The sequence below is a fragment of the Bidens hawaiensis genome, unplaced genomic scaffold, assembly GCF_021521415.1.
Source record: "Bidens hawaiensis isolate Kalapana, Puna unplaced genomic scaffold, B.hawaiensis_p1.1 tig00029652_1, whole genome shotgun sequence".
In the NCBI taxonomy this organism is placed as follows: domain Eukaryota; kingdom Viridiplantae; phylum Streptophyta; class Magnoliopsida; order Asterales; family Asteraceae; genus Bidens; species Bidens hawaiensis.
The window spans coordinates 1-144,179 of NW_027494918.1; the positions used below are offsets into that span (position 1 = coordinate 1).

A 144,179-nucleotide genomic window follows, 5' to 3' on the forward strand; every position below is an offset into this window, starting at 1 on the left:
AAACACAAACCAAGCCCATTTCATAAGTAAACAGGTCAAAGGTTATATCTTACCACTTTCCTGACACGCTCATTGGCAGCAGGAGTTCCTCCAGTAACAGATTCAGCAAGATACGGACTGCTAACACGAACCTCATTCATCACCACTATCGCAGTCTTGTCCCATCTAACAGGTAGGCTGAATAAAGAAAGGGCAAAATATTATATATAAAGTAATTGAAAAATCCATAATGTACATATATCTTACAGTTATGAAAAGTACTTTTAAGATTTAACTCGGATTTTGATACTTAAAGAAGTCACATAAAAAGAGAAAATCATGAATGGGCTCATTGTATGAACCACAAAGGCGCTTCATCCTTAAAATACAGGTAAGGACTAAGGAGTAAGAACGCTAAAATTCAGGTATTGAGAATTACTTTGAAAATATTGAAGACTGATCTTTTTGTTTTGATGTTACATAAGCGTCTATGGAATTCTTTAAAATACCAAAACTAGTTATTAACATGTTCTTAATAAGTTAATAGTCCACACGGATAACGGCGCATTGGTATATTTTCTATTTACTGAACTACAACTAGGGGTGTTGGTTCAGTTGGGTCTGTTTTACTTAGACCAATAAAGATGAAACCAATCGGTTTTGGTTAGAACAAAATCAAACCGAAACGGTCCAAACCATCTTAAAAACCAAGCCTCATCAATTTGATCAAGTCTTACAAATTACAATTCAGTTTCTCACTTGATATATTGCTCATCAAATGGAGTATAAAACATCATCAAGTTTTTTAAACCATGTATAAGAGCATAGAATTCTTATTCTTTTACTATTATTATTACTATACACACGTGCGCACAAGGCACTATAAATGAGAATAAGGTTTAGGTCTAAACCAACTATGATTGGACTACTTGGCAGCACGTAGGCGCCAAATGTTGACCTGCCTAGATAATATCTAGGCTACTGGTTTCCACTTTTTTGTTTTTTATGTTTTATAAAATGAACTCGTTGATAATACATATGAAATTAAGGAATCAAAAAGATAGAAAAGGAAACAGACGCATACGTTTTCGACAAAGCATCAAAGATGCTCTGAGCCTCAGCAGTAACACCAACCCCAATCCTTTCAACATCAATCTCTGCTTGTCTACAAAAACACAATCAAACATTTAAGCATTTACACAAACACTTGAAAAGTTATTACATTTTCTCTTCAATAAAAACACCCATGCCAAAGTTGAAACAATATGTAATTTAAAACAAACAGATGATAGAGAAGTTGTCCCAGTACCCCGAGATCCCGGCTCCAGATAACATAGAGTGTGGCACGGTAAATCAAAACAGAAACGCAACAAAAAGTACTAAAATAATAGCAGCAAAATACTATAACAAAAAATGGTGAGAAAACTATAGTAGTTAGTAGTAACCGATAAAAGCGCATATAGACATGAATACGGTATCACAAACTAAGGCCAAACTAAGACTAAGGCATTTAAAACTAAGGTTAAGGCCCGAGAGTTTAAGACAAGGTGAGAATGTGAGACATTCTATATTGATTTAAGCTTGATGTTAATTAATGTAAGAATCATGCTTCATTCGGTTATTCACATCTAAATCAAAAACACGCTGTTCAAAAAGCTCGCGACATGAAGCTTGAGCTCGTGGCACGCTCGAATAGAACTAGCTAAAAAAAACTTGATTTGAAGCAACCTAAGCTGGGTTGGCTCATTTTTGTAACCAAACCAAACTCGTCCCAAGCTAGGCTTAGGTCATGGATCGGCTCGTTAGCTCGATCTTAGGCTCGTTTAACTTCAAAATCGAGCATGAGCCTCGCTTAGTTGCCTCATTTAATTTCAAGCTCGAGCCCACCCTGGCTCGAATCGTGAACATCCCTAAATCAAACACATCACCAATCTGAATTTGCAACAAACATCATTAGAGTAGTTATTACATTTTCATTTAAAAAAACAACCAAATCATGCTTTATTGGTTTCAATTTGTTGTTAAGTAATGTAAGTAGCATTCTTTAATTCACAACCAAAAATCATAGCTTTCTTAGATAAATAAGTTAAAAAAAAACACTAAATTCATTAAAGCATTTCATACATGTTTTATTCATTTATTCACAACCAAAAATCAAAGCTTTCTCAAAATAAAATTAACAAAAAAAAATTCATTGATGCATTTTATCAAACGCGCCCTGCTTGCGGTGCGCACATATAATGTATATATGTGTGAACCACTGAACCCTCGGGTGGACAAAAGTGAAATTGCACTAATTTTGACGTTATTTTACTAATCTTGTGAAAATAACGTTAAAAGTGACGGAAGGTTAATCAGGCATCATGTGGTGGCGCTGATAGCCGAAAGACAAGAGTACATGCACCAATCAGCCGGTGTCCGGATGGTTGAGTGTTATGTGCCTTATGCCCAAGGCTTGATGCAAAACTACTATCGAGCCGGGGGTCTCACCGGAAGCAGCCTCTCTATCCCTGTGGGGTAGAGGTAAGGCTGTCTACATCTTACCCTCCTCAGACCCTACCATAGCTTTGCTATTGGTGGGATATACTGAGTACGATGATGATGATGATGATGATATGATGCATTTTATCAAACACCTGGTGTGCATTCATAAACCCAAATCATAGCTTTATATAAATAAATAAATAAAATTCAATACAGCATTTCCTACCTGCTTTATTCATATTCACAACCAAAAATCATAGCTTTCTATTAAAAAAAATTAAAAAAAAGGTATGCATTCCAAACCCCAAATCATAGCTTTCTATAACTAAATAGCTTAAAATAAAATAAAAACTAAATTCATTAAAACATTTCATAAAATCATAGCTTTCTATTGAAAAAAAAGTTCTAAATTCATTGAAGTATTTTATCAAACACCTGGTGTGCATTCCAAAAACCCAAATCAAAGCTAAGCATTTTATACCCAAATCATAGCTTAAAAAAAACTAAATCCATTGAATCATTTTAACAAACACCTTATGTGCACACCAAAATCCCATATCAAAACTAACCTAACTGCAGCATCTTCTTTACTCTGAAGCGAATTGAGATCGAGATAACACTTGTTGAGATCAAGCGGGTCTTCAGCCTGACCCAGAAACGAAAACTCTTTGATATAATTAGCTTTGAGCAGCCTAATGTTACGGCGAGACTGTGGGTTTGATTTCAAACCCTCTTGAAGAACAAGAATGTTAGATGGGCGATCAAAGGTTATGATTTGGCCTTCGAATTCGTCTCCGAATGTTGTTTTGATTGATAATAAGCAGCCCACTGCAAACTCGTCTCCGCCGCTGCTTCCATCCATTGATTATGTGAAATGTGTAATTGGAAAAAGAGGGCTTTATTTAACACAGTGGGTGTGTACGGTTCGGTTCGGTTCGGTTCGGTTCGATATTGGCCTTAGCTTGTTTTAATGTACGGTTCGGTTCGGTTCGGTTCGGAAAGATATTGACCTTAGCTTGTTTTAATGTACGGGAGCTTGAGCTTGAGCTCGAGCTCGAGCTCGATTTGTTTTGAACTATTTTACTTAAGCTCGAGCTAGAGCTTGACTGGTGAATTACTTTTTTAGGCTCGGGTTTCTCCGCAGTTGGTTCCGTACATTGATTCTGAATGGTGAAATTGGGAATTGAGGGCTTTATTTAACACGGTGGGTGTGTACGGTTCGGTTCGGTTCGGTTCAAGTAGGGGTGTGTGTGGTGCGGTTTTAGGCTATTCCAAACTAAAAACCAAAACTTCGGTTTTTAGATTGTTTTGAAACCGTTGGTTTTGGTTTTTCGGTTTTCATTTTGCTTTCGGCTCGGTTTCGGTTTTTGTCATTTGAGCTTGATAATTTGAGGCCGAAAAAAAAATTGACAAAAAATAATTAATTTAAGTATATATAATTGTGTTCATTGTTAACTAATAAGCTATTATATATTTGACCAAAAATATATGAGTTACATATTTATTAAATTCTTATAAATTACTTAAAAAAATTAAAAAGTTAAAATTTAGGAATTCAGTTCGGTTTTTATTACATGAAAAACCAAAACCGAACCGTTCGTTTGGTTTTTATAAAAACAAAAAACCAAACCGTCGTTTTTGTTTTGGTTCGGTTTTTTTCGGTTTGGTTGTTTCGGTTTCGGAGTGGTTTTTTCGGTTCTTGCACACCCCTAGGTGTAAAAGAGATCAACCTTCGCTTGTTTTAACTTACGATAGCTTGAGCTTGAGATCGACTTATTTTAAACTATTTTACTTAAGTTAAAGCTCAACTCATGAATTGTTCTTTTAAGCTTGGGTTTATCCGCCGTTAGTTTCATCCATTGCTCCGTATTGTGAAATTGGAGTTGAGGGTTTTTCTTTTCGTGTGTGTTTAAGGTTAATATTTAACACGGTGGGTAGAGGTGCACATCATAACTGGTTAACCGGTTTCTAACTGATTTTGTAACTGGTTAGTAACCGGTCCAGTCTTAACCGGTTACTAACCGATCCTAACCGTCGGTTAGTAACCGGTTTGTATATTTGATTTCAAAACCGGTTATTAACCGGTTAACCGAACCGGTTAACCGATTTTTTTAAGTATTATTTTATAAAAACCGGTTATTAACCGGTTAACCGGTCCGGCCTAACCGGTCAAAACCGCTTCTCCAGTCGGTCAAAACCGGTTACTACCCTAACCGAAAAACCGGTAAAACCGGTTATTGCCCTAAAAAAAACCGGTTAGCAAAAAAACCGGTTATAGGTTAACCGGTTAACCAATTTGTGCACCTCTAATGGTGGGTGTGTACGTAAGTACGAATTTGGTTCGTTTGGGTAGGGGTGTAAAAAGGCCCAACCTTGGCTCATTTTAACTTACGAGAAGTTTGAGCTCGGTTCATTTTTAAACTATTTTACTTAAGCTTGACTAGTTAATTGTTTTTGAAGCTCGGGTTTGGCTCATTTATTAAATATTAACAAGTTATATACATTTTTAGTTGTTTTCGAATATTTTGAAGAACAAAACTAAAATGAGCCTCATCTTAGCTCGAACTCGTTTAGTATCTTAAAAGAATGAACCAAAGCTCGGGTGTGTATTGTGAATTAATACATAGAAGTCCAAAATATGTAAAAGGTAGAAATACACAAGGCTCGATTATAACTAAATAAGTTTTATAGGCTCGTGGACGACTTGAGCTCGAAAAAGTATCGGGTCGTTTCAAGTTTTTTTTATTGATCCGAGTTCGAGCAACTCGACTCATTTGCACCCTTAGTTTTAGGTAGGCCAAAAACTTAAACTTCGGTTTATAATTTTAGAAAACCATTTGGTTTCGATTTTTTTGGTTTTGCCATTTGAGCTTGACCATTTTAAGCGGTAAAAAAATGGCTCAGAATAATGAATATGGACCTAAATCATTTTGTTAAATAATAACTAATTGATTATTATAAAGTTAGACTAAAATATTCAAGTTACATGTTTATGAAATTCTAATAAATTACTTAAACTAAAAAATTAAAATCTATAAATTCGGCTTCTTCGGTTTTAGTTAATGCAAAACCAAATCCGAACCTTCCGGAAACCACGCCGTTGATTTTTGTGTCGATTCTTTTTTTTTTGGTTTGGTCTTTTCAGTTTTTCGGTTTTGTTTTAAACCTTCTTGAAGAACAAGAATGTTAGAAGGTCGATCGCAGGTTCTGATTTGGCCTTCAAATTTGTCTCAGAAAGCTGTTTTTATCGATAATAACCATTGAACTGCGAACTCATCTCCGCCACTAGTTCCATCCATTGCCCTGCAACGAAACTGAGGGGATTTTGTTTCGTGTGATACTGCACCGGTTCAGACCAGATGGGGCTGCTATATAGTTTATTTGGTTAATCTAAATTACCCCAAAGGTTTTGGATATCAAGCCACAAAACATGTACACAAATATATAAGCATATCATTTGATAACATTTACTCTTAGAGCATCTATAATGGGGTTCGTCAGTCAATCTTTACAGGCGTTAACGTGAAGGAGAGAGCACCGCTAAAACAATCAAACACAGGAGACAAAGGCCACAACTCATAATATGTTATTAACCGCCAACTTAGTTTGTTTAGCCCAAATCCGTGAAACTTAATCACACTACGCACATCTCATTTACACTCTTAACAATAAAACGACTCATGCATGCATTAAGGAACAAACATAAGTAACACTATTTACAAAGTCTTACATTAGGTTCTTCATCACATTAACATAATCTCCCATTAAACAAACCGAAATTAAAAAAAAAAAAAAAAAAGATTCAAACACCATCAAATCATTAACAAACTTATCCCATGATCCAAGTGATTAATTTCTTTTACTACCTTCAACAAAACCCACAAGGTTAGCATATATATGCTTATCTATCTTCCCACCATTTTCAACACCAGCTTCCTTAACTTCTTCAACTATATAACCATCATTTTCTTGATTTAAATTTAAACACAATTTAGGGTTTTGAGTACCATCTAAAGTCATCAAATCCTTCAATTCATCAACTAAATCACGGGTTTGAGTTGTCTCGTTGATAACTACATCGGCACAATCTAAATCTAATAAAGACACGGGCTTTTCAGGAATAGTTGAGGGACTAATTATGTTAACACCGAAAAGTAGAGGGAGTTGAGAGAAAGATAATACAAGAAAGCTTTTAACAATATGGTAGAGGTTGTTACGGCTAGCAGTTGCGTTTCTGGAGACGAAGTAAAACGTCACTGCTTGTTTCCCCAGATTGGTTAGGAAATGCTTCCATGTCACGTTGACCGGATGTTGACCTTCCTGTCTACAGAGTTTGGTTAGATAAATAAATTGTGTAGAGATTTATTGTTCATATACAGATTGCAAAATGGGTGGGTCAGTGGGTTCGATGATGTAGCGTTTTGTGTCGTTTGAAACGGGTTGGGTTGGTTGATAAAGTGCAGTGGTGAGATTTTTGGAGAAACTTACATAAGGGAGAACATATGGACGAACTGCGAACCCGACAATAAAGCCGATTAAACACGTAACTACCACACCGATACCCCAAGCTACGGTTGATCCCAGTACTGAAAATGTGAGATTCAAAACTTATGTTATATTCTTAAGTGAAAGAAAGAATCTTGATAACTTGTAAAAGTTCAAGCTCGGCTCGACTAGGTTCGATCTTGGTTCGTTTCAAGCTATTTTTTCTAAAGCTCGAGCACGGCTCATGAGTCCTTTTTCAAGCTCGAGCACGACTCGTTTATTATTTATAAATTAATTTATTACATTTAATTTACTTTATATATTTTTAATATAACATTTATATATAACAAAATGTATATTATTTGGTTACTTTTTATCATAAATTGTATATAATAAATATTATCTTAAATCCTCAGCCTTCAGATCAAGCTGGCGGATCAATCTATTACCATGATCAGATATCAATAATGCACATCTTTGGGAATCAAAAGCGAGCTCAAAATCATCAGAAAATGAAGCGTTTTGTGCAGGTCCGTCTGCTTTGCCTGTTTTTCTTAGGTTGCCTCCAGCAATTGTGGTCACGCCTATTGTTTCATTAATTAAAAAAACATTGATGCATACAAAGTTAAAAGATTATGCATGAATAGAAAGATATCAATATACCTGATTTGCTTATTTTCCTAATGACGTGATTGCTCTTGTCAGCAATGTAAATATTGTTTTTCTTATCAACCGCAAAACTTTTCGGTTTGTTAAACTCGGCAGACCCCAGATCACCGTCCTTGTACCCAGCATTGCCCTTGTCATTACCAGAAAGCTTCTTGACATCACTTACTACAAACAATAATAACCATATTACAAATCTATGTGCAACACACATGAAAGAAGTACAAAGAAAGAAACAAATTTGTATAAAAAACTCATTAAAATCCACCACACACTTGAAGTTTTCTTCTTTGATTTCTTTTTTAAGTTGATTTGCTTGGATTACCTTTTATTCTGGCATTTATCATATGGTTCTGTCATAACTCATAATGGTACAAGCGAGCTGAGCCACTTGCGAGCCACTCTTGATCAGATCAATATAAAGCTCGAAATGAGCCAAGTTTTTTCGAGCTAGAGCCTCAAATAAAGCTCCTCTAGTATCAAACCCAAGCTCGAGTCTTGTATGGGAAGCTAGTTTAGGCTCGCTGAGCCTTCACAAGCCTCACGATTTTTAAGTTTTACCTATTTTGGATTTCTACGTATTAGTTTCACACTGCATAGCCGAGCTTTGACTCATTTAAGGTACTTCACAAGCTCGAGCGGAGCTTAGACTCACATTTTCTCAAAATATATAAAAATAATTTAAAAAGTATATCTTAATCAATAAGTATGCGAGCCAGGCTCTCAAAAGTAAAAATGAGCTGAACTCGAGAATAGTTGCGTGGCTCAGCTCGTTTACGTTATATGTATATCTACGAGCGTAAACGAGCCAAGTTGCTCGCGAGCTACTCGAATCAAACCGAACTTAAACGAACTCGAGCCTAAAAACAAGGTTGTTTACTAAGCGCGGTCACATCCCGTTATATCCGTGTAAATGAACACTTAAAGCCATGTAAACGGGCTGTTAGTAATTTGGGCTGTAAACGAGCCGAGCCCTAGCTTGACTAGACTCGAACTCGACTCTCAAGCTCGGCTCGTTTCAAGCTCTTTTTCTAAAGAGTGAGCTCGTCTCGGCTCATTTACACGACGTGTTTAACCCTCGACATAGTAATGTTGTCATTTGATCGAACATGTGGAGTGCGTATATCCTCAATTTCATACAATAAATCGTAAAATTGAAGCAATAGCAATACTCCTAATACTTAATAATAATAATAATAATAATAATAACAATAATAATAATTCTCAAAACACGTATATAATCCAACAACATACAATAAATCGTAAAATTGGAGCTTAAAAAATACTCCTATCATTATCACTTAATAATAATAATAATAATTCTCAAAACACATTTATAATCCAACAACATAAAATAAATCGTAAAATTGAAGCTTAAACAATACTCCTATTACTTAATAATAATAATAATAATATACCTTGAGAACCGGAAACCGTGACCGTGTAAAACGTACTCTTAACGGAGTCAAGTATAACGAGATCATCAGACGATGAGCCGTACAGCGAAACGACGGCGTACGGGTTAACGGTAACTGAAAGCTTGTCGCCGTCAATTAACGTCGTTACGGTGTAACCATCCTCCAGTATAATATTATTATTATTATTATCACATTTGATCACTGACGTTAGGGTTACGAGAATGATGATTGTGATGAGTGATGATGACTTTGGTGAGTGAGAGTGAAGTAAGTAAATATTATTATTGAAGGCTAACGTGAGGCTGCTGGTGGAGGTGGACGATTATTATTGCTTTCAGTTTATTATTTTATTAGCATAAACAATGATAAAACTAACTTTCATGATTTGTTGGCTTTCTTAAAGTTGAATTAAACCACTAGGTTGAGTTACAATAAGAAGAAGGTTAGTTTTCGTAAAAAGGATAGGAATAATCTTGTCCATTCATTTAAGAATTGAATGGTTGAGATTATATTAGAGAGATCATGAAGCGTAAGGGCATAATAGGGATAACACATTTGTTGACTTTCTCTCTCCACATGCAAGGCACATGCCAAATTCCCCTATCATTTTAAAACGTCCATAACCTTTTTTATACGACATTTATTTTTCAAAACAATTTCACCATAAAAACGAGTGTTTTTTTATCTTTTATATGAGTACCATATTGCTTTATAAAAATAAAATAAAAATTGGTGGGTTTTTATAAGGTGTGTTTTATCATAATTGTGTTTTATTTTTTCATAGTGTTTTTTGCATTGTGTTATTTCATTGTGTTTTTGTCATTGTGTTTTTATTTTTATAGTGTTTTTTCCATTGTGTTTTTGACATTGTGTCTTTTTCATTGTGGTTTTCATAGTGTTTTATTTTCCGGCGAAATTTCCAAAGACTTTTCCGGCGGTGGGTGGCGGTGGGTGGCGGTGGTTGTAGGAGATGAGTGAAAATTTTAGTGGGTTTTAATTAAGTGGGTTTTGAAATTAAATTAAGTGAGTTTCAATATTAAGGTAGTAGACTAAAATACTCTCCTTCCTAACCTTCTTAGGAAAAGCAAACTTCTTATTTGACCCTTTCTCTTAAACGACTTGTCTACTACTTTAAAAATCTCGGGTAAACGTCGATTAATCACTAATTTTTAACTTATCAATTTGTGTTCGATTAATCCTCATTTGTTTAAAATCGGTCAAAATTGAAAATTTTACATAACGAATTTGGAATATAAATATATATATATATATATGTGTGTGTGTGTGTGTGTAATTTTGAAAATTTACATATAAATTTCAATTTGATTAATTTCGATTATCCCTAATCATTACCCCACTGCCTGACTAGCGATTTACAATACTGTGTCGAACATAATTAACTAGTAACACTAACTATATTGTTCAAAACCGAAGTTATGCTTTGTGTGACTTGAAGTTAGAATCAATCGATTGTATTTTTATGTTCGGTGGGGGTAGGAGACCAGGATAAAGAGGTGTTTTCATGGAAATTGTGATCGTAGTGTTTTGAAGAAAACGGAAAGCGAGAAACGATAAATTACTTTGGGCAAATATGTGAAGACAGAGGAGATAATTGGCACCATTTAGTCCCTAAGTTTCCGTAGAGCCAAAAGAAAATCGATAGAGTGGTCAAATTGGTGTAGCTTTAAGTTTATGTAATAGTTCTATTTGTTATGTTTGGTGGCACGGCTCCGAGTTGTGGAGTGCTTGTCGTTTTTGTCCTTTGTGTCATTTGTTTATAAAAGCTTACAGGGTTAAAACACCACACCCAACCAACACGGACGGTCCACCACCACACCACCACCCACCGTTCGTCTACCCCCACCACCCACCGTTCGCCACCACCACCGTCTACCACCAGCGTCCACCGTCTTTTACCACCACCCACCGTCCGCTACCCACCACTACCACTATCACCATTCATCACACCCACCATCACCCACTACCACAGTTAATACGCTACCACCAGTTTATTTTAGCAATCTAGACGCTAAAAATTATTACTTTTATATTACTTAAAAAATTGAAAATAATAATATTGAAAGGCTTGCAAACACAAAACACTTTCTCACTTGTTTCTTCTACTCTATCAAATTATGCTACATCTACAATTATTCTTCTAGATTCACCACCATTCTATAATATCAATCAAATTCATCTTCATATTCAAATCACCACAACGATATCAAATATCATTCGGTTACCAGATCTTAATCTACTTGATCTCCACAGATCTCGATCGGATTTATAGCTTCTATAATAATAATATTAATATTAATATTAACTTCCACTCGTTCTGCTGTATTCTGGATCTGATCGAGCTGAGCTCTAATTAGGTTTTCATTCAAATCATGAATCCGTTTTCGTCCGAGACGCGTCTCAGGTGAGCTGTTCATTTTGATTCACTTTGACCTAATTAGGATGATTATGATGATATTGAATTTTGTTGAAATTGAATGCTAGTATGATATGTATATAGTTAGTTAGGTTAATCTGCATATGGAATTGATTTAGGTCTGATACATGAGTTCAATTTGACCTAATTAGGATGATAACCGTGATCTCGATTGCTCAATTTGAACTAGTTAGGTTTTCGAATTATGAATTCGTTTTCCTTTGAGACGCGGCTGAGGTGAGCTGTTTGATTCAGTTTGACCTAGCTAGGATGGTGATTGTGAGATTGATTGTTGCTGAGTTTGAATGATAGTGTGCGGTGTATATAGTTATGTTTAATCTGCTTATTGAATTGAATTAGGTATGATACATGAGCTCAGCAGTTCAATTTGATCTAATTAGGATGACTGTGATCTTGAGTTTTATTGAAATTGAATGCTAGCATGTGATGTACGCTGATCGAAGTATAGGTTTAGGTACAATCTGCTTATTCAATTGAAATATCGTGCGAATGAACTGGTCTGATACATGAGTTGATTGTGTTCAACACTATATTGAACTATGAACTATAAGAATATGAATCCTTTTTTGTCCGAGACGCGCCTAGGGTGAGCTGTTTATGTTCGATCCAGTTTAACATAATTAGGTTGATGATTGTGATCTCAATTTTTGTTGAAATTGAATGCTAGTGTGCAATGTTTACTGATCGAGTGATCGGAGTAGCATGGTGGATCACAAACCTAGCTTCACATCACTCCCATGGTAGATTATGAGTTATAAGATACTAAGATAGTAGCAACATGTAGATATATAGCAAATTTGGCACCTTTAGGGCTATAGCTAATTCTTCTTTGTACAACAAGTAGGATCTTGCTGAGATATGAACCTCAGTCCGTGCATTTTGATGACTGTATGCGAGGATATTTGGATGCCAAAGAATGGGATCTATTCGTGTCATGAAAGGCATGGTAGCTGTGGTTTTACAACTAGTTTTTAGGTCGTCCAAACACTGAATTTTGACCGATTTAATCTTAAAAGTTAATCAAAAGGTCTGTGATAAGTAAAACTAATGGAATTTTATGGCCTTGTTTTCATGGGTCTATTCTACACTCCTAGTTGTGTGTGAACTCTTGCTTACTTGTGAAGATCCTTACGTTTATCATTATAGCCGACTCATTGTTGTAAAATGGTGCAACTACGAGACAGCCAATTTAGAAAGCTGTGAAAATGAGTAAGGAACATAATTATGTTAATCTTGTTAATGAATTCAAGAGTCATAACCGACATTTATTTTTGGGTTTCATCACCATGCCTTTTTTGAATGTTAGTGTTTGTACCTGAAAGGCTCCACATTTTTTTATACGTGTGCCCTGTTTGTATTTGCTTTTGCTTCTTAGTTTTTGTTTCACCTGTAAGTATGTTTGTTTTTCCTGTCTAGAATAAGGTATCATGATGAGACTTACCCTAATAAAAGGGGTATTGTGTTTGAGGCCTTGAGGGTAGGACTTTGAATTGTCGGTTTGATTGGTTATTAAAAGTGGGAATCCTCCATACGCACTACGTAAAGGGTCGTGTGTATAAATATATGCCCATTCCCACTTCACCCTGTTATTAAACCCATTTCTGTAGTGTTTCCTTACCTGGCTCACATGTGTTGAATGGTATTGCAAGTGATGGTCTCGTTTACATGACAATTCTTAGCTTGCGTGACAATGATGATTTATTTATTATTTTTGCAGGGACATGATTCGGGCAATACGTGCCTGTAAAACTGCAGCAGAGGAGCGTGCTGTTGTTAGAAAAGAGTGTGCTTCTATTCGTGCAGCAGTTAGTGATAATGACAATGATTATAGACACCGTAATTTGGCAAAGCTCATGTTTATTCACATGTTAGGATATCCCACACATTTTGGACAAATGGAATGCCTCAAGTTAATTGCAGCCCCTGGTTTTCCAGAGAAGAGAATCGGATATCTTGGACTTATGTTGCTTCTTGATGAAAGACAAGAAGTTCTGATGCTAGTTACCAATTCATTAAAGCAGTATGCACCTACCTTTCCACTTATTAGAAATGGCAGTTAGATTTAAATATGAATGGGTAAAGATGGGTTATGGTCCTGATGGGTCAAATAAAAAAATAGCTAAAAGGAAAACGGGTTGGGAGTCGTTCAAAGTGCATTTCTAGTCCCTACAACCTCCTAAACTGCTTTATTTTTTAGTTAGATTTGTAGTAACATAGCTTTTGTAATCATACTTAGCACATTAATTAATTTAAAAACATGGTCGAAAAATGTTTTAAAGATGAACCCAATCCGACCTGACCCCCTTCAGTCCCTACTATAAACATACTGTTAACCCTGAACCTGTTTGACATGCTATTATATTCTGGCAACATAAATTCTTGCTTTCTAGTGATAAAATAAAGCCTCTGTTGTCATTTTGCAGAGATCTTAACCATACCAACCAGTATATTGTGGGACTGGCTCTGTGTGCATTGGGCAATATATCTTCTGCCGAAATGGCTCGTGATCTTGCACCTGAAGTCGAGAGGCTACTGCAATTTCGAGATCCAAATGTTCGGAAGAAAGTAAGTTAATGAAAATTTCACTCTTAACTGCACAAATGGCTCTAAATATGATTATACATAAAAGTTGTTCAGGTGTATTGTGTGTTCGTGTTTGCTGTAATACTGTTATGTTTGAATGTTTTCAGCAGTATGCACTTACCTTTTTAACAACTTCTTAGATTGAGGGGTAATAACAAAATATTATCTTGCTGAGCGGGTGATAGGATTCATGATCTAGTATTGTGTAAATATCATTTGTCTATTTTGGGAGGGGTTAAGTGCAACTTATATTTCTATAAATAGGTATTGATAGCTAATAGGGAGAGGAGAGTATGCTTTATGTTTAAGATGGCATTGCCATGGCTCCTGCGTATGCGGTGAGAGAGGGCTAGGCCCGGGAACCTATTGTAATCTTTCTTTACGTTTCGTAATACAATCGTTCGGTCTCTTGTTTGCCTCATTCCATTCTCTAATCTCAATTAGCCACAATCTTAATCTATCAAACCCTATCAGCGGGAGTATCCCTTCTTAATTCATTTCAATATTTTGTTGTAAGCTAGTGAGAGTCTCAATAGCACTGTTCTGTGTGGCTGCCTTTGTAAAGATGTGCATGGCTGTAAGTTAGAACATATCAATTAAGGCATACTTCACATCACAAGCTACTAACATTGCTGTGGAGCTCACCTTTTGTAGGAAATAAAAAAGATAGAACAACCTGATGATAAGAAATGCGTTGAATGATATTATTCATTCATATAAGTTCTAGTTTGTTGTGCGTGCCACATTGTGCTTTGCTAGTTTGTGACATACCATCTGCTGCAAAACATGCTACTATTGTTCAGCTGTGAATCTTATGCCCTTTTTGTGTATTTGCGTGCCTCAAATATGATTATATTTGATAATGAGGTTATTCTTCATTGTGAAATGCTTGTGATCCTCATCGACTTGGATTTTAATATTTCTGTCTTGTTTGTTGATGTGACAATACTGACTCAATTCACTTATGAATGGATCAGTTTGTCTTGCTCTTGATCTCAACTGGCCATACAAGATATTAGCTAAAACACATAAGATGGTTGAAAGTTTATCTTTAATGCATACAACCTCCTAAAACATTTTTATTTACAGATCTAGATTTGTGCCAGTATTGTTTCGTGATCACTAGTAACACACTAATCATAAAAGAAATTGGACAAAATGTGTGTGTGGGTCAATGAAACCTGACCGCCCTGTTTCAACCCATGCTAAAAGTTGCCCGGTGTCAACCCGAACAGGTTTGACCTGTTACTCAACCCGACTCTCTTGCCACATCTACTTGTTTGGATAAGTCATATGTATGACCATTCTTTGTTTTCTTGTTTTCAATTACAGTCTGTGTACCTTCTTGTTTTCATTTACAATCTGTGTACCTTGAAATCTAGAATGCTTGGACTCGAGTGTTGCAATTGGATCTCTTCATGTTTGTTTCAAAATATATGAATTGGTGCCAGTTTTAAAAAAAATATAATATTAAAAAGGTACTTACCTATGTTCTTACAATGTACAGGCAGCATTATGCTCTATAAGGATTATAAAGAAAGTTCCCGATCTTGCAGAGAATTTTGTAAATCCTGTTGCTTCCTTACTCAAAGAAAAACATCATGGGGTTCTTTTAACTGCCATCCAGCTTTGTGCGGAGTTGTGTACAGTTAGTGAAGAGGCCCTTGAATATTTCAGGAAGGTATATCGACCTTTTCTGTTTAATAGTTTGACTAAATGTATGATGTAAGTTCTTTAGCTGCAAGTCTGATATCAGGCTAGGAACATTGTTAATGAAAAGAAAGAAACGCTTGGAACCTTTGGCTTACTAAATGAGTCTACCTGCAATGACACAATATTGTCATCATGCTAGCATTTTGTAAAAACATGGCAGAAAAACCATGATATATAGATTGTTAAGATATTATATTAGTATATGACAGTATGTGAGAAGGCTATCTTGGAACAAGAAAGTCAAATCAGCAAAAAAAATACTAGCAAGTTCATTAACTGATAGTTCATCTAGAAGCATAGGTAATGATAGTAAGTATTCTAAGAATTCTAGAGATATAAGAAGACCAACCAAGATTTGACGGCCATTTTTAAGTAAAAATGTCTTCTATCGGATTGCTCTTATAGTTGATAATTAAAAAAACTTGTAGTCACGCTCATAAAATCACTTTTTCCGTCTTTTTATTTTGTACTTCCCTTTGAATGTTAAATACATGTAAATTTTTGGATGAGAATGAATTGCTGTGCGGTTTTAATGTCATTAAAAGTTTCATAAATTCTTCTTATATGTAGAAATGCACAGAGGGATTGGTTAAAGTTTTGAAGGATGCAGTGAACAGTCCATATGCTCCTGAATATGACATTTCTGGAATTGCCGACCCTTTTTTGCAAATAAGATTATTGCGTATTTTACGTATTCTGGGTCATGGAGATGCTGATGCTAGTGATCTCATGAATGATATTCTTGCACAGGTTAGCTTCCATATTTTATGTGACATCTTAGTAAGTTTTCATGATATCTAATAATAGAGAGCGTAATTTCTTACTAGACTTCTGTTGCTTGAACTCACTGTCCAGGTGGCAACAAAAACAGAGTCAAACAAGAATGCAGGAAATGCCATCCTTTATGAGTGTGTAGAAACTATTATGAGTATTGAAGATAGTGGTGGTTTGCGTGTTCTTGCAATCAATATTCTGGGGCGGTTTTTGTCAAACCGTGACAACAATATCAGGTGAAATGTCTCCCCTGTTGTATTGAATTTCAAATGAAGTATATAGTACTTATGGATGAAATATAGTACCATGTCATTTTTGATTACATGTGTTTAATGCACATAGTTTACTTTTTTTTTGTTTTGAGTCGCATGCAAATATGAATAACTATGGACATTTTAAGGCTGAAATATCAAAATCAAATCTTGTTTTAATAAATGATTTACATAAGTTATAGGCTTGTTGGGAATTCCTTACTGCTGATTGTTGGTTCGGTATTGTGAACTTCTGAGTGTTACATGGCAGATATGTTGCATTAAACATGCTGATGAAAGCAATATCAGTAGATGGTCAAGCCGTGCAAAGACATCGCGCAACAATATTAGAATGTGTTAAGGTAATCTTATTATCTATAAATAAAAAGTACATATATACAGACCTCTTGGACACTTAAAAATAAATCTTTTAGTTACTTTTGTCAATTCTTAGAGGTGTTTGTTTTTCAATTCAGGATTCAGATGCTTCAATTCGTAAAAGAGCTCTTGAACTTGTGTATCTTCTGGTCAACGAGACCAATGTAAAACCTTTGACAAAGGAATTAGTTGATTATCTGGAAGTAAGTGATCAGGATTTCAAGGGAGATCTTACTGCCAAAATTTGCTCCATTGTGGAAAAGTAAGTGAAGTGTTTCATTTTTGGTAACCTTCAATTCTCTTGTTGGTTTTATAGTTGCTAAATATTATTCGGTGTTTGTAGGCTTTCCCCAGAGAAAATTTGGTACATTGATCAGATGCTTAAGGTTCTTTGTGAGGTATGCATTTTTGTAGCAGGTTTCCCAAATGATAATTTTCTTTGTTCCTACTTGATTTTGAACATATGATTTGTAAAATGCTTGTGATAAGTTTAACTAAGGTAACTGATGTTCTTTTCTGGCTAAAGGCTTAGCTTCTTATGATATTTTTCTTGTCTTTCTGAAAGTCGCCAAGGTTTTTTTTTGTGCATAGAAGAACCTTAACTTGTTGTATTGAAAGATTTAGATCATTATTGCAACAATATTATATTTGTTTTATAATCAACTCAAATAATTTGGATGAGAATTATTTGTTCATTCGCTTAATATAATACTAAACGTTTGTGTTAATACTTAACAGGCTGGAAATTATGCGAAGGATGAAGTATGGCATGGTCTAATTGTTGTGATAACCAATGCAACTAATCTTCATGGATATATAGTTAGGTCACTCTACAGAGCCATCCAAACATCAGGTGACCAGGTACCATGAACTCCCTCTTAATGACCTTGTTTATTCTATTTATAAAAAATAGCGTGAGCTAGATGGTTTTATTTTATATATGAAGTAATACTAGTTGTGTTTATTAACCTTACTTAGATGTCATATTCAAAGTTGAACTCAATTTAAAGGTCTCAATGAGATTGTTTTAAAAATGTTTTTTTTTTCACAAGCCAGTTATTATTTTTTATGTTGAGTAATTAATTAATATGTGATTTGATTAAAATGTGACAAGGGTATTAATGTATATTATGTGCGTGCTTTCGAAACAGGAAGCAGTTGTTAGGGTTGCAGTATGGTGCATTGGAGAATATGGTGACTTGTTGGTAAACAATGTAGGAATGCTTGATTTGGAGGAACCTATAACTGTAAGTTTGCATCTACATGGGTTAATCTATTTAATAATTTGAGGTAATATCTAATCTGTTATTGTTATCATCATATGTTTGCACAGGTAACAGAAAATGATGCAGTTGATATTATAGAGGCTGCTATTAAACGCCATACATCCGATCTTACCACCAGGGCAATGTGTTTAACTGCTTTGCTAAAACTGTCTTCACGCTTTCCTTCTTGTTCACAGTAAGTTAAGCTTAATTTCTAAAACATAGGTTTCTGCTACTTATGGTTTGGGCCCAGAATTGTAGGTTTATTTAGGCCTGTAAATGAACTGAACGTTCAGTGAACTGTTCGTGAACCGTTCGACGAGAAGTTTAAATAAGCGAACGAAATGAACAAAAAAATTGTGTTCGTTTAATTAAACGAATGAACATGAACACATGTTTTGTTCGTTCATTTATGTTCGTGAACGTTCGTATATGTTTGTTTACATTTTAATAGAAAATAATTAAATGTTATCTTGAAAAGTCATCCACTTAATGGTTTTATATTTGTCCATTTGTGTTCATTTAAGTGTTTATTTATGTTCGTTTATGTTTGTTTGTGTTAATTTACATTTGTTCATATTATGTTTGTTTATTTTTGTTCAGTTATGTTCATTTATGTTCGTTTATAATTTAAACAAACGAACATAAACGAACACGAACATGTTAAATTTTTTAAATAAACGGACACGAACACAAAATATGTGTTTGATTAAGTGTTTGTGTAAAGTGAAACGAACGACACGAACATGCCCTTGTTCGTTTTCGTTCGGTTCGTTTACAGGCCTAGGTTTATTATAACCCCTAGTTTCTATTAGTAGAGTTTGAGAAAAATTTACTTATGAATGGTTTAATTTGGATTTTGTTATTTCATATGGGTTATAAGTACTTAAAAGTCTATTTTTAATGCATACAATCTCCTAAATCCTTTTGTTCAAAGTTCTGAATTATAATGATATTGTTTCTGTGACATAATTAATGTGTTAGTTATTTATAAGAAATGGGCATATAGCTCTTTGTCGGTCAAACCCAAACCGACTTGGCTTGTTTTGACCCATAAAGAAAGGACATGTTTCACCCGTTTTGACCACGCGACCATCTTACCAGCTGCCATTTCTATTTTGCATGTTGAACCACTTGTTCCATTGCTGTAATATTTGCATGTTGATTGCTGATGCCATAGTTTGTTATTTTTAGGAGAATAAAAGAGATTGTCAATCAATCTAAAGGAAGCCTTCTGCTTGAACTGCAGCAGAGATCAATCGAGTTTGATTCCATAATTGCAAAACATCAAAATCTAAGGTATGGATTCATCTTCTTCTAGTCATTATTGCCTTTTTAGCATCTGCTGATACACTTTTGGTCATTTTTAGTAGGCCAGTTGCATTGAAAGGTAACCAACTTTTTGTTTGCCCAGAGAAAACCATTTGAAATTTCAAATTTCTTGATAATAAATTAATACTTTTCCAAACTTTCGAAAAATGGATTTCAGTAACTTCGAGTTGTTGACCACGTTTTAGTTTTTCGGTTGACATGTTTGTAACTTTGACTAAGTTACATCTGTTTGATTTGGATGGAAAGTGGCTAACTTAGAAGGATACATTATGTAAAAAAAATTTAAACTTTGATGTTCTTTTGGGGCATAATATAGTATCTTTTTGGTCCAGTTACTTAGATAAGTACAGCCATTTCTTTACCAGAAAAAAAAGGCCAAATAAACTTCCAAAAAGTTCGATAAAATACCAGAAGTTTTAGAATACATTTATGGCAATCCTTACAGTAATATTGACCGTTTTTAATATTTTTTTGGACATAATGTTGGCGTATCACTAACTTTCAACAAGTTGGTTTCTTTTCTTGATGTGGTGCTAGTTAACGTAGAATGTTAAAAAGACAGTTGTAACTAATGTATATATAATTTTTAATGAATTTTAAGGTCTGCATTGGTTGAGAGGATGCCGGTTCTTGATGAAGCCACTTACAGTGGAAGGAGGGCTGGTTCTCTACCAGCTGACACTTCCACCTCACAGGGAAATCCACTTCAGATTCCCAATGGTGTTCCCAAAACCATTGATGCCCCTTTACTAGACTTGCTTGATTTAGGCGCTGATGAACCCGCACCACAAAACTCTTCGGCTCCTAATTTTCTTCAGGACCTACTTGGTGGAGATATCTTGTCATCCGCATCTCAGCCAGGTGGTTATATTCAGTACCTGTGAAACTACTTTCGGTTTTTTGCTGAAAATATTGTATATCGGTTGCCGTTTTTTCAAAAAGTGTTTGGTTGCAAAGTGAATTGGTAATGTGTTGGTGACCTGTCTAATCGGGTTCAGGTTAAAATGGAATTATGTTTCTGGTTGAAATGGTTTGGGTCGGGTTGCTAGGTTGTGTTGACATGTAACAGTTTTAGTCTAAACGATATATGATTTCAAAACAATAAATTGTTACAGTAGTAATCTAATGTTTTAAAAATGAAGTGTCAAATATTTGACACTTAGTAATCAAAATGAGGTCAGTTATGTTACTTGTCGAATGGGATGGGTTGGATTGAGTTGCCATGAATCAGTTTTTATCCAAAAGGTACATTTTTTGAAAAATAGTAAGTGTAGAATACGATTCCAGAAACTTTATATTAGTAATCTAATTTTTTGCATAGATAGGGGTCGTGTCAAAACGGGATAATTTATGTTACTCATCGTAACTTGTCCAGTCAAGTAGGTTCAGACTGAACCATTTTTGTCCAAAACTTTTGATCTTTTTATGAATTAAAGTTTCAAAGATAATTACAGACATTATATTCTTTAAGTAATAATCTCATCTTTTGAATAGTATGATATGGGTAAAAATGGGTAATTTATGTTACTGATTGGTACGATTGGGTCCACGAGAACAGTTTTTGTTAAAAAAAACGATATAGTAAATAATTAGGTTGTAATATCTAATTATAAACATTATGTTATGTCAACAATAATCGGAGTTTTTGAATAAAAAGAACTTGGAGGTTTTGTCATTTATGTATTAACCACAGTAACAATATGTTCTTTGACCATATTATACTAAACTTGTATACTTTTCTTACTTGTTAGAATTATAATAACTTTAACTTATGCTTCTTTATGTTTACTTCATTTCAGGTACAACTCAGCCACAGAAAAGTGGGACTGATGCTCTGCTCGATTTATTGTCAACCGGGCCATCTCCGGCTCAAAACGGGTCATCTACAACTGATATATTATCGCTAGGTCCAGATAATAATAACAGTAATAGTAAGACCTCACTTAATGCTTTAGATAGTCTTTCATTATCTACGGTGACCCAAGCACAAAGTGTGCCTGCATCGTCTATTATTGATCTGTTAGATGGATTCGGTCCTAACCCTACAGTTCCTAGTAAGTATTGTGATATTTTTTGGTTAGTTAATATTTAACTCCAATTATTCTTATATCATTTTGATATTTTTAACCGTTGATTTTGTTAACAGAAGACAATGGTCCTACTTATTCACCTATAACTGCATTTGAGAGCTGTTCGTTGAGCCTGGTTTTCAATTTCTCTAAGCAACCTGGAAGCCCACAAATAACTGAAATTGAGGCAAAATTTACAAATAAGTCCTCTGACATCTATACAGATTTCATCTTCCAAGCCGCCGTGCCGAAGGTAAGGAGAAAAGCTACATATTAGTTTAACTAAATCTTATATCTAAATTTTATCTGAGTTTCCAGATATTTTTAGTTTTTTCGCAAAGTAAAAAAGAATTTATTTTAAAAGCTTCCGTATTCTCATTTCACAGTTCCTTCAGTTGCATTTAGAGCCTGCTAGCAGTAATACTCTTCCTGGAAGTGGTAACGGGTCAATAACACAAAAGTTACGCGTTACCAACAATCAACATGGCAAGGTATTTACTTCTTTTTCTTATTAAAAAATGCATTTTATCATCCGAATATATTCAATACATATTATATGATAAATGCACTTTATAATGTGTTGAAAAACGTCATCCAAACTTTTGTCTTTTCTTTTTGTTATTTTAGATAATTAATGTTTAAAATATGGTTACTAAAATTGTGATATTAATATAATAAGGGTTTGGATCAAATACAAATGACTTTTATCGTGAGAAGTGTACAAATAACTAGAGTAATTATGTTAACACTAGAGTAATTATTATTAGTTTATTACACTATAACTTTTGAACTGGAGTAATTGTAATTGCACTATATTTTTTTTATAACATAATTACTCTAGTTATTTGTATGTTTAGTATGTTAATTTTATTTGTACCGGATCCCACCCCAATATAATAATATAATCTCTTAAAATAAAGCTATTTAGGTGACTTCCGGACCTATTGGTTATGAAACATAGCTCAAATCGACCCATGTTAAATAAACGTGCCATAAATGACCATATGACAGCATTGTTCATTTTTCTTGGGGCATAAATGAGCCGAGTCCACGCTAGCCTGAGCTTGACTCGGATTGCTTATATACACATAATTATTTTTATATATAACATAATACTATTTAGTAATTTTTTATCATCTTAATACATAATAGCATTTATTATGTAAATATAATTTATATAAATAAAAAACTCATTTAATCAGTTAAGTTCACAAGCCTAGTGGAGCTCCATATTTAAAGCCCGGGCTCAAACTCATTTATTTATGGAGCTCTAATTTGGCTCGGATTCAAGCTTATCTCGGTTCGATGTTTTAGCTAGCCGGTGAGTAGCTCACGAACATCACATTTTTCTAAAACTATAAACAATCAATCATTCTTAATGGATCACGAGGGTGTGTACAAAGAAGTTTACGCTTCCATATTTTCCCATTTTACATTATTTTTATATTAATGTTTTCACCAGAAATCACTTGTCATGCGCATTCGTATAAGCTACAAGTTGAATAACAAAGATATGTTGGAGGAAGGCCAAATCAGTAATTTCCCGCATGACTTGTGAAGACTGCGCGCGAGCGGGTAGCATTTGTGCAATTTTTGGTTAAATTGTTGTTTAATTTTTATATTTTCTTTTATATATCTGGAGTTAGACTATAGCTGTTTGGAAAGTGTTTTTTTTAATGGTATATTATGAACAAATATATTCTTGTATGCAAGTTTGTGAGAATCAGATTTTGCCACCATAGGCATAGACAGAAAGTGATTATTATTATTATTATTATTATTATTATTATTATTATTATTATTATTATTATTATTATTCATGGATAAACTTTATTTTACCAACATAAGCTATAGTTTTATAATGTTTTTGGTGTATATTTTATAGGCATAAACTTTATTTTATCTAGAGGTGCACAAAATACCTCGTTCCCGACCCTAAACCGGTTCCTACCCGTGCCCGACCTGGTATTGGGTTAATGAGTTTCTTCCCAGACCTGTACTCGAAACTGGACTCGATCCGGACCCGTCAGAACCGGTTTTACCTTTACCCGGTGAAAACCCGACCCTAAACCCAAAAATGAAACCCGGTCAAACCTAATTAGATACCCGACTATATCCGGAAATGGTTCCTACCTGACCAGGTTTTGACTTTTCTTGACCATATCCAGAACCGGTTTTTCAAAATACCCGGTTTGTGTACCTCAAATTTTATCAACATGAGTTATAGTATTATTATGTTTTTGCCTTTTTGGTGTATATTTTATTTTTCTGGAAATGAATTCATGTTTTACTTGTCAATGATATTTTATTATATAAAGTCGCGAAACATTAAACGTGTAGTTGCTTACAATGCCACATTTCTACGACTTTTGTTTTTTTGCCCGATAATGCTCGCTTTAGCTCTTCCAAAAGGCGAAACCGCCCCGCTGGTACATATCATAAATAATTACTTCTCGACTCTTTTACACAGTCATCTTGATGGAACAAAACATAACTATCAAACAATTTAACATCATTGTTGCTTTTTCTGTTTGTGAATCTTTCTGAAAGTTTTAATAGTGGTGAGTGACATTTTCTCTATATCATTCACTTACTTTATAAATCCAAGGATTGAATATTATGATTACATTTATAGTGGCAGTTTTGTTTGAAAGCTAATCACTATATTTATTAATATTAAAACAACACTAAATGTGTCTAGGTAAATGGCCTTGGCGAAACTCTAATGAATAATCTAAAGCAAAAAACAAGTATAAAGATAAAAATTCTATTGCTAACATAATTTAATAACTTTTTTGGATTTACTTGATAAAACAGTTAGTTATTATTATTATTAAAAGATCATCATCATCATCATCGTACTCAGTATATCCCACCAATAGCAAAGCTATAGTAGGGTCTGAGGAGGGTAAGATGTAGACAGCCTTACCTCTACCCCATAAGGATAGAGAGGCTGCTTCCGGTGAGACCCCCGGCTCGATAGTAGTTTTGCATCAAGCCTTGGACATAAGGCACATAGCACTCAATCATCGGGACACCGGCTGATCGGTGCATGTACCCTTGTCTTTCGGCTATCAACGCCACTACATGATGCCTGATTAACCGTCCGTCACTTTTAACGTTATTTTCACGAGATTAGTAAAATAACGTCAAAATTAGTGCAATTTCACTTTTGCCCACCCGAGGGTTCACACATATAATACAATAATTGTTTAACGTACATTATGTACAAAAATACTTATATTTCATGAAATCAATCCATGAAATCACATCACAAGATCTCGAAATCGTCAATACATATGGTTCACCGAGATAAACAGTTTTGGGTCGTTAATCGATCAATTTTTTTTACCTTTCACGAAAACCATTTTTGAGCGTTTTAGTTTGGCTGAGCGTTTTAGTATTTTTGCCTTTGAACGTTTCGCGTACCTATCGTACGTTAAGCAGTAATTGTACAGTAACTTCGCCCTATTATTAAAGGCAAGTGATGAACTTTCATTTCTCAAACTTTTGTCCCAAACTTTCGAGTGATGAAGTTTCGTTTCTTAAACTTTTGCCCCAAACTTTCGAGTGATGAAGTTTCAGTTCTTGAACTTTTGCCCCAAACTTTTTATGCCTTTAACTTTGACACCATAGTTTATAGTTTTATGCATTCTTCTCCAGCATTCTTTTAGGCAACATGCCAAGTTAAGTTTATCAAACTTTGCCACACAAGTTTAATGAATATACCTTTTGTCCCTCTACTTTAGTTAACCAACTTTAGTTTATTAACCTTTTGTCACACAAGTTTAACAAATATACTTTTTGGTTCCTCTACTTTAATTACCAATTTTAGTTAATTAAACTTTTGCCACAAAAGCTTCACACATATACGTTTTGACCCTTCAATTTCGGTTATGAAACTTTTGTTCTTTCAACTTGTATTTTTACCTTTTGGCCCTTCAACATTGGTAACGAAATTTCCACAATATTGTATCATAACAAATTGAACCGACACTGATCGAATTCTCGCCTCAACACGAGCTAGCTTTCGAATATGTAATGCATTTAAACCTTCCAGCAGCAATACACGGATAGAAATACTTGGTTTATATTATAACATTAATATACTATTAAAGTGATATACTATTGTATTTTTTTGTGAGCATGAGAGTGCGTGAGAATGACATGATGTTTTATTAATTTTATATAATAAGGTTGCTTTCTAACTATATATATATATGTCTATGGATTATGTAACAAGTTGATTCTTTTGGGGAGAAGGATCAAGACTTTTGTTGACTAGAAAAAGTTCTTTTATTATTAATTAATTGGTGTCCCCAACATCTTTCACATGTATTGTTGAAACGTAGTGTTCAAAAACTAACATAAATGAATGATTAACTATGATTTGGATACACTTAAAAAGTTAGAACCCTGGTAACCCTAACCGGTTCATACTAAATTATTTTAGACAGTTAAAAGATAGACGAAACTTATCGGGTGATCCATTCAGATGATAATTCAATCTAGTTGATTCAACAAAAAACACGTTTTATTTTTGGACAAATTGTGTTTCGCTGAAGATTGATTAAACATTGGCAAATCCTAAGTCCTCCGTCGCTATAACAGACATCTCTTGACCAATCAACACACACACTACTAGTTTTGAATGCCCCCCATAAATCATGAGCTTCAAGGCCAGGTGTATGACCAAAGATTGACCTAGCGATAATAAAGTGTTGGATAAGGCTTTGTCTTTTCAAATGATGAAAGTTTAAGTCTGTCTAAAACATGTGTAACTTATGAGTAGAGTTAGTGTTTGTGTGTGTTGTCGTCCTAAAAACAGGTCGGGTTTACATACAAAAATTTTAGCTAAAGCTTTAGACCTTAATTTTTAAAGACCATCAATATTTAAAGAAAAAGAACTTTGTTTTTTTATGTCATACACAAACGTAAACTAAAGTATAATGTTTTTTTCTAAGTATAGACTATATACTAAAAGGTGGGTCTCAAACTCTCAATTAAGGTACTTGTGGCAATGAAGAATTACTTAAAAGTATCCTATTCACATCCACCCATTCAAATAAGGACAATTCATTTTTTTTACATTAAAGTATTCAAAAAGTTTGTCACATTGGTAGGGGTGGTATTTCATACATACCAAACTATCTTAATGCGTTTCAACTTTCAACCAATCACACACGCACACAATCAATTACTCATCTTTTGAATATTAGGGTTCATGAAACCGATTTCTTTTGGAGATGTGGGAGATAAAACCGATGGAAAACCCGAAGGGTGCGCCCTAGTACTCTTATTACAACAAGAAGTAACAAATTTATTAAAAAAAACAACAATTTACTTAAAGATTTTTTTTAAAAAATTATAGTACTTTTTTAGCCTTTTGAAGCCACACAAGGCACACCTCCTCATTACCATTGTTATTATTAATAAAGTTTGTGGTCTCAAAATATAAGATGTGTAGGGTCATTTCACATAAGGGCCAAAATAGAAGCTAGTGGCTAAAGAAATTATTTCATGTCATAATATTATTATATGACCCACAACAAGTCATGGGAGGCATGAATTGTTTGTTTGTCAACCCTTGTGTTAAATCATCAATAGCTCTCATCACATACCCCTCACTCTCCCCTTTTCATGGATCCCACATCATAATTACACACTCACTCAAAAACAAAATAATATTGAATTATGAAAACAAAATAACATGTACCATCAATAAGCCTGGGAACATGTAATCATGGTATTTCCAAGACATGAATAAGATTGGTTTGTTTCAAAATTCTTGAATCCCATATTATAGTTATGTATGATGAGATATATAGTGTTTTTTTGCTCGCGTACGTAAAACGGATTGGGTAAAAGTCTGCTAATAAAATTACACAAGTCGGGCTTGGAATCTCTCAATTTGAAATTATGCTTAAATAAAAGGATTCATACTACGATACAGTCAAAATAATATTCAAATAGATACCTATTATGCTGATATAAATAAAGTTATCAACAAAAACAACTATCTATTCGTTTTTTTTTTCATTTAAGTATCTTTGTCCAATTTCATTATAGGATAACAACTACTCTTTTCACTACAAGAAAACATGAGTATAACCGATAAAAACCCTTAGAAGAAGGCTATCACCGACGGATTTCCAACAAACTTGTTCATCAGTTATACCCCACTTTTATTGTAGTGTTTTCAACCTAGTCGCTCTCTTTCAATCTTGGAAATTTTTTTATAAGCCAAGTTGAGCAAGTCCTCCCCTTAGCGTGAGCCTTTCTATGGCTACTCACTAACTTACAACAATACATTGTTTAGAAAGATCTTTTTATATTAATAGTAAGTATTTTACTTAATGATCTAATTCTAAAAGACATGAAATGTCTTTAAAGTCTAGTAAAAAGTTTGAAGTTGCTTGTTTTAATCTCCTCATGCAAAAATGATGCAAAAAGTAATAATCAGATAAACACATCTACTCCACGTTTAGACAAAGACACAAAACGCTCATAATGAAAACAAATCGACCAAACTCAAAACATATACAATAATCAGACATCTAAAGTGAAAGGTCTTAAACATATACCAACCACATTAAAAAGGCGCGAAACACTAAATAAAAGGTAAAGGTTATGAGTACATGTTGCAATCTTTAACAAAGTAAATCATGAAAAGTAAAGAAGAATCATTCATATAAATGATAAAACATGAAACCAAGAACTATTGACTATTGTAAATGGTCAACTATTACTATTACTTGCATTTATCAAAGGTAATGTAACATAGTAACATACCGTTTGGTTCATTCAGATATGAATGAGCCTCTGTTCCATTCAGCAACAACAGTCCGAATGATTCAGACCCAATTTTAATCATTCAAATGTTATTCTGTGTAAACCAAACAGCCTGAAGTCTGAATAAATCAAATATAAACATACTAACATCAACATATGAGTTACCTATTATGTGTAATACAATGAATTTGACCTTTTTGATGATTTTGATCTTTCTTTGACCAAAGCCAAATCTTGGAAACTGAAAAGCTCTCACCTTTGCTTCTATTGCTAATCTTTTTCCCATCATCAAGTGAACTATTGATCCCTTTTTCTTTAATACCAAAACTACCCCTACTACTACTATTCCCCTTATTAGCATCAAATTCCACTTTCAAATCAAGATTTCTCACCACATATTCATAACTTCCCATTGAATAACATCTTCTTGCATCAAAGTTACTATTACTTGTCTCTCCAACTTCCTTTTCATCCCTTTTACCACCACCATTTGTTGCTCTAAACTTTCCAAGTCTCACTGACAACACCCTCTTTTCATTACAAATACTACCCTCATTTTTACCAAAATTCCCAAAATACCCTTGACCACCATCACCACCATCTTCTTCTATTTCACAACCAAACTCAAAAACTGGATTCTCAACATTAAAACCAGGTGTAAAAAGTGTACCTCTACATAAAGGACATGTGGAATTTGACAACAACCAAGTGTCAATACAATGCATATGGAAAGCATGGCTGCATAAAGGCAATAACCTTAACTTATCCTTTTGTGTAAACTCACATAAGCAAACAGCACAGTCAAAAGGCTCCTTTAATCCCATTAACTCTTTGTAAGAAAACACTGGGAGTGCATCAATGAAAGCTTGATCTAAACCAGAATCATGTAGAGTAAAAAGCTGCTGTAATTGTCTTTGATATGCATCACCATCACCATCATTAATATTAATATTATTATTATTATTAACACCATTTTCTTGAAATCTTGAAGATAAAGATGACAACTTTTTCTTTTTTATTAAATACCTTATAAGTAAATGAAGCAACCCACATATGAAAAACATGAAAGCTATCACTATTACAATGTTTCTTGCAAAAAGCAAAGTGGAGTTGGTTTTTGATACTGTTGGAGGAGGGTTAACATTAACAGGTGGGGGTGAAGGATAAGATGAAAGCAGGCGCATTTTAGCAAGATTTAGACAGCTTCAAGAACCATGAAAATTTAGTATATGCTTTCAAAAAGTGTAGACTTTAAATTAAAAAAAATTAAAAAAAGTTATTTTTATTTGATTATTTTAATATTTGATCCAAACCCAGATCATGAAATTATTAAACAATCAAGAAAACCAGCTAAAAGTTGTGTTTACAAGACACCCACTTGAATCTTGCTAACAAAATGTAATAAAAATCAAATGTTGATAAAACCCACCTCATGAAATTAATAAAAAAACATAGAAAAACAGCTCAAATTCAATAAAAATCAGATTTTGATCCAAACCCACCTCATGAAATTAATAAAAAGCCAAGAAAAACAGCTAAAATGCAATAAAAATCAGATTTTGATCCAACCCACCTCATGAAATTAATAAAAAACCAAAAACAGCTAAAAGTTGTAATTACAAGAACCCCACTTGAATCTTGCTAACAAAATGTAATAAAAATCAGATTTTGATTCAAGAAAACACATGGGTTTGTTAACAAAATCAAGAAAAAGTGACAAAAAGTTAATAAAGATTCAAGATTTTGTATACCCACCTCGGAATCTCAGAAAAAACATTAATATCTGCTAAATCAGAGGCTAAAGACACTTGCTTGATGAGTTGAAACTGTTACAGATATGGTGGTTAGTAAATATAGAGAGAGAGAGGTGTTTTAATGTGTTGATGGGTGAGGACTGAAATGGGATTTTATAATGGCAAGGGTATATTGGTAATTTACTTCAAAAAATAAAAGCTTTTTTAAGGTATTTTTTAATAATTTAATGTATAAATCAGTCACCAACAACTCAAGAAGGCAGAGGGGCCCAATAGGGCTTTTGTTGAAATCTTGGTGAAAGTCAAATTAGCAAATTTAGTAAAAGTTTGTTTCCTTGAAAACCTCACTTGAACCACTCATAATTTGCATCATTATTATTGTTTTAAAGTTGATTTAACTTTATATATTTAAAAATATAAATTTTGTATATAACTATATGGTTATGATTATTTAAGAGTTAAAAGAATCATTTTTAAGTACTTAATTCCATGCTAGACACCATGTAACTTAATACTAATTGGGAGTTGGGACAACGATGAAAGATGTTTAAGTTTAATGTTAGGGTGCATAGGGCGCAGGAACCCATACTCTCTTTCACTTGAGTTACACAAACAACCCCACAAATTCTAATACGGTACGAACTCATATTATAATGAACCGAACCAATACCAACCGAGTTGTTATCGTAACGTGCGGGTTTAATGCAATTACTTTGGTTATGCGATTCAATTTTCGAGTTACCTTGAACTATTTTGGGCCTATTTTTTCTAAACTTATTCAACTCGGGGCCTACTTTATTTTATTTTGGGCCTACAAACTTAAATATAATTTGGGCCTATATTCACACAAAGCAACATCGTTTCTACCAATAATAATATTATTATGCCCCCAAACCCTGTGGAAAGTCTTCGTTACATGTCGTCGTTCTCATCGCTTAACTAGTTTGAGCCCAACCGCCGCCATTGTCCGCCACTTAACCGGTTTGAGCCCAACCATTTTTTCTAAACAGTGGGTCGGGTTATAAACTGTTTGGGCGGCCCGAAATTGGTTTTTTGTATAAACTCATTCTCCTTTGGGCCTATAAACTTAAATCTAGTTTGGGCCTCTTATTGGGCCTACATTCACACAAAACGGCACCATTTCGACGTATAACATTATTACCATGCCACCATAATAAACCCTCCCAAACCCTGTGGCGATTCTCCGATGCACGCAGTCGCTTAACGAGTTTGAGCCAAACCGGATTTTCAAAGTAATGGGTCGGGCTATAAACCGAACTAGTTTCTTGTAAACTTATTCCACTTTGGGCCTACAAACTTTAAAACCAACTTGGGCCCCTTATTGGGCTTTCATTCACCCAAAACGACACCGTTTCAACGAATAATATTACCATTCCACCCTAATAAAAACCTTCCCACTAAACCAAACGAATGTTATGCTCTTCCGTTACTCCGTCATCCGCCGCCGTACTCCGCCGCTAACCACCGTCATCCGCCGTCTATACTCACCGTCAACGTCACCGTCACCGTCACCAATGGGTAAAGCTGCAAACGCCGCACCCAAATCCACTATTTCGATTGCTAAAGATGAAGCTTATCTTCAGTCAGTAATACCCAAAAGAATCCAGCTGTTTGAGTCCATCAAATTGGAACAAATTGAGAATCTCAAGGCTGTTGCTGGTGACCCAATTAAGTAAGTTTTGAAAGTTGAGGTTTTGATTAATAATATTGACTGGCTTGGTCTGTTACGCATTTCGTCGACCACCTGGTGTGCGTAAGCTAATTGGTTTTGATTAATAACATTTTTGTTATTATTATTATTATGGTTAAGTTACACCTGAGCTGATTATTATTATTATTATTATTATTATTATTATTATATTTAACATTTTGTTAAGCTCGGGTTCGTGGCTCGCTTGATAAAAGCTAAAAGAGCTTGATTTGAAATATCTTTAGCTTAGCTGGCTCATATTTGTAACTGAGCTGAGCTTGACCTAAGCTCAGCTTGAGTCATGGCTCGGCTCGTTGGCTTAATCATAAGTTCGTTTTACTAACTCGAGCTCGAGCTGAGCTCGACCTAAACTCTGCGTGGGTCATGGTTTGGCTCGTTGGCTTGATCATTGGCTCGTTTTTACTTAAAATTCGATTTGAGCTCGACCTAAGCTTGGCTTGGGTCATGGCTTGCCTTGTTGGTTCGATCATAGGCTCATTTTACTTAAAACTTGAGCTCGAACCCGAACCCCTCTGGATTGACTCGTGCTTAAACTAATTGCGGTTTTTAAAATTTTATTTTTATTATTATTAGGAAAATTGGATTTTAGTAATTATAATTATCGCCTATTGGTCAATAATATTTCATAGTTTCATTCTTATCATTTTAATCAATAAAAAAACAACTTTAGTTTTAGTTGCATCTTGGTAGTAAAATTATCATTGATTTTCACTTGATTTGTTTCACAATAATGGTTATGAACGAAAATGGAAATACGTATTAGCGAACTTGGGTATAAATCAAATGCAATTCGAGTGTAAAATCTATGATGATTATGCTACTAGGATTGCCCTTGGTAACAAAATTGAAAGTTAAGGTTGTTGCTGGTCAAAGTGTAAGTATGGATTATTATTTGCCAATGGGTGATAGGCCAATACGTGATAGTGTGGATTATTAAAGTCTTGTTACTATTATTCTTTTAATTTTAGGGTTATGTTACACCTGGTGTGTAAACTAATTGCGTTTTTTTTAAATATTTGTATTATTCTTTTTTTAAAAAAATAATTTTTTTATTTGTAGGATTACATTACCGGATGGGACTGTGAAGGAGGGGAAGAAGTGGGAAACAACTCCTTTTGATATAGCCAAGGAGTTGTCAAAGAGTTTGGCATCAAATGCTTTGATTTCTCAGGTGGATGGAGTGTTGTGGGACATGTCAAGGCCCTTGGAAAGTGATTGCCAGCTTAAGATATTCACTTTTGATAGCGATGAGGGTCGTGATACCTTTTGGCATTCGAGCGCTCATATTCTTGGGCAGGTAATGATGTTAAAATGAATACGATATATTGGGATTGAGTTGTTTATACGGCTGTACACTAAAATGAATATGATATTTGTTTGCCTGTTAAGCTTTTGTCGGACAAGAGAACGGTTCACAAACACCTAAGCGAACAAAATTTCTTGTCCGTGTTCAGTCCATTAAGGAAATGAACTTGTTTGTGAAGTGTTCTTGAACACAAACGAACAAACACAACTGAGCACAACCAATGTTTTATTTAATTTGGTTAAATGAGAATGGTCAGTGTCAACGGTTTGGTCCGGCTACCAAGTGTGTGTTGGTGTGTTTTTTAACATTTCTATTCATATGTTAATTTACATATAATCAAATCACATAATAGTATAATACTCACACACACACACACACATATATTTGTTTTATAGTTAATAATTTTGTTTATTCTATATGATAAGATTAGAAAAGTCATTGATCAAAAACCTTCAACTAACAAACATTAATGGACGTAAAAAAACACAGTTGAACGAACATGGCATCTGTTTGTGTTTGTTCATTTATTTAATCAAACGGAATTTCTTGTTTATGTTTCTTCGTTTATAGAGTTGGTGAAATTGTTTTATTTTGTGTTTTTGTCCAGGCCTTGGAACAAACATATGGATGCAAATTGTGTATTGGGCCATGTACTACAAGAGGAGAGGTATGCTTCTATCATTCTGATGTGGATACTTGATTTCATTTCATGGTTCTTTAGTTATTAGGGCTGTAGATGTGATACTGTATAGTGTAGGTTGATTATTTAATTTGTGTAGTTGGCTTGTTTTTAATTCAACACAAGTTTTGTTTTAGGGAAAATAGCAACAATCAGCAACATGCTTTCACTTTGTTTATGTGTGTGTTCTTAACTATAAATATCACTAAAACCATTTTAGTTCTTGAAGTTTATTATATCTGGTAATTTCATGTAACCGTCTGTGTAGTAATTTCACGGAGTTGTTGTAACAGGGTTTCTACTATGATGGTTTCTATGGTGATCTTGGATTAAATGATGATCACTTTGATAAAATTGTTTCTGAAGCGAAGAAGGCTGTTACGGTACTATATTATTTATATCTCATTCGTATAGAAGTTGATTAGATAGCTGTTTATTAGTTTGATATATATGTTACATATCTTTGTTGCTTCATATATCACACTGGCCAAATTAAATCGCTTAAAACATAAATTACACGACATTATGCTGTTATATATTTCTTTTCAGGAGAAACAACCTTTTGAACGAATTGAAGTAACACGAAAGCAGGCTCTTGAGATGTTTTCTGACAATAAGTTTAAGGTGATAATTTCTATCTAATATATCTGGGATTTTTTTGGTACTGATTTTTGCAACACATTGTTTTGGATTTAATTTATTATTGTCATTATCAGGTTGAGATCATTAGTGACCTACCTGAAGACAAGACCATCACCGTTTATAGGTGTGGTCCATTAGTTGATCTGTGCCGTGGACCCCATATACCTAATACATCGTTTGTGAAGGCAATTGCTTGCTTAAAGGTGATGTTTGTTAGATGCATAGAGATAAGTTAGTCTGTATATATGTTTATATATTTGTTTTTTTATAAATATTAGGCTTCAGCAGCTTACTGGAGGGGAAACAAAGACCGTGAAAGCTTACAAAGAGTTTATGGGATATCTTATCCTGACCAAAAGCGTCTAAAGGTTCTTTTGTTTCCATCACTTGAATGTTGGATTATATGTCAATGCATCAGTCTTTATGAAAATGTTTTTCTTTTGGGTGATATATTTCTGGCTAAATGTGATGTGTTAGGTGGCAACTTTTTAAATATTGTTTCCATTTACAGTTTTTAAATTCTTTTTGCACAAATATGCACCTTTTAATTTTTTTTGTATTAATTTTTTTAAGAAGGCTTCATGAAACAAAATGAGTCTAGATAGGGACATTTCATAGTAGGGGTGTGCAAGAAACCGAAAAAACCGATCTGAAACCGAAAAGACCGAACTGAAACAAAAACCAACGGTTTGGTTTTATGTTTTTGTAAAAACGGAACTAACGGTTCGGTTTTGGTTTTGCATGAAATAAAAACCGAAAAAACCGAACCGAATTTCTTAAATTTTATATCTATATTTTTATTTTAAATAATTAATAAGAATTTAATAAATATGTAACTCGAATATATTTTACCAAATGTATAAGTATCCACTAGTTAACAATTATCAAAATTATTTATACTGTATATTTTATTATTTACCCCCAGTTTTTTTTGGCCTAAAATTTTCAAGCTCAAATAAAAAAAACCGAAACTAAAACAAAAAACCAAAAAAAACCGACACCGAACGGTTTCAAAAATCAAAAAACCAAAGTTTTGGTTTTAGCCTAAAACCGCCACGAACCGCACCACGCACACGCCTATTTCATAGGTTGTCGATTTGCTGCCTAATTGACTGTTTAGAAATGAGCGTGTCATTAAACAAAGTATACTGTTAGCACAAAGTTTTAAAGTCGTTTAAAATATTGTTTTAGGAATACATTGCTCTGCTGGAAGAAGCCAAAAAGTATGACCACAGAGAATTGGGCAAGAAGCAGGAACTTTTCTTTTTCCATCCACTCAGGTAAGTTGCAATTCCGGTTTTATTTTAGAAGTTAGTGAGAAATAGGTTAAATTGTTTATTTTAGTGTATTCAGTGCAATAAACCTCCAAAGTTATTTTATTTTTTAAAAATATAGCGTAATTGAAATAATATATATTTTACAAACATATATGACACACTAGTAACCTGTAAATATTAAAAATTTTAATTTAACTTTTTATATGTTTCAGCCCAGGAAGTTGTTTCTTTCTTCCCCATGGCACTCGAATAACTGAGAAACTAATGACATTTATACGCACAGAGTACCGTAAAAGAGGTTATCTTGAGGTGATTATTATTTCTTAATCTTTGCTTTCTGTATACCTTGTTATTAGTTTCTAAATATGGATGTTCTAAAATTTAACATACTGTACCATTGCTTTTGCAGGTTACCACACCAAATATGTACAACATGCAACTGTGGGAAACCTCGGGACATGCTGCTAATTATAAGGAAAATATGTTTGTGTTTGACGTAAGTCATCTAAGTTTAATAACATTATCATTTTACATGCATGTTATATTTTAAAAACAAAAAAGTATTTAAACTATAATATTTAAATACACGCATGCATACACCACATATCGTCCTAGCAGTTTTTAACTACACTGACCATGAACAAACTTTAGGGAGTAGCGCGCGTTTGAAAAAGGTGAATGACCATTTAGTCAATTACATGTTGTTACATTATGTTTTATGCAGATAGAAAAACAAGAGTTTGGGCTTAAGCCAATGAATTGTCCAGGACATTGCTTGATATTCGATAACAGAGTTCGTTCTTACAGGGGTCAGTTTTTTGGATTGTATTTGTAGTATATGTTTTTGTTTTAACACTATTGTTACAACTGATCTAAACTATAAGCCATTTTCATTTTCATTCTACAGAACTTCCACTTCGTATAGCTGACTTTGGAGTTTTGCATCGCAATGAAGCCAGTGGTGCATTGACCGGTCTGACTCGTGTTCGAAGATTTCAGCAGGTAATGCTGTAGTTATTATACACTAGATAATTTTTTGTGAAATATTGGTGAAAGTTAAAAACTTGTAATGTTTAGTAGTTATGAATAACACTTTTAATTGAATACATTTTTTTATAACCCTATTTAATATAGTACTCATATTATGGGTCTCAGCGAGTTTATTACTATTTTAGGAATGTCTTTTGTATAAATTAGTCTCTACTTATATTTTCAATATTATTTATACGATACTCATTTTAAAGGTCTCGAACTCTCAATGAGAGTTTTACATAGACGATAGTGTTACACCATTTTGGTATCTTGGATGTTGACGGTCTACATCAAATTTACACTATTTTGATGTTTTTGTTACTTGATATTGTATGATACCACGAGCTGTTATTTCTACAATCTAACCATGTTTTCTTCTCTTAGGATGATGCTCATATCTTCTGTAGAGAATCCCAGGTGAGATGGAATTTACTCATAATACTTAATACTTTTCAACGTTTTCTTTCTTACACTTTTTTGACCTTTGTCTTGATATACAACAGATTAAAGATGAAGTGAAGAGTGTTCTAGAATTCATCAACTATGCCTATGATATATTTGGGTTCACCTTTGAACTAAAGCTATCAACAGTATGTGCATCTGATCCTCATGCTGTTTATAGCTTGTTGTGTACTTATGTATTTACGATTGATGACGTAACAAAAAAGAAATTAACACAAACTGTAAACTGTATGTTTTACTATGATGCATATATTTGCTGTATCATGCTGTGAAAAACTTTGATCTACCATTTTGATACTTTCATACGGACTGTATATATATTTTATTTATAAATTTGTTTAATTATGTATTGTGTAGAGGCCGGAGAAATATCTTGGAGATCTGGAAACATGGGACAAAGCTGAGAAAGCACTTGCTGATGCATTGAATGAATTTGGGAAGCCATGGCAGGTTTAATTTTTCTTAAAACATACATACATCATATATATTATGGTGAACTAACCTGCTAGTTTAATTTTTCTTGATAGATTAATGAAGCAGATGGGGCATTTTACGGGCCGAAAATTGATATATCAGTTTCCGATGCAATGAAAAGAAAGTTTCAATGTGCAACTTTGCAGGTTCATTTTAACACCGATTATTATATGTTATATTTATTTGTTCATAAGAGTTTATTTATTGAAATAAAATTATATGTTGTCTTCTACAGTTGGACTTCCAACTCCCTCAACGTTTCAATTTAACTTATTCAGCAGAAGATGAGACTAAAAGGGAGAGGCCCGTTATGATACACAGAGCTATTTTGGGGTCGGTTGAACGAATGTTTGCTATACTTTTGGAACATTATAAGGGAAAGTGGCCTTTTTGGCTTAGCCCCCGTCAAGCAATTGTTTGCCCTGTTTCTGACAAGTCCCAAGTCTATGGACAACAGGTACTTATTTGCAAAATATTAACGATTATTGTTAAAATACTAGTCAAGAAAACGAGCATTTTTGTTTATTTAGTTTATTATTTTTGTTTTTGCTTTATTTTATCCCCTTTACTAGATGTCACAATCCTAACCTTTTTGCATATACACTGGATCATTTGGGTCGAATATTTAAATAGGTCACTAGAGTTTTAAATATGTTAGCATTTAACATTTTTAACATAATCAGAAATTTTATAAGGGCGATTGCTGAACAAGTCTCGTGCACTTTTATGCTCTAAATATGGCCCTAGAGTTCTTTGTTTGAATTATTAACTCCTAAACTTTTAAAGCTTAACAATAAAGTCACTGCACTTTATTTTTACCAAAAAAAAAAAATTATTGCATGATTTAACCTCTATATTTTTAATCCACTTTTTGTTGTGTTTTTGTTTTTCAAAATATTAAGTCTAATGGCTAATGTTCAAATTTAACAAAATATCTTGGTTTTAATTTTTTTTTATTGAATCAATTTCTTGAATTGACGATCTTTTTGTATTATTAATTTGGCAGGTGAAGGACCAGATTGAAGAAGCTGGTTTTAATGTTGACATTGACTCATCTGATCGAACAATCAAGAAAAAGGTAATTTGGAAATTATTTCCACTATTCTATTTTGGGGGATGTTTGGGATTTACTTATACAGTTATAGGTGAAGCGTATATTTCTCTATTGTTTTTTAACATACAAAACTTTAAACATTCTCAAAGCGGCTCAGTTTGCTGTTTCGAAACTGAATAAGCCAACGAAAAGATCATTGTTATTGCTGCTATTATTATTATTAATTTTGTTTTATTATTAATTGGTGCAGGTACGAGAAGCTCAGTTGGCGCAATACAACTACATACTAGTTGTTGGTGAAGAGGAAGTTAATAATGGGAAGGTATGTATCTCTCTCTCTCGTCACAGTATGTGGCAGGATATTAATGTGTTGGACCAAAATACCCTCCAAAAGCGCAGTTTGTAGTTTTTATTAGTGATGTTATACGTGAAGGCTACCCATTCATCGGTTTTTAAGTAAACTCACGTATAGAAAGTGATTTTTAGGTCAACTAAGTATTATTGCAAAAAATTTCCAAGTTACTGTTAAATGTTTAAAAAAACTTGTTTTTATAAATGGAAGCCAGGGTATTTTTCATTTTGAAAAATTTAAGGTGTGCTTTTTATTTATTTAAGGATAAGATTGTTAGATCGGTACCAAAACCGAATTTCTCGAAAGTGGGTACCGAATACTGTGCCAAATTTATCAGTACGATACTGGTTACAAAATTCTAATCTCTATATGGTATTGGTACCGGAAAAAAGCGAACTGAATTTCTGGAAAAATGGGTACCTAATATCGTACTGTATCTATCGGTATGGTACTGGTATCTAGGGGTGTGCATAATTAGGCCCGACCCGAAATGTCACACCCTCAAAATCCACTAACGGAGTTTTACCGTCAGAGGGTGTGAACTAACAGGATCGGAATCATTAGTTATAATCAAACCATAAAAAAAAACGTTTAAATGAAAATAAGTGCGGAAGTGTAAAAACCAAAAGACAAAAGTTGCGTCACGCAGGACGACTTAAAATTCAAGTAATAATAGTTAAAAACATGTTTGCATATCAGAATGTTCAAAAACCATGCATGATCCTGTACCGCGCGCCCGCCTCGGCTACCTGAGAATAACATACTAAAAGTGTCAACACGGGGTTGGTGAGTTCACAAGTTTATATAAAATAAAGCGTTTAGCGTTTGCTTTCAGCGTTTTGCGTTTCAGCGTTTTGCGTTTCAGCGTTTTGGACTACACGATAGTGTTATGTCAATTATATATCTATAGGTAGCTAGCCTATAAAACAAGTATTACTAAGTGTTCGACACCGAAGCTGACTGTTTATCATTTGCCTTGCCACCAGGTCTATCCCGACCATGGTATGTGTTTAGCCAAGATTACACCCACTCGACCTCCAGTCGAGTTTAGCGTTGGGTGGGGTTTGTCAAACCCAGTAGTACCACTCAACAATGACTCGCTATTATCCAATACTAAACGGTTCGATGTGAATGAAGGACTTTAGTTATTGCGTTTGCCACTTAGTCTTTACAAGTGATATATAATTTATATTAACAAAATCTTAAATGCGTTTTCGGAGTATGTTATCTCCCCAAGTGAAAAGCGTTTTGAAAATAGTTTAGAGGGGTAAGTGAACTCACTGTTTGCGAAGAATTCCCAAAATAAATCACCAAAGGATGCGCGTCACAGAAAAACTCTCTCTAGCGTTCTAAAACAACAAAGAGATTTTTCTAAGTGTCGGAACTATTATCGAGTCTCTAGACTCGGCACATAATACCTATGCACACAAGGTGTTTCGTGTTTCGTTTGTGAATCGTGTGTGACTTTAACCAGTACATTCGTGATACAATACATGTGTGAACAATTATTTACGTGTCATGTATTAATAATGTACATCACTAGCAATTACTCCCCGAAAGGGCAATTTGGTCACACATAACAATTAACTAGCAATTATTCCCCGCAAGGGCAATTTGGTCAAAACACGACAACTATTTAACAAGTATTCCCCACAGGGGCAATTTGGTCAAAACATAACAATTATATAGCAAGTATCATGTTTCATGCATTTTCACAAAATTCAGCAGCTAGTTTCACCGAGACAGAAATTCTACTTGAAAGATTGTATTATTCCACCGATCATAGCATCTCAATTAATTTACCAAAAATCATCACAAAAGCATATATGTGTTAGGTTTCCAGAACATGTTTTATTTTATTTTTATTCCACATAGATTTCTCATAATGATCAAAACATTACAGCAAGCTCATAACAGTCAAATTCATGCGCAACAGAATGTATTTGAAATTCCCGTTAAATGAAAAATCCAACAAATGCAAGAACACTTGGGTTAGGTTCCTAACTCAACAAGTCAACTTCCAGAAGTGGAACCAACCCAATTGGTCTCGTAGTTCATGAGATATAATATTTACAAAACAACCCTACAGCAGGTCTCACAACTCAGCTTTGCACAACGTTTTTGTAAAATCATAAAGGTTAACTTTTACACGTCCAAAAATTGCAAATTTATATTCTTTAGAAACTAGACTCAACCTAGTTTACTGTAGTATCAATAATCTCAACCAATTTTCACATTTACACCCCGATACAGTCAATTGAACATCAACACAATCTGTCTAGAAACTGTTTGCAACAAAACTCAACATATTAACCATCTATCGACCACAATTCATTCATATAACATTCTAGACACCATAACCATCATTCATGCATATCAAGTACACCATACATACATGGTTAGGGTTTTATTTGATCTCAAAATCAAAGACACAACCAATTAACATGTAATAATATCAATTCTAGTTATCAAATCATCATCAATACATCATCAAATCAAACAAAGATCATATGAACACAATATATGAAATTTCCAGATTTTAGGGTTTATAATTATACCTTCAAAAGCACAAAAATAAGCAAGAGGAAGGTAGAAGATGGCTAGAATCGGGTGTAGGAGGCTTTAATTGTGAAAAACAAGATCAAAAACCAAGAGATATGTGTGTGTGTGTGAGCCGATCGTGAGGAGGGGGAAGGGGGGCTGGCCGTCGGTTTTGTGAGGGAAAGAGAGAGGAGAGTTAGGGTTTTATAATATTATTAATAATAATCATGTTACATCTAGGTCCCTCCACTTTCAAATGTTACTTTTCTAGCTTAATTAACTAGTTCTAGCACATTGAGTTAACGTTTATAACAATGTTATCACATAACACATAGGTCTAACACATAATTATCACATAATTATTGTTTTGACGTTTTTCGTTTATTCACCAATTGTTTGCGTCAACTCGTTTGCGTTTCGGTGCAATTCCCGAAAGACTACACATGTAGTAAGTGTCAAGCGTCATTTAAACCCTAGTTTAAATGTAATGAGATGTGCGTTATAGATTCAGTGATCTTTAAGTTTAAATTGACGGAGTTGAGTTAACGGAGTTCACCTGAAATTGACGATTGTCACACGAAAAAACCCGAAGAACCGGCCCGAAATAACCCGATCTCGACCCTAATTATAGGCATATAAAATCGGTCCTGGTTATATTGAAAAAGTCGGGTTCGGGTCGGGTTGGTCCTTAGCCCATGAAGACCTACAAAAAACCCGAAGACCAATATTAATATTCCTAAAAAAATTGCATCATGGGCCATAACTACATAACCCTAAAACAACATGCACGGCTGTAAGTTAACATAAACAAAATTTCTTACGTTCTATCAAAATCAAACTATATTGCAATCTGTATCAGAATTTGGTTCTCCATTCAATCAAAATCAAGCTACTACTCTGCTTAATCCAATCACCAGGTTTGCAAGACCAAAATCAAACAACAATTATCAAACACGTTTTCACTAAGATATTTCATCGAACACTTGGAATGCATACTAAATCAAACAATAAATTAAATCTATATTGATCAATTTTAATCATAAATTGAGAAATCACAATGTAGTAATCAAGTAAAAACGAATAATCATATAGACCAAATTCAACATAAGCTTAAGAAATTTTACCTGTTGAACATGTGTTTGTGACTGCTTGAAGAGTTTATTCAACTGAACTGCAGCCAAAGATCCCTGCATGTGTGCCGATGTCTGCCACTGAATTGAATTACCATGGATTAAAATGAATTGCAACCAAAGAATTCATCACTGAATTGAATTGGAATCATCGGTGTCGGTCATCTGTGAAAAGAACCGATGCCCGACCAGATTCAAGACCGATACCCGATAATCAACATCGGTCATGTATTCGGTCTTTTAATTTAACATAACTCGGGTATCGGGTCGGGTCGGTTATATCACGGGTAGGGTCGGGTTTTCCAATTTGCACACCCCTACTGGTATCTGTTACAAAATACCGAATTTTTGAAAAAGTTGGTACCGGTATGGTATCAGTACACAGTACTTGATATCAAATGCTGATTCCTAGTAATAATACTTATGGTAAAATGATTTTTGGTAAAAAGGTATTTTGGATTAAAGTATTGTCTTTAATTGGGGAAGGATCTTATATTATAGTTATACAAGCAATTACGAGTTGAACAATATTAATTTGCAGGTAAGCGTGCGAGTGAGAGATAAGCAAGAACATTCGGTGAAGACAATTCCAGATCTCCTGAAACATTTCAAGGAAGAAGTTGCAGCTTTTCATTAGTAATGTCTCCACATACATATATGGAAAAGCTTGAATGATAGATTTTTAAAAGTTATGATTTGGTATTTTTGTATCTTGTTTAATTTAAAAATGTGAAATCTTTTAACAGTTGCCACAAAATTTTATGATTGTTTGGTTATTCAGGAGTTTGCAAATTTAGTATGTGGAATGTTATTATAATATAGTAGTTATGATTTGATGAACTGTTAGCATATTTTTTCACACATTAAGAATAGACCTATTAACATGTAAACCAAAGACTTAGAGCAAGTAGCTTTATTCACATATGTATTAGGTTCTCAATCCCATTTCTGTAGCTATTCGTTTTCAAATGTATCTATTCGTTTTCAAACATGAGTTGCACTATTCATTATCATCTGATTTTTCATTCGCCCCTCCTTTGTTGGATTTATGACCCGCAAATGCATCCTCATGGGCCATAGCTTGTGCCTCCTCTGTCATAATGTATTTCATGAAAAACAAACTATTGGTGGTAGTGACAAAACACCTTGAGTACCATTTAACTATATTATATGAAATGGTTGTCTTTGTTTCTCTTCTTATTATTCCTTTTCTTGCATTTCTTCCTCCCCTGCAGTAGGTTCCACAACCTCAACAGCAGGCTCTACAACATACGTAGTTAACCAAATAAGCTAAAAAAGGGTGGAAAAACGAATTAACAACAATCCGGTTGAAGTATTTGATTAAATAATAACATAAGATAATATTCTGTTGCTCCAAATATAGTTTCAAGACTAATCAGTAACAAACCTAAACCCTTAAAAATAATATTTCTGTCAAATGAAGTATAAATTCTAGACAAATCGATCGATAAGTCACAATCAGCTAGTTAGTTATCTACAATATCCACATTAACCAAATGGTCCAAATCAACAAACTAACAAACAATCTGATTAAAGTATTTGATTAAATAATACCATAGCTAAATAATATTCTGTCATTACAAAGCTAATTTTGTCAACTGAAGTATAAATTCTGGACAAATCAATCAATAAATAACAGATATGAACGATGATCAGTCATAAATATAAACCCTAGAGAAGCAATTTTACAATAATAATATTCTATCAACTGAAGCATCAGTTTTAGACAAATCAATCAATAACAGATGCAAACGGAGTGATCGGTCATAAATATAAACCTGAGAGCTGCAATTTTACAATAATATTCTATCAACAGATGCGAACGGAGTGATCGGTCATAAATATAAACCTGAGAGCTACAATTTTACAATAATATTCTAACAACAGAAGTATAAATTCTACAGAAATCAATCAATAACAGATGTGAACAGAGTGGTCAGTCATAAACATAAACTCTAATTTAACAAATCTAGACAATATTTTGTCAATTGAAACTTAAATTCTAGACAAATCATTCATAAACATTGAAGAACATGCAAAATTGAATCCCATTCATTTAAAATCGAAACATAAGCGTAATTATTTACAAATCTAGAATTGAAACGTAAATTCTAGACAAATCGAAATGTAAACGTAATTATGATAAACATTGAATCCGATGCATTCAAAATCGAAATGTAAACGGAATTATACCTTTGCCGCTTCCTTGAACTTCAATTGTAGCAGTTGAAGAACCTGAACCTCCTCTTTTTGCTTTTGCAAGATTCAAGTTACCTGTCACATTAATATTAACATTGAAGCAAAATGATTGAAGATCAAACTGCATGTAATAGTTTATGCACAATTGATATATAAACCTAATCAATTTAGACAAATCAATCAATAAGTCACAATCAACTACAACATCCACATTAACCTAAATAATATTTTGTCATTCTAATGCACAATTCTTGAGTTGATAGTAACAACTGAAACTAATGATCGAGACTGGGAATCAGTGGTCGATCACATGATTAAGAATCTTGAAGAACCAGGATTACCTGTCTAAAACATGATAATAAAAAATCATGCTATGCGATTTTTTTATTTTTTAAATAATTGCAATTTTAGTTGGTTAGACTCCATCATTTTTTCTTATTGGTACATGAAACTTAGAAGTGTCTTAAAGTAATGACATATACATTAGTTCGTATCCCTGCTTGATATTTGTGTTAAGCGTGTCGTTTCTAACCAGTTAAATACGATAAGACCCAAATTGACAACCCTAGTTTGGGTGAAGCATTGAACCGAAGATCCAGAGGGGGTAACTTTCTTTTAATTTGATATTCTAAATTAGGCAAATTGGATTTTAATAATCTCAACTTAATGCAGTTGGCCGATAATAATCCAAACTTAGAAAGTAGTTGTCAACGGTCTCAACTTTCACATTGTTTTCATTGAACCACCGTTATAAAAACTTAACGGCATTAAGTTTTCCAATTAATTGATTTTTAGGGCTTTCGTTCGGAATGAGGATGCGAGTCGATTGATGTAAAACTTACCTCAAAAAGGTGGTCCAAACAACTAACAAATGCTTCAATTCCGTTGTGTAAACTTTTAATTAACAAAAATCAAGCTATTTGGAGCACCGTTTCGAGGTAAGTTTTACGTCAATCGATTCATATACTCATGCCGATCGAAAACCCTAAAACATCAATTTGAAATTTGGAAAAAACTTAACGTCGTTAAGTTTTTTAACAGAGGTCCAATGAAAACAAATTGCGTGAAAGTTGGGACTTGTGACAACTACCTTTTAAGTTGAGATTATTATCGGCCAACTGCATTAAGTTGAGTTTATTAAAATTCAATTCACCTTTAAATAATAGATAAGTTCATGTTTTTTAAATATTTTATATAAAACGACGGTCATCAAATATCGTCGGTGCGTGACAGTGCAGAAATTTTGAGAAAATTGAAATCTTTTTAAGAAAATTGAAAAATTTTATTTCTAGGTAACTCAATTGTACTTGAAAACTTAATCGTACAAAAAACAACATATTATGTTTTTGTTCATATGGAAAGGTACCTCTACAACTATCATCAATTCCTTCATGAGACATGTGTAGAGATAGGGAAACAAATATATGAAAATCGTATATCCAAGAAAAATATATGAACGTATATATGGAGATCTAGAGAAAAACAAAGTATCGTTCATTGTCGGTCCCACATATGGCGCAAATATATAACCAAATTCCGACCATCAGAAGATCAACATAAATCATAAATGTTCTATGGTTTTAGTTAAGAGAAGACGAGATGTAGTCTACATGTCCTTTACATTCATGGAGCAATTATGTTGATCTCTAGGTGTTTGGCTAAGCTTATTTAACTCCAAAAGTGCTTTTGGCAAAAATGTTTATTTACTTATGACTTTTTCAAATATAGTGCTTGGATTAGTTTTTGTGGTTACCAAAAAGTAGGTAAAATAACCAAAAATAACAATCTTATATATTTATTAGTTTTACAGATAATAGAATGGTGAATATATCTGTAATTTGGTATTCTAAAAGCAAAAAGCAAAACAAAAAGTTTGGATTTCTTGCTTCTGAAAACCATTTTTTTTAACACACAACAAAAAGCAAAACCTAAAAGTATTTTTATAATATATTTTTTTTTTTGAAAATCAAATACGCAACTTTGAAAAGCTCAGCCGAACACCCTGTATGGTAAAGGTAGTCATGGATCTCCACCATTGGTTATGTTGTAAAGTAAGAATAGGGAGGGTTTTTTTTGGTGGGGGGTTGGTGGAGGAAGATGAACATGCATTAGGTTGTGATGGAGCCTTATATTTATAGGAGTTAAGTGAATTTTATCCTAATGGGCCATTTATAACTTGGGCTTTGTAAAAATTAAATTATCATGAATTGGGCTTGAGATATTGTGTTTTGGTTCATTCAAAAGGGCACCTCTACAAACAACTATCATTTATTCATATCACTAATTGAGTTAATAGTTACGCACGATGCGTTCATGGAGTTGCATGTGGTTAAGCAAAACTAATACGAACTTAATTTGATTCCCCAAGTTGTTTATAAGAACGATACAACACCGGATAGTTATCCGAACAATAAGAGACATCTAAACGCCTTAACATGGTGCAGTTAATCGAAGATAGTATGGATTATGAAAAGAGTGTATAATCAACATGCAAGAATTGTATAAGCACTTGTATATAGTACTAATCAGATACAACAAAGAAGAAAAATAGAGTGTTTTACTGTTATGTAACCGTTTGATTTGTCGTAGTTATAACATATATTTGATATAGTTCTCACAATTCTTTACTTAAAGTTAGTCTTGTATTAAACAACTATTAAGTATATAATAAAAAGATTAACTAACAAATGATTAAACTAATACATAAACAACCTATTCTATTTATTAATTAATTATCTTAAATTAATTTACCTAATCAATACCTATTATTGGTCATGCAACTTGTTACATTTGAATCATGATGTTGAAAATGATGATGGTGACCATAAGATGACATAGAACTACTACACTCTCCCACCTCTTTAATCTCCACATCTTCCTCTCCGGTGACGGTCCTGCCTCACAATAAGGCAGAGCTTCCACTGGAGATGAAGAAACTGGCACAACGGAAGGGAGTTTTGATAAGAGAGCCTCAAGGCTGCTCATGGATGGAGTTATGCTCATTGGTTGATTGTAATCGTCGGGTAAGTCTCCGCGGCCATGGAAAGGCCATACTTCTGGGATATTATATCCTTGTGACTTATAAGAGTACAATGTGGGTGATGGATGTGGTAATAATACCCTTGGAATGCTCTTTATGTAGCTCAATTTCTTTCTTAGCATCACAACATAGCTTAAATCTTCAATAACGTTTTGACACAAAAAGATGAATAATATTATTATCATTGTGTTTTGAGATTGCTTATCAAAATTGTTTTTATATTTTGTAATAATCATGATAACCAACTTCAAATTTCTTATTCAAAAGTCTTTTTTTTTGCACAAACAAAATTCAAGTTAATTCGATAAGAAACAATGAACCAAAAGTCAAAAATGTTTCCCGCTATGGTACTAATTCCAATTTCCAAACTTCTTTGTCAATTCATAGTATAATAAACAGGGCGGCTCGGTTATGGCGAGTTTGATATTATCAATAACCAAAACCGACCCGTATTTGACGGTTCTAAAAAATCAATAAATCCACCCACCGGTTATAGCGGTTATCAATTAAAATCAGTTCGGTTATGATTTGGTTAATGATTAATACTGGTTAATTTGCTCACCCCTAGCTTCCAGGTTTTTAAACCACCCTTTACAAAAGTTAGAATTTAAAATTTCTTTTTGGGCTTGGGCTTATTATTATCTTTGTGCGGCAAAATATTTATAAAAACTAAAAAGGAGTTGCAGAACCTAATTTAATTGGTGTGCTGATTTCACCAATTTAATCCGATCAATCAACCATCAGGATAATTAAGCACCAAATATTATATCTTGTGAGTTCCGATCCTACACAAATTAATTTAATTTCTGTGCAATTTTAGTATCAAAATTCATAATAAAGTTTGAAGCTTTTTTCTTGTTTTTAGTTCAAGAACCTAATTCTTGCTTCATGTTTGTTTAGTTACCCATATGTCAATTACATCTGTATAACTGAAAAAGATAACTTAGTCGTTAACCTGAGTTTTTTTAAACTTAGTCGTGTCCAACGGTCATGATAATGGATAGTAACGTTATGACCCCGTGATCTAGGGATGTTAATTTTAAACAACTTAGTTTTGCTATCCAAAAAGGGTTAACGGTGCAGCTTGTTGTCCGTTTGTCTTCTATTTCGATGTAAACACTACTCTTTATGTTAAATTACAATTTTGAATGGGAACAAAAGATGTTTTTTTTGTATAAAAAATTTGTTTCAATTTATTTTTATCATTGTGTTTAGTTTGAAACTGACCCATATGCCAATTACATGTGTATAACTGCAATCTTGAAACGGTTAACCCAAGTTTTTTTTTGTAAGCTATCTTTTTCTATAATATGTTTCTAGGTGATCAGGTGAATTAAAAATGGATAAAAAGCTTTGTTTCAGTTCATTTTATTCCTTGTGTTATGCTGTTATTAATACTTATGAAAGTTATATTACAACTGAATTTTAACTGCAGTAGAGATTTTTTTTTGAGCAATGAGCATCATGCATGATATATGATTGTTAAACATTAACAGTTTTTATTTCAACTTCTCTTAAAACGTTTCAAGATACCTTAGTTTTTCTGTTAGATTTTGCAAAACAGTAGAGGTATTTTGATGATTAATTGGGCCTGTTTTTATTGAATTATACATGAAACTCATTATATAATATATTCTTAAATAACTTAGTTTTTGTAAGTTAAATAACTTAGCCGAAAGACAAGGGTACATGCACCGATCAACCGGTGTCTCGATGATTGAGTGCTATGTGCCTTATGTCCAAGGCTTGATGCAAAACTACTATTGAGCTAGAGATCTCACCGGAAGCAGCCACTCTATCCCTATGGGGTAGAGGGAAGGTTGTCTACATCGTACCCTCTTCAGACCCTACCATAGCTTTGCTATTAGTGGGATTTACAGAGTACGACGATGATGATGATGATGAACTTAAATTTTGTAAATATCTGCTAACTATAAAATCAAGTATATTTTACCATAAATAACATGGGGAGTTATAATATCTTACAGATGGAGCAGAAGCACAATTCATGTGGTTCAGTATGTGATCGGTTTCCTACCATGTCTTTAAAACATCCATGGTTGGTTGCTCAAAATCTCGAAGCGAAAGAAGACAATAAAAAAGACCAAATTTTCTATACCATACACAATCTGATGCCTCATTACCGTGTCAAATCCCTGAGTTGGTCGGGAGACGCATCCGAGGGTGCTTCCATGGATGGGTGATCCTCTCGAACCATCCACACAACGTCATGTGGTCTCTTTGGAACCCTGTGACATCTAAGACAATACGGCTCCCACCGTTGACTTTGAAAGACGGGGACTTTGAATCAATCAGACAATGCTGCTTGTCGTCACCTCCTGACGATCTGGCTTCAATTCTCATGTTAACAAGAACCAAAACACCCACCGTTGTTTTTTCTCAGCTAGACCGTAAAAGAAAGAGGTCAAGATGGAAGGAAATGGCATACGCCAAACAACTCAGGAGCGTTACAGGTGACGATGGTTTATTACATTGCCTGACTTGTTGCAACGGTAAAGTTTATGCCTTGGTTAGTGGCACTCGTATTGTTATACAAGTTGACATTGTGGTTAAAGATAACGAAGTTGTGATAACTCTATCGGCATTTGGAAAACCCCCTTTCCCTTTCTACAATGGTTGCTTTGTGAAGCCTTATCTGAAAGGATATTGTAAAGAACTGTTCTACATAATATTAGGATTTGACGAGGTCGCAAAGAAAACACTTAATGTCGTTTATTTGTTTAAACTGGACTGGACTAGTATGCTTTGTGAAGAAATTGAAGACCTCAAAGACGCTATATTTTTTGTAGATCTTGCTCATGATTGCTCGGTATTTTACCGTGATGCAGTTGCCACAGAGTTAGGGGGTTATATATACATTGTTGGCGAGACGGGCCAAGTAATGTACTTGTACGACATCAAAGATAAAACCATCTCTGTATCTTCTATGTCGTGTTTAGAGCAATCAACCCATTTGTCATTGTGGGAATGCAAGTATGTATTTATTTATTTATTTATCTTACATATTTTATTTTTGGTATATTGATTTTTATCAATCTCAACTATCGTTTTTTGGTCGTTGCCGGTCCCAGCTAACGAATTGGTTGCTGACAGTCTCGACTTTTAACTTATTTGTTCCTAATGGTCCGCGACTAACAGAATTCTAACGCTGTTAGTTGCAGGTCAACGGAAAAACGTTTTTGATCGGAAAAATCACATTTTTTGTCGGAAAACACCACCTTAACACTGCCACCACCACCACCAATTGGCTTCCACCAATCAACCACCACCACTTGAGCACCACCACCCGATTTCGACGATGGTTCTAGGGATCTGGCGACCTCAATAATTGAGGCTTTTACTAGAAAAAAGTTCCTATAGGTCCGATACAAAGTTACAAAGATGTCTGGAACGAAAATGTTGAGTTTTCCGGCCAAAAACGTTTTTCCAACGACTTGCAATTAACAGCGTTAGGATTCTGTTAGTCGTGTGGAACAAATATGTTAAAAGTTGGGACCGTCAGAAGCCAATTCGTTAGTTGGGATTAATAAAAACCAATAGACCTTTATTTTTAGCACGAGAAAATAATTCTTAAAAAAATTGTAATAATTTGATGCATGTGTAGGTTACACGAGGATCATGAAGAAATCGAGTATGGAACTAGTTTTAAACCAGAAGATGAGATCATGGTAAGACCCGGTTAAGGATGACAACGAGGTTGATATCAACAACATGAGAAATGAAGAGCCACACCTTCTTAATATTCCGCTAGATGTTTTGAGAAGGATAATGGAGTTTTGTGTTGGTGTCGAATACCTTAAGTTGCGTGCAACATGCAAACATTGTCAATTAGCAGTGCCTATAAAGAGATTGCAGACGTATTCATTAAATTCACCATGGTTGATAGTGTTTGACAAACATCGAGGCGTTATCACTTTTACCGATCCCATGTTTGGTGACAAGTACTTTATAAAAACGCCTCAAAAATTGATTGGTGAGTTGCGAATATACTGTTCTGGGTACGGTTGGTTGCTTTTGTATAAACTAGATGGACCCGGAGAACTGTTCTTTTATAACCCGTTCACAAATGATATCCGTGAGCTTCCATCAGGTTTGCCTTACCTAGATAGCTTATATTTCCTAGCACCGCCAACTTCTCCTGATCTTTGTACGGTTTTGGGATTATCGGCATCATTGCCAATGAATTTTTACATCTACATTTGGAAATCATCATCTAACTGGGTTAGCTTTCATATTGATTTTGGTGATACAGCTCCACATGCCTTTCGTTTCCTAACAATATGCCACACTTGTACTTTTGCCTTGAACTAGGGAGCGCTTAATATTGTTTTGGAAAATGAGGAAGGCAATAACTTTTGGAACGCCGTTGTAGCTAAAGCCCCAAGAAGAAGATTTGCGCAACATATTCTGGTAAGTCGTGATTCGCATCCTCTACTAGTCGTCTTGGATGAGTTGGGAGAGTTTGTTGAGGTGCTACGCCTGAATGGATATGCACTAAAATGGGAGAAACTAGATAGTTTAGGAAGGTATATGATTTACATTTGTGGTACTACGTCTCTCTGCATGGAAGCCAAAACGCCAGAAATGGAGAACAAGATCTACTTTCCACGCTTAGATTCCAAGCATAGGAAGATAGTGTTCTATTTTCTTGAAACACGAAAGTATCACACATTCAATGGCCAAAACGTCGAACAAGATTTAGATGATTTATTTGGAACCAAATACCATGTCCACCCTCATGCGTGGATTGAACCAAGTTGGTCTTAGCTAGGTATTTTTTATAGAACGGCGACTTTCCCTGTATTTAGTTAACTTCGTTATTAGTATCTTCTTTAAATGACATTATTTTAGTATGACAATACTCTCATCTTTTTAATTAATACTAAACATATATAAATTATGTTTTTGATTTCCTTTCTCCTTAAACATCCCATTAAAAAAATGGTTATAGCTACATCTTTATGTAAACATTTTGCTCCATGGTTATAGCTAGATCTTTATGTAAACACTTTACCATGGCTATAACATCATATATTTTATACGGTTCTTTCAATTCTTTACTTAAAATCTATCTCGTATAAACGACTAGAAATATAATAAAAAGATTAACTAACAAATGATTAAACTAATACATAAATAATCGATTCTATTTATTAATTAAATAAGTTAAACTTGATCTACCTAATCAATACCTATTATTAGTCATGCAACTTGTTACATTTGAATCATGATGTTGAAAATGATGGTGACCATAAGATGATATAGAACTACTACACTATCCCACCTCTTTAATCTCCACATCTTCCTCTTCCACCAATTCTTTCTCCGGTGACAGTCCTGCCTCACAATAAGGCAGGGCTTGCATCGAAGACGAAGAAACTGGGACAACTGAAGGGAGTTTTGATAAGAGAGCCTCAAGGCTGCTCATGGATGGAGTTATGCTCATTGGTTGATTGTAATCGTCGGGTAAGTCTCCGCGGCCATGAAAAGGCCATGCTTCCGGGATATTGTATCCTTGTGATTTATAAGAGTACAATGTGGATGATGGATGTGGTAATAATACCCCAGGAATGCTCTCTATGTAGCTCAATTTCTTTCTTAACATCATAACATGGCTTAAATCTTCAATCACCTTTTGACACGAAAAGATGAATGGTATTATTATATCATTGTGTTTTGAGATATTGCTTATCAAAATATATTTGTAATAACCAACTTCAAATTGCTTATTTCAAAAGATTTTCTTACGCACAAATAATTAAATTAAAGTTTAGATCAACCAATGAGTAATTTTATTTCACTACTTGTAAATTATAATCATTCTATTTGTAATATTGTAGTATAATTTTATTACTCTAGTTATATTTTATGATACAGTGCAATTACACTATTCAACATAACTATATTATCGAAATGCGACCGTGCTTTTTCTTCTTCACTTCGCATGGTTCGAACAAAAATGTTCTTTGTATATATTACATCATATATATATATATATATATATATATATATATATATATATATATATATATATGATCAGGATCATGAGAGAACCTTTTTAAAATTGAGAACTTTGAGAACCATTTTGGACCACAAAAAACCTAAAAATAAAAAAATCATAAAATAACAAAAAAACACAAAAATGAATAAAGTAAAAAAACCAAAATTCTTATTTTAACATTCCGGGTTCATAAAAAAAATAAAAAAAAAACTCGGTTTAGCTAAATTATATACACATATGTATAATATATACATATATGTACATTTACATGTTTTTTTATACACATGTGTATAGTTTAAGATAAATGATACTGTACATATGTATATATTACGTAACTAAAGATTAAATAAAATTATACATATACATATGTGTATAATACGACTTTTTTTTTTATTTTTTTTAATGAAACCGGAATGAAATACAAGAATTTTGGTTTTTTTTACTTATTTAAATTTTTTGTTTTATGATTTTTTTAAATAATTTTTTTAAAGGTGTTTTTAGTGGTCCAAAATGATTCTCAAAGTTCTCAATTTGTAAAGGGTTCTCTAAGGATCCTTACCCTATATATATGTGTATATATATATATATATGCATGTATACGTACATATGGATGGGGAGAGAAAGAGAGAGAACCTTGTTAATGGACCCTAGTTGAATAACACCTTCTTTAACAGCAACCAAAGCAATAGTCTGAAAATAAACATTTGAGTTTTTTATTTAGATATTGCTTATAGTAAACTCCAATTGTACAATATTGTGCACATTATGCATGATATACCTTTATACCAGCTTGAAATTGAGACTCCCATGTCCTAGGATACTGTTATTCAAGCAAATATAAAAAGTTAAACTATAAACAATGATCTTAACTATTGCAAAAACTCAAATAATGAATTCTAGGTATTTATTAAGACCTTTAAAATGACGGGAGCATTATATACATGCTACGTGAACAAATTAATTTAAAATTACGTTAACATTGAAAATAATATGTTTGTTTCACATCTAAAGAAAACATTATAAATAAACATGTAATGATATATTGTAAGAGACAAATTAGTTGAGATTTTAGTTCACTAAAATATGCAAACCTTGTACGTATGAAATTGCGAACATTATTTAATCATTGTTAAGTAAAAAGAAAATCATAATCCTTAACCCGTGCATTTTAGTATTTTATTTATTTAAAGCTTTTAAACATTTTTTTCATTTTAATAACGGTTAAACTGTTTATCAATCATACAGATGGAATTTAGTGAACCGTTATGCATTCGTTGAAATATTTAAAATCTGACCAGAACAGTTTTGACAAATTATTATAAGAAATTCTAACTATTTACAATCTTATAAACGTGCTTAAAACTGTCTTAAAAATAAAAGTTTTTGTTTGAAAAATAAAAATCATTAATGGGGCTTTATATATTTATGAATTATGAAACTTGATAATCTGCTTCAAATCTAGTAAAATTTTATATTAAAATATTAAAACTCATGTTTAAGATTTTTAATTTTTAATAGAAAAATAAAAATAAATAATTGAGAATTTATAAGAAATATTAACTCTTGACATTAAGACATTTCTTAAACACAATCACAAAATTATATTATGGATATATTTTATAATCACTCAACAAAATCCATATACCTTCAATTCTTACATCAAAGCTGTAACCACAAAGTGTTTTCACATCAATTAAAACAGTTAAATCACATACAACAAAATGAATATTAATTAAGCAATAATAGAATAAATAGTAAATTTTGGTTTTTTACTTACTGAGTCTGTTGAGTTATTCCAAGTAGACAAGAAATTAATTTCTTGATCAATTGGCTCTTTAAAAATCCACTTATGACCATGATCTGCTGCGACTTTTCCAATTAATCTAAAGAAGAAAAAAAAACAATTAAACAACGTTAAATGACGAAGTTTTAAACAATGTTTTAAAAACCGGATCAGACATACTTAACCGTTTATGGACACAACATGTCTAAACTAACAAGTTTTGATTGAACCGGATTATACATGTCAAAAACACATCGAAAACCTTCGATCTAGCCTACTCACTTTGCCAATCGACCGACAAAAAACCGTTTAAGCATTATATTAGTTTAGTTAGTACGTACCTTGTACTAATTACAAATAACTAGCATGCACACAACTAATTACTTGATAAATAAGGCATGAAACTAGATTGCTAACTAGGTATAAACTGTATAGATATATAACTTTATAATATTAAATTCCGAAATATACCCTTCACCATAATTGTAAATTTCATGGGACATCTTGAAGAAAAGCTCCGGTTGAAAGCCAAGATATTGTTGGTATTCGTGGTTTGCGTACGCCATGGAGTCGGCCGAGCTTGTCTCTCCGGCTGTTGAGGCTGCAAAATTGCAAAAACCATCCTCCCATGCCAATATCCTATTTATTTAAACATAGTAATAATATTAGTAAGTATTCATTTAGATATAAAAAAAAACCTAAATAGTTAACTAAGGATTTTAATAAGTTATTAGCTATGATACAAATCATTATCATCATTATCGTACTCAGTATATCCCACAAATAGCAAAATTATGGTAGGCTCTGAGAAGGGTAAGCCCCATAGGGATAGAGAAGCTGCTTCCGGTAAGACCCCGATTCGATAGTAGCTTTGCATCAAGCCTTGGACATAAGGCACATAACACTCAACCATCGGGACACCGCCGATTGGTGCATGTACCCTTGTCTTTCGGCTATCAACATCACCACATGATGCCTGATTAACCTTCCGCCACTTTTAACTTTATTTTCATGAGATTAATAAAATAACGTCAAAATTAGTGCAAATTATTATACAAAATAAGTTGGATATATTATAATAGAATTTTAACTTACCAATTTCTTCTATTGCCTCTTGACCTATCATATACTCCTCCTTGAGTATCCCATCTGTAATTAATTAATTAAGAAAACATAACTACATCATAGAGATACAACTTGCATAATTTGTAGAATTTAAATTTAATGGGCTTAGTTAATTTATATTTAACTTTCACAAAAAAAAGTAAAATAAATAAATAAATAAATAGATTACTTGGGTGGAGGGTAGTTTCTAGGCAAGATTCTCCAGAAAACAGCATAAACCCATTGTGAGTTTTCATGGATGCAAAAGCTTCTTAACGTGTGTTGAAGGAGATGAGTTAATGTTGATTGGTTTAGTTGCTCCTCCATTCTCTCTCTAGAACACAAAGTTGTATCTATCCTTTTCTCTTTAAGAAGTGAAACTAAACCAAACCATCTTTTACCTCTTTATATAATGTCTCCCAAAACCAGTATAATATAAATATATAAGGGATGAGTTCAAATATATAGTCTTTTAAAAAGATGAAGTCGTAGAAGAGTACTATTAAACGGACTCTGATTAAACTCGAGCTAGTGGCATTAGAATAGTCAGCTAGTCAAACTCTATGATATTGGATTTTAATTAGGTTTTCACTTTTTGATTTGTAGCTTGTAGATTTTAGAAATTTGAAGAAGGAGGCTCTATGTTGGGTTACCGGGTCAAATTATTGCATTTTTTTTTATTTATCATTGTGTTTTTTATTTATTTTCATTATTATGTCTTTTTTCATCAACATTATGTAATATATTTTACTTGACACTGTGTTATATTTTACGATTCGTTGTATCTGTGTACCATTCTTAGATTTAAGAGATGTGTAAGATAACCACGTACCCTATATGTGTGTGTGTTTTCACACAAAAAACAACTCTCAAGGTTCTCTCATTGGTCAATTCTCTTTATAAGTGTTGGCTTGACTGACATACATATCATTTATCTTTATATATGTACAACATACTACACACATATTGACATATATTGCCGTGCTGAGAATCATAAGGTGAACTGATAGGAGATTGTCTTCATTTTTGTGACTATGATATTAATATACATACATGCAAACATATGTATATATAATATATTTGCTACATGCTTCTTTTGTCAATTTATTACATGTTTCACACACATGCCTAAGGTGTGTGTACGTGTGTATATTATTTATATACAAATATAAATGATTCTTAATTATCATGCAAAGGTTATATTATATTTTTGCATTTGATACATCTTTTTTGGAACTATTTTTTCTTTCATGATCCTTCTCAATCCGACCAACCATCTTCATCTATCTTCCGGCTTATATGATTCTCCATCTTCTCTCGGCCCACTTTTCTTACACCCTCGAGCCCAGTCAATCCCGAAGCCTGATACCTAGATCAAATGGTTCATTACGCGATATTGTGTCAAATAGTTTTTTCCTATCATAAGTTGCAAGTTCGAGACTCATAAAGTGGGCATTAGATGAATTATATAAGTAAATTAATTAAGGCCGTGGGTGTTCCAACTTTTATTAATTATGTGGAATAAGATACTAAGATATTTTTTTAAAGTTAAGAATGCATGGTTAAAAACAAAAATACACTTAAAAGTTAAAACATGACAATATCTAACTATTTATGAACAAAATATTCCAATGTATATTTTTACTCAGTGTCAAATCTGTTCCAACAGTGTTGTCTTATTCCAAAATAATATTTTTTGTCAATAAATGTAAATCAATAATTTGAAAGGGAATTATTTCTCTGAAACGGCATAATATTAACATAAATTATTTCTTTGGGCCCACAAAACTTCACCGTTTTCGAAGTACCCTTTATGAATTTCACCTATCCACGTCACTTGTGGTTAAGTAGGGTTTTGATGAAAAAAAATAACAAGACATGTATGTGTGTATATATATACACATGCATATTATATTATTACATAATATACATATATGTATAAATAAAGAATGAACAAATTCTCTTGATATAAACCTGTATGTATAAGTCTTGTATAGGTTTTTTATCAAACAACAATTTTTTACACCTAATTTCCACCGATAGTAGGGTTCTAACATGCAGTACATAATATATATGATGTCATGTATTTTTATATACGAGCTGTAAAGACATCTAATCACTCATATGAAAGTTGGGGTGAGTTTTTGAAAAATAAACCCCCTAGGTATATATACTTGTTCTTTCCTCTTAAATATTCGGGTCTCAAGCGTTAATTTTTGTTTGTTATATTGTCACGTGTTATTCACGGTTATCTAGAATCAATACATACTCAAAACGGGAACCGCGAGAAGTAAAGTGTATTTTCATTGCAAATAAAGTTTGTTAAAGAACTAATATATAGTTGTTTGTATAGGTCCTAGTAGTCGTCAGTATTAATTGGGACATGGGATCCCTCGGGAAAAAATTGATTGCTCCTAATTCGAGTTTGAGTCCTCTTATAAAAATCGAACTTGGGACCTCGAAGAAAAAGTCTTAGGGAAAACCCTCTAATTACCCGAGCTAATTAATGAAGGCTATTGTGAACTTTTTGGTACAATATTCCATTATTCATATAATTTAAAATCAGTTCTAAGATGTAAGGTATCAACCGACACCATGTACTATATATAATAATATGCATCTTTGATTGTCATGGATCCTCAGTCTACACTCTACAGTTATGACTTATCAACATGACCACAGACCAAACCTTATTCTTTCCACACAATTACGTACATATCATCAATCACACACACATATATATATATAGGGGAGGGTTATTCTAAAAATAAGTAGTTTTCTAGGAAGTCTAAGAATAAATCATAGCCATTAGATCATACCAATCAATGGTTGAGATTTAAAATTACTAAAAACCGTCATAGTTTCCTAAAATTACTCTTTCACCATTATAACTCACCATAGGTTTTAATGTCAAATGTCAAAATTCTATAGGTTCTTACCATTCCTAAGAAACAACTCTTTTTATTTAAACCATTTTCTATATATATATATATATACACGATGTATATATCTATACATCATCTCTCTCTCTCTCTCTCGAGCTAGACTTTCTTAACAAGCTATAACATTTTGTTATTATTAATATCAAGTTCTTTAATATACATAGTTATGTAAATAAAACTAACATATTAATTTTAAAAAGTTGATATTTACTTATACATTTTTAGTAAATGAAGTATAATACATTAAACATCAATAATTTAATCATTTACAAGACAATGATTGAATATTGTATAATTCAAAGTAATATAAAAGATAATAATTGGCATATTTACAAAAAAAAAAAACACATATTTTTTTGTTTTTATTACATTGTATTATTAGAGATTTTGAGTTATTTTTAAACAACTTTCCCCTTTCACTTTCAGAGTTTTAACTCGTAGAAAGTAGAAACTGAATGAAAAACAGTAGAATCTGAGTGAGTGATGATATGGGCCAACCCTAGCGACCAAAAAGTAGTAGTCAACTGACATTTATACAGTCCTTTTGACCATTCAAACATATTTTAACCCCATACCGAATTATTGTATTTTTATACTTATATTCTTATACATTTTTATTCTTTAATTTTTCAATGATGGGATCGATCCGGGGAAAACTCTAAAAGGCCAACACATGTGAACACCGCCCAAATGCACAACAATATGGTGAAATAAAACTCGTTAAGTTTAAGGATCCAACTAGTGAAAGCCATATGTTCGCCTAGTATCTCATCATAACCCTGGTGCATCTGAAACAAAATGCCAGGACATAAATCAAACATGTATCACATGAAACACCAAGTCTTTTCCTTACAACGCACCCGAGCTACTTTAACAACTAACATAATACAGGTTTTAAGTAACATACTGAAACAACCATATATAGCCAATTTTGATTTATATTTTAGGTATAGCATGTAAGAAATACTTTTATATAGTTATAATTGCATCTCTTTCTTTTATAACTACATAATATGCTGTATATTTAAGTGGTTCTTAGTACGAGTTGAGACATAAATTACAATATAAAAGTATAAAACTTATTAGAACATAATTTTTAATACTTTTAATGATACTTTTATCAGTTTATGTAACTATTTCTCTAAACAAACCACCATTAATTTCCAATACATCAATTTATAAATTTGAATCATGTTTATTTTTTTGGTAAAATGTGTGGAGTTAATTTATTGTATAGATATTTTTCGTAACCATGACTAATTTTTAAGAAAAACAATAAATTTTATTGCTTTATTTTAATAATATATATATATATCTATTTTGTTGTTTAGTTTACGTAGTATAACAGGTGGATTAAATCAACAATACTTTTACGTATAAAAAATGTTTCCATGGATTATAATGGAGTTTGCAGGGACAACGATTATGACGTAAGATGATCAAGACACTGTTTCTTGGGATGCTACATTTATATTATAATTTTTAAAAATAGCATCATGTTACTTTTTATTAATATTAACATTATGATTTTTGTTAGGTCATGTGTTCTTAGCTAACTAAATAGCGTATGACGTGTCATGTTATTGCAATGTACATTACAGGCTTTAATTAAGGCCTCAATAAGGTATCATGTTATGGTTTTACTGGTACTTATATAATAATAATAATAATAATAATAATAATAATTAAGCATAAATGTGTGTGTGAGATTGGTGGAGAGATAAAGGTGACGGGGTTGTTTAGCGTTTATGAAACGACGCCGGACGCCCATGGCATCCAAAATGAAGATGGTTTTGTGGTTTAACGGGTGTTATCTTATTGCTATGGTAAACAATCAAGGTGTGTGTAGAAATATGCAAATAGCTAATTACATATGAAAGCGATATTAACTTGGATAATGTGGATAACAAGCTATATAACTCTTCAATAATAAGGTAAACAATTTGAAAACAAAAGGCGGCGATGAGATTTAAAGCGTCAAATAACCAGGGATAGTTTTTTTTTTTTTGAAAATTAAACTTCATTAAAACACTGAGCAAGACCTCAAAACAAGGACTGCTCCAAACACAGATTACAACATATACAACGGGTATTTAATCCAATCATTCCACTCTATCCTTTTACAATTCGATCTATACTTCAGCCACAAAAACGCCAAAGACTTAACCGAAGCCACCACCTCAACAACCTTAGGCTCAGACTTCTGAAAATTCGCCTTATTTCTTTCCAACCAAATGGCCCAGCAAGCGACCATAATAATACCTCTAAGAATTTTCTTACTCTTAGCTGAAACACATGCCGAATCTTGCCAAGAGAGAAGATCCTCAATCAAATTAAAGCGAGCAGGGACCAAGTTACACCACCTCCAAATATTGCTCCAAACACCATATACAAAACCACAAGAAACGAAAGTGTGGGTAACAGTCTCCTCATCTACACCACATAGAGCACATCTAGTATTAGGCAGATTAACCCTCCTTTTCACCAGTTCAATACAGGTAGGAATCCTTTCTTTTTCAATTCGCCAAACAAGAATGTTAACCTTTATCGGAATCCAATTCACCCACCTCATCCACTGACGTGGCTACCCATATGCGTTTTTTCTCAGCGCTTCTTTCACAATGGCTACTGAGAAACCATTGCCCGAGTTATTATCCCAATACCATCGATCCTGGCTACCATTTATCCGGACCTTAGACAACATATAAAACAAATCTTGAACCTCCGAAATTCCTTCAACAGTCGATGCTCCCAGGTACCAATTTTCGGTAATCAATGTCTGCCCCCTACCCACTAACTGTGCAGTTCTTGCCCCTATCCATAGAAAAAAGCACCGGCCATCTGACACTTAACGGCGTCGATCCAAACCACGTATCCTTCCAGAAGCTTATACATTTACCGTCCCCAGCTGACAAGAAAACATCTTATCAATGCTCTTCCCATCAAACCGAATGGAACGTATCCCAGAAACTATAGCCTTCCATACACATGGGATCGCTTTTTTAACCGGAAGAAAATCCCATTTATTTCTTCCCCCATGAATACTAAGAATTGTCCTCTTCCACAGTCCGTCATAATCGGTTTAAATCTCCACACCCATTTCACAAGTAAGGCCGAGTTGACTTCCGAAAGCTTAGAAATACCCAATCCCCCATACCTTTTAGGTCTCGTAACAATCTCCCAAGAAACCCAATGGATCCCTTTCCCTTCTTTACAACCCATCCAAAGGAATTTTCTCAAGATTTTCGATCACCTGACACGGCGCTTTGAACATCGAAAGATAATAAACTGGTAGGCTTGATAGAACCGATTTGATCAAAGTAAGCCGACCCCCAATGGATAACATCTTGGCTTTCCAAGATTGTAACCTACTCCGGATAGTATCCACAACTGGTTCCCAATGGCTAACCCGGTTCATATTCGCTCCGACTTTGATACCAAGGTATTTAAATGGAAACTCACCCTTGTTACATCCCAAAACCTCAGCCATAGTGCACACTTCCGAATCATCAATTCCCAAACCAAACAAATGAGACTTGTGGACGTTAATCTTCATACCAGAGCATATATGAAAGATACGAAGCAACCTCATTAACTTCACAATGTTGCTTCTATCCCATTTTCCCATAATTAACGCGTCATCTGCGTATAACATATGAGAGATGGTTGGCCCAGCGTTCGGCAATTTAATACCCTCTATATACCCCAATCGACCAGCTCTAGTAATCATACAAGCCAATGCTTCCATAACAATCAGAAACAAAAAAAGGCGATAACGGATCTCCTTGCCTGAGCCCTTTCTGGCACTGGAACTCATACGTAGGGGAGCCATTAACTAACACCGCGGACCGAGCAGACTGAATAATACCTCTACTCCATAAACACCATCACGAAGGGAACCCCATCTGTTCCATAATTGAAATTAGGAAATCCCAGTTCACGTTGTCGTATGCCTTCTCGAAATCGATTTTAAACATAAACACCTTCTCACCACTCCTCTTAGCCCAACTAATAATCTCATTAAGCACAAGCGGGCCATCCAAAATATACCTGTCTTTAAGAAAAGCCGACTGAGAATTAGAGATCACATCACCCATGACATTCTTGATTCTAGAAGCAATCACTTTTGAAATCGCTTTATTTATAACACCCACTAGATTTATAGGACGAAAGTCCTTTAAACCCATAGGCGTTTTGATTTTAGCAATAAGGGTGATAAACGACAAGCTGCACTCCTTGTGAATATAACCTGAGCCATGGAATTCTTCAAATAATCTAACAAAATCGTCCTCCAAACAATTCCAAAAGTGCTTGACGAAACGGAAATTAAATCCGTCCGGCCCAGCGCCATATCAGAACCACACTCGAACACCGCTTCCTTTATTTCCTCCTTGGTGAAAGGAGCAATTAGGTCTTCTTTTTTATCCAAGGGCACTTGTTTCAAATCGTTACTAATAAAACCCGGCCTTCTTCCATTTTTCTCCCTAAACAAATCTCTGTAAAAACGAAGAATTTCTCCTTTGACTAAAGACGGTTGAGAAACCCATTCCCCATCTATCAAAACCCCCGGGATAAGATTCGCCGCTTTCCTCCCATTGATACACCGATGGAAGAACGCGGAATTCTCATCCCCCATAGTAGCCCATTTCACACGAGACTTTTGTTTCAGATCTTTATTTTTTAGGATATTCAATCTATCCACTTCCTTTTTGCTTTCCTCCCAAACCCACTCCTCCTCTTCCTCTAAATCCCCTTCCTCAAGTTTTTTCTCAAGCCGCATAATATTATTTTTTAAAGAAGCCAATTCTTCCCCTTCTTTCATTGATGTCTGCTTCCACCATTCTTTTAGAGCTGTCTTAGCAGCTCCCAACTTTTTATGCAAGGAAATATCCGGAGGACCATCACACGAAACATTGTCAAACGCTTTCTTAACCACTTCTTCACTACCTTCCCTATGTAACCAAGAATCAAACCATTTAAATGGTCTGAGGCCATAATTCAGCTCATGGATAGACAATAAAATAGGGCAATGATCAGAAAGTTCCCTTGGTAAAGCTCGTAAACAAGCCCCATGCCACCTGGCAAAAAACTCCTGACACACCAACAATCGATCTATCTTGCTCATCTTTGCCGAATTACCTACACCCGTCAGATATGTATACTTATTTCCGTGCATATAAAACTCTTGCAAAGTGGCTTCATCTATAAATTTGTTAAAATCCGAGGCTGCCCTATTATTGAACTTCGAGTTTTTTCTCTCTTCAAACCACCTGACCGAATTAAAATCGCCTACAAAGATCCACATCCCCATTTTCCCCTGCATCAAATTCAGTAAACGATTCCAAAGAAATCTTTTTTCCCCAACCTTCTGCGGCGCATAAACGTTAACCATGTTCACAACAGACCCATCTTAAACCAAACACCCCGAAGTTAACAAAAAATTATTGTCCCTCTTTGAGCTAATCTTTTTGAATTTCCTCGGGTTCCACATACTAATAAGCCCACCCGATTTTCCCCTAGCCTCAACCGCATCAAACTCATAACCCCCGTTACCCCACAACAGCGCAAAATCAAAATTCTCATAATCCACCACCATCGACTCTTGGAGAGCCAAGAAATCGACCTTATTTTTTGACACCAAAGCCTTAACCCAGGTAGGTTTACCAACCGACCCAATACCTCGAACATTTAAAGACAAAATATTCATCGCAAACTTGTTTGTATACATTCACCTTCGATAGTGTCTGCAATCAAGCTTTCAAATCCTTGTAATTGAACCCCCAATCAATCTCCGAATTCAACCGTGGCCTCCAACTCATCTGTTCTATGAGAAACCTCATCTGAGTGTGGAATAGTTGGAGCTTGTTCCATTTTATCCTCTACCTGATTGGAATCCCAATCCTCCCTAAAGTCTTCTTTATTTTCAACCAGTACTTGAAACGAATTTGCTAAAGAGACAGGAACAGTCCCTCAAGTTTTAACCACATTACTATCCAATCCCATGATAATGGGTTCTAAACCAAACAGATCGTTATCAGTCTTGGGCCCCTTATTGGGCCTATCGTTGCTACTGAAATAGGACCCACCAAACCCCTGGCCCACATCCACTTGTTTCTTTTTTTCTTTTTTGCGCTTACTAGTTTTCACAGGAAGAGATTGTGTCAAAGGATCATCAGCATTAACTCCTCCTATCCCACCTTCCTTATTTCCAACCGAAAAATCCTCCTCCGTTATATCCCCATTAACTTGGAAATTAACTTCCTCATTAGCTACTCCCGTAAATATTTCTTCTTCCAAAAATACCTTTGCCGGATTGACCTCCGGCGCTTCCATGGAACTCGAGCTCCGATCACCGTTCACCTGAGATTCCCCGGCGTCACTCAGGACGATAAAGTTCGAAAGCCATTCTTTATCTTCCTCCTCCACCCATATCTTGAAAGTTTTCCCTCGCCATTTCAAGAACAGAACTTCTTGAATTCTAGCGCCTTGTCCGACAACCACCCCTATGTATTGGAAAGAAGCATCCAACTCCAAACTATCCACCGCCGAATTCCGTACCACCATACCAAAAAAACTACCAATATTTTCAATCACCCGGTCGTCTAGAATACAAAGAGGGATACCAAGGACTTTTAACCATGCAACACGTTCAAAGTTAATGTCCTGTCCTTCCCAAATAACAGCCGAGCTAAACACTTCCGGTCTTCCCAATATTTCATCTTTAGCCATCCCCGCATGTTCCTTAGTAATAAACGTGATCAGAACCGTTAAACCTCCCATACAGTTAATGACTCCTTCCCCAAGACCCATCTCCTTCAATATACCCTTAATCATCCTCAGCACATCCACGGAGGTCACCCTTACTACAATCGACCTCGCATGTAGGTCTTCAAAAGCACATACATTGTCATCCACTGTTAGAGTTTTACCTTTAGCAACCCCAGAGAAGGCCTCCTTGAAGGACATAGTGTTAGACGAAAATCCATTCAAAGGACCGTTATTTGGATTACCATTCTCAGTTCCACCCTAAGAGGTCTGAGCCTGCTGATTATTCGGAACATACGTCTTTCGAGCATCAACCTCACCTTCCTCCAAAACAAATCTAGCAACGTTGACCTTAAGCTTGTACTCTCCCAATCGAATAGAGGATAATACCCTCTCCATCTCTCTCCGATCTTTAATGTCAAACAATGTAATAAACCCGAATCGTTTTCCGTCCTTGTCTCTTTTTCTCGCGATATAGATATCAAAAATGGTTCCAAAATTCCTCACTTCCTTCGCTAAATCAGCCCCGCTACATCTTTCCGGTAGATTTGCTACGTAAAACTTGGTGATTCTTGACAAAACCTCCACCGGAATACGTTTCCGGTGGGTTCCCATGTTTCCGGTTGTTTTATTTTTCCTTATTTTTCTAATCCTCCCTACAAATACCCTTACTTAATTATATAAATAACCAGGGATAGTTGAATGTAATAGGTAGACTCGAAAAAAAAATACTTAGAAAATATATAAAAAAAATATATTGATCAGAGATGGGCAGGAAATGGTATTTTCTAAAGAAAGAACAATGTTTTATGGCAACCAATTCCTTCCATAGTTATCCAGTTTTTTATCATAAAAGATAAAATAAAGATATGTATAATGAGATGCTATTTCAATTACGTGATTGGATGCATGGATGAGAACTTTGCAATATGTGTGTGTGTCACGTGAATGCATAAGATGTCAAAATCTTGTGTTAAATATTTCTACAAGTTTTTGCTTCAATACAAAAGAACCACAAGGGAAAGCAAAGAAAAAGATATAAACATGTCTCTTTGTAAAATTATTTTCTTCAAATGTAAAACAGAACTTCAAAATGAAAAATGATTAATTATTTATCTCTGAATGGTCTGAATAAAATGATTCGAATCTCTTGTTTACCTCGAAAAATAAATATATGTGAGTGGACTAGTGGAGGGTTCTAGAAATTCATTTTCCAACACGAATGAATTTGGCTGCTAAGGATGTTGATGTACCGATTATTAATTACTCGTGTTTGAATGAGTCGGAAACAACTCTTCATGTGTTTGGTGAGTATGAATGTATGTTTCGGTTTAAAAGATTTGGGATTTGGTTACTTCTTAATTTTGAGATTACCTTCCGACTTTATAAATTAGCTTGATAACTCACCGTTAAGTTTGACTAAGAAAGAAATTATGGTGGACGAGATTATTTATGTTGTATGGTGGGCTATTTCGAAGCTTCGGAGTGACACTTTTCTTGAAGACTAGTCTAAAGATAGTACGCTTATTTGATGATGTTTATTTCTCATTTTTTTGGGTACTCGAGTAGGAAAAAAATTGTAAAATTTCTCGGATTAGTTGTAAAACTCATTAATATAGAGTGCTAGCTAGTCGGTGCTTTTTTAAAGCGATATTGCCGTTAAAAAGAATGATTAATATGTATTCTGTTGTATATTATATGGAAACTATGTTTATATTTACATGTAGAACTAGAATTGTCTCAACTAACCTCAATAATTTGTTGATATTAATTGACTCTACTAGACTACCTTAATAACTTTTTAACAACTTATATCTTATCAATGTTGTACTTTATCGGATCCAAAACATTATAATATGTAGTCAGTAAGATAATGCTAAATGAGAGAGTTTGTTTTATGTGTATCCTTGGCTCGTATGTGAATCTTGATATTATCAACACCAGGAATATTTTCTCAGGGTTTCTCTAAACTTTTTATTGAACTTAATGTTAAAACTCTACAGGGTTTGAATCATTGACCTCTTAACATGTTTAAATTATCTCAAATTAAAAAAATTAGACCTTGACACACGAAACCACATTTGTTTCTTTTTCACGGTGTCTCCGATTTGAATTTAGTGTAGAATCAACCTCGAGGCAATCCATGGACCCTCTAATGGATTTTCTATGGTTTTGGTTCCTATTTCGACCCGAGGAGAGGTAATACGAGACACCATCACCCAGATGAACCCAGACAAGATGAATTTAGCGTTTTTCACTTGATATCCATGGATCATCTACCAGAAACCTCAAGCGACAAGTTTTTACTTCAACAAAGATCATATACACGTAAGTTAATAACATACACATAAATTATACGGTAACTATCAATTGTGTTCTAATATATATCAATTGCGTTCACTCTAAAATATAACTTTAAGCCTATGTTAAAGAATCATTGATTAAATGTGATTTGGTAATAGGAAGCTATAGCTATAAAGAGTTTTGGAATATTATTAGTTACATCAATAGGGATATGTTTTGGATTATTAAAGCATTTAAACTATTGATGAGTGTAAATGTTTGGTTCAAAAGTTGATAGCATCAAACTAGGAGTCATGAATATAGTACATAATGATAAACATATAACCTTAATTGAGTACAATCTTTTGATGCTCCTTTAGCCACCACTTGTCATTATCATGTTAGGCTTCCTTCCCATGTTTTTCTTAATGTTATTATTATTATTATAAACTTTAATTATTGATGGTTTCATTTTAACTTTAAATTAAATCTATGAATGAGTTTATGGGGTACGTTTGCTTGTAAAATAACAACCATAAAATAATATCAAAAGAATGATGCACTCATATCGTTTGTTCTTCTCTTCGTGTTTTTAGCTATAGTGTTTATAGTATGGTAGTATCATTCTTAACGCATTGTATGATATCACGAAAATAACCTAGTTGACAATATATGTAACAAAATAGTCATTGGTTTTGTTTCCGTTTTAAGTTGTCATTTTTACTTTCCAAGAAAAACAAATAGTTGTCATTGATTTGTGCACTATGACCAAGTGTACATTTGTTCGGTACAAAAATGCTGAAGAACTAAAGATCACGAAAGTATAGTCTTGAGACACTGTTGTAATCGTTTGTGAATTCAAAGATATTAATTTGAAAACCAAACTCAATGACGATTTTGTTTCAAGTGGTTGATTAACTAAGTCATTCTCCTGATATTTTTTCATTTTTCTAAGGCACGACACCTTCCATAACATAACCGATTCAAAATAACTCTCATCATGTGACGCCAGGTCACCATTTTAACACGGGTGATCAACTAAGATATGCTAGTGATTATACGATTCTCACAAGAAAGATTTAGGTTTTAAAAATAAATAAATAAAGAGTGAAGGTAAATTATGCAAAGGCATTAAATTCTACCATGGTACTCAAAAGTAGGCATACATGTGAAGATGGTTTATCATGTGTAATGTGTTGAACATTAAGTACAAATGATTGATGAAAGGAAGGTTCTGATGTTAGCTTTTTGTGTGTTGGACGTCAACTCATGATAACCTGTCAAACTTTGGCTAAACAATTTTTCAACCATTTCTCTAGTTGATTGTATCATGAGAACTGAATGGACCCACCAAGTACAACCTACACAATGATCCAATATAGAAGATTAAAAAAACATTATTAGACTATGTGTTGTGAGTTTCGTTGGTCCCGGATTCATTCTATAATATTGTGTCACATTGTGTTGTCTGAAAGTTGACTAGGCTTCGGATAAAGTCTATGCTCGCTCACTTGACCCTGTTGGGGATAAAACCCATTGTGCCCCGCAAAAATGACCAAATACTCCCCTCTAACCCCTCGTTGGCGCTAGTGGGGTCGCGGGAGGCTATTCACGCCCCTTCTCACTAACACTCATTGCAGTGTTCGCACAAACCCCTTCTTGCGCCCCGGTTGAATCTACCACAATGCACGATCTTAAGGTGAATAAACTCAAAGCATAAACCCCTAACTATATCAAATAAAAGACAATTGGTAGCGATTAACCTGTATGTTGCAGCAGCCTGCATGGACAATAATCAGTCATTATTGGTTCAGATTTCTAAGTGCTAAATAAAAGAAAGTTCAAGGTTGTTTATGTAACTTTATAGAAACCAAAGGGTTATTTGTCTAACCTTTGAGTGAGAGGTTGTCTGTGTAACCTTATAGAACTTAACGGGTACAATATGAAAACCTTAAAATAACTTTAAGAGTACGGAGTACCATATGATAACCAACAGCGCCCCCCCCCCCCCCCCTCCACCGGCATTTGTTTTTTTATATAGGACTGTTGGGCTGTTTGTGTAATCTTTGAGTGTGGGTTGTTTGTGTAACATATAGAGCTTTACGGATAACATATGAAAACCTTATAAAACTTTAGGGGTACTCATGAAAATCAATGGTGGGAAAACCCCCACCGACATTCGTTATAAATATTCAACACTTACAAAACTATTGGTTTTCGGTCTTGTTTTAAAAAAACTACCTAACCTAAACACACTTCTTTCATTTTCAGTTTTCTAAACTAATCCTGTTTTTACATTGAAATAGAAAGAAACAGACAATAAGTTGTGCTGCTAACTTTTTTTATAACTTGTGTTGTAATCACTATTATAATACTTTTTTTTTATTCAAAGTATCTTTAACCCACAAAACAAAACCGAATCAAACAAAAACCGGTAGAATCATATTTCACTTTTAGTCACAAAAAGGAAGACAAGGGGTTGGTGCAAGTCTCAATAACATGCATTGAGTAGTCTTTATCCCCTCTAATGGCTCAAGTATTATTTTGTTTATAAGTTCATAAAATTACCACTTTGCCCCCCACTAGTTTCAAGTGTTTTTACATGTACTTGAATAAGTACCACACCACTCCACCAATAATACCATCAATCATTTAAAGTCTATTGTCTAATCAACACACATTAAGTGTGTCCAATAAGAGAATTAACAAATTTGTGGATTGTTTTAAGAATAAATTTATCTTAATTGTTATTAGGGTATATTAGTTTAGGGACTAAATTGTACTTTGTATAGTTATAGGGTTAGCTGATAAGATGTGGTAGTTAAGTCGTTAGCGTAATTGAACTGTACTTAATCGTTGTTAACGCCTAATGAGAGGGTATCAATTACTTGGATTGTCTTTCTTGAGTTTCTTTCTTTCAATTTCTTCTTCTTCGTTATATGCGTATCTGTTATATACGTAAATCGTTGGTGAATCTATTTTTAGCTAGCATAATGTTGTTTTTTTCTCACAAATAATGACTTAAATTAAGATATATGTGACCACAACTCGTGAATCATCATTCGTCAACACATATTTTTTGTCCATGCCAAATGCCTGGAAAACTCCTCGATTGGGCGGTGTTAAGCACATTTTTTATGATGTGGCTTGGGATGTTAAGCCATTATTATGCTCTAATGAAAATAATTTGGTACTCAATTTGTTCCGGTTAATTATATGTCTGATGCAATCCAAATCGTAGTTTTAATGAAACAGGGCTAGACAGGTAACTAGGCCTGAAAGAGCTATCAATCCGAGTCTAAAGTATAACAAACCGGTACCAGAACACGACAGAAAGTATCAAAGTACCATACAACCCAATTCTCGCCTCAAACTATTTTATTGAAACATGCTTAGAGTGTGAGTGCCGGGGGGGGGGGATTTCTTTAACCCACTCACACAACTAACCAATCAACAGGTGCCACCCCTTATACGAGTAAATTCTCAATCCATGGAGGAAAAAAACAATATTTAGCCAACTCCAGTCAATTCATACCTTTTCGACGGTATTTAGGCGGGCTTGAACATCTAGGAGAATCGTTTAACTCAATTCTTGAATAAGTTTGCGATAGAACGTGTTCGAAAATAAAATTGGAATCTTTCTTGCACAATTATGGGAGCCACAAGAAACATGACCAGTTACTCCTATGCAAACATATATAATGATTAATGAAAGAGACTACACCTAGAGTAGAGATATACGATCCGCTCGTTCGAATTTGGATTTTACCATACATACAAGTTCAAACCGTTTTGGAAAAACCGGTTTGAGAAAAACTAGATATAAAGTCCGGTTTTAAACCGGTTCCAGTCTGATCCAATCCGGTTTTGTTTTCATCTACATTCTACAAACCAATTTCTAACCCGATCCGGTTTGGCCCAAAAAAGGTGTACGCATCTATACGACTATACCTTCACTCGCCTAACAGACCATTTTTTATCACTGGGCCCAATAAAAAACAAGAAAAAACCTACATGGAGGCCCGGCCCACCATTAATCGAATGCGTAAACATTAGAAATAAATAAAAGCCGAAAAATTTGGTTTTAACATTTTAAAAGTCCCCATAAAATCTATGGAAAGATGACAAATTGTGCATAAACATAAATGATGCTGCTAAGCATCTCAATTCTCATAGACTAAAACTTTAAATAAACAGATATTACCGTGACTAAAACATAAATTATTCTGATCTTGATTGATCTTAGAAGACGTTGAAACCATCTTCAATCAGCAACAGAAAGCCAGGAAACTTCTTTTCTATATATTTTAGTTTTCGGCTTTGGATTCAATCACTTTCTTGGCAAAAGAAGGCAAACAAAACGCAGCTGCGTGAATCTGTATGTCGAAAACCATTGAATAGTTTTAGAAAATACAAAACAATGGCAATAAGAGGATTACTAATTAACAGCTTATAGTGTCATTGTAGCAAAAACTGTTAAGCAAATTGCACGGAACAGAAGCGAACAGCATATTTTCTCTCGATTTTAGCAACACTTACTAATGAGCCAATCAGTTTTTTTTGCTTAAATGACTAACATGGTATTTAATAGCCATTTTCTAGCATAAAACATATTTTGCAAATACGGCATCTGATGAGGAAGCCGGCATGGCATCTACCAATGTCATATCAGCAAATTACTGTTAAAATCCACTAAGTTGAAGTTGGTGATTAAATTGGTTTAAAACTATAAGATGGTTTCTACTTTACATATGATCTAAATTAAAGTTGGTAGCTAAACTCAGGGGCGTCTCTGATAGAGGGGCACGGTGGTCGACGGTGTCAGACTCGATCACCCATGTAGGCCCAAAAATTGGGAAAAAAAAATATTTATATATTATATATATGTATTATTTTCTTTTTTTCATATATAAGTTTAGAACTTGTATATTACTTAAGGCTCAAATTTTTACTCGCCTTCGCCCCCAAAGTTTTTAGCGATTCTCGGGGACGGCCATGGCTAAACTCAGGAATAAGTGGTAAAATTTGTTTCAACTTTGTGCAGTTACACTACCTATCTAATCTTGAGTAAAAATACGCAGTTTTGAAGGGCTAAATATGTTTTCGAGAAAGAATTAAAAGAATACCTCTTGGTTGTAGAACTTCAAGGGTACTATAGACTTGATCTGGTTTTCCTGTACATCTATCGGGTTGATCGGGTTCTTGAAATTAACTTCCGGTCCCTCAGTTGAACATAACATGAAACCAATTACTCCGCTGAAAGTCGATTTGAACCCAAAATGGTTAAAAATACAGTATTTTTAACAATATTGGACATTAAAGGACAAAGTAAAGAAAATACCTTGGATATGTAGGAACCGTGGTCCATGCATAGTTAACAGAACCTTTAAAGACTTCACGACAATTTTCAACAATACCTTCAATGATATTCATGTGCAGCCATATGCTTTCAGCCTGAGTACACATAACACCACCTGGACGAAGTGCTTTTGAAACCGACTCAAAAAACGGTTTCTTAAAAAGTTCTTCTGCCGGTCCTGAAGTAAAAAAAATACACTAAGTTTCTCAAACTAACTTAAAGTTTGTTTCACATGTGTTTGCATATTTTTCTTGAATGCTATCAAATAAAAGAATAATGAATCTAGAGGACACCAAAGTATTCAAAACTTTTTCGGTAAGGTTACTCAAATATTAAAACTACTTTATGGACCATCCAGATATCTTATTAGACGTATACAAATTAAGACCAAAAACATGTTGAACGATAGAGCCTGCCTTGATTTATCAAAGATTAAGTTACTTTAATCTAAATAATGATGATATGTAATCATTAATATATTACAATATCTTATAAAATCTCATATTTCAACATGTTAGTGATCAAAATTGTTATAAACTTTGGGGTCATATAAAGTAGTTTATAACATATATGTGACAATTAAAAATCACTTTGGGCAACTTTAGACCCATTTGACTTAGTTGACCCGTTTGTCTGCGAACAGATAAAAACACAACCCAAATCAAATCAATCGTAGGTGAACGGGTAAACATTGACTCCCTCTACGGGGGTGTACCTATAGGATCTGAAGAATCAACTATAACAGCATCATAACTTCCTTCTTGAGCAGCCTTCAGAAATGCAACTCCTGGCAGATTAAAAATCATATAAAAACAAGGCTTTATAAATTATTACATAAAAAATAGATGTTATGGAACAAGATTTTGTTGCATGTGTATACCATCACCAACATGGAGTGTGACACGGGGATCTTTGTATCCAACAGCCACTTCAGGAAAGTGTTCTTTAGAAACCTACAAAATATAAATATAATTCAAATCATTTTAGTAATTTACAACCTTTTTAACTGTGATAATTAGAGTGTTTGGGCAAGCATTTTCAAAATAGTCAATTTGGCTTGACTAATCAGAATCAAATAATGAATTGCTTAAAGTTAAAAATACTTGGATAACTTTACAGGTTACAAAATAATTCAAAAAAGACACAACAGCTAATGCAGATTGCAGAACAACTTGAATTGTATATTGACATATTATGCAAAAGGCTACAAAAGTTCATTAATGATACTAAATTTCATAAGTTCATGATAACTCACATCAATGACCATTTTATCGATCTCGCATATATCAATATGTTCAACTGATGAATGGCGAGCAACTTCACGCAAGACACCACCATCGCCTCCACCAATAACCAAAACCTGCAATTGAAGAACAAAATTCAGGCTAAAATTAATCTTTTGAGAAAACTTTGTGTTTGCGATATTAGCAATCAGGTATAAACTTCTAGTTTTAATTACTGTTGTTTACAAAAAGTATTTCATACACGTATTTAAAGATCCATTAAGCTTTTAGTAAAATAAAACGACAACAAAAAGTGAACTTATTATTGAGAAATTTTTTAACATCAATTCATCAAAGACCAAACATTTAACAGTTTTCAAACTCGGCAACTTGCATGTCGATAAATGGGTGAAACAATTTCTATATCATTTATGTTAGATACAAGCATTTCACACACATTTACAGATATCCATGAAGTGTCAATACAAAAACTTACAGTAAGATAGCCTGTTACTGAAATTTTGTATCAATCACAAAATGTATAATATATAGTTACAGAGCTGGCAAAACCTTCTTAGGATTAGGAATTGAACAAAGTGGGAGATGAGTAATCATTTCTTGGTATGCACATTCATCACGTTCTGTAAGTTGAATCACACCATCCAACACAAGAACCTTTCCATACGTTGCAGACTGAGACAAACAGAATTTAAAAAATTCAATAAGTCAAATATAAATAACTACAATTGAAGTTATACAAATACAAAAGGTGAACCCCATTGTCAAAAATACACAAATGTTCTAAGATATAGTGTGCAATATATTTTTGTGTTTAAAAAGATAAAATCAAGGTTTAGAACTTTAGGTATCTAAAGATTGTAATAGAATTTAGTATGCAAATACCTGAAAAACCATGACATCTTGGTAATCAGATTTTCCCTGAAACAGTATATTTTCAACCTTTAAAGAGTGCGCTTCTCCTGCAAAGAAAAGAAGAAAATGGTGAACAAAAAATTAGTATTTTTTATTTATTTATTTATTAACTGATTGACTTAGTATTTTACACATGCTATAAACTCCCTGAAGCATTACGAGTGGTATACTTTATGTTATAAAACGTCCAATTTACAACCTACAATCACATATTCAACTTTTGACATCCTTACATAAAAATGATGATGTATTGACGCTTATGTTGGTCAACAGGATTCCAGTATTTGGTAATAACAGAGAGCCATTTTAACTTTTGACTAATGGTCTAACCACCACCCTACAACCATGTGCAGATCAAACACAACTATTTTCATGTACTACCAAAACTAGATATTGATGAGTCTAATAATCCTAAAAAACAATCCGCCTTCATTAAACGTGAGAATAGCTTAAAACAGCGGACCATCAAATCAATAAATAGAGTTACAAGCACTTGACTTCTAAAGGTCAACAGATCACTTCAAAGTCTAGAAAACTTATATCTATTATTTTTTTGAAAGTACGAAAGCTGTAAACTTCAAATTCAAGCTACCAAAGTAATTCATAGAAATTTTAGTGTGATAAAAACATTTATTAGACATGCAACACTCAAATATTTACTATTTTAGCTTGGAAAAAGGAGGACCAGAAAACATGAATTATTGACTCTGCACTACTTTAGATTTTTTAACACATAATAACTGAATTGACATTTAGTTATAAATTCACTTGTATCACTGAGATTATGCTGTAGAGCAATCATTACACCCCAAGTGCACACATTTTCAAATTTTGGTCTCATAAAAAAATGCTCAAAAGTCAGTAGAAAGTATAAAGTGAAAAACATCATGAAAAGACACCAAAATAAAAATATCAGCAAAGTCAAAACACATTAAAGTCAAATAGCATATGAGTAGATATTTTCTATACAAATTAAAGTGTTGTTAAAACCCTTACATAAATATCAAGAATCACCTAGCATCAAATTCAAAGTTTCAAACCACATTTATACACATTAAAAGATTTAATACACTAAGCAAAAAATCCAAAGCATTTTAAAGCTCGATGCTGCGCAAAGATAATGAGATTTGAAATATAAAACTGATCACATAACTTTTTTCTAAACAATAACATCATTATTTCCATCCACATGAGGGAAAAATCAGGCATGTACGCATCTAATAACTGATGAACCAATAACTTAATGCACAAGCAATTCATGCTTTCATATTGTAGCTAATAAAACTGCATGTATCTTAAATTTGATTTTAATAGAATTATAATGACTAATGCAACGATTCAACGAATATGATTGTAAAAAGGAATCTGTGATTTGTAAGAGTATCACTGTGGCTACTCTGTGTGTAACCTTCAAGAAACACATTAATTAACTAACATTTTTTTAAAAAAAAAGTGATACTCACTTAGGTTATTAATTATCCAATCTATATCAATCCAAAACAACTTAAAACAGATTAGTTCTAAAATAAATGGTCCAGCAGAAAGAGGTGTAAACGAGCCAAGTCCGAGCTTGACTAGGCTCGAGCTCGGCTCGGTTTAACTTACGAGAGCTTAAGCTCGTTTCAAGATCTTTTTCTAAAGCTTGAGCTCGGCTGTTTTTTCAAGCTTTGGCTAAGCTTTATCATTACTTATTAATTAACTCATATATGTTTTTACTTATTCTTAAATGTTTTGAAAAAAAACCTTAAACGAGCCTATGCTAAGCTCGGTTCAGCTCGTTTGCACCCTAGTCTGCAGAATAACGATGATAGCCTAAACTCGACTTGCCCCCAAACAATCATACTAGCTTTACAACTAATAATTACAAACATACCAAACTCAGAAAAATTAATAATTGTTACAATTAACTGAAAGTCTGAAAAAAACTTATAAAATTAGTATAACACATAAAACTAGTTAAACAGAGAATGCTCTGTACACTAATAATAATAATAACCAAAACTCCACTCACCAACCAATCATACTACATAATAGCTTCACAACTAACAATTACAAATACATCATCAAACTCATAATAATAACTAAAATCGTTACAATTAATCCAAAACACCTACAACATTAGTATTATATAAATACCATAAATTAATAATAATAATAATAATAACCTAACCTCCACTTACCACCAAACATTCATATAAGCTTCACAACTAACAATTACATATAAAACTGTTACAATTAATCAAATAAACCTACAAAATTAGTATAATATACAAAACTACAAAAACAGAGAAGCTCTGTAAATTAATAATAATAATAATACTAATAATATTAATAACAACAACAACCTCCTAAACTCCACTTACCACCAAACAATCATATACTAGCTTCACAACTAACGATTACAAATACATCAAACTCATAATATTAACTAAAACCGTTACACTTAATCCAAATAATCTACAAAATTAGTACTAAAACATAATACTGTAAATTAATAATAATAATAATAATAATAATAATAATAATAACCTAAACTCCACTTACCACCAAACATTCATACTAGCTTCACAACTAACCATTAAATATACATGAAACTCATAATAATAACTAAAACCGTTACAATTAATCCAAATAACCTACAAAATTAGTATAACATACAAAACTACAGAAATAGCAAACTTTCTATTAATAATAATAATAATAATAACAATAACAAACAATTACTTAATAATAATAACCACCACCTAAACTCCACTTACTAGCTTAATTTACAACTAACAAATACAAATACATCAAACTCATAATAATAATAATAATAATAATAACTAAAACTGTTACAATTAATCCAAATAACCTACAAAATAAGTATAATAAAACCACTGTAAAATAATAATAATAATAATAATAATAATAATAATAATAACCTAACCTCAAGTAGCTTCACAACTAACAATTACATATAAAACTGTCACAATTAATCAAAAAACAGTAAAAATTAAACATGAAGCTCACCAGGCCACATTGTGCTAATCTCAGAGAACCAGCCAGGAATAACTGAAGATATGCTTTTAACGCCATTAACGGCGTTATTATTATTATCATCTCCTTCTTTCAGCTTCTTCATCGGTGACTTAGTGGCGGCTGTAATGTTTTGGTCCGTCATATTATTATTAAAACCCTAACGATGACGAAGAAGAAGACGCAAATGTGAAGATAAAAAGTGTGAAATGTGACGCGAATAAAGAGGTGTGGATTCGCCGAATGTTACTTTTAGAGAAAAAAAGAATAATAATAATATTATTATTATTGTTAATGATATGCCACTTGATTGAGTGACGGAATTGGGTTCTGATTTAGTGTCAGATATTTATAAAGTACAAACCATACTTTTTTACTTTATTTTATGCCGGAAACGAACTGAATGTTTGGTAAATTGTTTGACAGAATTTTCTCAAGAGATAGGAAGTTTGGATTATCCAGTGAAGACTCAAGTTCGAATCTCACTTGTGTTTTCGCCAGAGAGTTCTGCTCTTGTGGTGGTACAACGGCTGTCAAGTTACAGTCGACGGTATGGTTTCCCGGGGGAATGCCCAAGCCAAACTATGAAGTCAGCGTGGGCCCGGTTAAGACAATATAGTCTGGCCAGAGTAGGGCATTGGGGCTTGGCAAATTTGGAGAGTATGGTAGTCTAAATATAAGAAAGTCGACGTTGTTTTAAAAAAAGCCGTGACGGAAAGTTTGTTTATTTAAAAATCAAATAAACATGAACACATGTTTCGTTCTTTCATATATGCCGGTGAGCGTTTGTTTATGTTTGTTCATATATATATTCATTTATGTTTCTTTGTGTTCATTTAAGTAGGGTGATGTATGTTCAATCATGTTTGTTTGTTTTTGTTCATTTATGTTCGTGAACTGTTTGTTTAGATTTTAAAATAAACGAACACGAACTTGTTCATTTTTTTTAAATAAACAACATAAACACCAAATATTTGTTCGATTAAGTGTTTGTGTTCATTTATTTGTCCGTTTAAAGTTAAATGAACAAACACGAACATACCCTTGTTCGTGTTCATTTACATGCCTACTTTATTTTGTTTATATCTTATTTACGACGTTTGAAAGTATCCTTAATATCCGAGTGAGTTTGCCAATGAGCTTGTGGTGGAGTGGTAAGTGAAAGACTTGGTGTTCCATGTGACCCATGTTCGATTCATGTTCCTATTTAGTTTTTGTGGCACTATGTGATGATGGGAGACTAGGAGAGTAGGTGGAGTTCACTAGTTAGATCCTTAAACTAAACAGATTTTATCTCACCGCATTGTCGTGCCTTCGGCCGAGTCTTCATAGCCATTGACCTTAGGTGAGGGTTTTTCCCGGATCGAAATTCGAGTGTATCCCGATGTGGTTAATTTAGCCAGTAGGTCATTTGGAAGATTCGTTGGCCGTTCAAAAGAATGTACCCGATTAAGTTTTCTTGAGACAATATGTCAACCATCTACACTGATTTTGAGATTCAGGCCTGATTAAGGAGGAAACTCAACACCGTGAGAAAACCTTTTGAGGCATGTTTTGAACATGAGACCTTAAAATCTCAAATCTTAACTATCATTAACATGCCATCAAACCAAAAGACGAATTGAATTGTGAATATTTAACGACAATTATTTTCGTTTTAGAATATTAGGGTGTGTGTGCGCGTATATAATACCATTTGAGCCGTCATAACTTGGTTGAGGGAGAATCGGATGTCAATGGACCAAAGACATCTTGGTGTGAATATGTATATGAGAACACTTAGTAACATATGTATACTATGGACATATGTTAACCTAATGCTTTTGGAATGTTAAATATAATACATGTTGGGACGACTTTGTTTTTTATTACCCGGCTGTAAACTTTGTACGGGGTCACCCATCCTAATAACACCCCACACAAGAACGTGTGTTTAATTGTAAAATTCTTTTCTCATTCACAGCCAAAATGTCGAACACGTGTTTTCAATATTTATTATCATAATGCGTTTCTCATTACTTTGGAGTGACAGACAAACACAGAGAGGGACTAATAACTTTGGAGTTTGGTAACATTGTTGTTTGTCGTAAATGTTTTAAGCTAGGCTACTTATGTGGTGTTTTCCATGATCATGTTGATTATTAAACTTAAAGGCTTCATTAGCTTTCTAACATATTTTATCGTGTCATGTTGTATTATATCGTATCATATTATGTCATAACATCTTTTATGATATCATATCATATCGTATCATATCGTATTGTATCATATCGTATCATATATTATCATATCAAATCGTATCATATCATATCGTATTCTATCATATCATTTCATTTATTTATTTTTATGGTTTTTAGTTTTTATTTGGTTGAAATAAAACAATTTTATGTTTTGAAAACTAGATACATGACCATTTTGTGCAAATTAAATATTTTAATAACTCGTTACTAAAGTGTACCACATTGTCGAAATAAAAATAATGTTATGCTATTTTACAGGTTGTTATGGTTCATGTCTAGAACGGTTTTCTTATCACGAAAAATGTGTGGTGTTACATCATTTTATACATTGTTGTTATGTGAATTATTTTTGTTATGGAAAATAGGGTGGTGTTATGACATTTACGTAGTGTAATGTTGGCAAGGACTTGAGTATGTTTTGATTACGAAATATATGGTGTTGTTATATCATTTTACATGTGCTATAATGGGCGTCAAAAAGTTACTTCGTAAATGGGCACACATGCCCTTACCCATAAGCCACTCACGGAGACATGTGTCACACTTTTATTGGTTTATATATTTTTCCAGGTTAACATCATTTTGTAAAAAAAAACCATGCTCGAATTTATCATATCAACAACAGGCGAGTAATTACGACACACGTATATTTTTTGGGAATAAGATGTATTACACGTCAAAATATGATTCATTAACCAAACAACAATTTAAACATTTAGTAATTTGATATAAATAATACTACACAATTCCCGATACAAGCCAGCTCATCTTCGGCTATAAATACGTTTTTTATGGCTTCATACTTTTCATCTCTTTTCAGCCAAATAATCTTTTTCTTTTTTACTATGGCATCTAAACTTGAAACTTATCGATATTGTTTCAAATGCTTCAAAACCCGACACCCATTTCTCCTAAACCTCAAACACTTTCTACTTCTCTCATTAGTTGTCGATCCAAAACATTTCATAATCTTGCACATTTGAATTGCAAGATTCTTCGACCATGATTGAATTGTTTAAAATTTGTACATGGTAATTCACGAAAACCCATTCTCTTTTTACTATTTTCTTGAAGATCTAAAGTGTCCTTTTTCGTTTCATTATAAAGTTTGAAATTCAGTTGAGTTTATTTTTCGGTTACGATAAAAAGTTATGTTTTTATTTTAATTAATGATGATTTTGTCTTTTTTCCTTTCTTTTTCTTATAAATTAAATATTTAAAATCTTGGCCATTTAATGTTTTTAAATAATTTCCTTTTTTCAGATGGAATAATTTCTTTTGTCCATATTATGGGGTTGAAGCGAGAGAGGAGAATCGAACTCCGCAGGAGCGTGTTACGGCAATGGCGATGAAGCTTAAACGGATCATCGGCTTTGTGTCTCAAAAGGCGCAAGGGGAAAATGGTGAGCTATTGTTTAAAAGCAACCAAAGAAGAAGACGAAGAAGAAAGTGAGTGGAAGCGCGTTCAGTCTTTAACACCATCTTCAAGCGTTGTTAAAATCTCAACCTTTCAATCTGCTGGCCTACAAAACTACGCCCCTGATCCCACATCTTATATGAAAAGTCAACCCCCCCTAACCCGCACCCACCCAATAAAAAGAAATTGTAATGGTTATGTTTATTGTTTTCCAAAGGTTGTAAATTGTAATTGGGGATGTTATGATTCAAGCTCATTACTACACCATGGTGTTATAGGAATAGATAAATAAATATGACTATGTTATAACATGTTACACAAATGCTATTCATCACTTTGGCAGTCTTTATATTATTTATTTACCCCTTGTATTAGAATTTTTGATAGAAGCACAAAAGCTCTTGATTGTTTTGTTTTTGTATGCTTTCAATATCATTTTTACTTGAAGACCAATCGACAGGGATCGTCAAGATAATAACTGAGTGTTTAACAATCAATGTTTGACGATCTACGTTTTCTCTCTAAAAATACAAATCTTAATGAAGAAAAAAGTTGTAAGAACCCATGAAAACCCGTTCATTACTTAAGCAATGTCAAAATAAGCAGTGAAATTTAATTGATACAAAGGGTATATAAAGGATTATTTTTTTTAATATTCTTTTGTAAGCTATGCAATATTGCTATGTGATGGTTGTGTGGACACATGAAGGTCTCTACAAAATTTTAAAGAATTGAAACAAATACTTGCTTATAATTTGTTCTAACATTTATAGTACAACAAAACCAAAACAGTTAAAACATATATAAATGCCAAATAAACTATATAACAAAAAGACAGACTACTTTACCAACACCACCTACATATGACTAAAGATTTGACAGATTAATAGTTATAAGATTCATTGGCCTAAGTTGATATAAAAGTCGGTTATTAAAAGAGGTGTGCTAAGCATTCATCACGTTTTAAGCACAAACATGTTCGCTTCATCATCCAGAATGGATTGAATTCGATCAAGCATTCATCAGTTGTCACGTTTTCTTGGGGTGCTTGAAACTATATGGTCAACAAATGTATACCACATCATATCATATCGTATTGTATCATATCGTATCTTATTGTATCATATTGTGTCATATCACTATCACATCATATTGTAAAGGTACATTATTTATTGTTATTACACAAAAATTAAATAATAATTTCTTAGTATAAACACGTATACTAAATCTCCAAATCACTTTTTTACCACCTCACCCCTAACTCATTGAAAAAAAGAACACATATTTAATAACAAAAATATTAATCAAACATTAAACATCATATAATAAATGTAAGAGCGTTCTCATCGTATCCCCTAAAACTATGTGATGAGAGTTTGTAAATTATAGGGTGGGTTGTGAGTGTAAATTATAGGGTAGAGAGAAGTGGTTTTTTGTAAATTTGAGAAAACTTTGTTTGATCATATTTATTTTTTAATATTTGTTGAATTGGTTGGAAGTATAGGTTAGAGAAAACGGTAATGATAAAACTATAAAAAAATATTATTTAACCGAACATGAGAGAGAATTATAGTATTTTTTTATATGGTTATAGAGACAATGATGATGATAGGCCAGGAGTGCTCTAACATTTCAAAATTCCATGCTGAGCAAGTGGCAAATTACATTAATATATCACATCTCATATCATATTATAATATCGAATCACATCATATCGTATTAAATCATATCATATCTTATTGTATCGTACCATATCATATTATAAAATTATAATATTTATTGTTATTATCAAAGTTTATTTCACTTGAATCATAACACTTAAAAATTGAAGAATAATTTCTTAGTATAAATATCAAAGTTGTATACATACTCTTTAATATAATATACTTATACTTGAAATCTTCATGATTATACTACATCAAAATAAAAAGAAAAAGAAAAAGTATGTTGTGTGTTATGATTCAAGTGAAATAAAAGATAAATGAATTATATTGTATCATATTAAATCATATAATATCAAATTACATTATATACATCATCTCATATCATATCAAAATATTATACCACATTATATCATGGCGTAGTATTGTATCATATTGTGTCATATCACATCATATTGTAAAGTTACATTACCTATTGTTATTACACGAAAATTAAACAATAATTTTTTAGTATAAATATAAAACTTGTATTTATACTCTTTAATATAATATAATATGCTTATATTTTCTGAAATCATCATATTATACCACATCAAAAGAAAGAAAATAAAAATATGGTGTATGTTATGATTCAAGTGAAATAAAAATAAATGAATTCTATTACATCATATTATATTATACTATATCAAATTACATTATATATATCATCTCATATAATATCATAATATTGTACCACATCGTATCGTATCGTATCGTATCGTATCGAATCATGTTATATCTTATCTTAAATATATATATATATAAATGAAATATCCATATATTTTCTCAAGCTACCATATTGTTTTATTTGTAAATTGAGGTTTCTCATTTATTTCATTTGACCTGAATTCACGAGTATGGCTCTCACCAAATCCAGATAGCCCTTAAACGAGTTATTACATCTCACTAAATTAAAAATTAATATCACCATATATTTATATGAAAATCCTATAAATTAGTGATATACTAAAAACTAGTATCCATTTTAAAAAAAAAAAGATATATTTAGAATTAAGAAACAGCTTTATAGTAAAAAAAAATAAACGGGTCATGGGTCTCACCAAACCAAAATAGCTTTTAAATCGGGTTATGACATCTCATTTATTTGTGAAATCCTTTCATCATTAAATCATACAGCAAAAATTAAAATCCAAAAAGATATATAAAAAATTAGAAATGAATAATATAAAACAACACCGTAATACATAAGATAGAAACCAGTTCTATTATATAAATAACAAAAGCAGTAAAAGCAATTGAAGTGAACATAACTATTTACTAATTCCCCATTAGACAAATGCTAGGTGTTATAGGGCCAACTTTTTTAGATGTATGTTTTTAACTATTAACTTTAAATATAGTATAACATGATTCTTAAATTTTAATAATTATTATTCTTTAAAAAAGATATACATATAGACCTTCTTTTTAATTTAATCAATTTACATTTTCAATCCCCAAACTTTAACAGAGTGATCATACGACCCTTAAACTTGAATAAAGTTTTTTTTATTAAATATTTTTTGTTGAATAATATTATAAGTATGGTTATTAAGCCGATGTTTTACCATCATAATATGTTATCGTGTTTTGTTGTTATTGGCGTAAGAAAGTTGGGTTCGTAAATGGATGCACACGCGCTTGCCCATAGAACCTCTCGCATACACGTGTCACATTTTCATTGGTTCGTGCATTTTTTTATGTTAATTTTGTACAAGAGTCATGCTCAGATTTATTATATCAATAGCAAACAAGTAATTACGAAACACATATTTTTTAGAAATAAGATGTGTAACACGTTAATATTTGATTCATTAACCAAACAACAATTTAAAGATAATAATTATATATATATATATATAGTGAAAAGATCCAATACACTAATGCTTATCGTACAAATACGTACGCGAATTCCGTTTTTCACGAATCGATCCATGAAATCACATCCAAACATCTCGGAATCGTCAATACATATCCAATCAATCATTGCTTCATCGAAAAAAAACAGTTTTGGATGGTTAATCGATCAATTTTTCACTTTTTTTCACAAAGACGGTTTTTGAGCGTTTAAGGTTTTGTGAGCGTTTTAGGGTTTTGCCTTTGTTTTTTGCCTTTGAGCGTCTCGCGTACTTACCGTACGTTAAGCATTAGCGTACAGTAACTGCACCCTATATATATATATATATATAAAATTATATAATTCCCAATACAAGCCAGCTCATTTTGCTATAATATTACTCAAATCCCGATACAAGCCAGCTCATCTTCTGCTGTAATTCCATAATTCCTGATACAAGCCATCTCATATTCCGCTATATATACGCTTGTTTTGGCTTTATATTTTTCATCCCTTTTCAGCCGAATTATCTTTCTTTCTTATTTTGTATGGCATCTAAACTTGAAACTTATCGTTATTGTTTCAAAAGCTTCAAAACCCGACACCCATTTCTCTCAAACCTCATAAACCTTCTATTTCTCTCGTTGGTTATCAATCCAAAACATTCCATGATATTTTATATTGGAATTACTAGATCCATCGACCGTGATTCAGCTGTTTAAAACTAGTATATGGTAAGCCATGAAATTTCACTCTCTCTTTGTTGTAATCTTGAAGATCTAAAGCGCTCTTTATTGTTTAATTATAAAATTCTAAATCCCATTGAGTTTATTCTTGAGTTATGATAAAAAAAAAGACTGTTAAATATTATATTAATTTTTTTTAAATGTATCTCTTTGGTTAATGATGTTTCTTTTTATTTTTGTTTCCTTTTCTTCGAAATTAAACGTTTAAAATCTTACCGAGTTTTTAAACAATTCCTCTTTCTTTTGATGGAATAATCGGGTTTTTATGCCTTTACAGAGTGATTGGAATTGGGAATGGGATTGGATTCAACTTAAATAAAATCCCACCCCGTCTAGAAGATGTTGCGGGTGGAAATGCAATGGTAACAGGACGATTCATTGTCTTGAATATGTAGCCCCTTCGCATGGAGATGTCATGCTTTTTCAGGCAGCAGTCTTCACTTTCACCTGTTATTTGATGGATAGTAAAGACGAGCAAAAAGACAATCCGAAGTGCGTCGAGTATTCAACATCCCCTTCACGTGTTATTTAAATCTAATCCGTTCATTCTCTTGCCATGTAAATCTACGCCCTTGATGTCACGTTTTATATGAGAAGGCATATCCCGTGAAAAGACTAAAGATAACCCAAAGAAGAAGAAATAGATAAGTCGAACGCTAATGTTTTTTTCGCTATTTAATGTTGTAAATGGTAATTATGAAACTTGAAGGTAATTAAATGAGGTGAATCATGAAACATCGGTGCTATAATTGTGTTAAACATGTTACACAAATGTTGTTAATTTCTTTTGGTAGTCTTAATAATATTATGTATTAATCCATTATCATAGTATTTTGGTTAAAAGCACAAAAGCTCTTGATTGTTGTGCTTTCCGTATGCTTTACATGTAATTTTTTTCTCGAAGACCGATTGACTGGAATCGGTCTTGATAAAAACCAAGTGATCTACAACCAGGCTGGTTGGCGGTCTACTTATTCTCTCTATAACTTTTTTCATAAGCTATGTGATAAGACCGTATTCGAGATGCTCAATCTCCCAACAACAATAGAGAAAAAGAACAAGAATGTAGGACCATATTATGATCTTTATGACCATATTATGACTATAAAAACAAAGTATTTAAAATAAAAAGAAACTTAACAAACAAGAAGCGTATCTTTTAAAATTAATACGACATACAAAAACTAATAATAAGAAAAATATTAATTTGTCATGATCTCCTGCAATCTTCGAGATTTGGTGGACTTATTATCAATGTTTAATTGGTATATGAATGCTACGTTTGGATCTTCGAACTTGGTATGCACCACTTGGTCTAGAGGTTCTAATGAGTCAACTTCCATATTAGACGCATCATATATGGTGGAGACGTGAAGGGATACCCAATCCGCTCTTGATCTACATATTTATCATTTAATGATTCAATCCGCTCTTGAATTGGACTAACCTAAAAGAAACAAAACCAATCAGAATAGAGTTGTAAGGCTATGTGTAGTGGAGGGGCTACAATTAGGGGTGAATTGTGACACGTGGCGCCTAGTCAGCAAAGGAGGCGAATTTGTTTTTAGGGTGTAATGGTGTAGGGGCTACAAGTTGGGCCCACAATATTTTTTTTTAATATTTTCTTTTTATAAATTAAACTAATCAAATAAAAACCAATTTATTTAAATAATTAAATAAAAATGCATTAAAATTAAAAAGAAATACCAAAAAAAATAACTAAAAAAATACATAACTAAAAATATAAAAAACCATATAGCTCGGTTGGCGTACATGTTTAGGTTCGGTTCGGGTCGGGAAATTGAAACAGTTGGCTCGGTTGGTTTAGGTTCATCGGGTTCCATTGTAAGTTCACGTTCGGTTGGTTTTGCGAACCATGGTGTTGACCGAAAGGAGGGAATGGGTGGTTCGATTGGTTCGGGTTGTTTCTAGGATTCATTTTCCATATACATACATATACATATACATATACATATACATATACATATACATATACATATACATATACATATACATATACATATACACACACATACATATATGCACACACACAATCCATACATGCTGGCCCCACCAAGAACAATTCGCCGGACAAGTTAATGTCGCCCCCCAACATTTCGCCCCACAATTCGTCTAGGGGGCGGTGTTCGCGCCCCAAATCCCCCACCCCCCCCCCCCCCCTTTTCTCGCCCACTACACATGGCCTAAGGAGTGGCTCTTTTGGGCACTACTAAAGTGGGGCTAACTACAAATCTAACCAATCAAGTTTAACCACTCTTAACAAATATAACCAATCAAGTTTAACCACTCTTACTTTTATATAACAAAAAAGATTAAATAATAATTGTGTTCTTAGTTAAAACATAACACATTTCTTATGGAAAACTGGTAAAGTTAGTGATAGACTACATGCCTACGTGGCAGTGACATGACAGAGCGCTTTTTACCTTCTTTTAGCTAATCGATAGTTGTTTTAAGTTAATGATGTGAATACATATGTGCTAGAAAAGGATAAATTGTTAGAATTCCAATAGGATCTATACGAATTTTCAAAACTTGAAAACAAAAACTAGCTTATTATACATGAAACGCATAACATAATGTCAAGCAAAATATAACACAATGCTAAGTAATATAACATAATGTCAAGAAAAAAACACAATGACAAAAGTAAACAAAAAGTGCGATAATAAATAAGACACGATGATATAAACAAAAATTCTAAATCTACAAGCTAGAAATCGAAAAGTGGAAAAATTAATACCGTTGAGTTCGACGAGGCAATTCCAATTACGCTAGTTTGAGTTCAATCAAAGCCCGCTTGATACGCTTTCAATGATTTCCTATTTTTAGAAAACTGTGTATTTGAATCAAACCACAGTTATTTGACTTAATTTCAAAAAAATATTTTGCTTTAAACAATGGTAAGAGCGTGCACAATGTTTTAGAACTCGCTAAATAGACGCTAGTTGAACGACAGAGTATGCACCGAAAATTAAGCGGGATTAACAGTAAACTAATCCCATTCGATTTTATATGTAATTTTTCAAATATACATAAGCAAAATTATTATATATAAAAAGATTCAATTTTGACGAATAGACTAGATTAATCGACGGCTAAGCACAATCTTTATAACTATGGTGTGTTCAATAGAGATGCACAAATCGGTTTAAGGGTTCAAACCGGTTCAGGTTGGTCAAAATACTAGTCGTTTCGAACACATTCATAAGAACAAGTTGCATTAAAGCAAACACAAATATCATATAACATTATTACCATAAGCATGTGGTAATAATAAACTGTAGTATGATTTATCATGAAATAAGAGAAAAACAAAAAGATTTATAATATTTAGATATTTCTAACTGCCAAATGAACAAAAACAGGATCACAAACAACTTTACCCCTACACTGATTAAAGATGAAAAATTAAATGTTCTAAAGATTGATTGATTAATTGACAAAAGTTGACATAAAATTTGGTTATTAAAAGAAATGTGCTAATAACAAAGATTCAAGTTTTTCAGTAATACCAGAATGACAACAAGGTGGTTCATTGATTATGCTTTCGATCTACCTACAAGACCGCTTTCCACTTTCTTGACTTCGAAAATAAGCATTCTCCACATTTTAAGCACAAACATTTCAGCTTCCTCGTCCAAGATAGATTGAAGTCGATCAAGCATTTCGTCTGCTGTCACGTGTTCTTGAGTGCTTGAAACTATGTAGTCAACAAGTGACATTTCTTCTTCACCTAAAAACTCGGTTATCTTCTTGGAGATCCATGGTCTCATTCTTTCATGTAATCCGTTCTGTATAATATCGTCAAACACTCAAACAATCATCGTGTAAAATGACACAAATACAATGTTTGGCTCATAAAAGGCTTGAAACGAGCCGAGCCTTATCAAGCCAGAGCCTCAAATAAAGCTTGTTTAGTTATCGAGCCTGAGCTTGAGCCTTGTATGAGATCGTTTAAGCTCGTTGAGCCTTAACAAGCCTCGAAGATTTTTTAAGTTTTAACGTTTTTAGACTTCTCTATGTATTAATTCACTGCACAACCAAGCTCGAACCAAGATTTGACTTGTTAAAGTTACTGCACACGAGCTCGAACTGAGCTTAGGTTCGTTTAAGGCTTTTCTCAACATATAAAAATATTAAAAAATGTATATAAATTAATTAATTAATATATAATAATAAACAAGCCAAGCTCTAAAAAAAGAGCTCGAAACGAACTGAGCTCAAGCTCGAGCTCCTGTAAATCAAAATGAGCTCGAGCCTAGTCGAACACAGACCTGGCTCGGCTCATTTACACCCCTCAGCCCTTTTAACAAACGAATCGGGTCAGACACCAACCCATTTAAACTAGACAAAAAGCAAGAGTAAAGTAAATATACTAACCATATTATAAACCTCCCAATTTATCGGATACGAGAACAGCTCATCTTTAGTTTTTGGAATGGTGTCGATTAACTGTTTTGCATCCAGAAGCTTCTTATTATCTGGTGTCTTAACTTTTTCTTTCTCATCTCGAGCCCGACTAGTTTCATGGTCCCGGTCCCGGTGGCCAGATCGATCACGATCATGGGCTCGTCTACTTCGATCCCGATCTGAATCGGGCTTTTCTCCAACTCGTTTTGCAAATTCAGCAGCTGCAGCCAAGTTAGAAGGTGGGACCGGTGTGGTTTCTCTAACAGCTTGTAATTCTTCTGTTGAATAATCTATTGGAACCAAAGGCCGCATTTTTTTGTCCTTTTGTGCATCTTCATCTTCTTCATGGAAAAGTGACGGTACCGTTGTTCTTTTCCCGGACCCCACAAGACCAAACCCTAACTTTTTGGGCCCAAGTGTGTTGCTTTGTTTTGTTTCGGCATCATCACTCGCCCCGTTTTGGGTAATCTTGTTACCTATTATGTGAACAGTACATACATAAATAATATTATAATGTACAATAAAATAAACTACAACACCTATTCTATTAAAAAGGTATTTAATTTGTTGGAAGGTAAACCGTATACCCGTGTTGAGGTTCAAATACCATTAAAAATAAAAATAATGCATAATTGTTTGAATAATAAAAATTTTGAAGATTGGCATCTAAATATTAACACTATGACAACTTTTAACCCGTTTTACCCATGAACTTGAGGTATTGACCCATTTGATATATAATATGACTGAAATCAACTAGTTACTAATTAAAACGAATTAAAACTACCAATACTTACCAATCTCATTTCCATGTTCCATCTCAACATCTGTTGACTGGTGGTCAACAGCCTTATTTCTGGATTCCAATAAGCTCCCATCAACTAGCATAGCATTTTCAATTCCGTTAGCGGTATTGTTATTACTATTAGCAGATAAAATCTCTAATGCATGTTTTTGTTGTTCTTTCAGTTTCTCTCGTTCTTCTTCTTCTTTCCTTTTAGCCTCAGCAATTTCTTCCATTTCTTTGATCTTATCCTCCTGATCCTCTTCTTTCTCCCTTAATCTCCTTTTTCTTTCCTCTCTTTCTTCACCGCTATTTCTATATTTTCTTTTTCTACTATAAGTATCATCATTTTCTTGATCTATTATCTCATATTTCCTATCTTGTTCTCTATCCTTTTCCCTTTCTCTCTCCTGTTTCCGGGCCCGTTCTTTCTCCTTTTCTCTAATTTCCCACTCTTTCAAACGAGCCCGATATCGACGTTCTTCTTCACGGATTTTGTATTCTCGTTCCCGCTCTCGTTTAGCCCGTTCTTGCTCACGCTCTCTTTCGTATCTTTCCAATTCCCGTTCTTTTTCACGGGCCCATTCTCGCTCTTTTTTACTGTTTCGATCGGGTGAACTTGTTTCAAGCTTCTCGTTTTCATTTGTTGGTTTCTCTTCATCTTTTTTATCTTCTGCTGCAAATTGAAAGGCCAACATCAAATGACAAAAACAACCAATTGCCACGTATTTGCTAGCAGATATCAAGTTAAATGGCGAGTGTGCTAACAATGATTAAAGGAACATAGTTTAAACGTGTCAGCTACAATAATAACCTAGATGTTTAAATAGAGGATTTAGCAAGTTGTATGCATTAAAAATAGATTTTAAGATCCAACATCTAAAATGTTTGTTTTACCCGTTTGAATAAAAAGACAAATAAACCGGTCCATTATTAAAAAGAATGGGTTGTAAACTTCCATGTGAAGTCATTACAGAAAGAGTTAAATCGAAACAAAACATTATTATTGGGGGTCAAAACAGGTCCGATTGGTTTGACCTGCAAACACTTCTCGTTTTTTCTTCAAACTTTGATATAAACTGATTTTTTTTTTGAACTAGGACTAAGAGAGCAATACCATTACAATAATAATCTACATGTTCAGATAAATGATTTTTAGAGATTTTATGTATTAAAAATTCAATTTAAACGACTTTCAACCCGACAGACTCACTTGACACATTCCTCTTAAGCTAAAACCCTGATTTGACCTGATTTAAAGTAAACCTCAACCTAAATTGACCACTTATTAAGTAAACACACAGTACTGTGTGTGGAAGTATTACTTACCACTTCTCGCTGCATCAGCATCAGAATCACCATCTTTAGACTTTGCAGGGTGATCAGCGATTGAATTTCCACCAGCATCGGGGGAAATTTGTGGTGGCGGTGGTGGTGGCGGGAGAGGCTTATTCTTTATCCTCTCTTCTATCATTCCTGAAAGCTTTTCACTAGCTTCTTTATCTTCATCAGTCACAAGTCCAAATGAAGCATAATCATCAATTTCTTTGTTTGCTTCATTGTTACTATTATTATTATTATTATTATTATTATTATCGTCTTCCTTTGATTCATCCACAGAAGGCTTTGGAGATGTGGTTTTTTCCTCTTTACCAGCACCTTCAGCATCTGTTGCCTTCGATTTTTTTGAATCCTCTTTTTTCTTCTCAACAAAACGCTTGAGGTACTCTTTAGTTGCTTTGTCAAAATTCAACTGCAAAGTTGAAGCCAAGTAACTTAAATAAAGTAATTATCAACTAAAACTAGAAAAATCTATAAAATCCATAAAAAATTACTTGACAAGTGGAATTATAAAAAGAAGATTTAACATACCATTAGCTCCTGGCCGTCAATACTTAATTTACTCAGTAGCCGTAAAGCACGTAAAACTCCTTCCACAGATTCAAATTCACAAAAACCAAATCCCTTCAAAGCTCCAGTAGTGGGATCCGGAACACGTTTCCAACTTTTAACAGGCCCGCAAAGCTTCAAAATACATTTAAATGTGTAAGCACATGAACACTAAAATCTGTTTCCAATTATAAAAAAGGAAAAATGTACGTAAAGGGTACCCAAGTTTATTAAACAATTTTATTGTTCAGTTTCCGTTTACATGTGTAAGCACTAAGCACATGAACACTAAAATCATTTATACAAAGTCCGACTAAAAATACGGAGAAATATTGCAAAATGAAAAATCTACCATAGATTCTTACATCGAGTCATTGCTACTTGATGCATCAATACAAGGGTATATTTGTCTTTTCGTACTTTTTAAAAACACTTTATCATTTGACAGAGCCAATAAAGCAGATTTATTTAAATTGAAAAAAAAAGATGAGAGACAACAGCCTTACTTGCAAAAGGGAGAGCATGAAATCATTGTCCACTGTTGATGCTATCTTGCCAACATAAATTGTGGTCATTGGCTTCTCAGTTTGAGCTACGGCTAAATTTACAGGTGGCCTCACAATCGTAGGGATCACTGGGCCTCGCATAAGCATAACTGGAGGGCGCTGTAAAGTTGGAATGACTCCTATTGCTCCAGGTGGTCTTGGAGGATACGTGGGTCGAAGCATTTGAGGATATGTAGGAGGTGCATAACGAATCATTCCTGCATAAATAAGACAAACAAAACTATGCAAACTTGTTAGATAAGGTTAAAGAGATTATTACTTCTATAACATTCTTCTATTCAACACACTCAACAAAGTATATTATAAATCAGACTTAGTAACACAAAATAATAAACAATGTTTACCCAAATACTACAAGCAATTAGAGATCGAAGCATAGGCACACCGGCTGAATAGATAACCTGAATAAAAATTATATACAAGAATATGGAACTCTTAGATCATGATTATACAAAGCAGCTTACCTCATGCATGCTGAAAAATAGTGGCCTTGTGTCAACAAGAGACTTCCAAAAGGTCTTGATGACAAGACATTCACATTCTAATTTGTGTTCCACAGTTTTAAAAATTTGAACTATTATAGAACCATCATACACAGTAACAGATGCAAAAAACTGAAACCAAATAGTATAGCTGAAAAGATTGTGATACCTTGGCATGTAAAGGGCAGAAAGCACTCAGTTGCAAGCATGTTCTGCTGCCGACAAATCACGATTTGAGAACCCATTAAAGGGAAAGTAGACTACAGTATAAACCTTACTAAACATGAACATTTGCACAATGTTTGCATACCAAAAAGGTTGTCGAATTCACAACATTTAGGGTCATTTTGGATCACAGAAAGTAGATTTTTCCCCTTAAAAGTTATTCTAAGTTTCAAAAATAATGAAAAAGCTAGGCAAAATGTTTGCATACCAAAAAAGTTGTGGAAGTAATGATCAGTCTTCAAACCGTTTTCACCAAGATATCGATCAATAGGACACTGTACCAGAAAACATCTTTTCATCACTAGTCCCTAAACCAGCTCTAACTCCTCACAATTGCTAATGACCAAAAATTTTTCACTATTATGCACACCTACAGACTCTTTAATGGCTAAATCTACACATAGACTGAACAAGTTATAATCTAAACAAGTTATATTATCCACTTTGTTTCACAAACTGTTTTGATATATATACTTATTGAGATAGAGGATTAACAATAAAAGGGCTTGGTATGGCAGTTAAGACTCATGCTGAGTAATTGGATATTCCAGGTTCGAAACCTGTAAGAGGCGAAGGATTCTTTCTTCAAGTTTAACACTTTGAATTATGCCCTCAAGTTCAAAATTTTGGTTAAATTTAATAGTAATAATAATAACTAGTTTTGATAAAAGAGGGTATTCCAAAGATATGTTTATCCATGTTTCAATATAAATTATTATTATTAAGCCGATTTCGTTTCTTTACGCACATCGAATATCAGAGTGAGCAAACCAGTATTAGAAAATTTGGGACTAGTCGGCGATTAATCGCTAGTTGGACCAAATCACCGGCCAATTTCTGGGCAATTTCAGGCGAAACTCTGTAAATTCCTGCCAACCTTTGTAAATTATTTATAAAAAGGTGTGTGTGTATGTATATAAAACTGAAAATTACATACAAAAACTGTGTGTGTATGTGTATAACTGTAAAAATTGCATATAAAAATGTGTATATATGTATGTAAAACTGTCAAATACGCATAAAAATGCGCGTGTCACTGAAATCACATTAAAAAATTCCAATCCAATTGATCCCGATTAATCGCTAGTCCCCACCCCCACCAGCCGACCATCAAGTTCTACAACACTGAAGCTGAAGCATCAACCGAACTTATTTAATTCATTTATTATATAACTAAACTATTTTTACTATGCAAAATTTTAGTTATAGTATTCTTTAACTGCTAAACTAGACATGTTACACACACCGTTCCTATAACCCGATACCCGATACCAATCAAGTTCCCGCCAACTAATTCCTATAACAATCGGCTAAACCGACACACAAACACATCAAATCCACACACCACCACCAAAAAAAGTTTAATTAACTACACACATTCCAAACCAACACAATAATCAAAACCCAAATAACAGGACCCACCTGGATTATTCATCTGATACCCATTCGGCGGCCCGGGCACATGCACGGGCGCATACATCCTCATCGGCGGCTGCCCGTACATCATTTGCTGACCTGGCGGCTGCACCTGAAACCCAGTGTTCGGAACCGCACCGTATTGCGGCGGCCGGAACACCGGCGGAGCAAACGATTGAACCTGGGGCGTCTGTGACGGCGGCGGTGGTGGTGGCAGATTGGTGGTGAGGTTAGGGTTAGGGTTAGGGTTTAGTGGTGGATCTGAATTGGGTGGAATTGGAGTGTCAGAGGATGGGGTTATTGATGTGGATGGTGAGGTTGATGTATTCGCCATCAGAGGTTTGAAGATTGATTGATTATTATGGTGAATTTGGGGTTTTGATGATGAAGATATGAAGAAGGTATGAAGATATAAGCCCTTATTTTGATTTGATTTGGGATAATATATGAATACGGATTGGAGTTTGGTTTGGTGAAGGTTAATGGAAACAGGTACAAAATAAGTAACAAGTTAATAAGTTATACAGTATTAACTAATGTTGGGTTATGGTTTTGGGTTTTGTTGGGGTGTTTGTTATAGAAACAGTCGCGGTTAACCGAATTGATATAAAAATCGAACTAAAATTCAATCGGTGTAAAATTGATTATGTATAAACCGGTTTAAAACTAATTATGTATAAACTGGTTTGTAATCCTCTTCATCAAAGTTGGTTCCAAACCTAATAAAACTTGAACTGAAACCGATCGTAACATGGTCAAGAGACGGTTTCAACTCGAACCAAAGCTGATCATGAACCGATTTTGACTTTTGTTGACCAAACCGAGCAGGTTTCAACCCAACCTGTTTTTTTATATTTTAAACTGGTTTGTGAACAAATCCGATTCAATGATTGGACCCATACTCAGTTTTTCTTCGGCTCGCCCTTTGGCAATACGGGCAAAATTTCGAACAGGCTACGGGGTGGCATGAGGGCATAATTATTGATCTGATTCTTTCTTAGGGCCATAAAATATTGTATGGCAGTCTCCAGGACTGAATTTATGATCTGATTCAGTGGTTCGACCCATACTCAGTTTTTCCTTTGGCTCGTGTACTACCCCTTTGTTAATAGTGACAAAATTTCGAACGGGCCATGAGGTGGTGTGAGGGCATAATTATCGATCCGATTCTTTCTTAGAGCCATAAAATATTGTATGGCAGTCTCCAGCACTTAATTTATGATCTGATTCGGTGGTTCGACCCATACTCAGTTTTTCCTCCGGCTCGTGTACTACCCCCTTTGGCAATACTGGCAATGTTTCGAACGGGCCACGGGGTGCCGTGAGGGCATAATTATTGATCTGATTCTTTGTTAGGGCCATAATATGTTGTATGGCAGTTTCCATGACTGAATTTATGATCCGATTCAGTGGTTCGACACATACTCTGTTTTTCTTTCGGCTCACGTAGTACCCCTTTGGCAATGCGTGCAAAATTTCGAACGGGCCACGTGGTTGTGTGAGGGATATTTATCGATCTGATTCTTTCTTAGGGCCATAAAATATTGCATGGCAGTCTTCATGACCGAATTTATGATCCGATTCAGTGGTTCGACCCATCGTCAGTTTTTTCTTCTGGCTCATGTACTACCCCCTTTGGCAATACTGGCAAAATTTCGAACGGGCCACGGGGTGGCGTGAGGGCATCATTATCGATCCGATTCTTTCTTAGGGCCATTAAATATTGTATGGCAGTCTCCAGGACTGAATTTATGATCTAATTCAGTGGTTCGACCCATACTCAGTTTTTCCTCCGGCTCGTGTACTACCCCCTTTGGCAACACAGGCAATGTTTCGAATGGGCCACGGGGTGGCATGAGGGCATAATTATTGATCCGATTCTTTATTAGGGCCATAAAATGTTGTATGGCAGTCTCCATGATCGAATTTATGATCCGATTCAGTGGTTCGACACATACTCTATTTTTCTTCCGGCTCGTGTACTACTCCATTGGTAATGCGGACAAAATTTCGAACGGGCCACGGGGTTGCGTGAGGGCATACTTATCGATCCGATTTTTTCTTTGGGCCATAAAATATTGTTTGTCAGTCTCCATGACTGAATTTATGATCCGATTTAGTGGTTCGACCCATACTCAGTTTTTCCTCCTACTCGTGTTTACCCCCTTTGGCAATACGGGCAAAATTTTAAACGGGTCACAGGGTGGCGTGACTGCATAATTATTGATCCGATTCTTTCTTAAGGCCATAAAATATTGTATGGCAGTCTCCATAACCGAATTTATGATCCGATTCAATGGTTCGACCCATATACTCAGTTTTTCCTCCGGCTCGTATACTACCCCCTTTGGCAATACGAGCAAAATTTTGAACGGGTCACGGGGTGTTGTGAGGGCATAATTATCAATCCGATTCTTTCTTAGGGCAAAAAAATATTATATGGCAGTCTCCATTACCGAATTTATGATCCGATTATGTGGTTCAACCGATACTCAATTTTTCCTCCGGCTCGTGTACTACACCCTTTGGCAATACTGGCAAAATTTTGAACGGGCCAGGTGGTGGCGTGAGGGCATAATTATTGATCCGATTCTTTCTTAGGGCAAAAAATATTGTATGGCACTCTCCATGACAAAATTTATGATCCGATTAAGTGGTTCGACCCATCCTCAGTTTTTCCTCCGGCTCGTCTACTACCCCCTTTGGCAATACGGGCAAAATTTCGAACGGGCCACGGGGTGGCGTGAGGGCATAATTATTGATCACATTCTTTCTTAGGGTCATAAAATATTGTATGGCAGTCTCCTAGACCGAATTGATGATCCGATTTAGTGGTTCGACCCTGTTTTTATTCCGGCTCGTGTACTACCCCCTTTGGCAATGCGGGAAAATTTTCGAATGGGCCACGGGGTGGCGTGATGGCATAATTATTGAACCGATACTTTCTTAGGGTTATAAAATATTGTATTGCAGTCTCCTTGACCGAATTTATGATCCGATTATGTGGTTCGACCCATACTCAGATTTTTCTCCGGCTCGTGTACTACCCCCTTTGGCAATAATGGCAAAATTTTGAACTGGCCACGGGGTGGCGTGAGAGCATAATTACTGATCCGATTCTTTCTTAAGGTCATAAATAATTATATTTTAGTCTCCTGGACCGAATTTATGATCCGATTCAGTGGTTCGACTCATCCTCAGTTTTTCCTCCGGCTCGTGTACTACCCCTTTTGGCAATACTGGCAAAATTTCGAACTGTCCACGGGGTGGCGTGAGGGCATAATTACTGATCCGATTCTTTATTAATGTCATTAAATATTATGTTGTAGTCTCCTGGACCGAATTTATGATCAGATTAAATGGTTCGACCCATACTCAGTTTTTCCTCCGGCTCAAGTACTACCCCCATTTGGCAAAACTGTCAAAATTTCGAACGGGCCAGGTGGTGGCGTGAGGTCATAATTATTGATCCGATTCTTTCTTAGGGTCATAAAATATTGTATGGCAGTCTCCATGACCGAATTTATGATCCGATTCAGTGGTTCGACCCATACTCTGTTTTTTTTCCGGCTCGTGTACTACTCCATTGGTAATGCGGGCAAAATTTCGAACGGGCCACGGGGTTGCTTGAGGGCATACTTATCGATCCGATTGTTTCTTAGGGCCATAAAATATTGTTTGGCAGTCTCCATGATCGAACTTATGATCCGATTCAGTGGTTCGACCCTCACTCTGTTTTTCTTCCGGCTCGTGTACTACTCTATTGGTAATGCGGGCAAAATTTCGAACGGGCCATGGGGTTGCGTGAGGGCATACTTATCGATCTGATTGTTTATTAGGGCCATAAAATATTGTTTGACTGTCTCCATGACCGAAATTATGATCCGATTTAGTGGTTCGACCCATGCTCAGCTTTTCCTCCTACTCGTGTACTACCCCCTTAGGCAATACAGGAAAAATTTTGAACGGGTCACAGGGTGGCGTGACTGCATAATTATTGATCCAATTCTTTCTTATGGCCATAAAATATTGTATGGCAGTCTCCATAACCGAATTTATGATCCGATTCAGTGGTTCGACCCATACTTAGTTTTTCCTCCTGCTCGTGTACTACTTACCCCCTTTGGTAATACTGGCAAAATTTTGAACGGGCCAGGTGGTTGCGTGAGGGCATAATTATTGATCCGATTCTTTCTTAGGGCCATAAAATATTGTATGGCAGTCTCCATGACAAAATTTATGATCCGATTAAGTGTTTCGACCCATCCTCAGTTTTTCCTCCGGCTCGCCTACTACCCCCTTTGGCAATACGGGCAAAATTTCGAACGGGCCACGGGGTGGCGTGAGGGCATAATTATTGATCCCATTCTTTATTAGGGCCATAAAATGTTGTATGGCAGTCTCCATGATCGAATTTAAGATCTGATTCAGTGGATCGACCCTGTTTTTATTTCGGCTCGTGTACTACCCCCTTTGGCAATGCGGGAAAATTTTCGAACGGGCCACGGGGTGGCGTGATGGCATAATTATTGAACCGATACTTTCTTAGGGTTATAAAATATTGTATTGCAGTCTCCTTGACCGAACTTATGATCCGATTATGTGGTTCGACCGATACTCAGATTTTTCTCCGGCTTGTGTACTATCCTCTTTGGCAATAATAGCAAAATTTGAACTGGCCACGGGGTGGCGTGACGGCATAATTACTGATCCGATTCTTTCTTAAGGTCATAAAATATTATATTGTAGTCTCCTGGACCGAATTTATGATCCGATTAAATGGTTCGACCCATACTCAGTTTTTCCTCCGGCTCAAGTACTACCACCTTTGACAAAACTGTCAAAATTTCGAACGGGCCAGGTGGTGGCGTGATGGCAAAATTATTGATCCGATTCTTTCTTAGGGTCATAAAATATTGTATGGCAGTCTCCATGACCGAATTTATGATCCGATTCAGTGGTTCAACCCATCCTCAGTTTTTCCTCCGGCTCGTGTACTACCCTTTTGGTAATACTGGCAAAATTTCGAACTGGCCACGGGGTGGCGTGAGGGCATAATTATTGATCCGATTCTTTATTAGGGCCATAAAATGTTGTATGGCAGTCTCCATGATCGAATTTATGATCTGATTCAGTGGTTCGACCCATACTCTCTTTTTCTTCCTACTCGTGTACTACCCCCTTTGGCAATACTGGAAAAATTTGAACTGTCCACGGGGTGGCGTGAGGGCATAATTACTGATCTGATTCTTTCTTAAGGTCATAAAATATTGTATTGTAGTCTCATGGACCGAATTTATGATCCGATTCAGTGGTTCGACCCATACTCAGTTTTTCCCCCGGCTCGTGTACTATCCCTTTTGGCAATATACTGGAAAAATTTCGAATGGGCCACGGGGTGGCGTGAGGGCATAATTATCGATCCGATTCTTTCTTAGGGCTATAAAATATTGTATGGCAGTCTCTAGGACTGAATTTATGATATGATTTAATGGTTCGACCCATACTCAGTTTTTCCTCTGGCTTATGTACTACCCCCTTTGTCAATGCTGGAAAAATTTTGAACGGGTCACGGGGTGGCGTGAGGGCATAATTATCGATCTGATTCTTTCTTAGGGCCATAAAATATTGTATGGCAGTCTCCATGACCGTATTTATGATCCGATTTAGTGGTTCGACCCATATTCTGTTTTTCTTCCGGCTCGTGTACTACTCCATTGGTAATGCGGGAAAAATTTCGAACGGGCCATGGGGTTGCGTGAGGGCATACTTATCGATCCGATGGTTTCTTAGGGCCATAAAATATTGTTTGGCAGTCTCCATGACCGAATTTATGATCTGATTCAGTGGTTCGACCCATACCCTGTTTTTTTTCCGGCTCGTGTACTACTCCATTGTAATGCGGGAAAAATTTCGAACGGGCCACGGGGTTGCTTGAGGGCATACTTATCGATCCGATTTTTTCTTAAGGCCATAGAATATTGTTTGACAGTCTCCATGACCGAAATTATGATCCGATTTAGTGGTTCGACCCATACTCAGTTTTTCCTCCTATTTGTGTATTACTCCCTTTGGCAATACAGGAAAAATTTTGAATGGGTCACAGGGTGGCGTGACTGCATAATTAGTGATCCGATTCTTTCTTATGGCCATTAAATATTGTATTTCAGTCTACATAACCGAATTTATGATCCGATTCAATGGTTCGACCCATACTCAGTTTTTCCTCCGGCTCGTGTACTACCCCCATTGGCAATAATGACAAAATTTCGAACGGGTCACGGAGTGGTGTGAGGGCATAATTATCGATCCGATTCTTTCTTAGGGCCAAAAAATATTATATGGCAGTCTCCATGACCGAATTTATGATCGGTTTATGTGGTTCGACCCATACTCAAATTTTCCTCCGGCTCGTGTACTACCCCCTTTGGCAATACTGGCAAAATTTTGAACGGGCTAGGTGGTGGCGTGAGGGCATAATAATTGATCCGATTCTTTCTTAGGGCCATAAAATATTGTATGGCAGTCACCATGACAAAATTTATGATCCGATTAAGTGGTTCGACCCATCCTCACTTTTTCCTCCGGCTCGTGTACTACCCCCTTTGGCAATACTGTCAAAATTTTGAACGGGCCAGGTGGTGGCGTGAGGGCATAATTATTGATCCAATTCATTCTTAGGGTCATAAAATATTGTATGGCAGTCTCCATGACCGAATTTATAATCCGATTCAGTGGTTCGACCCATCCTCAGTTTTTCCTCCGGCTCTTGTACTACCCCTTTTGGCAATACTGGCAAAATTTCAAACTGGCCACGGGGTGGCGTGAGGGCATAATTATTGATCCGATTCTTTATTAAGGCCATAAAATGTTGTATGGCAGTTTCCATGATCGAATTTATGATCCAATTCAATGGTTCGGCCCATACTCTCTTTTTCTTCCTACACGTGTACTACCCCCTTTGGCAATGCGGGCAAAATTTCGAACGGGCCACGTGGTGGCGTGATGGCATAATTATTGATCATATTCTTTCTTAGGGTCATAAATATTGTTTTGCAGTCTCCATGACTGAATTTATTCTCTGATTCAGTGGTTCGACCCATACTCAGTTTTTCCTCCGGCTCGTGTACTACCCCCTTTGGCAATACTGGCAAAATTTCAAACTTTCCACGGGGTGGCGTGAGGGCAAAATTACTGACCCGATTCTTTCTTAAGGTCATAAAATATTGTATTGTAGTCTCCTGGACCGAATTTATGATCCGATTCAGTGGTTCGACCCAAACTCAGTTTTTCCCCCGGCTCGTGCCCTTTGGCAATACTGGAAAAATTTCGAACGGGTATCGGGGTGGCGTGAGGGCATAATTATCGATCCGATTCTTTATTAGGGCTATAAAATATTATATGGCAGTCTCTAGGACTAAATTTATGATCTGATTTAATGGTTCGACCAATACTCAGTTTTTCCTCTAGCATATGTACTACCCCCTTTGTCAATGCTGGCAAAATTTTGAACGGTTCATGGGGTGGCGTGAGGGCATAATTATCGATCTGATTCTTTCTTAGGGCCACAAAATATTGTATGGCAGTCTTCATGACCGTATTTATGATCCGATTCAGTGGTTCAACCCATACTATGTTTTTCTTTCGGCTCGTGTACTATTCCATTGGTAATGCGGGCAAAATTTCGAACGGGCCACGGGGTTGCGTGAGGGCATACTTATCGATCCGATTGTTTCTTAGGGCCATAAAATATTGTTTGGCAGTCTCCATGACCGAATTTATGATCCGATTCAGTGGTTCGACCCATACTCTGTTTTTCTTCCGGCTCGTGTACTACTCCATTGGAAATGCGGGCAAAATTTCGAACGGGCCACGGGTTTGTTTGAGGGCATACTTATCGATCCTATTTGTTCTTAGGGCCATAAAATATTGTTTGACAGGCTCCATGACCGAATTTATGATTCGATTTAGTGGTTCGACCCATACTCAGTTTTTCCTACTACTCGTGTACTACCCCCTTTGGCAATAATGGTAAAATTTCGAACTGGCTACGGGGTGGCGTGAGGGCATAATTACTGATCCGATTCTTTCTTAAGGTCATAAAATATTATATTGTAGTCTCTTGGACCGAATTTATGATCCGATTAAATGGGTCGACCCATACTCAGTTTTTCATCTGGCTCGTGTACTACCCCCTTTGGCAATACAGGCAAAATTTCGAACGGGCGAGGTGGTGGCGTGAGGGCATAATTATTGATCCGATTCTTTCTAAGGGTCATAAAATATTGTATGGCAGTCTCCATGAACGAATTTATGATCCGATTCAATGGTTCGACCCATCCTCAATTTTTCCTCCGGCTAGTGTACTACCCCTTTTGGCAATACTGGCAAAATTTCGAACGGGCCACGGGGTGGCGTGAGGGCATAATTATTGATCCGAATCTTTATTAGGGCCATAAAATGTTGTATGGCAGTCTCCAGGACTGAATTTAAGATCTGATTTAATGGTTCGACCCATACTCAGTTTTTCCTCTGGCTTATGTACTACCCCTTAGTCAATGCTGGCAATATTTTGAACGGGTCACCGGCTGGCGTGAGGGAATAATTATCGATCTGATTCTTTATTAGGGCCATAAAATGTTGTATGGCAGTCTCAAAGACTGAATTTATGATCTGATTTAATGGTTCGACCCATACTCAGTTTTTCATCTGGCTTATGTACTAACCCCTTTGGCAATGCGAGAAAAATTTCTAACGGGCCACGGGGTGGCGTGATGGCATAATTATTGAACCGCTATTTTCTTAGGGTCATAAAATATTGTATTGCAGTCTCCATGACCGAATTTATGATCCGATTATGTGGTTCGACCCATACTCAGATTTTTCTCCTGCTCGTGTACTACCCCCTTTGGCAATAATGGCAAAATTTCGAACTGGCCACGGGATGGCGTGAGGGCATAATTACTGATCCGATTCTTTCTTAAGGTCATAAAATATTATATTGTAGTCTCCTGGACGGAATTTATGATCCGATTAAATGGTTCGACCCATACTCAGTTTTTCCTCAGGCTCGTGTACTACCCCCTTTGGCAAAACTGGCAAAATTTCGAACGGGCCAGGTGGTGGCGTGAGGGCATAATTATTGATCCGATTCTTTCTTAGGGTCATAAAATATTGTATGGCAGTCTTCATGACCGAATTTATGATATGATTCAGTGGTTCGACCCATCCTCAGTTTTTCCTCCGGCTCTTATACTACCCCATATGGCAATACTGGCAAAATTTCGAACGGGCCACGGGGTGGCGTGAGGGCATAATTATTGATCCGATTCTTTATTAGGGCCATAAAATGTTGTATGGCAGTCTCCATGATCGAATTTATGATCGATTCAGTGGTTCGACCCATACTCTCTTTTTCTTCCTACTCGTGTACTACCTACCTCCTTTGGCAATGCGGTTAAAATTTCGAACGGGCCACGGGGTGGCGTGATGGCATAGTTATTGATCCTATTCTTTTTTAGGGTCATAAAATATTGTATTGCAGTCTCCATGACCGAATTTATTAGCCGATTAAGTGGTTCGACCCATACTCAGTTTTTCCTCCTACTCGTGTACTACCCCCTATGGCAATAATGGCAAAATTTCGAACTGGCCACGAGGTGGCATGAGGGCATATTTACTGATCCGATTCTTTCTTAAGGTCATAAAATATTATATTGTAGTCTCCTGGACCGAATTTATGATCCGATTTAGTGGTTCGACCCAAACTCAGTTTTTCCCCCGGCTCGTGTACTATCCCCTTTGGCAATACTGGAAAAATTTCGAACAGGCCACGGGTTGGCGTGAGGGCATAATTATCGATCCGATTCTTTATTAGTGCTATAAAATATTGTATGGCAGTCTCTAGGACTAAATTTATGATCTGATTTAATGGTTCGACCCATACTCAGTATTTCCTCTGGCTTATGTACTACCTGCTTTGTCAAAGCTGGCAAAATTTTAAACGGGTCACGGGGAGGCGTGAGGGCATAATTATTGATCTGATTCTTTCTTAGGGCTATAAAATATTGTATGGCAGTCTTCATGACCGTATTTATGATCCGATTCAGTGGTTCGACCCATACTATGTTTTTCTTTCGGCTCGTATACTACTCCATTGGTAATGCGGGCAAATTTTCGAACGGGCCACGGGGTGGCGTGAGGGCATAATTATCGATCCGATTCTTTATTAGGGCTATAAAATATTGTATGGCAGTCTCTGAGACTGAATTTATGATATGATTTAATGGTTCGACCCATACTCTGTTTTTCTTCCGGCTCGTGTACTACTCCATTGGTAATGCGGGCAAATTTCGAACGGGCCACGGGGTTGCTTGAGGGGATACTTATCGATCCGATTTTTTCTTAGGGCCATAAAATATTGTTTGACAGTCTCCATGACCGAATTTATGATCCGATTTAGTGGTTCGACCCATACTCAGTTTTTCCTCCTACTCGTGTACTACCCCCTATGGCAATAATGGCAAAATTTTGAACGGGTCACGGAGTGGCGTGAGGGCATAATTACTGATCCGATTCTTTCTTAAGGTTATAAAATATTATATTGTAGTCCCCTGGACCGAATTTATGATCCGATTAAATGGGTCGACCCATACTCAGTTTTTCATCTGGCTCGTGTACTACCCCCTTCGGCAATACTGGAAAAATTTCGAACGGGCCACGGGGTGGCGTGCGGGCATAATTATCGATCCGATTCTTTATTAGGGCTATAAAATATTGTTTGGAAGTCTCTAGGACTAAATTTATGATCTGATTTAATGGTTCGACCCATACTCAGTTTTTCCTCTGGCTTATGTACTACCCCCTTTGTCAATGCTGGCAAAATTTTGAACGGGTCATGGGGTGGCGTGAGGGCATATTTATCGATCCGATTCTTTCTTAGGGCCATAAAATATTGTATGGCAGTCTCCTTAATCGTATTTATGATCCGATTCAGTGGTTTGACCCATACTATGTTTATCTTCCGGCTCGTGTACTACTCCATTGGTGACGCGGGCAAAATTTCGAACGGGCCACGGGGTAGCGTGAGGGCATACTTATCGATCCGATTGTTTCTTAGGGCCATAAAATATTGTTTGGCAGTCTCCATGACCGAATTTATGATCCGATTCAGTGGTTCGACCCATACTCTGTTTTTCTTCCGGCTCGTGTACTACTCCATTGGTAATGCGTGCAAAATTTCGAACGGGCCACGAGGTTGCTTGAGGGCATACTTATCGATCCGATTTTTTCTTAGGGCCATAAAATATTTTTTGACAGGCTCCATGACCGAATTTATGATCCGATTTAGTGGTTCGACCCATACTCAGTTTTTCCTCCTCCTCGTGTACTACCCCCTTTGGCAATACATGCAAAATTTGGAACGGGTCACTGGGTGGCGTGATTGCATAATTATTGATCCGATTCTTTCTTAAAGCCATAAAATATTGTATAGCAGTCTCCATAACCGAATTTATGATCCGATTCAATGGTTCGACCCATACTCAGTTTTTCCTCCGGCTCGTGTACTACCCCCTTTGGCAATACGGGCAAAATTTCAAACAGGTCACGGGGTGGTGTGATGGCATAATTATCGATCCGATTCTTTCTTATGGCAAAAAAATATTATATGGCAGTCTCCATGACCGAATTTATGATCCGATTATGTGGTTCGACCCATACTCTATTTTTCCTCCGGCTCGTGTACTACCCCTTTGGCAATATTAGCAAAATTTTGAATGGGCCAGGTGGTGGCGTGAGGGCATAATTATTGATCCGATTCTTTCTTAGGGCCATAAAATATTGTATGGCAGTCTCCATGACCAAATTTATGATCCGATTAAGTGGTTCGACCCATCCTCAGTTTTTCCTCCGGCTCGTCTACTACCCCCTTTGGAAATACAGGCAAAAATTCGAACGGGCCACGGAGTGGCGTGAGGGCATAATTATTGATCTGATTCTTTATTAGGTCCATAAAATGTTGTATGGCAGTCTCCATGATTGAATTTATGATCTGAATCAGTGGTTCGACCATGTTTTTCTTCCGGCTCGTGTACTACCCCCTTTGGAAATGCGGGGAAAAATTTCGAACGGGCCACGGGGTGGTGTGATAGCATAATTATTGAACCGATACTTTCTTAGGGTCATAAAATATTGTATTGCAGTCTCCATGACCGAATTTATGATCCGATTATGTGGTTCGACCCATACTCAGATTTTTCTCCTGCTCGTGTACTACCCCCTTGGCAATAATGGCAAATTTTCGAACTGGCCATGGCGTGTTGTGAGGGCATAATTACTGATCTGATTCTTTCTTATGGTAATAAAATATTATATTGTAGTCTCCTTGATCGAATTTATGATCCGATTAAATGGGTCGACCCATATTCAGTTTTTCATCTGGCTCATGTACTCCCCCCTTTGGCAATACTATCCCTTTTCATCTGGTTCAGTGGTTCGACCCATACTCAGTTTTTCCTCCGGCTCGTGTACTATCCCTTTTGGCAATACTGGAAAAATTTCGAACTGGCCACGGGGTGGCGTAAGGGCATAATTATCGATCCAATTCTTTATTAGGGCTATAAAATATTGTATGACAGTCTCTAGGACAGAATTTATGATCTGATTTAGTGGTTCGACCCATACTCAGTTTTTCCTCTGGCTTATGTACTACCCCCTTTGTCAATGCTGGCAAAATTTTGAACGGGTCATGGGGTGGCGTGAGGGCATATTTATCGATCCGATTCTTTCTTAGGGCCATAAAATATTGTATGGCAGTCTTCAAGACTGAATTTATGATCTGATTTAACGGTTCGACCCATACTCAGTTTTTCCTCTGTCTTATGTACTACCCTCTTTGGCAATGCGAGAAAAATTTCGAACGGGCCACGGGGTGACGTGATGGCATAATTATTGAACCGATACTTTCTTAGGGTCATAAAATATTGTATTGCAGTCTCCATGACCGAATTTATGATCCGATTATGTGGTTCGACCCATACTCAGATTTTTCTCCAGCTCGTGTACTACCCCCTTTGGCAATAATGACAAAATTTCGAACTGGCCACGGGGTGGCGTGAGGGCATAATTATTGATCCGATTCCTTTTTAAGGTCATAAAATATTATATTGTAGTCTCCTAGATCGAATTTATGATCCGATTAAATGGTTCAACCCATACTCAGTTTTTCCTCCGGCTCGTGTACTATACCCTGTGGCAATACTGGCAAAATTTCGAAGGGCCAGGTGGTGGCGTGAGGGCATAATTATTGATCCGATTCTTTCTTAAGGCCATAAAATATTGTATTGTAGTCTCCTGGAACGAATTTATGATCCGATTCAGTGGTTCGACCCATACTCAGTTTTTCCTCCGGCTCGTGTACTATCCCTTTTGGCAATACTGGAAAAATTTCGAACGGGCCACGGGGTGGCGTGAGGGCATAATTATCGATCCAATTCTTTATTAGGGCTATAAAATATTGTATGACAGTCTCTAGGACAGAATTTATGATCTGATTTAATGGTTCAACCCATACTCAGTTTTTCCTCTGGCTTATGTACTACCCCCTTTGTCAATGCTGGCAAAATTTTGAACGGGTCATGGGGTGGCGTGAGGGCATATTTATCGATCCGATTCTTTTTTAGGGCCATAAAATATTGTATGGCAGTCTACAAGACTGAATTTATGATCTGATTTAACGGTTCGACCCATACTCAGTTTTTCCTCTGGCTTATGTACTACCCCCTTTGGCAATGCGAGAAAAATTTCGAACAGGCCACGGGGTGACGTGATGGCATAATTATTGAACCGATACTTTCTTAGGGTCATAAAATATTGTATTGCAGTCTCCATGACCGAATTTGTGATCCGATTATGTGGTTCGACCCATACTCAGATTTTTCTCCGGCTCGTGTACTACCCCCTTTGGCAATAATGACAAAATTTCGAACTGGCCACGGGGTGGCGTGAGGGCATAATTATTGATCCGATTGTTTTTTAAGGTCATAAAATATTATATTGTAGTCTCCTAGATCGAATTTATGATCCGATAAAATGGTTCAACCCATACTCAGTTTTTCCTCCGGCTCGTGTACTACCCCCGTGGCAATACTGGCAAAATTTCGAACGGGCCAGGTGGTGGCGTGAGGGCATAATTATTGATCCGATTCTTTCTTAAGGCCATAAAATATTGTATTGTAGTCTCCTGGACCGAATTTATGATCCGATTCTGTGGTTCGACCCATACTCAGTTTTTCCTCCGGCTCGTGTACTATCCCTTTTGGCAATACTGGAAAAATTTTGAATGGGCCACGGGGTGGCGTGAGGGCATAATTATCGATCCGATTCTTTATTAGGGCTATAAAATATTGTATGGCAGTCTCTGAGACTGAATTTATGATATGATTTAATGGTTCGACCCATACTCAGTTTTTCCTCTGGCTTATTTACTACCCCCTTTGTCAATGCTGGAAAAATTTTGAACGGGTCACGGGGTGGCGTGAGGGCATAATTATCGATCTGATTCTTTCTTAGGGCCATAAAATATTTTATGGCATTCTCAATGACCGTATTTATGATTCGATTCAGTGGTTCGACCCATACTCTGTTTTTCTTCCGGCTCATGTACTACTCCATTGGTAATGCGGGCAAAATTTCGAACTGGCCACGGGGTTGCGTGAGGGCATACTTATCGATCCGATTTTTTCTTAGGGCCATAAAATATTGTTTGGCTGTCTCCATGACCGAATTTATGATCGGATTCAGTGGTTCGACCCGTACTCTGTTTTTCTTCCTGCCGTGTACTACTCCATTGGTAATGCGGGCAACATTTCGAACGGGCCACGGGGCTGCGTGAGGGCATACTTATCGATCGGATTTTTTCTTAGGGGCATAAAATATTGTTTGGCAGTCTCCATGATCGAATTTATGATCCAATTTAGTGGTTCGACCCATAAACAGTTTTTCCTCCTCCTCGTGTACTACCCCCTTTTGGCAATATAGACAAAATTTTGAACTGGCCACAGGGTGGCGTGACTGCATAATTATTTATCCGATTCTTTTTTAATGCCATAAAATATTGTATGGCAGTCTCCATAACCGAATTTATGATCCGATTCAATGGTTCGACCCATAATCAGTTTTTCCTTCGGCTCGTGTACTACCCCCTTTGGCAATACGGGCAAAATTTCGAACGGGTCACGGGGTGGTGTGAGGGCATAATTATCGAACCGATTCTTTCTTAGGGCCAAAAAATATTATATGGCAGTCTCCATGACCGAATTTATGATCCGATTATGTGGTTCGACCTGTACTCAATTTTTCCTCCGGCTCGTGTACTACCCATTTGGCAATACTAGCAAAATTTTGAACAGGCCAGGTGGTGGCGTGAGGGCATAATTATTGATCCGATTCTTTCTTTGGGCCATAAAATATTGTGTGGCAGTCTCCATGACCAAATTTATGATCCGATTAAGTGTTTCGACCTATCCTCAGTTTTTCCTCCGGCTCGTGTACTACCTCCTTTGGCAATACTGGCAATGTTTCGAACGGGCCACGGGGTGGCGTGAGGGCATAATTATTGATCCTATTCTTTATTAGGGCCATAAAATGTTGTATGGCAGTCTCCATGATCGAATTTATGATCGATTCAGTGGTTCGACCCATACACTCTTTTTCTTCCTACTCGTGTACTACCTACCTCCTTTGGCAATGCGGTTAAAATTTCGAACGGGCCACGGGGTGGCGTGATGGCATAGTTATTGATCCTATTCTTTCTTAGGGTCATAAAATATTGTATTGCAGTCTCCATGACCGAATTTATTATCCGATTAAGTGGTTCGACCCATACTCAGTTTTTCCTCCTACTCGTGTACTACCCCCTATGGCAATAATGGCAAAATTTCGAACTGGCCACGAGGTGGAATGAGGGCATATTTACTGACCCGATTCTTTCTTAAGGTCATAAAATATTATATTGTAGTCTCCTGGACCGAATTTATGATCCGATTTAGTGGTTCGACCCATACTCAGTTTTTCCCCCGGCTCGTGTACTATCCCCTTTGGCAATACTGGAAAAATTTCGAACAGGCCACGGGTTGGCGTGAGGGCATAATTATCGATCCGATTCTTTATTAGTGCTATAAAATATTGTATGGCAGTCTCTAGGACTAAATTTATGATCTGATTTAATGGTTCGACCCATACTCAGTTTTTCCTCTGGCTTATGTACTACCTGCTTTGTCAATGCTGGCAAAATTTTAAACGGGTCACGGGGTGGCGTGAGGGCATAATTATTGATCTGATTCTTTCTTAGGGCTATAAAATATTGTATGGCCGTCTTCATGACCGTATTTATGATCCGATTCAGTGGTTCGACCCATACTATGTTTTTCTTCCGGCTCGTATACTACTCCATTGGTAATGCGGGCAAATTTTCGAACGGGCCACGGGGTGGCGTGAGGGCATAATTATCGATCCGATTCTTTATTAGGGCTATAAAATATTGTATGGCAGTCTCTGAGACTGAATTTATGATATGATTTAATGGTTCGACCCATACTCTGTTTTTCTTCCGGCTCGTGTACTACTCCATTTGTAATGCGGGCAAATTTCGAACGGGCCACGGGGTTGCTTGAGGGGATACTTATCGATCCGATTTTTTCTTAGGGCCATAAAATATTGTTTAACAGTCTCCATGACCGAATTTATGATCCGATTTAGTGGTTCGACCCATACTCAGTTTTTCCTCCTACTCGTGTACTACCCCCTATGGCAATAATGGCATAATTACTGATCCGATTCTTTCTTAAGGTTATAAAATATTATATTGTAGTCCCCTGGACCGAATTTATGATCCGATTAAATGGGTCGACCCATACTCAGTTTTTCATCTGGCTCGTGTACTACCCCCTTTGGCAATACTGGAAAAATTTCGAACGGGCCACGGGGTGGCGTGAGGGCATAATTATCGATCCGATTCTTTATTAGGGCTATAAAATATTGTATGGAAGTCTCTAGGACTGAATTTATGATCTGATTTAATGGTTCGACCCATACTCAGTTTTTCCTCTGGCTGATGTACTACCCCCTTTGTCAATGCTGGCAAAATTTTGAACGGGTCATGGGGTGGCATGAGGGCATATTTATCGATCCGATTCTTTCTTAGGGCCATAAAATATTGTATGGCAGTCTCCTTAATCGTATTTATGATCCGATTCAGTGGTTTGACCCATACTATGTTTTTCTTCCGGCTCGTGTACTATTCCATTGGTGATGCGGGCAAAATTTTGAACGCGCCACGGGGTAGCGTGAGGGCATACTTATCGATCTGATTGTTTCTTAGGGCCATAAAATATTATTTGGCAGTCTCCATGACCGAATTAATGATCCGATTCAGTGGTTCGACCCATACTCTGTTTTTATTCCGGCTCGTGTACTACTCCATTGGTAATGCGTGCAAAATTTCGAACGGGCCACGGGGTTGCTTGAGGGCTTACTTATCGATCCGATTTTTTCTTAGGGCCATAAAATATTTTTTGACAGGCTCCATGACCGAATTTATGATCCGATTTAGTGGTTCGACCCATTCTCAGTTTTTCCTCCTCCTCGTGTACTACCCCCTTTGGCAATAGATGCAAAATTTGGAACGGGTCACAGGGTGGCGTGATTGCATAATTATTGATCCGATTCTTTCTTAAAGCCATAAAATATTGTATGGCAGTCTCCATAACCGAATTTATGATCCGATTCAATGGTTCGACCCATACTCAGTTTTTCCTGCGGCTCGTGTACTACCCCCTTTGGCAATACGGGCAAAATTTCAAACAGGTCACGGGGTGGTGTGATGGCATAATTATCGATCCGATTCTTTCTTATGGCCAAAAAATATTATATGGCAGTCTCCATGACCGAATTTATGATCCGATTATGTGGTTCGACCCATACTCTATTTTTCCTCCGGCTCGTGTACTACCCCTTTGGCAATATTAGCAAAATTTTGAATGGGCCAGGTGGTGGCGTGAGGGCATAATTATTGATCCGATTCTTTCTTAGGGCCATAAAATATTGTATGGCAGTCTCCATGATCAAATTTATGATCCGATTAAGTGGTTCGACCCATCCTCAGTTTTTCCTCCGGCTCGTCTACTACCCCCTTTGGAAATACAGGCAAAAATTCGAACGGGCCACGGAGTGGCGTGAGGGCATAATTATTGATCTGATTCTTTATTAGGTCCATAAAATGTTGTATGGCAGTCTCCATGATCGAATTTATGATCTGATTCAGTGGTTCGACCATGTTTTTCTTCCGGCTCGTGTACTACCCCCTTTGGAAATGCGGGAAAAATTTCGAACGGGCCACGGGGTGGTGTGATAGCATAATTATTGAACCGATACTTTCTTAGGGTCATAAAATATTGTATTGCAGTCTCCATGACCGAATTTATGATCCGATTATGTGGTTCGACCCATACTCAGATTTTTCTCCTGCTCGTGTACTACCCCCTTGGCAATAATGGTAAATTTTCGAACTGGCCATGGCGTGGCGTGAGGGCATAATTACTGATCCGATTCTTTCTTATGGTAATAAAATATTATATTGTAGTCTCCTGGACCGAATTTATGATCCGATTAAATGGGTCGACCCATACTCAGTTTTTCATCTGGCTCATGTACTTCCCCCTTTTGTAATATTGGAAAAATTTCGAACGGGCCACGGGGTGGCGTGAGGGCATAATTATCGATCTAATTCTTTATTAGGGCTATAAAATATTGTATGACAGTCTCTAGGACAGAATTTATGATCTGATTTAGTGGTTCGACCCATACTCAGTTTTTCCTCTGGCTTATGTACTACCCCCTTTGTCAATGCTGGCAAAATTTTGAACGGGTCATGGGGTGGCGTGAGGGCATATTTATCGATCCGATTCTTTCTAAGGGCCAGAAATAATTGTATGGCAGTCTTCAAGACTAAATTTATGATCTGATTTAACGGTTCGACCCATACTCAGTTTTTCCTCTGTCTTACGTACTACCCTATTTGGCAATGCGAGAAAAATTTCGAACGGGCCACGGGGTGACGTGATGGCATAATTATTGAACCGATACTTTCTTAGGGTCATAAAATATTGTATTGCAGTCTCCATGACCGAATTTATGATCCGATTATGTGGTTCGACCCATACTCAGATTTTTCTCCAGCTCGTGTACTACCCCCTTTGGCAATAATGACAAAATTTCGAACTGGCCACGGGGTGGCGTGAGGGCATAATTATTGATCCGATTCCTTTTTAAGGTCATAAAATATTATATTGTAGTCTCCTAGATCGAATTTATGATCCGATTAAATGGTTCAACCCATACTCAGTTTTTCCTCCGGCTCGTGTACTATACCCTGTGGCAATACTGGCAAAATTTCGAACGGGCCAGGTGGTGGCGTGAGGGCATAATTATTAATCCGATTCTTTCTTAAGGCCATAAAATATTGTATTCTAGTCTCCTGGAACGAATTTATGATCCGATTCAGTGGTTCGACCCATACTCAGTTTTTCCTCCGGCTCGTGTACTATCCCTTTTGGCAAAACTGGAAAAATTTCGAACGGGCCACGGGGTGGCGTGAGGGCATAATTATCGATCCAATTCTTTATTAGGGCTAAAAAATATTGTATGACAGTCTCTAGGACAGAATTTATGATCTGATTTAATGGTTCGACCAATACTCAGTTTTTCCTCTGGCTTATGTACTACCCCCTTTGTCAATACTGGCATAATTTTGAACGGGTCATGGGGTGGCGTGAGGGCATATTTATCGATCCGATTCTTTTTTAGGGCCATAAAATATTGTATGGCAGTCTTTAAGACTGAATTTATGATCTGATTTAACGGTTCGACCCATACTCAGTTTTTCCTCTGGCATATGTACTACCCCCTTTTGGCAATGCGAGAAAAATTTCGAACAGGCCACGGGGTGACGTGATGGCATAATTATTGAACCGATACTTTCTTAGGGTCATAAAATATTGTATTGCAGTCTCCATGACCGAATTTATGATCCGATTATGTGGTTCGACCCATACTCAGATTTTTCTCCGGCTCGTGTACTACCCCCTTTGGCAATAACGACAAAATTTCGAACTGGCCATGGGTGGCGTGAGGGCATAATTATTGATCCGATTGTTTTTTAAGGTCATAAAATATTATATTGTAGTCTCCTAGATCGAATTTATGATCCGATTAAATGGTTCAACCCATACTCAGTTTTTCCTCCGGCTCGTGTACTACCCCCTGTGGCAATACTGGCAAAATTTCGAACGGGCCAGGTGGTGGCGTGAGAGCATAATTATTGATCCGATTCTTTCTTAAGGCCATAAAATATTGTATTGTAGTCTCCTGGACCGAATTTATGATCCGATTCAGTGGTTCGACCCATACTCAGTTTTTCCTCCGGCTCGTGTACTATCCCTTTTGGCAATTCTGGAAAAATTTCGAATGGGCCACGGGGTGGCGTGAGGGCATAATTATCGATCCGATTCTTTATTAGGGCTATAAAATATTGTATGGCAGTCTCTGAGACTGAATTTATGATATGATTTAATGGTTCGACACATACTCAGTTTTTCCTCTGGTTTATTTACTACCCCCTTTGTCAATGCTGGAAAAATTTTGAACGGGTCACGGGGTGGCGTGTGGGCATAATTATCGATCTGATTCTTTCTTAGGACAATAAAATATTTTATGGCATTCTCAATGACCGTATTTATGATTCGATTCAGTGGTTCGACCCATACTCTGTTTTTCTTCCGGCTCATGTACTACTCCATTGGTAATGCGGGCAAAATTTCGAACTGTCCACGGGGTTGCGTGAGGGCATACTTATTGTTTGGCAGTCTCCATGACCGAATTTATGATCCGATTCAGTGGTTCGACCCATACTCTGTTTTTCTTCCTGCCGTGTACTACTCCATTGGTAATGCGGGCAACATTTCGAACGGGCCACGGGGCTGCGTGAGGGCATACTTATCGATCCGATTTTTTCTTAGGGGCATAAAATATTGTTTGGCAGTCTCCATGATCGAATTTATGATCCAATTTAGTGGTTCGACCCATAAACAGTTTTTCCTCCTCCTCGTGTACTACCCCCTTTGGCAATATAGACAAAATTTTGAACTGGCCACAGGGTGGCGTGACTGCATAATTATTTATCCGATTCTTTTTTAAGGCCATAAAATATTGTATGGCAGTCTCCATAACCGAATTTATGATCCGATTCAATGGTTCGACCCATACTCAGTTTTTCCTTCGGCTCGTGTACTACCCCCTTTGGCAATACGGGCAAAATTTCGAACGGGTCACGGGGTGGTGTGAGGGCATAATTATCGAACCGATTCTTTCTTAGGGCTAAAAAATATTATATGGCAGTCTCCATGACCGAATTTATGATCAGATTATGTGGTTCGACCTATACTCAATTTTTCCTCCGGCTTGTGTACTACCCATTTGGCAATACTAGCAAAATTTTGAACGGGTCAGGTGGTGGCGTGAGGGCATAATTATTGATCCGATTCTTTCTTTGGGCCATAAAATATTGTGTGGCAGTCTCCATGACCAAATTTATGATCCGATTAAGTGTTTCGACCTATCCTCAGTTTTTCCTCCGGCTCGTGTACTACCTCCTTTGGCAATACTTGCAATGTTTCGAACGGGCCACAGGGTGGCGTGAGGGCATAATTATTGATCCGATTCTTTATTAGGGCCATAAAATGTTGTATGGCGGTCTCCATGACCAAATTTATGATCCGATTTAGTGGTTCGACCCATACTCTGTTATTCTTCCGGCTCGTGTACTACTCCTTTGGCAATGCGGGAAAAATTTCGAACGGGCCACGAGGTTGCGTGAGGGCATACTTATCGATCCGATTTTTTCTTAGAGCCATAAAATATTGAATGGTCCACGGGGTGGCGTGAGGGCATAATTATTGATCCGATTCTTTCTTAGGGTCATAAAATATTGTATGGTTGTCTTCTAGACCGAATTTATGATCCGATTTAGTGGTTCGACCCATACTCAGTTTTTCCTCCGGCTCGTGTACTACCCCCATTGGCAATACTGGAATAATTTCGAACGGGCCACGGGGTGGCGTGATGGCATAATTATTGATCCTATTCTTTCTTAGGGTCATAAAATATTGTATTGCAGTCTCCATGACCGAATTTATGATCCGATTATGTGGTTCGACCCATACACAGATTTTTCTCCGGCTCGTGTACTACCCCCTTTGGCAATAATGGCAGAATTTTGAACTGGCCACGGGGTGGCGTGAGGGCATAATTATTGATCCGATTCTTTTTTAAGGTCATAAAATATTATATTGTATTCTCCTAGATCGAATTTATGATCCGATTAATTGGTTCAACCCATACTCAGTTTTTCCTCCGGCTCGTGTACTACCCCCTGTGGCAATACTGGCAAAATTTCGAACGGGCCAGGTGGTGGCGTGAGGGCATAATTATTGATCCGATTCTTTCTTAAGGCCATAAAATATTGTATTGTAGTCTCCTGGACCGAATTTATGATCCGATTCAGTGGTTCGACCCATACTCAGTTTTTCCTCCGGCTCGTGTACTATCCCTTTTGGCAATACTGGAAAAATTTCGAATGGGCCACGGGGTGGCGTGAGGGCATAATTATCGATCCGATTCTTTATTAGGGCTATAAAATATTGTATGGCAGTCTCTGAGACTGAATTTATGATATGATTTAATGGTCGACCCATACTCAGTTTTTCCTATGGCTTATTTACTACCCCCTTTGTCAATGCTGGAAAAATTTTGAACGGGTCACGGGGTGGCGTGAGGGCATAATTATCGATCTGATTCTTTCTTAGGGCCATAAAATATTTTATGGCATTCTCAATGACCGTATTTATGATTCGATTCAGTGGTTCGACCCATACTCTGTTTTTCTTTCGGCTCATGTACTACTCCATTGGTAAGGCGGGCAAAATTTCGAACTGGCCACGGGGTTGCGTGAGGGCGTACTTATCGATCCGATTTTTTCTTAGGGCCATAAAATATTGTTTGGCAGTCTCCATGACCGAATTTATGATCCGATTCAGTGGTTCGACCCCTACTCTGTTTTTCTTCCTGCCGTGTACTCCTCCATTGGTAATGCGGGCAACATTTCGAACGGGCCACGGGGCTGCGTGAGGGCATACTTATCGATCCGATTTTTTCTTAGGGGCATAAAATATTGTTTGGCAGTCTCCATGATCGAATTTATGATCCAATTTAGTGGTTCGACCCATAAACAGTTTTTCCTCCTCCTCGTGTACTACCCCCTTTGGCAATATAGACAAAATTTTGAACTGGCCACAGGGTGGCGTGACTGCATAATTATTTATCCGATTCTTTTTTAAGGCCATAAAATATTGTATGGCAGTCTCCATAACCGAATTTATGATCCGATTCAATGGTTCGACCCATACTCAGTTTTTCCTTCGGCTCGTGTACTACCCCCTTTGGCAATACGGGCAAAATTTCGAACGGGTCACGGGGTGGTGTGAGGGCATAATTATCGATCCGATTCTTTCTTAAGGCCAAAAAATATTATATGGAAGTCTCTATGACCGAATTTATGATCCGATTATGTGGTTCGACCTATACTCAATTTTTCCTCCGGCTCGTGTACCACTTTGGCAAAACTAGCAAAATTTTTAACGGGCCAGATGGTGGCGTGAGGGCATAATTATTAATCCGATTCTTTCTTAGGGCCATAAAATATTGTATGGCAGCCTCCATGACAAAATTTATGATTCGATAAAGTGGTTCGACCCATCCTCAGTTTTTCCTCCGGCTTGTCTACTACCCCTTTGGAAATACAGGCAAAAATTCGAACGGGCCACGGGGTGGCGTTGGGGCATAATTATTGATCCGATTCTTTATTAGGTCCATAAAATGTTGTATGGCAGTCTCCATGATCGAATTTATGATCCGATTCAGTGGTTCGACCCTGTTTTTCTTCTGGCACGTGTACTACCCCTTTGGCAATGCGGCAAAAATTTCGCACGGGCCACGGGGTGGCGTGATGGCATAATTATTGAACCGATACTTTCTTAGGGTCATAAATATTGTATTGAAGTCTCCATGACCGAATTTATGACCCGATTATGTGGTTAGACCCATACTCAGATTTTTTTCCGGCTCGTGTACTACCCCCTTTGGCAATACAGGCAAAATTTCGAACGGGCCAGGTGGTGGCGTGAGGGCATAACTATTGATCAATGGCAAAATTTCGAACTGGCCCCGGGGTGGCGTGAGGGCATAATTTCTGATCCGATTCTTTCTTAAGGTCATAAAATATTATACTGTAGTCTCCTGGACCGAATTTATGATCCGATTAAATGGTTCGACCCATACTCAGTTTTTCCTCCGGCTCGTGTACTACCCACTTTGGCAATACTGGCAAAATTTCGAACTGGCCAGGTGGTGGCGTGAGGGCATAATTATTGATCCGATTATTACTTAGGGTCATATAATATTATATGGCAGTCTCCATGAACGAATTTATGATCCGATTCAGTGGTTCGACCCATCCTCAGTTTTTCCTCCGGCTCGTGTACTAACTCTTTTGGCAAAACTGGCAAAATTTTGAATGGGCCAGGTGGTGGCGTGAGGGCATAATTATTGATCCGATTCTTTCTTAGGGTCATAAAATATTGTATGACAGTCTTCATGACCGAATTTATTATACGATTCAGTGGTTCGGCCCATCCTCAGTTTTTCCTTTGGCTCTTGTACTACCCCTTTTGGCAATACTGGCAAAATTTCGAACGGGCCACGGGGTGGCGTAAGGGCATAATTTTTGATCCGATTCTTTATTAGGGCCATAAAATGTTGTATGGCAGTCTCCATCATCGAATTTATGATCCGATTCAGTGGTTCGACCCAAACTCTCTTTTTCTTCCTACTCGTGTACTAGCTCCATTGGCAATGCGGTTAAAATTTCGAACGGGCCACGGGGTGGCGTGATGGCATAATTATTGATCCTATTCTTTCTTAGGGTCATAATATATTGTATTGCAGTCTCCATGACCGAATTTATGATCCGATTATGTGGTTCGACCCATACTCAGATTTTTCTCCGGCTCGTGTACTACCCCCTTTGGCAATAATGGCAGAATTTTGAACTGGCCACGGGGTGGCGTGAGGGCATAATTACTGATCTGATTCTTTCTTAAGGTCATAAAATATTATATTGTAGTCTCCTAGACCGAATTTATGATCCGATTAAATGTTTCAACCCTTACTCAGTTTTTCCTCCGGCTCGTGTACCACCCCTTTGGCAATACTGGCAAAATTTCGAACGGGCCAGGTGGTGGCGTGAGGCCATAATTATTGATCCGATTATTTCTTAAGGTCATAAAATATTGTATTGTTGTCTCCGGGACCGAATTTATGATCCGATTCAGTGGTTCGACCCATACTCAACTTTTACTCCGGCTCGTGTACTATCCCTTTTGGCAATACTGGAAAAATTTCGAACTGGCCACGGGGTGGCATGAGGGCATAATTATCGATCCGATTCCTTATTAGGGCTATAAAATATTGTATGGCAGTCTCTGGGACTGAATTTATGATCTGATTAAAAGTTTCGACCCATACTCAGTTTTTCCTCTGGCTTATGTACTACCCCCTATGTCAATGCTGGAAAAATTTTGAACGGGTCACGGGGTGGCGTGAGGGCATAATTAACGATCTGATTCTTTCTTAGGGCCATAAAATATTTTATGGCAGTCTCCATGGCCGTATTTATGATCCGATTCTGTGGTTCGACCCATACTCAGTTTTTCTTCTGGCTCGTGTACTACTCCATTGGTAATGCGGGCAAAATTTCGAACTGGCCACGGGGTTGCGTGAGGGCATACTTATCGATCCGATTTTTGCTTAGGGCCATAAAATATTGTTTGGCAGTCTCCATGACCGAATTTATGATCCGATTAAGTGGGTCGACCCATACTCTGTTTTTCTTCCGGCTGGTGTACTACTCCATTGGGAAAGCGGGCAATTTTCGAACGGGCCACGGGGTTGCGTGAGGGCATACTTATCGATCCGATTTTTTCTTAGGGCCATAAAATATTGTTTGGCAGTCTCCATGATCGAATTAATGATCCGATTTAGTGGTTCGACCCATACTCAGTTTTTCCTCCTCCTCGTGTATTACCCCTTTTGGCAATACAGACAAAATTTTGAACGGGCAACAGGGTGGCGTGACTGCATAATTATTGATACGATTCTTTCTTACGGCTATAAAATATTGTATGGCAGTCTCCATTACCGAATTAATGATCCGATTCAATGGTTGGACCCATACTCAGTTTTTCCTCCGGCTCGTGTACTACCCCCTTTGGCAATACGTGCAAAATTTCGAACGGGTCACGGGTGGTGTGAGGGCATAATTATCGATCCGATTCTTTCTTAGGGCCAAAAAATATTATATGTCAGTCTCCATGACTGAATTTATGATCTGATTATGTGGTTCGACCCATACTCAATTTTTCCTCCGGCTCGTGTACTACCCATTTGGCAATACTAGCAAAATTTTGAACGGGCCAGGTGGTGGCGTGAGGGCATAATTATTGATCCGATTCTTTCTTTGGGCCATAAAATATTGTGTGGCAGTCTCCATGACCAAATTTATGATCCGATTAAGTGTTTCGACCTATCCTCAGTTTTTCCTCCGGCTCGTGTACTACCTCCTTTGGCAATACTGGCAATGTTTCGAACGGGCCACGGGGTGGCGTGAGGGCATAATTATTGATCCGATTCTTTATTAGGGCCATAAAATGTTGTATGGCGGTCTCCATGACCAAATTTATGATCCGATTTAGTGGTTCGACCCATACTCTGTTATTCTTCCGGCTCGTGTACTACTCCTTTGGCAATGCGGGAAAAATTTCGAACGGGCCACGAGGTTGCGTGAGGGCATACTTATCGATCCGATTTTTTCTTAGAGCCATAAAATATTGTTTGGCAGTCTCCATGACCGAATTTATGATCCGATTTAGTGGTTCGACTCATACTCAGTTTTTCCTCCTACTCGTGTACTACCCCCTTTAGCAATACAGGCAAAATTTTGAACGGGTCACAGGGTGGCATGACTGCATAATTATTGATCCGATTCTTTCTTAAGGCCATAAAATATTGTATGGCAGTCTCCATAACCGAATTTATGATCCGATTCAATGGTTCGACCCATACTCTATTTTTCTTCCGGCTCGTGTACTACTCCTTTGGCAATGCGGGAAAAATTTCGAACGGTCGGACCAATCTTTTACACCGATGTATCTTACTCTCTCGACCTGGTCATCATAAGAAATGCAATGCAAAATCTTTCCGAAGTGTTATAAAGAGGGAAGGCGCGCTACAACTAACATAACAGCCTCTTCCTTGCCCCTCCTAAGAATCCAAGGGTGACCTTTGGATGTCGTCGTTACACTTTGGTTACGAAGGTTATCGGGGTCTAGGTTTATGGATGGATTCAGTAATTGAATGTCCTTTTTTTATAGAGAGAGAATCAGGGGCAATCTATATTGCTTACCACAGCTCTATTCCCGACTTAAGCTGCCTTGTCAAAGGAAAGCAAAGGTTGAGCCAAGCTACTTGTTCACTCTGGGTCCCATCCGTCCTCGAACCGCCAACTCCGTTCACTGCCTTCTCTCCAGAACTCCAGTTTGGCTTGGTTACTGGAACTCAACAGCCTAGCTTCGCTACAGAACTATGATCTACGACCACCCTCTCTCAACCGAAGCCATCGTAACATAACATATGTATCAACGATTCAAAAAAAGGAAGAGCTTTGGGCTAGGGTCTCACTTTCCCTAGTCTCATAATCAAAGACTACTAACCAATCCTAATATGTGAATAGCTTAGGTGCCGTGGACTCTCTTGCTTACCGGAGACTCTCCTTATAAGTCAGCAATGACTCTTAGCCCCCTAACTAAGCCGTAGCGCTGGGCTGCACTCTTTCTTCTATCAACTGAGGAAATGCACCTTTCGTTTGAAATGCCCTTGTACTCCTATCTATATTCAGTCACGAGGTTGCGTGAGGGCATACTTATCGATCCGATTTTTTCTTAGAGCCATAAAATATTGAATGGTCCACGGGGTGGCGTGAGGGCATAATTATTGATCCGATTCTTTCTTAGGGTCATAAAATATTGTATGGTTGTCTTCTAGACCGAATTTATGTTCCTATTTAGTGGTTCGACCCATACTCAGTTTTTCCTCCGGCTCGTGTACTACCCCCATTGGCAATACTGGAATAATTTCGAATGGGCCACGGGGTGGCGTGATGGCATAATTATTGATCCTATTCTTTCTTAGGGTCATAAAATATTGTATTGCAGTCTCCATGACCGAATTTATGATCCGATTATGTGGTTCGACCCATACTCAGATTTTTCTCCGGCTCGTGTACTACCCCCTTTGGCAATAATGGCAGAATTTTGAACTGGCCATGGGGTGGCGTGAGGGCATAATTATTGATCCGATTCTTTTTTAAGGTCATAAAATATTATATTGTATTCTCCTAGATCGAATTTATGATCCGATTAATTGGTTCAACCCATACTCAGTTTTTCCTCCGGCTCGTGTACTACCCCCTGTGGCAATACTGGCAAAATTTCGAACGGGCCAGGTGGTGGCGTGAGGGCATAATTATTGATCCGATTATTTCTTAAGGCCATAAAATATTGTATTGTAGTCTCCTGGACCGAATTTATGATCCGATTCAGTGGTTCGACCCATACTCAGTTTTTTCCTCCGGCTCGTGTACTATCCCTTTTGGCAATACTGGAAAAATTTCGAATGGGCCACGGGGTGGCGTGAGGGCATAATTATCGATCCGATTCTTTATTAGGGCTATAAAATATTGTATGGCAGTCTCTGAGACTGAATTTATGATATGATTTAATGGTTCGACCCATACTCAGTTTTTCCTATGGCTTATTTACTACCCCCTTTGTCAATGCTGGAAAAATTTTGAACGGGTCACGGGGTGGCGTGAGGGCATAATTATCGATCTGATTCTTTCTTAGGGCCATAAAATATTTTATGGCATTCTCAATGACCGTATTTATGATTCGATTCAGTGGTTCGACCCATACTCTGTTTTTCTTCCGGCTCATGTACTACTCTATTGGTAAGGCGGGCAAAATTTCGAACTGGCCACGGGGTTGCGTGAGGGCGTACTTATCGATCCGATTTTTTCTTAGGGCCATAAAATATTGTTTGGCAGTCTCCATGACCGAATTTATGATCCGATTCAGTGGTTCGACCCCTACTCTGTTTTTCTTCCTGCCGTGTACTTTTCCATTGGTAATGCGGGCAACATTTCGAACGGGCCACGGGGCTGCGTGAGGGCATACTTATCGATCAGATTTTTTCTTAGGGGCATAAAATATTGTTTGGCAGTCTCCATGATCGAATTTATGATCCAATTTAGTGGTTCGACCCATAAACAGTTTTTCCTCCTCCTCGTGTACTACCCCCTTTGGCAATATAGACAAAATTTTGAACTGGCCACAGGGTGGCGTGACTGCATAATTATTTATCCGATTCTTTTTTAAGGCCATAAAATATTGTATGGCAGTCTCCATAACCGAATTTATGATCCGATTCAATGGTTCGACCCATACTCAGTTTTTCCTTCGGCTCGTGTACTACCCCCCCTTTGGCAATACGGGCAAAATTTCGAACGGGTCACGGGGTGGTGTGAGGGCATAATTATCGATCCGATTCTTTCTTAGGGCCAAAAAATATTATATGGAAGTCTCTATGACCGAATTTATGATCCAATTATGTGGTTCGACCTATACTCAATTTTTCCTCCGGCTCGTGTACCACTTTGGCAAAACTAGCAAAATTTTGAACGGGCCAGATGGTGGCGTGAGGGCATAATTATTAATCCGATTCTTTCTTAGGGCCATAAAATATTGTATGGCAGCCTCCATGACAAAATTTATGATTCGATAAAGTGGTTCGACCCATCCTCAGTTTTTCCTCCGGCTTGTCTACTACCCCTTTGGAAATACAGGCAAAAATTCGAACGGGCCACGGGGTGGCGTTGGGGCATAATTATTGATCCGATTCTTTATTAGGTCCATAAAATGTTGTATGGCAGTCTCCATGATTGAATTTATGATCCGATTCAGTGGTTCGACCCTGTTTTTCTTCTGGCTCGTGTACTACCCCTTTGGCAATGCGGGAAAAATTTCGCACGGGCCACGGGGTGGCGTGATGGCATAATTATTGAACCGATACTTTCTTAGGGTCATAAATATTGTATTGCAGTCTCCATGACCGAATTTATGATCCGATTATGTGGTTAGACCCATACTCAGATTTTTTTCCGGCTCGTGTACTACCCCCTTTGGCAATACTGGCAAAATTTCGAACGGGCCAGGTGGTGGCGTGAGGGCATAACTATTGATCAATGGCAAAATTTCGAACTGGCCCCGGGGTGGCGTGAGGGCATAATTTCTGATCCGATTCTTTCTTAAGGTCATAAAATATTATACTGTAGTCTCCTGGACCGAATTTATGATCCGATTAAATGGTTCGACCCATACTCAGTTTTTCCTCCGGCAATAGTACTACCCACTTTGGCAATACTGGCAAAATTTCGAACTGGCCAAGTGGTGGCGTGAGGGCATAATTATTGATCCGATTATTACTTAGGGTCATAAAATATTATATGGCAGTCTCCATGAACGAATTTATGATCCGATTCAGTGGTTCGACCCATCCTCAGTTTTTCCTCCGGCTCGTGTACTAACTCTTTTGGCAAAACTGGCAAAATTTTGAATGGGCCAGGTGGTGGCGTGAGGGCATAATTATTGATCCGATTCTTTCTTAGGGTCATAAAATATTGTATGACAGTCTTCATGACCGAATTTATTATACGATTCAGTGGTTCGGCCCATCCTCAGTTTTTCCTTTGGCTCTTGTACTACCCCTTTTGGCAATACTGGCAAAATTTCGAACGGGCCACGGGGTGGCGTAAGGGCATAATTTTTGATCCGATTCTTTATTAGGGCCATAAAATGTTGTATGGCAGTCTCCATGATCGAATTTATGATCCGATTCAGTGGTTCGACCCAAACTCTCTTTTTCTTCCTACTCGTGTACTAGCTCCATTGGCAATGCGGTTAAAATTTCGAACGGGCCACGGGGTGGCGTGATGGCATAATTATTGATCCTATTCTTTCTTAGGGTCATAAAATATTGTATTGCAGTCTCCATGACCGAATTTATGATCCGATTATGTGGTTCGACCCATACTCAGATTTTTCTCCGGCTCGTGTACTACCCCCTTTGGCAATAATGGCAGAATTTTGAACTGGCCACGGGGTGGCGTGAGGGCATAATTACTGATCTGATTCTTTCTTAAGGTCATAAAATATTATATTGTAGTCTCCTAGACCGAATTTATGATCCGATTAAATGTTTCAACCCATACTCAGTTTTTCCTCCGGCTCGTGTACTACCCCTTTGGCAATACTGGCAAAATTTCGAACGGGCCAGGTGGTGGCGTGAGGCCATAGTTAATGATCCGATTATTTCTTAAGGTCATAAAATATTGTATTGTTGTCTCCGGGACCGAATTTATGATCCGATTCAGTGGTTCGACCCATACTCAACTTTTACTCCGGCTCGTGTACTATCCCTTTTGGCAATACTGGAAAAATTTCGAACTGGCCACGGGGTGGCATGAGGGCATAATTATCGATCCGATTCCTTATTAGGGCTATAAAATATTGTATGGCAGTCTCTGGGACTGAATTTATGATCTGATTAAAAGTTTCGACCCATACTCAGTTTTTCCTCTGGCTTATGTACTACCCCCTTTGTCAATGCTGGAAAAATTTTGAACGGGTCACGGGGTGGCGTGAGGGCATAATTAACGATCTGATTCTTTCTTAGGGCCATAAAATATTTTATGGCAGTCTCCATGGCCGTATTTATGATCCGATTCTGTGGTTCGACCCATACTCAGTTTTTCTTCTGGCTCGTGTACTACTCCATTGGTAATGCGGGCAAAATTTCGAACTGGCCACGGGGTTGCGTGAGGGCATACTTATCGATCCGATTTTTGCTTAGGGCCATAAAATATTGTTTGGCAGTCTCCATGACCGAATTTATGATCCGATTAAGTGGGTCGACCCATACTCTGTTTTTCTTCCGGCTGGTGTACTACTCCATTGGGAAAGCGGGCAATTTTCGAACGGGCCACGGGGTTGCGTGAGGGCATACTTATCGATCCGATTTTTTCTTAGGGCCATAAAATATTGTTTGGCAGTCTCCATGATCGAATTAATGATTCGATTTAGTGGTTCGACCCATACTCAGTTTTTCCTCCTCCTCGTGTACTACCCCTTTTGGCAATACAGACAAAATTTTGAACGGGCAACAGGGTGGCGTGACTGCATAATTATTGATACGATTCTTTCTTATGGCCATAAAATATTGTATGGCAGTCTCCATTACCGAATTAATGATCCGATTCAATGGTTCGACCCATCCTCAATTTTTCCTCCGGCTCGTGTACTACCCCCATTGGCAATACTGGAATAATTTCGAACGGGCCACGGGGTGGCGTGATGGCATAATTATTGATCCTATTCTTTCTTAGGGTCATAAAATATTGTATTGCAGTCTCCATGACCGAATTTATGATCCGATTATGTGGTTCGACCCATACTCAGATTTTTCTCCGGCTCGTGTACTACCCCCTTTGGCAATAATGGCAGAATTTTGAACTGGCCACGGGGTGGCGTGAGGGCATAATTATTGATCCGATTCTTTTTTAAGGTCATAAAATATTATATTGTATTCTCCTAGATCGAATTTATGATCCGATTAATTGGTTCAACCCATACTCAGTTTTTCCTCCGGCTCGTGTACTACCCCCTTTGGCAATACGTGCAAAATTTCGAACGGGTCACGGGTGGTGTGAGGGCATAATTATCGATCCGATTCTTTCTTAGGGCCAAAAAATATTATATGTCAGTCTCCATGACTGAATTTATGATCTGATTATGTGGTTCGACCCATACTCAATTTTTCCTCCGGCTCGTGTACTACCCATTTGGCAATACTAGCAAAATTTTGAACGGGCCAGGTGGTGGCGTGAGGGCATAATTATTGATCCGATTCTTTCTTTGGGCCATAAAATATTGTGTGGCAGTCTCCATGACCAAATTTATGATCCGATTAAGTGTTTCGACCTATCCTCAGTTTTTCCTCCGGCTCGTGTACTACCTCCTTTGGCAATACTGGAAATGTTTCGAACGGGCCACGGGGTGGCGTGAGGGCATAATTATTGATCCGATTCTTTATTAGGGCCATAAAATGTTGTATGGCGGTCTCCATGACCAAATTTATGATCCGATTTAGTGGTTCGACCCATACTCTGTTATTCTTCCGGCTCGTGTACTACTCCTTTGGCAATGCGGGAAAAATTTCGAACGGGCCACGAGGTTGCGTGAGGGCATACTTATCGATCCGATTTTTTCTTAGAGCCATAAAATATTGTTTGGCAGTCTCCATGACCGAATTTATGATCCGATTTAGTGGTTCGACTCATACTCAGTTTTTCCTCCTACTCGTGTACTACCCCCTTTAGCAATACAGGCAAAATTTTGAACGGGTCACAGGGTGGCATGACTGCATAATTATTGATCCGATTCTTACTTAAGGCCATAAAATATTGTATGGCAGTCTCCATAACCGAATTTATGATCCGATTCAATGGTTCGACCCATACTCTATTTTTCTTCCGGCTCGTGTACTACTCCTTTGGCAATGCGGGAAAAATTTCGAACGGTCGGACCAATCTTTTACACTGATGTATCTTACTCTCTCGACCTGGTCATCATAAGAAATGCAATGCAAAATCTTTCCGAAGTGTTATAAAGAGGGAAGGCGCGCTACAACTAACATAACAGCCTCTTCCTTGCCCCCCCTAAGAATCCAAGGGTGACCTTTGGATGTTGTCGTTACACTTTGGTTACGAAGGTTATCGGGATCTAGGTTTATGGATGGATTCAGTAATTGAATGTCCTTTTTTTATAGAGAGAGAATCAGGGGCAATCTATATTGCTTACCACAGCTCTATTCCCGACTTAAGCTGCCTTGTCAAAGGAAAGCAAAGGTTGAGCCAAGCTACTTGTTCACTCTGGGTCCCATCCGTCCTCGAACCGCCAACTCCGTTCACTGCCTTCTCTCCAGAACTCCAGTTTGGCTTGGTTACTGGAACTCAACAGCCTAGCTTCGCTACAGAACTATGATCTACGACCACCCTCTCTCAACCGAAGCCATCGTAACATAACATATGTATCAACGATTCAAAAAAAGGAAGAGCTTAGGGCTAGGGTCTCACTTTCCCTAGTCTCATAATCAAATACTACTAACCAATCCTAATATGTGAATAGCTTAGGTGCCGTGGACTCTCTTGCTTACCGGAGACTCTCCTTATAAGTCAGCAATGACTCTTAGCCCCCTAACTAAGCCGTAGCGCTGGGCTGCACTCTTTCTTCTATCAACTGAGGAAATGCACCTTTCGTTTGAAATGCCCTTGTACTCCTATCTTTATTCAGTCACGAGGTTGCGTGAGGGCATACTTATCGATCCGATTTTTTCTAAGGGCCAAAAAATATTGTATGGCAGTCTCCATTACCGAATTTGTGATCCAATTATGTGGTTCGACCCATACTCAATTTTTCCTCCGACTCGTGTACTACCCCCTTCGGCAATACTGTCAAAATTTCGAACGGGCCAGGTGGTGGCGTGAGGGCGTAATTATCGATCCGATTCTTCCACTTTCGCAATACTGGCAAAATTTCGAACTAGCCATAGGGTGGCGTGAGGGCATAATTACTGATCCGATTCTTTCTTATGGTCATAAAATATTGTATTGTAGTCTCCTGGACCGAATTTATGATCCGATTAAGTGGTTCGACCCATACTCAGTTTTTCCTCTGGCTCGTGTACTACCCCCTTTGGCAATACTGGAAAAATTTCGAACGGGCCAGATGGTGGCGTGAGGGTATAATTATTGATCCGATTCTTTCTTAGGGCCATAAAATATTGTATGGCAGTCTCCATGACCGAATTTATGATCCGATTCAGTGGTTCGACCCATCCTCAGTTTTTCCTCCGGCTCATGAACTACCTCTAAGGAAATACTGGCCAAATTTTGAACTGCCCCCGGGGTGGCGTGAGGGCATAATTATCGATCCGATTCTTTCTTAGGGCCATAAAATATTATATGGCAGTCTCCAGGACTGAATTTATGATCTAATTTAGTGGTTTGACCCATACTCAGTTTTTCCTCCGGCTTGTGCACTACCCCATTTGGCAATACTGGCAACGTTTCGCACGGCCACGGGGTGGCGTGAGGGCATAATTATTGATCCGATTCTTTTTTAAGGCCAAAAAATGTTGTATGGCAATCTCCATGACCGAATTTATGATCCGATTCAGTGGTTCGACCCATACTCAGTTTTTCTTCAGGCTCGTGTACTACCCCCTTTGGTAATGTGGGCAAAATTTCGAACAAGCCACAAGGTGGCGTGAGGGAATAATTATTGATCCGATTATTTTGTAGGGTCATAAAATAGTGTATTGCAGTTTCCATGACCGAATTTATAATCCGATTCAGTGGTTCGACCCATATTTAGTTTTTTCTCCGGTTCGTGTACCTTTGGCAAAACTGGCAAAATTTCGAACGGGCCACGGGGTGGCGTGAGGGCATAATTATCGATCCGATTCATTTTTAGGGCCATTAAATATTGTATGGCAGTCTCTAGGACTAAATTTATGATATGATTCAGTGGTTCGACCCATACGCAGTTTTCCTCCGGCTCGTGTACTACCCCTTTGGCAATACTGGCAATGTTTCGAACGGGCCACGGGGTGGCGTGAGGCATAATTATTGATCTGATTCTTTATTAGAGCCATAAAATGTTGTATGGAAGTCTCCATGACCGAATTTATGATCCGATTCAGTGGTTCGACCCATACTCTGTTTTTCTTCCGGCTCATGTACTACTCCTTTGGCAATGCGGGCAAAATTTCGAAAGGGCCACGAGGTTGCGTGAGGGCATACTTATCGATCCGATTTTTTCTTAGGGTCATAAAATATTGTATGGCAGTCTCCATGACCGAATTTATGATCCGATTTAGTGGTTCGACCCATACTCAGTGTTTCCTCCTACTCGTGTACTACCCCCTTTGGCAATATAGGCAAAATTTTGAACGGGTTACAGGGTGGCGTGACTGCATAATTATTGAGCAGATTCTTTCTTAAGGCCATAAAATATTGTATGGCAGTCTCCATAACCGAATTTATGATCCGATTCAATGCTTCGACCCATACTTAGTTTTTCCTCCGGCTCGTGTACTACCCCCTTTGGCAATACGGACAAAATTTCGAACGGGTCACGGGGTGGTGTGAGGGCATAATTATCAATCCGATTCTTTCTTAGGGTCAAAAAATATTGTAGAGCAGTCTCTATTACCGAATTTATGATCCGATTATGTGGTTCGACCCATACTCAATTTTCCTCCGACTCGTGTACTACCCCCTTTGGCAATACTGTCAAAATTTCGAACGGGCCAGGTGGTGGCGTGAGGGCATAATTATCGATCTGATTCTTCCACTTTAGCAATACTGGCAAAATTTCAAACTGGCCACGGGGTGGCGTGAGGGCATAATTACTGATCCGATTCTTTCTTAAGGTCATAAAATATTGAATTGTAGTCTCCTGGAGTGAATTTATGATTCGATTAAGTGGTTCGACCCATACTCAGTTTTTCCTCTGGCTCGTGTACTACCCCCTTTGGCAATACTGGCAAAATTTCGAACGGGCCAGATGGTGGCGTGAGGGTATAATTATTGATCCGATTCTTTCTTAGGGCCATAAAATATTGTATGGCAGTCTCCATGACCGAATTTATGATCCGATTCAGTGGTTCGACCCATCCTCAGTTTTTCCTCCGGCTCATGAACTACCTCTTTGGCAATACTGGCCAAATTTTGAACGGCCCACGGGGTGGCGTGAGGGCATAATTATCGATCCAATTATTTCTTAGGGCCATAAAATATTATATGGTAGTCTCCAGGTCTGAATTTATGATCTAATTCAGTGTTTCGACCCATACTCAGTTTTTCCTCCGGCTCGTGTACTACCCCCTTTGGCAATACTGGCAACGTTTCGAACGGGCCACGGGGTGGCATGAGGGCATAATTATTGATCCAATTCGTTTATAAGGCCACAAAATGTTGTATGGCAATATCCATGACCGAATTTATGATCCGATTCAGTGGTTCGACCCATACTCAGTTTTTCTTCAGGCTCGTGTACTACCCCCTTTGGTAATGCGGGCAAAATTTCGAACGAGCCACAAGGTGGCGTGAGGGAATAATTATTGATCCGATTATTTTTTAGGGACATAAAATAGTGTATTGCAGTCTCCATGACCGAATTTACGATCTAATTCAGTGGTTCGACCCATACTCAGTTTTTCTTCAGGCTCGTGTGCTACCCCCTTTGGTAATGCGGACAAAATTTCGAACGAGCCACAAGGTGGCGTGAGGGCATAATTATTGATCCGATTATTTTTTAGGGTCATAAAATAGTGTATTGCAGTCTCCATGACCGAATTTATGATCCGATTCAGTGGTTCGACCCATATTTAGTTTTTTCTCCGGCTCGTGTACCTTTGGCAATACTGGCAAAATTTCGAACGGGCCACGGGGTGGTGTGAGGGCATAATTATTTATCCAATTCTTTCTTAGGGTCACAAAATATTGTATGGCAGTCTCCTAGACCGAATTTATGATCCAATTCAGTGGTTCGACCCATACTTAGTTTTTCCTCCAGCTCGTGTACTACCCCTTTGGCTATATTGCCAAAATTTCGAACGGGCCACAGGGTGGCGTGATGGCATAATTATTCATCCGATTCTTTATTAGGGCCATAAAATGTTGTATGGCAGTCTTCATGACCGAATTTATAATCCGATTCAGTGGTTCGACCCATACTCAGTTTTTCTTCAGGCTCGTGTACTACCCCCTTTAGTAATGCGGGCAAAATTTCGAACGAGCCACATGGTGGCGTGAGGGCATAATTATTGATCTGATTATTTTTTAGGGTCATAAAATAGTGTATTGCAGTTTCCATGACCGAATTTATGATCCGATTCAGTGGTTCGACCCATATTTAGTGTTTTCTCCGGCTCATGTACCTTTGGCAATACTGGCAAAATTTCGAACAGGCCACGGGGTGGCGTGGGGGCATAATTATCGATCCGAGTCATTTTAAGGGCCATTAAATATTGTATGGCAGTCTCCAGGACTAAATTTATGATCTGAGTCAGTGGTTCGACCCATACGCAGTTATCCTCCGGCTCATGTACTACCCCCTTTGGCAATACTGGCAATGTTTCGAATGGGCCACGGGGTGGCGTGAGGGCATAATTATTGATCTGATTCTTTATTAGGGCCATAAAATGTTGTATATAAGTCTCCAAGACTGAATTTATGATTCGATTCAGTGGTTTGACCCATACTCTGTTTTTCTTCCGGCTCGTGTACTACTCCATTGGTAATGCGGACAAAATTTCGAACGGTCCACGGGGTTGCGTGAGGGCATACTTATCGATCCGATTGTTTCTTAGGGCCACAAAATATTGTTTGACAGTCTCCATGACCGAATTTATGATCCGATTTAGTGGTTCGACCAATACTCAATTTTTCCTCCTACTCGTGTATAACCCCGTCTGGCAATACTAGCAAAATTTCGAACGAGCCACGGGGTGGAGTGAGGGCAATTTTATTGATCCGATTCTTTATTAGGGTCACAAAATATTGTATGGCAGTCTCCTAGAACGAATTTATGATTCGATTAAGTGGTTCGATCCATCCTCAGTTTTTCCACCGGTTCGTGTACTACCCCATTTGGCAGTACTGGCTAAATTTCGAACGGGCAACGGGTGGCGTGAGGGCATAATTACTGATCCGATTATTTCTTAAGGTCATAAAATATTGTATTGTAGTCTCCTGGACCGAATTTATGATCCGATTCAGTGCTTCGACCCCTACTCAGTTTTTCCTCCGGCTCGTGTACTATCCCCTTTTGCAATACTTGCAAACTTTTCGAACGGGCCACGGAGTGGCGTGAGGGCATAATTATCGATCCGATTTTTTGTTAGGGCCATAAAATATTGTTTGGCAGTCTCTAGGACTGAATTTATGATCTGATTTAGTGGTTCGAACCATACTCAGTTTTTCCTCTGGCTCATGTACTACCCCCTTTGTCAATGCTTGCAAAAATTCGAACGGGTCAAGGGGTGGCGTGTGGGCATAATTATCGATCCGATTCTTTCTTAGGGCCATAAAATATTGTATGGCAGTCTCCATGACCGTATTTATGATCCGATTCAGTGGTTCGACCCATACTCAGTTTTTTCTCTGCCTCTGTACTAACCTGTTTGGCAATACTAGCTAAATTTCGAACGGGCCAAGAGGTGGTGTGAGGGCATAATTATTGATACGATTCTTTCTTAGGGTCACAAAATATTGTATGGCAGTCTCCTAGACCAAATTTATGATCCGATTCAGTGGTTCGACCTATCCTCAGTTTTTCCTCCAGCTCGTGTACTACCCCTTTGGCAATATTGCCAAAATTTCGAACGGGCCACGGGGTGGCGTGATGGCCTAATTATTCATCTGATTTTTTATTAGGGCCATAAAATGTTGTATGGCAGTCTCCATGACCGAATTTATGATCCGATTCAGTTGTTCGACCCATACTCAGTTTTTCTTCAGGCTCGTGTACCCCCTTTGGTAATGCGGGCAAAATTTCGAACGAGCCACAAGGTGGCGTGAGGGCATAATTATTGATCCGATTATTTTTTAGGGTCATAAAATAATGTATTGCAGTTTCCATGACTGAATTTATGATCCAATTCAGTGGTTCGACCCATATTTAGTTTTTTCTCCGGCTCGTGTACCTTTGGCAATACTGGAAAATTTCGAACGGGCCACGGGGTGGCGTGAGGGCATAATTATCGATCCGATTCATTTTTAGGGCCATTAAATATTGTATGGCAGTCTCCAGGACTAAATTTATGATCTGATTCAATGATTCGACCCATACGCAGTTTTCCTTCGGCTCGTGTACTACCCCCTTTGGCAATGCTGGCAATGTTTCGAACTGACCACGGGGTGGCCTGAGGGCATAATTATTGATCCGATTCTTTATTTGGGCCATAAAATGTTGTATGGAAGTCTCGATGACCGAATTTATGATCCGATTCAGTGGTTCGACCCATACTCTGTTTTTCTTCCGGCAAGTGTACTACTCCTTTGGCAATGCGGGCAAAATTTCGAAAGGGCCACGAGGTTGCATTAGGGCATACTTATCGATCCAATTTTTTCTTAGGGTCATAAAATATTGTATGGCAGTCTCCATGACCGAATTTATGATCTGATTTAGTGGTTCGACCCATACACAGTTTTTCCTCCTACTCGTGTACAACCCTCTTTGGAAACACAGGCAAAATTTTGAGCGGGTCACAGGGTGGCGTGACTGCGTAATTATTGATCCGATTCTTTCTTAAGGCCATAAAATATTGTATGGCAGTCTCCATAACAGAATTTATGATCCGATTTAATGGTTCGACCCATACTCAGTTTTTCCTCCGGCTCGTGTACTACCCCCTTTGGCAATACGGGCGAAATTTCGAAGTGATCACAGGATGCTGTGAGGGCATAATTATCGATCCGATTCTTTCTTAGGGCCCAAAAATATTGTATGGCAGTCTCCATTACCGAATTTATGATCCGATTATGTGGTTCGACCCATACTAAATTTTTCCTCCGGCTCGTGTACTACCCCCTTTTGCAATACTGGCAAAATTTTGAACGGGCCAGGTGGTGGCGTGAGGGCATAATTATCGATCCGATTCTTCCCCTTTGGCAATACTGGCAAAATTTCGAACTGGCCACGGGGTGGCGTGAGGGCATAATTACTGATCCGATTCTTTCTTAAGGTCATAAAATATTGTATTGTAGTCTCCTGGACCCAATTTATGATCCGATTAAGTGGTTCGACCCATACTCAGTTTTTCCTCTGGCTCGTGTACTACCCACTTTGGCAATACTGGAAAAATTTCGAACTGGCCACGGGGTGGCGTGAGGGCATAATTACTTATCTGATTCTTTTTTAAGGTCATAAAATATTGTATTGTAGACTCCTGGACCGAATTTATTCTCTGATTAAGTGGTTCGACCCATACTCAGTTTTTCCTTTGGCTCGTGTACTACCCCCTTTGGCAATACTGGCAAAATTTCGAACGATCCAGGTGGTGGCGTTAGGTCATAATTATTGATCCGATTCTTTCTTAGGGCCATAACATATTGTATGGCAGTCTCCATGACCGAATTTATGATCCGATTCAGTGGTTCGACCCATCCTCAGTTTTTCCTCCGGCTCAGGTACTACCTCTCTGGCAATACTGGCAAAATTTTGAACTGGCCACGGGGTGGCGTGAGGGCATACTTATCGATCCGATTGTTTCTTAGGGCCATAAAATATTATTTGGTAGTCTCCAGGACTGAATTTAAGATCTAAGTCAGTGGTTCGACCCAAACTCAGTTTTTCCTCCGGCTCGTCCCTTTGGCAATACTGGCAATGTTTCGAAGGGCCACGGGGTGGCGTGAGGGCATAATTATTGATCCGATTCTTTTTTAAGCCCATAAAATGTTGTATGGCAGTCTCCATGACTGAATTTATGATCCGATTCAGTGGTTCGACCCATACTCAGTTTTTCCTCTGGCTCGTGTACTACCTCCTTTGGCAATACGGGCAAAATTTCGAACTGTCCACGGGGTGGCGTGAGGGCATAATTACTGATCCGATTCATTCTTAAGGTCATAAAATATTGTATTGTAGTCTCCTGGATTGAATTTATGATCCGATTCAGTGGTTTGACCCATACTCAGTTTTTCCTCCGGCTCGTGTACTACCCTCTTTGGCAATACTGTTAAAATTTCGAAAGGGCCACGGGGGTGACGTGAGGGTATAATTATTGATCCGATTCTGTTTTAGGGTCATAAAATATTGTATGGCAGTCTCCTAGACCGAATTTATGATCCGATTCAGTGGTTCGACCCATCCTCATTTTTTCAAGCGGGTCGTGTACTACCCCCTTTGGCAATACTAGCAAAATTTCAAACGGGCCACGGGGTGGCGTGCGGGCATAATTATTGATCTGATTCTTTCTTAGGGTCATAAAATATAGTATGGCAGACTCCTAGACCAAATTTATGATCTGAATCAGTGTTTTTACCCATACTCAGTTTTTCCTCTGGCTCGTGTACTACCTCCAATGGCAATACTAGCCAAATTTCGAACAGGCCACGGGGTGGCGTGAGGGCATAATTATTGATCCGACTCTTTTTTAGGGTCATAAAATATTGTATGGCAGTCTCAAAGACCAAATTTATGATCCGATTCAGTGATTCGACCCATACTCAGTTTTTCCTCCGGCTCGTGTACTACCCCTTTAGGCAATACTAGCCAAATTTTGAACGGGCCACGGGGTGGCGTGAGGGCATAATTATTGATCCGATTCTTTCATAGGGTCATAAAATATTGTATGGCAGTCTCCTAGACCGAATTGATGATCCGATTCAGTGATTCGACCAATCCTCAGTTTTTCCTCCGGCTCGTGTACTACCCCCATTGGAAATAGTTGCAAAATTCGAAAGGGCAACGGGGGTGGCGTGAGGACATAATTATTGATCCGATTCTTTCTTATGGTCATAAAATATAGAATGGCAGACTCCTAGGCCAAATTTATGATCTGATTCAGTGTTTCTACCCATACTCAGTTTTTCCTCTGGCTCGTGTACTCCCCCCTATGGCAATACAAGCCAAATTTTGAACGGGCCACGGGCTGGCGTGAGGGCATAATTATTGATCCGATTCTTTTTTAGGGTCATAAAATATTGTATGGCAGTCTCCTAGACCGAATTTATGATCCGATTCAGTGGTTCGACTCATCCTCAGGTTTTCCTCCGGGTTGTGTACTACCCCCTTTGGCAATACTGGCAAAATTTAGAACGGGCCATGGGGTGGCGTCAGGGCATAATTATTGATCCGATTCTTTCTTAGGGTCATAAAATATTGTATGGCAGACTCCTAGACCAAATTTATGATCCGATTCAGTGGTTCGACCCATACTCAGTTTTTCCTACGGCTCGTGTACTACCCCCTTTGGCAATACTGGCAAAATTTCGAACGGGCCATTGGGTGGCGTGAGGGCATAATTATTGATCCGATTCTTTCTTAGGGTAATAAATTATTGTATGGCTGTCTCCTAGACCGAATTTATGATCCGATTCAGTGGTTAGACCCATCCTCAGTTTTTCCTCCGGGTCGTGTACTACCCCCTTTGACAATACTGGCAAAATTTTGAACGGCCCACGGGGTGGCGTAAGAGCATAATTATTGATCCGATTCTTTCTTAGGGTCATAAAATATTGTATGGCAGTCTCATAGACCAAATTCAGGATCCGATTCAGTTGTTCGACCCATACTAAGTTTTTCCTCCGGCTCGTGTACTTTGGCAATACTAGCCAAATTTCGAACGGGCCACGGGGTGGCGTGAGGGCGTAATTATTGATCCGATTCTTTCTTAGGGTCATAAAAAATTGTATGGCAGTCTCCTAGACCGAATTGATTATCCGATTCAGTGGTTCGACCCATACTCAGTTTTTCCTCCGGCTAGTGTACTACCTTTGGAAATACTTGCAAAATTCGAACGGGCAACGGGGTGGTGTGAGGGCATAACTATTGATCCGATTCTTTATTAGGGTCATAAAATATTACATGGCAGTCTACTAGACCGAATTGATGATCCGATTCAGTGGTTCGACTCATCCTTAGTTTTTCATTCGGCTCGTGTACTACCTTGATATGGAGCCGGAACTGCTAACTATCGTGAATGCGCTAACTATGAATATGATGCCTGAAGATGAAGACCTACTTTATATCACCCTTAATTTCGAATTAGCAAAACAATGTCTCCTTGCATAATATGGATTCCAAACATTCATGATCTGGATGTGAATAAGTCAATGACTTCTCCCTAGGCCTATTAATGAACCTTCTCTTCAGGGATTATGAAACTAGAAATATTCTTGTTATTGCTTCAACTCATATTCCCCAAAAAGTGGATCCCGCTATAATAGCTTCGAATAAATTAAATACGTGCATTAAGATACGAAGGCCCCTTTAGAAATAATGGCAAAATTTCGAACGGGCAACGGGGTGGCGTGAGGGAATAATTATTGATTCGATTCTTTCTTAGGGTCATAAAATATTGTATGGCAGTGTCCATGACCGAATTTATGATCCGATTCAGTGGTTCGACCCATACTCAGTTTTTCCTTCGGCTCGTGTACTACCCCCTTTGGCAATACAGGCAAAATTTCGAACGGGCCACGGAGTGGCGTGAAGGCATAATTATTGATCCGATTCTTTTAAAGGGTCATAAAATATTGTATGGCAGTCTCCTAGACCGATTTTATGATCCGATTCAGTGGTTCGACCCATCCTCAGTTTTTCCTCCGGGTCGTGTACTACCCCCTTTGGCAATACTGGCAAAATTTCGAACGGGCCACGGGGTGGCCTGAGGGCATAATTATTGATCCGATTCTTTCTTAGGGTCATAAAATATAGTATGGCAGACTCCTAGACCAAATTTATGATCTGATTCATCGTTTCTACCCATACTCAGTTTTTCCTCTAGCTCGTGTACTACCCCCTATGGCAATACTAGCCAAATTTCAAACGGGCCACGGGGTGACGTGAGGGCATAATTATTGTTCCGTCTCTTTCTTAGGGTCATAAAATATTGTATGGCAGTCTCCTAGACCGAATTGATGATCCGATTCAGTGGTTCGACCCATCCTTTGTTTTTCCTCCGGCTCGTGTACTACCCCCTTAGGAAATACTGGCAAAATTTTGAACGGGCGACGGGGTGACGTGAGGGCATAGTTATTGATCTGATTCCTTCTTTGGGTCATAAAATATTGTATGGCAGTCTCCATGACCGAATTTATGATCCGATTCAGTGGTTCGACTCATACTCAGTTTATCCTACGGCTCGTGTACTACCTCCTTTGGCAATACTGGCAAAATTTCGAACGGGCCATTGGGTGGCGCGAGGGCATAATTATTGATCCGATTATTTCTTAGGGTCATAAAATATTGTATGGCAGTCTCCTAGACCGAATTTATGATCCGATTCAGTGGTTAGACCCATCCTCATTTTTTCCTCCGGGATCGTGTACTACCCCTTTGGCAATACTGGCAAAATTTTGAACGGGCCACGGGTTGGCGTGAGGGCATAGTTATTGATCCGATTCTTTATTAGGATCATAAAATATTGTATGGCAGTCTCATAGACCAAATTTATGATCCGATTCAGTGGTTCTACTCATCCTCAGTTTTTCCTCCGGCTCGTGTACTACCTTGATATGGAGCCGGAACTGCTAACTATCATTAATGCGCTAACTATGAATATTATGCCTGAAGATGAAGACCTACTTTATATCACCCTTCATTTCGAATTAGCAAAAGCAATGTCTCCTTGCATAATATGGATTCCAAACATTCATGATCTGGATGTGAATAAGTCAAATGACTTCTTCCTAAGCCTATAAGTGAACCTTCTCTCCAGGGATTATGAAAGTAGAAATATTCTTGTTATTGCTTCGACTCATATTCCCCCAAAAGTGGATCCCGCTCTAATTGCTCCGAATAAATTAAATACGTGCATTAAGATACGAAGGCCCCTTTGGCAATAATGGCAAAATTTCGATAGGGCAACGGGGTGGCGTGAGGGCATAATTATTGATCCGATTCTTTCTTAGGGTCATAAAATATTTTATGGCAGTCTCCATGACCGAATTTATGATCCGATTCTGTAACATCCCGAAATTTCAAAGTGATATTAATTATATTACTTACTAATTGAGGGAAAGTTTACTCGGGTTGTCAGGAAATAAATAATAGAGTAGGAGTTGGTATGAGTCGGGCTAGTGTTGGATTAATGGAGACGGGTTAAATGAGAATGGGCCTTAGGTCCATGGGATTTCAGGGATATAAATATCCCCTAAACCCAAAAATATCTTCATTTCCTTACTTTCTACACACACACTCCAAAGACACACACACCATCTACACCGCCGCCGGGCCGAGGAGAGGAACGGGCAGATCCGAGAGAGAGAGAGAGCGATTAGTGTGTTAACAAGTTAAACGAGATCCAAACAAGCTCAAAAAGGTATGATTCTTGATCTTTGAAGTTTATAGATCCAAGCTTTTTAGTGTATAAGCGACCGAAAATGGTCGGGAAGCGTAGTGGGTGATATTGAACCATAGCAAGGGTGTTAAAATCGCTCAAAATGCTGGACAGAAACCGAACAGCGGCTGATCTGGACAACTTCGCCTGCAACTGGGCAACTTCGCCTTCAAAGCGATTAACTTCGCCTGCAAGCTAAGT

At 36.6% G+C, this 144,179-nt stretch overlaps 7 protein-coding genes, 1 long non-coding RNA gene and 1 pseudogene across 16 annotated transcripts; 3 read left to right on the forward strand and 6 right to left on the reverse strand.

The window, feature by feature from the left end:
* Window positions 1–6: 6 nt before the first annotated feature.
* LOC143579295 (uncharacterized) lies at window positions 7–3,357 on the reverse strand. The gene is made up of 3 exons (XM_077062645.1): window positions 3,033–3,357; window positions 1,064–1,144; window positions 7–177 (listed from the first exon to the last, which is right to left on the reverse strand). The coding sequence occupies exons 1-3, from the start codon at window positions 3,323–3,325 to the stop codon at window positions 36–38; spliced, it is 516 nt and encodes a 171-aa protein (XP_076918760.1). The 5' UTR covers window positions 3,326–3,357; the 3' UTR covers window positions 7–35.
* A 3,998-nt stretch (window positions 3,358–7,355) lies between these two features.
* On the reverse strand, window positions 7,356–9,264 carry LOC143579296 (uncharacterized). Its single transcript, XR_013143434.1, has 3 exons — window positions 9,033–9,264; window positions 7,612–7,782; window positions 7,356–7,532 (listed from the first exon to the last, which is right to left on the reverse strand). It is a non-coding gene; the product is annotated as an uncharacterized LOC143579296 (long non-coding RNA).
* A 1,904-nt stretch (window positions 9,265–11,168) lies between these two features.
* Window positions 11,169–23,623, forward strand: LOC143579286 (AP-1 complex subunit gamma-2-like). Of its 2 annotated transcripts, none has more exons than XM_077062633.1 (18): window positions 11,169–11,454; window positions 13,205–13,507; window positions 13,911–14,052; window positions 15,578–15,751; window positions 16,354–16,533; window positions 16,639–16,793; window positions 17,080–17,170; window positions 17,285–17,448; window positions 17,530–17,584; window positions 17,925–18,047; window positions 18,338–18,433; window positions 18,520–18,647; window positions 19,646–19,750; window positions 20,385–20,644; window positions 21,583–21,837; window positions 21,933–22,105; window positions 22,239–22,343; window positions 23,315–23,623. In XM_077062633.1, exons 1-18 carry the CDS (start codon window positions 11,423–11,425, stop codon window positions 23,408–23,410), a joined length of 2,637 nt encoding a protein of 878 aa, XP_076918748.1. In that variant the 5' UTR covers window positions 11,169–11,422; the 3' UTR covers window positions 23,411–23,623. The 2 variants fall into 2 exon arrangements, with proteins under 2 accessions (XP_076918748.1, XP_076918747.1); XM_077062632.1 differs by having other exon boundaries at window positions 11,171–11,454; window positions 21,930–22,105.
* Window positions 23,624–28,690: 5,067 nt separating this feature from the next.
* Window positions 28,691–30,469, reverse strand: LOC143579289 (RING-H2 finger protein ATL46 pseudogene; annotated as a pseudogene).
* Window positions 30,470–31,831: 1,362 nt separating this feature from the next.
* LOC143579287 (threonine--tRNA ligase, mitochondrial 1-like) lies at window positions 31,832–43,878 on the forward strand. Its single transcript, XM_077062634.1, has 20 exons — window positions 31,832–32,091; window positions 33,190–33,427; window positions 34,044–34,103; window positions 34,409–34,498; window positions 34,665–34,739; window positions 34,832–34,960; window positions 35,036–35,125; window positions 35,949–36,037; window positions 36,247–36,343; window positions 36,444–36,530; window positions 36,759–36,843; window positions 36,942–37,036; window positions 37,451–37,483; window positions 37,570–37,656; window positions 37,886–37,978; window positions 38,056–38,148; window positions 38,238–38,459; window positions 39,009–39,080; window positions 39,307–39,378; window positions 43,621–43,878. Exons 1-20 carry the CDS (start codon window positions 31,835–31,837, stop codon window positions 43,714–43,716), a joined length of 2,160 nt encoding a protein of 719 aa, XP_076918749.1. The 5' UTR covers window positions 31,832–31,834; the 3' UTR covers window positions 43,717–43,878.
* Window positions 43,879–52,071: 8,193 nt separating this feature from the next.
* Window positions 52,072–53,127, forward strand: LOC143579294 (F-box protein At3g56470-like). Its single transcript, XM_077062644.1, has 2 exons — window positions 52,072–52,581; window positions 52,672–53,127. Exons 1-2 carry the CDS (start codon window positions 52,072–52,074, stop codon window positions 53,125–53,127), a joined length of 966 nt encoding a protein of 321 aa, XP_076918759.1.
* Window positions 53,128–53,535: 408 nt separating this feature from the next.
* On the reverse strand, window positions 53,536–57,606 carry LOC143579298 (protein RICE SALT SENSITIVE 3-like). The gene is made up of 7 exons (XM_077062646.1): window positions 57,439–57,606; window positions 57,240–57,293; window positions 56,616–56,783; window positions 56,139–56,244; window positions 55,140–55,181; window positions 54,995–55,051; window positions 53,536–53,992 (listed from the first exon to the last, which is right to left on the reverse strand). The coding sequence occupies exons 1-7, from the start codon at window positions 57,573–57,575 to the stop codon at window positions 53,636–53,638; spliced, it is 921 nt and encodes a 306-aa protein (XP_076918761.1). The 5' UTR covers window positions 57,576–57,606; the 3' UTR covers window positions 53,536–53,635.
* Window positions 57,607–73,358: 15,752 nt separating this feature from the next.
* On the reverse strand, window positions 73,359–80,079 carry LOC143579290 (spermidine synthase 1-like). The gene is made up of 9 exons (XM_077062635.1): window positions 79,766–80,079; window positions 76,724–76,800; window positions 76,391–76,513; window positions 75,853–75,957; window positions 75,478–75,550; window positions 75,313–75,384; window positions 74,580–74,775; window positions 74,365–74,494; window positions 73,359–73,614 (listed from the first exon to the last, which is right to left on the reverse strand). The coding sequence occupies exons 1-9, from the start codon at window positions 79,914–79,916 to the stop codon at window positions 73,546–73,548; spliced, it is 996 nt and encodes a 331-aa protein (XP_076918750.1). The 5' UTR covers window positions 79,917–80,079; the 3' UTR covers window positions 73,359–73,545.
* An 11,059-nt stretch (window positions 80,080–91,138) lies between these two features.
* On the reverse strand, window positions 91,139–97,898 carry LOC143579291 (RNA-binding motif protein 25-like). Of its 8 annotated transcripts, none has more exons than XM_077062641.1 (9): window positions 97,515–97,660; window positions 96,301–96,367; window positions 96,037–96,079; window positions 95,326–95,582; window positions 94,802–94,954; window positions 94,259–94,682; window positions 92,943–93,605; window positions 92,116–92,621; window positions 91,139–91,526 (listed from the first exon to the last, which is right to left on the reverse strand). In XM_077062641.1, exons 3-9 carry the CDS (start codon window positions 96,074–96,076, stop codon window positions 91,275–91,277), a joined length of 2,295 nt encoding a protein of 764 aa, XP_076918756.1. In that variant the 5' UTR covers window positions 96,077–96,079; window positions 96,301–96,367; window positions 97,515–97,660; the 3' UTR covers window positions 91,139–91,274. The 8 variants fall into 8 exon arrangements, with proteins under 8 accessions (XP_076918756.1, XP_076918755.1, XP_076918754.1 ...); XM_077062640.1 differs by having other exon boundaries at window positions 96,037–96,082; XM_077062639.1 differs by having other exon boundaries at window positions 96,037–96,367.
* Between the last annotated feature and the right edge of the window lie 46,281 nt (window positions 97,899–144,179).

Excerpts from the sequence above, each read along its gene's own strand:
- LOC143579295 (XM_077062645.1), bottom strand. The coding sequence starts at position 3,325 with ATGGATGGAAGCAGCGGCGGAGACGAGTTTGCAGTGGGCTGCTTATTA. Across the intron at positions 1,145-3,032 it reads AAAGAAGATGCTGCAGTTAG|ACAAGCAGAGATTGATGTTG; the intron begins GTTAGTTTTGAT and ends GTGTTTTTGTAG. Across the intron at positions 178-1,063 it reads TTTGATGCTTTGTCGAAAAC|CCTACCTGTTAGATGGGACA; the intron begins GTATGCGTCTGT and ends TTCTTTATTCAG.
- LOC143579286 (XM_077062632.1), top strand. The coding sequence starts at position 11,423 with ATGAATCCGTTTTCGTCCGAGACGCGTCTCAG. Across the intron at positions 15,752-16,353 it reads CCCTTGAATATTTCAGGAAG|AAATGCACAGAGGGATTGGT; the intron begins GTATATCGACCT and ends TCTTATATGTAG. Across the intron at positions 18,434-18,519 it reads ATTTGGAGGAACCTATAACT|GTAACAGAAAATGATGCAGT; the intron begins GTAAGTTTGCAT and ends ATGTTTGCACAG.
- LOC143579287 (XM_077062634.1), top strand. The coding sequence starts at position 31,835 with ATGCTCTTCCGTTACTCCGTCATCCGCCGCCGTACTCCGCCGCTAACC. Across the intron at positions 36,344-36,443 it reads GTAAAAGAGGTTATCTTGAG|GTTACCACACCAAATATGTA; the intron begins GTGATTATTATT and ends TTGCTTTTGCAG. Across the intron at positions 37,037-37,450 it reads GTGTTCGAAGATTTCAGCAG|GATGATGCTCATATCTTCTG; the intron begins GTAATGCTGTAG and ends TTCTTCTCTTAG.
- LOC143579294 (XM_077062644.1), top strand. The coding sequence starts at position 52,072 with ATGAGAAATGAAGAGCCACACCTTCTTAATATTCCGCTAGATGTTTTG. Across the intron at positions 52,582-52,671 it reads GGAAATCATCATCTAACTGG|GGAGCGCTTAATATTGTTTT; the intron begins GTTAGCTTTCAT and ends GCCTTGAACTAG.
- LOC143579298 (XM_077062646.1), bottom strand. The coding sequence starts at position 57,575 with ATGGAGGAGCAACTAAACCAATCAACATTAACTCATCTCCTTCAACAC. Across the intron at positions 57,294-57,438 it reads AGAAACTACCCTCCACCCAA|ATGGGATACTCAAGGAGGAG; the intron begins GTAATCTATTTA and ends AATTAATTACAG. Across the intron at positions 53,993-54,994 it reads AACTAGGGTCCATTAACAAG|GTGATTGAAGATTTAAGCCA; the intron begins GTTCTCTCTCTT and ends TCGTGTCAAAAG.
- LOC143579290 (XM_077062635.1), bottom strand. The coding sequence starts at position 79,916 with ATGACGGACCAAAACATTACAGCCGCCACTAAGTCACCGATGAAGAAG. Across the intron at positions 75,551-75,852 it reads TCGATAAAATGGTCATTGAT|GTTTCTAAAGAACACTTTCC; the intron begins GTGAGTTATCAT and ends TATATTTTGTAG. Across the intron at positions 75,385-75,477 it reads CACACTCCATGTTGGTGATG|GAGTTGCATTTCTGAAGGCT; the intron begins GTATACACATGC and ends TTAATCTGCCAG.
- LOC143579291 (XM_077062636.1), bottom strand. The coding sequence starts at position 97,842 with ATGGCGAATACATCAACCTCACCATCCACATCAATAACCCCATCCTCT. Across the intron at positions 95,583-97,514 it reads GTATCAGATGAATAATCCAG|GAATGATTCGTTATGCACCT; the intron begins GTGGGTCCTGTT and ends TTATTTATGCAG. Across the intron at positions 93,606-94,258 it reads TGCTGATGCAGCGAGAAGTG|CAGAAGATAAAAAAGATGAA; the intron begins GTAAGTAATACT and ends TTCAATTTGCAG.